Source organism: Amblyomma maculatum, chromosome 6, assembly GCF_055883805.1.
Source record: "Amblyomma maculatum isolate TAMU_Amacu chromosome 6, ASM5588380v1, whole genome shotgun sequence".
NCBI classification, from domain to species: Eukaryota; Metazoa; Arthropoda; class Arachnida; order Ixodida; family Ixodidae; genus Amblyomma; species Amblyomma maculatum.
In genome coordinates this window covers 33890416-34034035 of record NC_139349.1, presented here as the reverse complement: position 1 = coordinate 34034035, position 143620 = coordinate 33890416, and the positions used below count along the sequence as shown (strand labels likewise).

At 45.2% G+C, this 143620-nt stretch overlaps 5 protein-coding genes across 25 annotated transcripts in view; 2 read left to right on the top strand and 3 right to left on the bottom strand.

The window, feature by feature from the left end:
- The window catches only part of LOC146185464 (sulfide:quinone oxidoreductase, mitochondrial-like), a 17964-nt gene extending 14759 nt beyond the window's left edge, over positions 1-3205 (bottom strand). Inside the window, exons 1-2 of the mRNA XM_084605532.1 lie at positions 3018-3205; positions 948-1118 (exon numbers count right to left, since the gene is read on the bottom strand). Of these exons, the coding sequence (XP_084461658.1) occupies positions 948-1118; positions 3018-3179 (333 nt within the window). The 5' untranslated portion in view covers positions 3180-3205. The remainder of the gene's footprint in view (positions 1-947; positions 1119-3017) is intronic.
- An 8467-nt stretch (positions 3206-11672) lies between these two features.
- Positions 11673-51682, bottom strand: LOC146185463 (sulfide:quinone oxidoreductase, mitochondrial-like). Of its 2 annotated transcripts, XM_084606429.1 has the most exons (11): positions 51525-51662; positions 37779-37848; positions 34216-34404; positions 32331-32501; positions 29634-29687; positions 28033-28227; positions 25334-25552; positions 18165-18351; positions 15664-15731; positions 14421-14599; positions 11673-12999 (listed from the first exon to the last, which is right to left on the bottom strand). In XM_084606429.1, exons 2-11 carry the CDS (start codon positions 37794-37796, stop codon positions 12939-12941), a joined length of 1341 nt encoding a protein of 446 aa, XP_084462555.1. In that variant the 5' UTR covers positions 37797-37848; positions 51525-51662; the 3' UTR covers positions 11673-12938. The 2 variants fall into 2 exon arrangements, with proteins under 2 accessions (XP_084462555.1, XP_084462554.1); XM_084606428.1 differs by lacking the exon at positions 37779-37848 and having other exon boundaries at positions 11674-12999; positions 51525-51682.
- A 1336-nt stretch (positions 51683-53018) lies between these two features.
- LOC146185462 (venom allergen 5-like) lies at positions 53019-70559 on the bottom strand. Its single transcript, XM_084607825.1, has 6 exons — positions 70368-70559; positions 65381-65465; positions 63463-63617; positions 59758-59852; positions 58600-58721; positions 53019-53101 (listed from the first exon to the last, which is right to left on the bottom strand). The coding sequence occupies exons 1-6, from the start codon at positions 70557-70559 to the stop codon at positions 53091-53093; spliced, it is 660 nt and encodes a 219-aa protein (XP_084463951.1). The 3' UTR covers positions 53019-53090.
- A 13316-nt stretch (positions 70560-83875) lies between these two features.
- Positions 83876-90324, top strand: LOC146185461 (endothelin-converting enzyme 1-like). Its single transcript, XM_084607824.1, has 5 exons — positions 83876-84073; positions 85507-85774; positions 85947-87746; positions 89779-89866; positions 90198-90324. The coding sequence occupies exons 1-5, from the start codon at positions 83876-83878 to the stop codon at positions 90322-90324; spliced, it is 2481 nt and encodes an 826-aa protein (XP_084463950.1).
- Positions 90325-100150: 9826 nt separating this feature from the next.
- LOC146185460 (cytoplasmic dynein 1 intermediate chain 2-like) lies at positions 100151-143183 on the top strand. Of its 20 annotated transcripts, none has more exons than XM_084606411.1 (19): positions 100151-100379; positions 100662-100746; positions 100841-100973; positions 101647-101753; positions 107757-107780; positions 111274-111294; positions 116394-116411; positions 117720-117740; positions 122513-122719; positions 126212-126368; positions 127649-127748; positions 129606-129731; positions 130106-130252; positions 134825-134938; positions 135353-135473; positions 139872-140032; positions 140925-141065; positions 141175-141300; positions 141552-143183. In XM_084606411.1, the coding sequence occupies exons 1-19, from the start codon at positions 100266-100268 to the stop codon at positions 141702-141704; spliced, it is 2076 nt and encodes a 691-aa protein (XP_084462537.1). In that variant the 5' UTR covers positions 100151-100265; the 3' UTR covers positions 141705-143183. The 20 variants fall into 20 exon arrangements, with proteins under 20 accessions (XP_084462537.1, XP_084462536.1, XP_084462533.1 ...); XM_084606410.1 differs by having other exon boundaries at positions 117687-117740; positions 122537-122719; XM_084606407.1 differs by having other exon boundaries at positions 117687-117740.
- Positions 143184-143620: the final 437 nt, after the last annotated feature.

The following is a 143620-nucleotide window of genomic DNA, read 5'->3' as shown; positions in this document are numbered from 1 at the left end:
CCCTACCACAGCGTCACTTTTTCAACTACCACCTACCACAGGTAAGCTCGTAGACAGGACCGCGATGTATGGTACCCAATTTGCCGGGAGCGACATAGCTCTAAACCCTCCTTAACAGCGCCGCACGAAAGTACCTGCGTGGCCTACGAGTACAACTTGTGTAAATCGAGACCCAATTAAGAGTCCTTGAAGGCTGGATTTTGATTTCACCCTCACGTCCCATTGACAAAGCCTGTGATGGCAGCGCCGGCCAATTTGGCCATGAATTGTGGTCGTGAAAACGGAGGGAATGATGACGACTTCGCTGAACCGTAACGCAATATCCTAACATTAATTATAGCAGCCTCATTATAGGCGATATGTATAAGTGGCTGCACAACTGAGCAACATGAGAATTTTAAAAATTTAGGGAATCTTGTCATCGGTTCTAATATCGGGCAGAAGAGGTGTTGCATGGGCTTTGTTCTTCTTTAATCTAGCATTGTGTAGTTAGTTGAAATTAGACACACATTTGTAGACAATCAAAACTGTTTTTATTGACAGGCTGCAGGGCTTGTCGGTGCCTCGGCGTCAACGCTAGCGTCCAATGTTATTTCACTCTAGTTGTCAAGGTCAGATACAACGGGGATAGTCAAGTTCAAAGGTCAAGTAATGGTCAAGTAATGACCGAGTCATGACTGACCCTGGTCGTGGCTATGTATAGGCGCAGTTACATTATTATGCTTGGTTAACTGTTATAGCATTACTATGCAGCTGCTCCAAAAATAAGACAAAATTTGACCCGGGGTAGTAGCCTCCGGTTTAAAGCTTTTACACTACAACCAAAGGTAACTGGGACTGAATCACGAAGCCAATTAGTCATATTTTGTTTAACACCGAAAGTTCAATAAATGCACATGTCATTTTTTTTTATATATATATATATAAGGATCCCTTCAAAAGCCTACCTTGACGCCCTGCTTGGTAACCACTGTGTTCTCCTGAGGCACGAAGGTGTCTGCCTCGTCCTGGATCCACTCGGCATGCCTGGGAATCACGTCCGCCATGGGTTTGACAGAGTCGACTACCTGCTTGATGCCGCCACCAACCAGAGTCCAGAGCGGTTGGTAGCAGTGCACCTTTCGGAATGAGAGAAGCGAACTAGAACGCGTCTTGTGTGTACATGACTGTCCAATGGCTATATCACAACGCGCAGCCCTACAGACGAGCGTTGTACAGTTCATAATATAACACGTCTGCCTGCATTAACTCCTCTGCCGTGTCTATCGTGGACGCCACAGTGGAGTACTGAGGAATAATTTCCTCCACCGCGCTTTCTATAGTATGTACACAAATCTCCGTGCAAAATCATTCTTGGATATATAATCATCATCGTCGTCATCGTGTAATTTAAGTCCAACGTAAAAGAAATACTTCTATTACTTCCGTGTAGTAGTAGTAGCCCTATTATAAGCCCAATTCTGCAGTAGCTTCGGCCGCCCTATCCTAAAAGTTCCAAAACGCATCTCATTATATTCACCTTTTGACCAACTTTTGGCTCCTCTCGCTCCAACTCGGACCCACACTTTTGTCCCATCCGATCGTCGGCTACATATCTCCTTTTTATTTTATTTATTTATTTTTGTAAGAGGTAATTTTGTAGGTTCTCGTTCTGCGTAGTTTACGACGTCCTAAAAGGAGTTCGACCTGCAAGCGAGCCTTACTCAACGGTGCAATCGTCTTGTCCACCCTACAGGCCCAGAGTGGCTTCTACGCTACAGCTTATTCAAACACTTACTGCATTATCTGAAGACCCGGCAGGCGGTTGATACAGTGCAGATAAATGATGCGCAGCGGTACCACAAGCAAGCAACTAAACAAGACAAGAAGCAGTGCAATGGAATACACGGCATAGCAAAAAGAAAAAAAAAAGAGCATGCCGCAAGCAAATAGGAAGGAGGGAAAACATCAAACTGAGAAAAGAATAAATCAACACATTTTTCTTCTTACTCTGTTCAAGATTAAAATTGAAAAACATCTGGTACAAGAGCATTGCGCAATACGTAATGGGTGAGAAAAACGAGTTCTTAAAGCTTATTACGTGCACCATCTTTTTCATAACCTGAGGGTTATCATTACCTCCGCAAGAAGAACTGGCTCAATGACTGAGACGTTCTGCTTGTTGCGCAGCAAGAATTCCCTGTATCGAGACCAGGCAGCGGAGGACCATTTTAATGGGACAAAATACAAAAACTCTCTGTTAGCTATGCTGTATGGCTATTCGCGCTCAAGGACTAAAGCGGTAAGTATAAATGAGATTACCTCAAGAGTGACGTTCCTTACATATAAGAAGAATGCAGCTTTTGGAGGCTAAACTCCGAATACCATGCAATACTATAAAATAGAATAGAGGACTGCGCTGAAGTCTTCTCAAGAGCGCAAAAGATGAAAGCTGTTTTGCTGGACTGTTTTCACTAACATGCATAGTCCTTGTCTTCCCTACTATTTCTAGCAGCGTCAGCACTATTGCTGCTGTCATCATTGTCAACTAAATTCAGTGTCATTGTCATTGCTACTACCATAATTAGAGCAAACTGCACCGTCATTGTCATCCTACTGTCATCATTATCATTATCAGTGCATCTTCATTGTCATCGCTACTATAGTCCTCACGCTAGCCAAGCAGAATAACTATCAGTTTCTCCCGAGCTCGGCTTGGCGCAGTGGTTTGCGCGCTCGGCCGGTGATCGAAGGAATAGCGGTGCGATTCCTGGTGGAGACATTTTTTTTTTCTTTAGGTTAATTCATGCCGACATTTCCTGCGCCCATTTCCTGCAAACACTTCCTGAGAACGGACACTTCTGCAGCCCCTGAGCTAAGAAAGGCTTTCGCCTCAATACAGCTCCTGTCATACCATCAAACACTGCACCTTACATTGCTGCCACGTACCCATAAACTTATAACGAAAACTCTCGCGCAGTACCAGAGTGTCATGTCCGAACTAAAGTAAGACACTGACACATGAAGAAACTACTTACATCTCGGGGCTCCAGCACGCAGACTTTTCCCTTGCCGAGCCTGGGAGCGAATTTGGCGGCCGTGGCGATTCCGCCCGATCCACCACCAACCACGAGCAGCTTGTAGCTCTTCGCGTCATCTTTCACTGCATTGGTGCTGTAATGGCGTGCTCCGCGCCACATATGCTTTATGGCTGCGCTGAAGAGCATCTTCATGCCAGAAAAGAAACCGACAAGGTTTGTTGTGCAAATAAATACCATGTAAATTTTTCTATTTCACAATTAGCTGACCTTTCTGCGTTAAATTACTCCGGGTCTCCTAAGCATCAATTCGAAGGCTGGCTCTAGCTCTACGTTTCATTATGTTTTGCGTCCATGTTTTGCGCACACAAATCGTGCAAAGGTGGTGAGCAGAGGTGCGGACACAAGTAAACGGAACACGCTACTTCGTATTAATTACAGGCACTCATTCCCTTTCGCACAGTCGCACATAAGCACTTAAACTCTGCCTTTAAGAGTATGACGCGATAGCATAGGCTACCAGACCACATATAAAGCCACGCTTTAACCAAGCCGCATCCTGTCTGCCATATGGTAACGAGAATGCCAGTGTCCTGGACAGCCGATTCTGATATCAGCCTCCCATGGGAAAGGAGAGACCTGAGTTGGCAGCTCCTGCCAAATGTTAATTATCAGGCAAATCTACGCCTAGTTAGTGCTCGGCCATGCCAGCTCCAAGGTACCGCCTGCCAGCGCCATGCTCGTGATTTTTCGCTCACAATGTAAACGCCAGCCGCTGGCGTTAGATTTTAGGTGAACGGGGCATCTAACACTATTACATTAAAAATTCCCGGGCGATCGATATGGTTCATGCCGCTTAGTTTGCAATGGCATTAGGGTTCCCTCAGGGCGGAGCTTGCGCTACAGCTTATGGTTCAGGCCTTGCAAGCAGATGTGATCCGGTCCTTCAATGTACACGTGTCATGTGGTCATTCCGCTCTCCTAGAGTATTACAGATATAACTGACACACCGTACTTAGGTATCCATTCTTCCCACCTCTCCACTCCGAATGGCGACTCTAGCTAGGTCACCTGTCGGATTGGAGTGGTCACCTATCCGGTCACTCTCGTCACCTGTTACTGACCCACTTTTAACGCGATAGCATTAAAGGTCCCGTTCACTGAAAATCCGGTGTCGGCGGCCGTCCGCCGGCGTTGGCTTTGTGAGCGAAAAATTCCGAGCATGACGCTGGCAGGCGGTAGATTGGAGCTGAAATGGCCGAGCACTACCTAGGCATGTAGAGTTGCATGAAATTGTTTGACAGGAGCTGCCAACTCGGGCATCTCCTTTCACATGGGAGAGTTATATCAGAATCAGGCTTCCAGGGCCGTTGCATTCATGTTACACCTAGGCCAAGCAAGCCGGTCATACGGCTTGGTCAAAGCAGGACTTTATCTGCGGCCTGGTAGCGTACGCAATCGCGTCATAGCCTTAAAAGCGGAGTTCAAATGTCAACCGTTTTTTTTTTTTTCATCTTTCCCAATTCTCTCCTGAAAATTTCTTCTCCCTACTTTACTGCCTCTTCACAAAGGCTTAGCACGCCAACACCAACGCAGAACATTTTTTCCCGATAAGGCTAGTCCTACCTCTAGCGCATTAAAAACACATAAAAAAAGGAAAGATAACTTTAGGCTTCGATACAGGTGCGCACTGTATGCCAGGCTGTTATGATCCTGTTATAGGAAAAACACAACAGCAGCAGCTAAGTGCGACTGTAAAGTGCGATTATGGACCAGCAGAATTATTCCTTGCTATCTGCTCTGAATGAATTTACGTGTTTCCGCAGTACACTAGAATCCCAGCCGGTATTTCTGCCTTTTTACGCGTGTCTCCTTATTCTTGCGGTTTCCTGGACCACAATTATGAAGCTGAAACAGGTGCCAATGCTATTGAGTATGCCCTCAATTACGACCCAGAGAGGTTGCGTTTGAGTGCAACTTTTCGCACAAAACAATTTATAAACGATACCTTGCCAGCACAATACACACACCGAAATCAAAATCAATTTTATTTTTGTGTTTCAACATCCTCCCTATGTATGTGTCGTTTTCATAAAATATTTTTTTTTTCTAATGTTCTGGTCAAGTGCCGAGGACCAACAAGCCTGACAGGCCTTGCGGAATATCATCGGAGGTGTTGAAAGCGCTGAGTACGAAGGGCTGAACTGCAACCATTTTCACTGCAAACAACCCGCCATGTAGCACACATTTATCATTTTTAACCGTTCTGTCTACATCGGTAGTTCCGAAATCGCATTATACAGTAATACCGTAAGCACGTCCCGAAAGCTTTCCTTGCTTGGTAATCTCGTGCAGCGTGCTGTTAAAGACGCAAGGACGATGACGCAGTCTACTGATATGAAACACGAAAGCAAGAACGCGTGCCTGGTCTGTCCTGCCTTGCAGAATCCTACTTGCATCAGTCTGACTCGCTGTTCTCAGGCCACTTGATAAACTTTAGGAAGGTAACAATATATTGCTTGCAATTACTGGCAGTTAAATCATCAGTTCTTAGGAAGCGCCTCAACCTGTCTGTTGGGCACCAGTTCAAGCGCAGTTTTCACCAAGGGGAAATAGGTTTTAGCCGCGCGCGCTGAAAGCGCATACACAGGAGGAGGAGCAACGCATGACTAGCAGCCTCCACAACACTAGCGGCATCTCATGTCGCATGCGGAAACCGCCTCCACGGAGTTGTTTTCCGGCGTTGGTCGAAGCTTGCAGAAGGTCAGCACTCATCGGGGCGCTATCGAGGAACCCTAGTTCACCGCAAGCACCGGCAAAGTGCTTGCTAGCCGCCACTTGCGCCAAAATCAGTACGCCTTCGAAGCAAGCAGACTCGCTAGAATGGCAACAAATGGGGTTGCACGCAGACGTCAGCTGTTGTTCGACCCTTAGGCACCTGAGAATTAACGTTAGCATCGCAGGTTGCACGCGTCCCAATAAAATGCACAATTTGGATTATTCCGCCTAACCACTTTCCTTTTTTATTTTCTCTATTGGGGAAAGCACACATTGTTAAGAATAAATGCCCTTTAAAAACTTTCACCAAACAGTCCATGCGGCATAAAATTACGCAGGAGCGGTTGAATATGTTGCAACATTGTACACCACAGGGGACAAGTGGTATAACTGCATTAATAGAGCTGTAAATTAAGTATAGCAAGCCTCTATTGCTATTTCTAGCTCTTATGGAGAGTCCAGCAAGTATCAAGGCCATTTAGGCTCTGGTTCGTTTTGCTTGACGAAAATATGCAAACCGTGCTGATTTAACGGCTACAAACTGACAACACACTTTCAATAGCCTGAAAAATGGTCATACTATTGTATTGCACAAATATCACACAGGCTGCGAAAAAAAAGAATAGCTGACATTTCACACGACCAGTCTGATGAGTTCGTCCTCTGGGCTAGTTCACCGTATGGAGGTCCCTATACATACTAGAAGGTATTTCATTCACAGTGCGATATTACTTTTACTTCAATGCTGATTACAACGCGGCACATTGAAAGTCGACAAGGAACGCGAAACAGGTACTCTGGTCTTTTTTTTTTTCTGCATAGCTGTAATGAGTATGAAAGTTTACCAGCTAGCCCAGCTCTCTATCTGAGTCAAAAAGATTCACTGCCCCCAACAACCGCGGTACGCAATGGCTAAGCGGAAACGACGGTCTCAAAGCCCGTTTAACGCACCATAGACATGCACAACGGGCACCTGGTGACAACTCACTGCAGCGTATAATATGTATCCGAAGCACCAGATTATTAACCTAGCCTCTATCGCCAGATGTGCGTCAGGGCTATCGCGTATATCGGTTTGCGATGCTACTACGTTCGCTTTCGTCGCGTTCTGCACGCTGCTTCTCGCCACGAAACGGGATGATCCACTCCGTGAATGTGCTAACCAAATAGCGGCGACTTACCGATTCAACCTGCAAATTTGAAGGTCCCAGAGAAGAAAGAACCGAGGTTGTTTTCTGAATCGTCTAATGGCACGCACTCGCACAGGGGAAGACGAGCGGTTGAACAGGAAGCTTCACGAGCAACTTCATCTTCGCCGATGCTCAGCAGCAAGCACGAGAGCGGAGGCATGAACACGTGCGGCAAGGACCGGAACAAACGCAGCATATGTCCACTTTGCTGATGTGTATTCATGGCTAAATGTACGTAGAGTTTCTTACTACAGCATTTAGAAACTCTATGTAGATGCAGAACGGCTTAATTTGACGCTTCGACACTGCTCGAGCGCATTCATTCATTTATTCTTTCATTCATTCATTCATTCAGTCAGTCAGTCAGTCAGTCATTCATTCATTCATAAATCTTTATTCATAAGGATGACCTGAGACCTAGAGGGGAAGTGGGCGGTGGCTCCGTTGACCTGCGGCACTTGATCTGGACCTGTCCTGGCATGGCGAGCCTCCGCGCCCGCTACACATCTGCTCACCACATCCAGACATACGAAACCTGCAGACTGGACAGCCCCCAGTACCGCTTCCAAGCGCAAGCTTAGTGCTGTGCTAGACTTCGCGACGGAGTTTGGTGCCATCAACCTCATCTAGCCCTCCCAGGTACCCTCAACTATGCGCGTAGTTGCGATTCGCTCTCTGCGCCTATAACCACGAGATGTCGTAGAACGCATGGAATGCTGAAGGCGACATTTTGAGCTGACTCGGAGAACACAGCACTACCAGTGGAAACCTCCGCTGAAAGGTAATTTTATTTTTCATTTCATATCGTTTTTCTGCGCCTATTTAGAAGTAAATGTATGGGCTAAGGCAAAAGCTGCTAATTCACAACTTGATGGGTCCTTGGCCTCCTTTACAAATTAGCGGACAGCTAGATTGCAGAGAAACACATTATTGAAAAAAAAAAGACAAATATTTAAAATGTAAAAGTATATTTTAAGGGATAATGTATTCAGTTCCTACGCACGCACCAAACTCTCACCAATCCATGTGAATATGTGCCATGGGCACAGAGGCGAGAGAAGAAGAATTTAAGCAATAAATTTCACAAGGCAGATGAGCTTCGAGGGTTTTAAGTATGAACGTCTATGCGGCCGCTAAGTAGGAATTAAGTAATAGCGACAAGTGTTAGCAATGATTTGATGGCAGTAATTGGTCCTCGAAACAGGGACGAACCATTTTTCGCGGCTCCGCGTCTTATATTTTTGGGTATTCTGGCATAAGCTTCCTATATTTCTTAATATTTCTGTGTGCAGTTTTGGAGAAAAATAGTAGGTGCATAAGAGATCTTGATTGTGCAGATGGTGGCTTTTCAAAACGTTGTATTTGGTGAAAATACCTTCGGTGCGTGAATTGTAGGGCACGTTTCAAATAGTACGTATTATTTTCGTTTGCATCAATAGTATTTTGGACAGATAGAAGGCTACTGTTTTACCCTCAACAAGGTAGCAGCAGTTTACCAGTGAGGTAGATAGTATAGTGGGTGGAACAGCGCGAAAAGACGAAACACGCAAGAAGAGACCCACTACAGACGAGTGCTGTTTCTTCTTGTGTGTTTGGTCTTTTCGCGCTGTTCCACCCACTATGCAATTTTACCAACTCGCCCAACTGTCTATCCTACTTCGAGGTAAATAGTGAATAGTGAATTATAAGTTTAGCTTACGTTGGTACGATGTAGCGGTTTTAATTTATTATACCTGTTTTCCGGCTTAGTTTCTGAAGTATAAACTCCGCGTGAGCGTCCCTTTTCAATGTGTTTGTGAAGTATACGCCAAGCACTTTTACTATGTTGACAACTTCTAATTACCTGACATATAGAATATATAAAGTGTCACTGTGATACACGTAACTTTTATTTTGACGATGGCTTCTTGTTTTATTTATTTTTAGTCCACCTTTATTCCTAGCTCATCCTAGCTTATCCTAGCTCAATATTGAGAGATGGGTTAGGAAATTATCTGCTGTGTTAAAAAGGCCTGTATATAAAAATCTGACGATAAAAAAAGCACTAGTATCGTTGGCGTAGTTTATAAATTTTTCGTCTTGCTGAATAACAACAATGTCGTTAATGTAGAAGTTAAAGCGAAAATGACTAATGATACCTCCCTGAGGGACTCCTGCTTTTACTGTCCTGTGAATCATATACATGAGTTTGCGGACACGCACTGTTGTCGATTTTTAAAGTAGAATATTAATGACATATAAGAGTAATATTTTTTTACATTTTAATTACTGCAGTTGAACCACCAGCTTCGGAAAGAAGCATAACTAAATTAAATTAGGAAACTCATAGCATCACCTCGAGAGCCCCTTTGGTCGCTGGGAAGACGTAGTCTATACATGTTCCAGATCCCGTAGACGTCGCCTGAATGTCCTGATGCATATTCTTATTCTTATTATTGTTTACACTTTTGTGGTTCAATTTCTTTAGTCAACTCTCCTGTTTTGTTTATACGCTGCTACAAAACATGTTTATTTTCTGCTGTATAAACGATCATCTTCGCAAATGTACAAGTCGTTTTGTCGTATAGATGAAAAGTCATAAATGTAATTGTGCAGCGGTTGATAAACAGTCTTTATCCAAATCATCTGAGCCGTTCATGACAAAAAAGTGACGTTATGGCGCAGATTGCAAGCACACATGCGAAAATTTCCAAACGTCCCGTGATATAGCGCAAGACATCCTAGAAATTTTGAACTAGTCGTCAGCTGATACCTATTACACTCGGGAACCCTAAGGGTAGCGTTTTCCGCGTGGTCCAGTCGAGGCCAGCCGAAGGCATCAGAAGGTCCTGGCAAAAGACGAGGTGTCGCCCAAGAGCCGCCATTAGAAACTGACCCTGGCAACGCTTAACGCTGAAACTCTAGCTAGGAAAGCTAGTTTAGCAGTGCTGTTAGAAGAACTAGAGGGTGTGAAATGGGATGTCATAAGGCTTAGTGAGGTTAGGAGGCTGAATGCGACATATACAGGACGGGCATATATTGTATTATCGAGGTTTACCGGAAAGGCGAGAGCTATGAGTACGTTTCCTTGTCAATAAGTATATATCTGGCAATATAGATGAATTCTAATGCATTAAGGAGAGGGTGGCATGCAGGCATCGCAATTAAGCTTAATAAGCGGTATAAACTGAAGGTTGTACAGGCCTACGCACCTACATGTAATCATAATGACCAGGCAGTTGGAAGCTTCTACGAAGATATAGAATAGCCAATGTGAAAAGTAAAGACGCTGTATACTGTACTAATGGACGACTTAAATGCCAGGTAGGGAAAAAGCAGGCAAGAGACCAGGCAGTAGGTGACTATGGCATTGGTTCTAAGAATAGCAGGGGGGAGTTGCTAGTTGAGTTTGCAGAGCGTAATAAGTTAAGAATCATGAATATCTTCTTCAGCAAACGGAAGAACCGGAAATGGACATGGAAAAGTCCTAACAGGGAGACTAAAAATACCCCGCTATAATGCAGAATGTAGAGGTAATCAGGAAAGTGCGATGCAGGGACCACAGGATGGTAAAGTCTCACATAAGTCTAAACCTGAAGAGGGAACGAAACAGATTAGTAAGAAAGAAGTCCATCAACGAATTAGCGGTGAGGGGGAAGGCAGACGAGTTCAGGATCTTGCTACAGAATAGATATTCAGCTCTAACCGAGGACGACGACATTAGCCTAGAAGCAATTAACAAAATTTCAGAGGTATCATTACTGAGTGCTCTATAGAGGTAGGCGGTAGGATAGTTAGAAAGGATACCGGTAAGCTGTATAAAGAGACGAAATATTTGATTAAGAAATGGCAAGATATGAAAGCTTCCAATGCAACAGACGAAATATAATTGGCAGATATATCAAAGCTAATCAACAAGTGCAAAACTGCCGATATAAGGAGAAAATTTAGCATGCTGTAAAGAACGAGGGAAGCCTTAAAGCGGTGCAGACATTGGGCATAGGCAAAAATCAGATGTATGCGCTAAAGGACAAGGCGGGCAACGTCATCAGGAATATGGACAAGCTAGTCAAAGCCGAGGAGTTCTATGCTGACCTCTACAGTAGCCGAAGTAGTCAGGACAAGAATGAGATTGGCAGTAGGGAAAAGCAGTCAGACGTTCTGCCAGTGACGAAGGACGAGATTAAGAGCATTAGAAACTATGAAAAGGCAGTAAGCAGCTGGAGAAGATCAGGTATCTGTAGATTTATTGAAAGATGGGCAAGGATATCTAGAAAAACTGGCCGCCCTGTATACGCAGTGCCTAATGTCATCGACGGTACCGGAACCATGAAAGAACGCAAAATTCATAAGAAAGGGGACACTAAGTACCTGAAAAATTAGACCAATCAGCTTACTGTCTGTTACGTATAAAGTATTTACTAAGGTAATCGCTAATGGAATCGAGGAAACTTTAGACTGCAATCAAGCAAAAGAGCAAGCAAGTGTTCGAAAAGGATACTATACTATCGATCATATCCATACCATCCATACCATCAAGGCATCATGCAGAGTTACCGTGAGTTATGGTTTGGTAAGGGACGCCTACACATTCCTGGCGTTGAGAACACTCCAACCCAGCACATCTCAGGAACGAGGCGACAACTTTGGCTTTATGCTGCGATTGTCCCTTTGAGGGCAGAACATAGCCATGGAAATATTGAGCTTCCACTGTCCTCAAAATGGAATGATTTTATTACAGAGGGTGTTAAAGGCACGCTTCAGTTTCTGCGACGTCACCGTTGGCATAACACTCTACGCTCACTGGTCACCATGCAATGGCGTCACGCAAAGGGCTCTATATCGTGCCATAACAAAGCGCCACTCTGAGTGGTTCGAATTCAGCATTGTCATAAATAACAGCACATAAACTTCACGTGCGCTCACGGTACAATATAGATAATACTAAACAAGCAGTACAATATTGTTCACTGTAAACTGCTGTGGCTGGTTGGAACGTTACACATTGGTGACGGTCCTTTGAGTTTTCCTCGTTCCTCACTTTAAGCGCAGCCTGAAAGACGCAAAGTTTGCAATAACAGGCAAACAAGGTGTGCGTTTGTTGTAGAGTGTAACGCCTCTAAAGCAACTCAGGCTATGAAGAACACAGTTGAGGGACTCCGAAATTTCTGCCACCTAGTTTTCTTTAATACGCACTGACAACACTCAGTACATAAGTGCCTTGTTTTTCGCCTCCAGCGAAAAGCGGCCACGGTGGACAGAATCGAGCCCGTGTCCATGGGATCAGCAATCAAACGCCATAACCACTGAGCCATCGTGGCGGGGCGTTGTCAAACAAAATGTCCTTACAATTCAGATCTGCTATGGAAGAAGCTACATCATCTGCATAAGTAATTTGCACAGAAAAACCAAAATAATGTAAATGATAACTGGTCACCAGATTTTTTTTTCTTTCTTTACTTCGATAAATATACAATACACAGTTAACAGAACAAGGACTTAAACAGGCCGACTACTCACGCTGAAATTCCGACGATAGCTGAAAGAATGAGCAGTAGAGGAAGGAGTAACACAGCAGTATTGCTCGTGTCACACTCTTGTCTGGCGGCCACGTTTCTTCAGCTGTATTTAAAATTTCAAATAATTGTGCTCGCTGTCGACATACATCCTATATTTTTATGTACCTAACGAAAAACATAAACGCTTGGTGTAAAACGAGATACACAAAAGTGTAATCAGTCAGCACATATTATCACAAGTAGAATACGAAAAAAGATGTTTTGTCCTCGTCGAGTTCGCAATATCAGCAAAGTGCAGCACATATCCTAAGCGAACGCGCAGGCGGGCCCGAAGTCAACCAAGCAATCTTCAGACTAGGCACTGCTGAATGTGCCGCCACGACCACGGAACTGTCTTTGGAGCCATTCGGTGCTATCACCTGGATGCGGGGCGGAAACAGGAATTCCAGCGTAGTTCACTTTGAGAACCCGAAATGCATCACTTTTCTAAATATGCTGGGCCCTTCCCAGTATCCTCTGAAAGAGAAAAAAAAGACGATGAGGAAAGTATTAGAAACATAATTTCATTCACTTTTAGTCGCAAGCCGAAACTCTAAATTTACGTGCACCGTCTAAATCACTCTCTTTCTTTTCTGTAGAAGGCGCAGATGTGTGCACCGAGTGTGTTTAGCATCCGTGCCTTGAGTGTGGTGGACATCTCTCTGTGAAGGTGCATGAAATTTTCTGCAGGCATTCAAAGTTCATGCGTGCGTGCATGTAAGTTGTGTACTAACATACCGGTGAGCACAAAAATTTTACTTCCAGTACAAATACAGAACTGAAGATACGGTGGCGGGCTGGTTGGTGCAGTTCTTCAGACAGTGTGAAGTTGCGCGCAAAGAACACACACACATAACAGGAAATGAGACAGACGCAACGTTTTTACAAATAAAAATACAACTCAAGGATGAGCCAAAAGAAATAGTATAACACTCTGCAGACAATAAGGCAGTATCTTACAGCATGCCTTATCAAGAAATGCTTCGTCTCGCTTCGAATGTCGCTGTTGCAGTAGAAGCCTTTCTTTCCATCACTTTCTACTTACGTCAGTATATTACCTCTCTTCCCTAGAATTCTAACGTTGTTCAGGTGTGACCAACACGTTGAACACAAGCTCAGCAATGCTTAGGCAAAGTATGGCCCTGTCCCGTCATAAGGATAGCTCACGCTCTCATTCACAGTAATTCATACGGCGTCTAGTCGGGCTTCCTTACACTTTCGATCAAGTTAGTAGTATCTCGTAGACGACTCCTGGTCAAACAAAATTGTTGGTGTGCTTTTCGTCAAAAGCACTTTTTCCGTCACATTAAATCATGTTGTGCGTACCATAGGCATCTTGCACTTTCCCTACATCCTATTCGGATTGCGTGACTTTTACCTTATCTACATACGTCATCACTGCCAGTTGTACTTTGCTTACAGCACTTTGTCGCACTCTGCCTTTCATCTTTTGCAGCAGCGTTTCAGCCATCGCCGCATGTCCCGTATCCTGTCTTCTCAGTGTCCTTTACACGCAGGTGTGTCATGTCTTCTGAAGACATGGCGGAGCATTACTCCACTGAATGACATGCAATGCCACACAGCGCAGAAATTGAAGCTGAACTACCGCGAGCAACAAAAAAGCAGGCGCTACTTTTTATATATGTGTCAGAAATGCATGCACGTTACCTGGAAACCTCAACGAGAAAGTAACTAGACTACGCTCTGTTAGCACTGCCATTAACGAATAACGTTTCGAACACGACAGTGTGAAGGAAAAGAAATCCCTGTCTCACAACCTGGGCTATCGCCTGAAACGCCAGCACTACGGTCACAAATGCCGCGCCTTTTTGTTGGCTGGTGAACTGAGCAGGAAACTATAGTTCGCGGGATCCTTTGAGATGCGGGCACATGCTCACCTCAGGAACAGCGTCCAGTATATGAATGGAAGAGCGTCCCTCTTCATGTAGAACATGCTTCTGCGCTCCTTGCCCTGGTTGAAGGGAAATGTCTCCAGTGGTTCACCCTTAGAGTCGAACTCCGCAAGGATACACTTGCTGTAGCTGGTCACCAGAGGGCACGATGTGTAGCCGTTGTACTGCATAGCGAAAAATATGTGTCTGGTTGGTTTGGTTTGTGGGATTTAATGTCCCAAAGCGATTCAGGCTATGAGAGAAGCCTAGTGGAGGACTCCGAAAATTTCGACCCCCTGGGGTTCTTCAATGTGTACTGACCTCGCACAGCACACGGGCGCCTTACTTTTTGCCTCCAGCGAAAAGCGGCCGCAGAGGCCGGGATTCGATCCCGCATCCTTGGGAATAGTAGTCAAGCGCCGTAATCGCTGCGCCACCCCGGCGGGGTAAAAAAAAAATTAAAAATAGCGTGTCTAGAGCGGCAATAGGCTTGACTAGACGTTGGTTGCGATATTAGTGTATCTTAGTCATGCCTAAACTCATTCATCACAAAACCCAGAAACAGGGAATAGATGCACGCAACTGTCAGTCGGTGTACATGATTTAGGATCAAAACCGCTCAATTATTTTCAATGTGCCACCACGTAAACAGAAAAAGTTCAAGGCCAAAGCGCAGTTCCTTATTGAAATCCTGTCTGTAGAAAGAAGAGAAACAAAACATTTTTATATGTAGGTAAATCTGTAACTGCAAGCAACGCTGAAATTTACAAAACTCGTTGAATCCATTTTGTCACCTTGGCATCCTCTAAAAGTAAATAAGTTGAAACAAAAAAGCCAGAAAGGCAAGAAATCGTGATAATGCTTTACGGGAAAAAAATCCTGATGGAAGCCCATTCACTTCTTCAAAGTCATTACTTTGCTGTTTCTGTGCCCATTTCTTTTTCCTTCCATCGTGGACTTCGCAACAGCACGATATCTATCACACCCCACTGTTATATATGCACGCGATTTCATTAATGCATGTGGTTGCTAACTAACTTGCCAACTCGTATTTCGATAATTAACGTTTTGATTGTGCGACACGTTTTTCGCATTTTTGGTTAAAGTGCCTGTCAGTGTAACTATCAACGAAACACGTGTGAGTGATCATCAGGGTTGCCATTCTCCTTCATAGGACTCTTTGCCATGCATCTTGTCTCCGATACTGTCGAAGACCGTCCCTACGTGGCTTCTCTGTGCGAAGGCGTACCTTTTTGCTTGCTTCCTTGCCTTCCATGGCCCTCGTGAGGTTCTTGCGCAGGATTCCGAGTTCTCCGGCTGCGAGTTTTGAGTGACGACAGGATAAAGCATTAAGAGTATGTCAAATGCTTAAGCATTACGCAACAAGATATACCGAAGTAGATAATATAACCATGCAGTGATGACGACAGACAAGAAAGAAAGTACGCACCGAACTGTGCTTCGAATGAAAACTCAGGTTTATGGTTTATAGGGTTTAGCGTTCCAAAGCAACTAAGGCTATGAGGGTGCCGCTGTCGAGGACTCCGAATATTTTGACCCTCTTGGGTTCTTTCTTTAACATACACTAGCATATCACCCAAAGCACAGGTGCTTTGCTTTTTGCCTCCATCGAAAAGCGGCCGCCGTGGCCAAGGTGGAACTCAAGTCCTTGGCATCGGCAGTCGAACACCATAACCACTGAGCTACCATAGTGGCGTGAATGCGAACTCCTGATTGGGAAATATATGCCTGCTTAAGCGAATATTCTAAACCAAAGGTAGCGGTAAGTACACTTCACGGCCTCAACATAATGATGTCTGCCTTTGGCCGCACCACACCTCCGAGTTTCTTGACTTGGGGCTCAGATCACCACGAACGGTCCTGAACACTGTAGACGCTGATTAAGTTCTGGTCAACGCCCATGGTCAGAAAAAAAAAAATGAAGCTGGCCATAGAAGAATGAAAATGATGATAGAGCTGTAGCTCCTGCAGCGCCGTAGCCCCCCCTCCCTGCGTCTTTTTTTTTTTTTCTTATCTCTGTGCTACTTTCTTCTTTCAAACAATAGCAGTAGAGCTCCTTTGTTAATGTGGACTCAACATTTATTGATCAATGAGACCACTCGCTCCTGCTGCAGAGTACCCGAATTTTTTAACATGGGAACCATATCACTCCCGGAACGTGGTGTCCTTATTTCTCAACGAGATTACTTAGCCATCGATTAGACCGTACAGAAGCTGGGTAGCGTGTCTCTTCATCGATAACCTCGTCGCGTCTGGAGAATCATTAGATGGAGTGTGTCACGCTAACTCTTTACACAAACTGCATGAGTATGGTATATCGATGTACAAATATTAGTTGGATTCGAGCTGACCTAATTAACAGAAAGCAGATTGTAGTTATAGACAAAGAAAAATCAACAGTATCATCCAGGTTTTCACAATTGTCCGTTCTGGGCCCTCTATCGTTTCTGCTTTATATCAACGACTTTGTGAAGGACCTACATACACCCTTTCGTCGAAGCTCGAATATACCAGTATGATTTGGAATCCAAGCCAAAAATATCTCATACACAAACTTGAACGTGTTCAGAGATTAGCACTGAGGTTTTTATTTTACCGTTACTGAAGAACACATTCCATATCAGAACTTTTTTTATTTGTTCAACTACCAATATTGTTAACTCGCAGAAAAATTACAAGGCTCTAGTTCCTTCATCAGCGTTGCCATAATAATTTCAACCTGGATTCCAGCGTGTACTTGCGGTCACCCGGAAGACTATCATCCCGTACTAACCACTGCTTTGTAGTTAGGTCTTATGTGCCTAAAGCTGACATTTACAAAATTTCGTTTCTGCCTAAAACAATTGTAGAATACAATAATAGCCTTTACGGCATGTTTCTGATAGAGCTTGCTCTTTAAGAACCTTCCTGTGGAATAAACAAAACCAACCATTTAAGCAGCTTTTTTACTTTACCCAGGAATATTTTCGGAAAGATCGCTTACAAGATTATCAATTCGGAAGAACCAGCATTCTTGATGTGGTTTCCCGCAAAAGTGAGTCCCGCTAGCTCGAAGTGAAACCCCTCTCTTCAAAGTTTTGACTTCGGTTTCAGGGAAAGAACTTGAAGCTACTGAAATGCATCCTAGAAGAAAAGATGCACTACAAGCAGCTGAACTAGCGCTCTTGATAAGGACATGCATGTTGGAAATAAACGGGGTAACCTCGGCGAACTTTGGCAAATTACGACGAATGGCATAAAACACAAAACGATATCAAGTGGCGGAGTATTGGGACTAGTTCCTTGCTGGTTTTGGCTGTTTGGTTTCAGACAGCATATTTTTGGAGCGGGTCAGTGCAATATATGAGTGAGGCGTTCATCTGTCCCAGTGACTAATAATTTGTTTTGCCCGAAAATAAACAACCTATATTTGTACACGTCCTTCTCTCTTCCTGCCCAAAGTGTTTCCCGCTAGAAAATAAACAGCAACAAATGAGTGCTTGTCCATATTCGCAGTTTCTGTTCGTCAAACTGTATCCCCAAAATTTGTCAGTTAGTGCAATCTCATTCTACATGGCAAACTGCTAAGCCTTAATCATCGCTGCTTTATTTTTTTATTTTTTTAGAGGAGTGTCATCTTTGGGGAATTAAATGCAGCCAGAATTCGGATAACTCTATATCTGCCCCCAGCGCATCGCTCTATATGGCGCATTTTCTCACTCTATGCTCTTGCAAAGGTGGCAGACTAACCGACGGCGGCGGCAGTCTTGGCTGTGGGGACGTTTGTACAGTCACCGATGCCGAACACGTTGGGGTAGCGCTTGTGCTGCAGCGTCTCGCCATCCACGTCCAGAAAGCCCCCTGCGTCCACGAACGAGGTGCCCGTCCTGAGCGCCGCCGGCGCCGTCATGGGAGGTGTCACGTGAAGCATGTTGTACTGCGCCATCGCAAAGATGCCACGTGTGCAGAATAAGCGTCGCTTAATTTAAAGGTCAATATACACGTAGGCACTAAAATACGCACGTAGACACAAAGCGCCTAGTGCAGAAAATACGCTGAAATTTGACTTGATTTGACTTGAAATTCAACTTTGACTTGAAGTGGTTTTCGATTGTTATGTCAGCTTCATAAGCCATTTTCACATTCTTCTCATTTGTTTAGTCTTTGCTTAGTCTCGAAACTAATCATGCAGATCGACTATTCGTGTTCACGCAGCGAAGCCTGATGATAGGAGCGTTACTCGTTCGCAGTTCGTCACACCATTTCTGCTAATAATTATTTGATCAGCATAAAATAGCTAAATAAGTGTAAGAAAAATTCATATCACATCTCTTTACTCGCGGTGCGGGGAATTTATTATTCACCTGATGCATCTGGTAAGCACAGTACTGACAGGCATAGCAGCAGTGCTGCCTCCCTGCAGCACCAAGTCTGATTACTTTACTTCCATATTTCACCTCCAGATCACTCAAAACTAATTGTATCAACCATGTATAAGCAGAAGACAGTCCCGCAATTAAGGTGGCGGTTCTACGGTCGCCATCTTGGAAGTAGTTCAGATTCTGCCACCAGGCTACGCCACTAATCCATGACTGAGGAATTGAGTACCCAGCCACTCAGCCCTCTGACTTGAGCTGCCTGAACGCTTTTCTTGTGTTGCTGCGTGGACTTTCAAAGATTTTTGCGGCTCCACAGCAGTGTCCAGGCAGAGAAGGGGAGGATTTTTGTCCCCGTCCTGCGCAGCATGGGCTGCCCCATTGAACTCCCCTCTTCAACCCACCGCACCACTACTTCGAACAATACGCGCCCTGACAATTGGACAAGAGGCTTCCCTCTCTTGCCTATACTTCGTCTCACAAGATGTTTGCAGCACAGCGAAAAGCAGAGGCACCCCAGCCGGTCCAACCAGGATCACGCGTACAATAGGCAATTGTGCTTCTAAGCGTCTCTCGCCCCCCCAAATTGGCGGGGGTGAGAGTAGGAGCACAATTCTCTATTATAGTGCGCACAGGCTAGAGGCACTTAGGAGCACAATTGAAAGGGCTCCTCTGCCTTTCACAGTGCTGCAGATATCTTGTGAGACGAAGTATAGTTTCCGCTGTAGAGCCACGAACATTGCTCCCACCCGCCGAGCGTGAGGAGGGGGTTGGACTGGACTACAGTAGGCTAGCTTGACTGAACACAAATAAAACAGGGTGTCAACATGATTGCACAGTGCAATCTTAGTACGAGTGAAAAGGAAAAGCGAATGGCACTATTTCTGCACACTTCGTCAATGAACCTTAGTTGAAGTCGGCGCCTGTCTTGTGTTCTTTTGATCCTCGTCTTTTGGGCTGTGCAATCGAGTGATCATTAGTGAGCTTTAGAATACGGCGACCCTATCCGTAAGTGGGATAGAGTAATAGCGGAGCATGCGCGCTATAATAGAGAATTGTGCTCCTACTGTCAGCCGCGCTATTGCCCTCTCCCCCTAAGCGGTAGGGGTACCATATTCTAAACCTCCCTATTGTTGATGCCATAGATATAGTAAGGATCGGAACACTCCTTGACTGTAGTGGAAGCTGTCAGCTCTTGCGGTCACCAGAAATTTGCTTTATCAAACGTGATTACAAATATCATAATATAGCTATAATTAGCTGAACTTCAGTCAACAGTCGCCCTTGTTTATTTTTTGTTCGTGCTTGTCCAATCTTGGGAACTAGAGCTGGTAAGTTACAATGTGCAAATAAGTGAATGATTACCATTTTTTTCCTTTTGAGATGAATCGATATTCCGAAATAGATGTGAAATCCACCAAGAGGCTATGTATCGCGCAGGAGGCCGGCATGTATTCATGCTCTCTTCGGCACTGAGGAGGCGCATTCACACTAAACTATGTGGGAAATGGGGGAAGGGGAGAATGGGTTGTAAAGGAAGGTTGTCAGAAGAAAGGGCCTAACGGGGACAGTTTTTTAGGCGCTTATGGCGGCCACTTCCCCACTCCCAGTTGGATGCTCTACAGTCTTCATTTTATTTATTCGCTCGCGCGTGCGTGCGTGCGTGCGCGCGCGTGTGTGTGTGTGTGTGTGTGTGTGTGTGTGTGTGTGTGTGTGTGTGTGTGTGTGTGTGTGTGTGTGTGTGTGTGTGTGTGTGTGTGTGTGTGTGTGTGTGTGTGTGTGTGTGTGTGTGTGTGTGTGTGTGTGTGTGTGTGTGTGTGTGTGTGTGTGTGTGTGTGTGTGTGTGTGTGTGTGTGTGTGTGTGTGTGTGTGTGTGTGTGTGTGTGTGTGTGTGTGTGTGTGTGTGTGTGTGTGTGTGTGTGTGTGTGTGTGTGTGTGTGTGTGTGTGTGTGTGTGTGTGTGTGTGTGTGTGTGTGTGTGTGTGTGTGTGTGTGTGTGTGTGTGTGTGTGTGTGTGTGTGTGTGTGTGTGTGTGTGTGTGTGTGTGTGTGTGTGTGTGTGTGTGTGTGTGTGTGTGTGTGTGTGTGTGTGTGTGTGTGTGTGTGTGTGTGTGTGCAATTAAAGGAACACAGTATTTTCAGGCAATTAGAATAAAATTTTAACAATCAATCCCCTAGAAACATTTTTCTCCTGCAGAATTTCACTCGACACTGAAATCTGATGTGAAAAGTAGCATGCTATGGAAGACGCTGACCTGTCCTGCTGCAGCTTCCCGTGATGATGTATGCGCTTTCTGAAACAATATATTGGGTGGACTACTGTAGCTTGTAGCCTACTTTATTGTACTCATTTTACAGGGCGCACACACGTATGCAACAAGTATACTTTAGTGTTGAGCCCGCCTTTTGGCTTCATGTGTTGGTAGTAAATAATTTCGTGATGTGGCACTTGTACATTCACACATTTGCAACATAATAATCAGAGCCCAATTTTTACTCCATGCAAGAGCGCCCATGCTTACCAAATGTTTTCCTGCAAATGCCAAACGATTAGGCGCATCGATCAGATCGCGTTCGGTCAGATTTGGCATGTGCTATAATTTGTGAATTTGTCCATACCAATGCAGTACAGCGGTTTTGCTTCATGTGGTCAAACGGAAGCACGTTCTTTGTATGCTTCGAAATTCTCACACGCTTCTATGTCACTTTTGCTAACATGATCGGATACCTTTCAGAGCACAGGAAGTCGAGTTGCTTCAAACAAGGTTCAAATATAAAGTCAACAAATTGGGCGTTGAGACGGCGGGTGAGTGGACGCCTGGCTGACACGGTATCTACCTTACTCGAGATAAGGGCCCCATTCTTTTGGAAACGCTCTGCTTGCCGACGGGCTTTTAGAGCGTTAGCTCTGTTGCTCACTTGCGCGAGTGGCGCGTTTTTCTAAGAATCGTAAACAGAGCCATCACCATAGCAACATTGCCGTCTTCACTGTGCCCAAGCAAACTAGACCGAACTCTCCAAGCTCCCGGCCACAGCGGTAAAGCGCGGTAGCAGGCGATGCTAGGCAAGTACGGCATTATAGCAAAATGAACGCCAAACCAGCTTCCCTGTCGAATGCATCAACGGTTTACCCTAGACGCCGTAATGCTTCGGACAATCCGCGGTATATCCCCCTCCAAGAAGCGGAATTACCTGGGAAGAGGACGGGACATCATGCACGTATAAAATAAATAAAGTAAGCGCAAATAAAAACATCAAACGGGAAACCAATTCAGTGTTTTCACTCATATATATATATATATATATATATATATATATATATATATATATATATATATATATATATATATATATATATATATATATATATATATATATATAGGGCCATTGATCAAGTCAAAGTATTTGAAGAAGATATAAACGAATGCTTTTTGTCTGGTTTCTCGAACAAGGAAGCTGTAGGGCTGCCGAAACGATAGTACGTTTTCATGAAACTTTGACTTGGTCAGTGAGCCTGTATATTTTTTATGCCACCACCTGATCAGACTGCATTTCGTCGAACTCTTGATTACAGTGGTTTCTCTCATTTGAGCTAAGCTCGACATTCGGTTCAGCAGCGTTGAGCCTCATCATTTTTTTTTTTTATTTTTAGTCAGGGGAATGACGGAAATGCAGTGGCAAAACCCGATTCAACATCACATTTTTGCATTGGAGAAGCTTCACATGGCTGTTTCCTACTTGCCCATTCACCGAAAACATCCCCGGCAGCTACTGCGGCACCTTTACTATCATCACCAGAACGCAACATTCGGAAAAAAAAAAAAAGGAAAGAAAAAAAAAACATGACTGAAACGCTGATGATTATCTTCGGCTGCCCACTATATCATTTTTTCTCCTTTTCTTTGGAGCCTGCACTGCTTGCGCTATATAGGAACTTCAGTGGGAAGGTTGAAGAGGCATGCTTGTGCATGTTCAGGTTTTCAAGTTGCACTTGGCAGACTGTCGAAACATTTTATCTGTACCAGTAAAGTGGCAGAGGGTACAAGTATTCGTGCAATTTCTCCTAGGGAGACGCTCTTTGAAATTATATTATATTAATTTATGCAGTGTTATAGTTCCGTGCCCTACTATTCATTTTATCGTAGAAAGGGGAAGATATTTTTCCTTCTTGCCACTGGAAAAAAAAAAGTCTAAATTCCACATCCTCACAATATATGCTAACACCGCGAACATCTGAAGATAGCTTTGTGGCGGAGCTAAGACGAGGAATAACCAGCTCCGACAGCGTTCGGGTTCGAACTGTCTTTTTTTTTTCGCTGCTTTCACTGAGACGCTTAGTGCCAAATTCTTCTTTGTCCAGCGCCGTGCCGTTGTTTGTGATAAAAGCGCGGCGCGAGGGGCGCTACAAGACTACAAAACAAAACCAGAAAAAAAAATTTTCAATATATCCGCCACGATTATATCTTGCTGAGTAAGTAGAGTAAGTAAGTAGCGCGAGAGCCTTAGCTGGCAACGTTTCGGCACACAAACAGTATGACACACTTAATTCGAGGCGATAAATAAATCTCAAAGCAAGCAAGTGTACATTTGTCAAGGGACCATTTTCAAGTAGCGCTACTGCGCATGCGCGAAGCACCTGAGTGCGCGAAGCACGTGCACCTCAGTTCGACCCGACCACTCGACCCGACTCGCCAGTGTTTACCTCTCTCGCCCGATGGAAAGGAAAGGGCAGAGGGAAAACGTTGTAGAAGCACAATACCCTCTCGTAAATACCCCTCGATTCAAGGTGTTTGTGGCGCCATCCTCGTAATTTTTCTGAACTGCGACATTTTAGTGCACATGAAATTTCATAGATGGCGCTACCTACTACGTTTATCACACGTGGCTCTGTTATTTTACTATTATTTGACTTTGTAGTTGATAATTGTTACCGGTTGAATAAGGGAACGAAAGCCCGAACCTTTAAGTTATATTCGCCAGAAACAAACAAGCCATGGAGCATTTCAATCATGCTTAAAATATTTCATGAAGAGCTCGCGCGCTTCAAGTGAACCACGAAAAAATTAGCTGAAATCATCCTGACAGTGCACATTCCTCGAGAGTCGTAGAACAAAACCGATGCTTATCCTCTGACAGCGAGGTGCAAAGTTTTTCTACGCGAAATTTCAGCACAGATAAGAGCTTATTACTTGAACAGTTTAGCATATACTTTAAGCCATTTTGCAAAAAACGCAAAGTTTGATCACAAATAACTTTTACACTAAATGAAGCAGACAGATGATATTTTCAGGAAAAAGCGAACTATGTACGACCTCCAACTGCGCAAAAAATCTCCGCAGCAGAATGCGTATCTTGAAAGTTATTGTATGTATAATTACCTGTTTTATACACTTTTCACAGGCGCGTGGCTAATAAACTATGCGATACACAGTAATAAAAATGCTTAACTTTGTTCATTAACATCTAATATCAAAACATCTCAAACGGTGTTTTCCTAGGTGCAAAAGATTTTGCACAATTTTGTTTTTCCCGAGACAAGTAGAGCTGAAAAGCCGTTTCTTACCTTTGTGTTTTCCTTTACAGCTTAAACATCGGTGCAGCTATTTATAAATCAAATGCACCATTAGAAAGGAGAGGAAATAAACTTTACAAATATATTAAAGTCATATTTATAAACTAAACTAGTGAGGCGCAGTAGGCGTATGAATATCGCCGAAAATGTCGTCTCTTCACCGCTGGAGTGGGACCGCCACCTTAAGTGCACCTCTTCTGCTGACCAAAACTCAAATCAGTTCATTTATTACAATCGAAGCCCTCAGTATGTATCGAAGTCAGACTGTCGCTTTTCTGCCTATTACTTCTTTACTGCGAGAATGAAAGGGTTTTATCAGGAAATACCTGTTCCGCTGTACCGAATGAAAACTGAAGCAAAAAGCAAACGTTATTTTATACGCTACAATTCCGGGTAATAAACAGCTGAAATACGAAGGATTGCATTCGCTGCACTCTGCCCAATGTGAGGTGCGCTCTCAGCAGAACAAGATAGATGAGTTTATTCAATGGAAAGGCTGAGAGGGGGCCCGCAAAATTTGAATACCTGTCCTGATGCAATGCGCTGGGGAAGAGAACAAAGAAGGCAATGACAGGTGATGATGTGGTGAGAAGAGTTCTGTAAATATGGACCGGTACTAGTTCGTATGACAATTGCGAGTCTAAGCCCCTGTCGCTCAAAAAGCGAGAGAACGACCACATCTCCTGAAGAGATTTCCAGCTCTCCGGACAAATGTCTAACAGTGATTCCTGCTAGAGTGGCCTGCTGCCGAAACGCTTGAAAGAAGTGGCAATCATCAGCCTATGACCGCATTTACTTGAAATACCACTACCACATGTTGCACAGTATCAGTAATGCCCAAAGCAGAACATCCTGGGCAATAGAAACGACAAAGCTATCGGGTAAGAGCTTCTAAATTGTCCCTGTGATTATATGCACATTGAGATTGCTGTCGTGCTCCTATGGACTAAGAATGTGGCCTACAAGCACGTACCTTGAAAGTGGCAGTTTCCTTCGGATCGGCCTTGCTGTCCAGCAGGCGGAAGACGGCCTCCCTCTGCGCGGGCCGCACCTGGACCAGCTCGTGCCTGAGGTTGACAGCGATGCCTCGCTCCTTGACTACACCCCACAGGGCGTCCGCGTACTTGCGCACGCCGAAAAGCACGCCTAGCGACGTGTTGAACATGATGTCCACCTTGTCGCGCCGTCCGGCCTGCGCGTAGAACATCGGCACTTTGGGACACGTGCTGGCGTGTAAAGAGCTACCATTCCACAGTGTGAAATAGCAAACACTACAAACTAAGGGCCATATAGAAACGTGTATGCGCTCTTCAGCTTGAGCCAATCATTACTACTAGGGAAGTCATAACAAATGTAAACGTACAGCCCTAATGTTTACGCGGAGGACACAGCGCACGCAAAAACACATATATGAGTCATGCGCCAAACGGCAGATTTTTATTCACAAGAATGCCATTTTAATCGCTCGCCTTTTGTCTGCCGGCGATTGGAAAGCTGGAGACTCTGGTGGAATGAGCGCTGCCAGCACTGTGTGTATCACCTGAACTCTGCAGAGAGCTTCGTGAGCGAGCTCAAACGTCTGAGTGAGCAGGTGGGCTGAAGTATGAGCCAACGCAGTATGGGCGCGTAAAGTGTCGCAACACGACTGCCTTCCTGAACTACTGGGTGCCGCCATTTTAAAATAGGGATGTCATTGCCGGAAATCACTGCAAAACGGCGCCCTGACGAGCAGCCACTGCAGAAGGTTCATGGCTAGATTAGTATTTCCTAAAGTTTTACACCTAGAATTTCACGTAGGTCTCTTGTATATCCAAAACATTATCCTCCCAGTGACTTCAAAACTTCAGCTGCATTTTTATTTTGAATATGATCACGCTGTGTAGGTACTTCAGGCCATTTACTGTGATGGCAATAGTAGCGCCAATTCGCAAAATTTCAGCGGCTGCACACGCGAGAGAGCAAAGCTCTACTAACACACATCTCTATCGAACCTCCACGCTCCAGGAGCGCCCCTTCCCCCCACTCACCACCGTTTCCTTGTCACTGCCCTGTCGAGTGAAAAGCAATAAATAGTGAAAAATCAAGAGCAAGGCGTAATGTGGAAAGAAGGGGGCAACTAGGGCCCCATTTTCTGGTAGCAAATCTTAAGGCAGCCAGACAATCTCGGCTGTCCCAACAGCGGTTGCTATGGTGGCAACGAGGAACCGGAGATCCCGCTATGCGGCGATATCGAGAAGCTAACGCTGAGATGATGGACCAGGCGCACGCCAAACTTAGCACGAGGAAAGCTGAAGAAAAGAGGCGCGGACGCCAAACACGCATAGACCATACACAATGTATAAACGTGAAAGTTAAAAGCCCTGCTATCAAAGCTTTGCCATATAAGCTCGTAAGACCATCGGTCAAAAGGAGAGTGACGAGTATCACAGCTGAAGCCGTTGTGGGCGTCACTGGGAAGCGTTGTACAAGCCCGCGTTTTTCCGGATCTCCGGTATGAGCAGTCGCGTGTTCCCCGCGCGCCCTCGAATTTATTTTTCTCCCGTCAGTCAACCCTCAGCCGTCACGGGCAGCGGACGTGTACGCGCGGTGCTGCCTAGACTTCGGCTCTGCATCCCGTGCTGCAGCTAGTGCTCACCTCCACTACTTAGCGGGAACTCACCTTCAAACGCACTTTCTTGCTCTTAAATTACCAGGGCTAGCGCACATACTTCGCATTTGATTAAATATGCAAATTTGCTGTAATTTTGTAATCAGAAGCCAGGTTAAGTCCAAGAGAAATGTTCTAGTTAGCCCGGTTACAGTCTGTCGTGCACTAACAATGACCACTGTATCCCCCCTCCACCACACCTTGGCACTACACCACACCTTTATGCGAGGTCACTACACCTCAGCCTGTAGGTAGCCTGTAGCAGCCTTAACTATGTTTCGCTTCCAAGGCATTATTATTTTCCTTTCCTTTTTACCACCCTTTTACCTATGTCATTGAAAACTCCCTGAAAGTCTGCAAATATGTGGTAGTAAATCTTTAATCAAACGTAACGGGGTGATAAAACAGCTATTTCATGCGCTCAATGCTTGCGCCTACTATGTTTTGTAGCTGGTATGAACAAAACAAATTCTTAGAGATGTTACAGTGCTCCAGTTTATTGGCCAACGCAATAATAAAAGCTCACATGATAAAAACAATGTACAGCCTTTATCAAAAGTGTAGAGCCCTAGGGCTCTGCTTCTGAGCCACTTCATGCGGCTTGTAAATTCACAGCGTTTCGAATTTCTTGACGGTAAGAACATTTTTGTCCCACCCTCTCCAATGGGAAGGACCTCCACTAATGCTAAATCAACGCCATTAAGCGGTTCAGAAGCAAACCATCTGGGCTCTACACTTTTTACAAAGTCTGTACTCTCAACGCCGAAAGTAACTAATCACGTGGTTTGTTTCTTAATTTGTAGTGAACCACATATGGCGCCCCTTAAACTTCGAATTCCAACGTAAAGAAAACCCACATCTTCTCCTTTCAAGACCTGTTGATCTTTAGGGGTGCCGAAAGGGTCCACTCTACGGCTAAGGAGCAAACCCCGCTGCCTAATTACTTCACATTTTCTGAAAACGAATTTATGCCATGTGATCCTGGGCACTCAAACAGTAGAGAGGTGTTTAGAAACGGCACAAACCTTTCGGAGGTGGGCATCTGTAAGGTACATTACTTTCTGCGCAGCCCCAGGGCACTTGGCAGGCGTAGCTGGGAAGGTGAAAATGGCGTTGCCTTCCTTCAGCGACTGCATGGCTTTATACGTCTTCGTAACCGTGTCGTACGAGTAGTTGGAACACACGTATGGCGTCTCCAGGGCTTCCACCAAACCATCCACCTGACAGGCAAGCATAACGACAGGGCTCGTCTCGAAACAAGTTCAAAACGTTTTGGGTACATATCAGAACATTCTTTGAGCTCTACAGCAAATTTAGAAGAAACTTGGTCATAATCCTAAAAATTATCTTAAATCAAACACAACGGCATGCTTTATTGTGAGCGATTGTTTGAAGTAGAATTTATTTTTATCAGGCGAACGTTTTGGAGTTCAGGCAGATTTCATTTTCACATTTTGGCCTCTGCACTAAGACACGGAGCTATTTCACTCAATAACGAGAGAAAAAGAAATTGAGTAATGGAATAGAGCATCTGTCGCTTCGTGTAAGCCTTCACCACATACGCATTCTTTTCGCTTCTGCAAGTCGTACTTCATCCATAAAACTTGGCGGTGAAAAGCACTTCAATCTGGAAATGTGCAGAGGTGTACTTTGTCGTGTTCTCGTTTTGTGTTGCCTTTGTTGCGCCGCAGCTTCAGAGTATCTTGCACCAACTAGCCCCACGGTATTATTTTCAGGTTCACTTGTCTCCTTACGTGCGGAAATGCGAGAGCATTGGGAGTTGTCCATTTTTGAAATGAGAGCTTGTTCGGTGTTTCGTTGCTTTTTCGACTTTATTTTGACCTTTAACGTTTTCATGTTAAAATGCGCAGCCTACGATGTAAGCAAACCAATGCTAATTCGAAGTCAGAGGCTCTTGCATAATGGTGTAGTGGCGGGTAAGACGCTCGATGGTTGTGCGAGGATGTAGGATCGAATCCCGGCCGCGGCGGCCGCTTTTCAGTGGAGATGAAAAGCTAGGCGTTCATGTGCTGTGCGATGCCAGTGCGCGTTAAAAACCCCAGGTAGCCGAAATTTCCGCAGAACAACGTTATAGCATCTCTCTATAGTCACTTTGGGACGTTAAACCCCGCAAACCAAACCAAACCAAACCTGCGGCTCCCTTGCGAGAGCCGCACTAGACTGCTATGCTGTAATGTTTTGTGAACCTCGATAAATGGCGCCACGCGTCTGTGTAATCCTAATTTAAAATTTCTTGCCTTTGCTGTGTTTTGAATTTTGCATGGACAGACTTAGATAGTATTTCATAGCCGACCGTAACCTACACTCTGACACAGCTTTTCTAAATGTTTGTTCAATGTTTTTATTTTCTTTCTTACTGTCGCTGTTGTCCTTTCCATCAGCGCCCTCCTGCGTCCTTAATCTAGACAAGAATAATTGTGCAATGCACTCAGCCAGGAAGTCGGCGTAGATTAATTATTTGCGCGCTCAGCTGGGGAACAGAATGATGGCAGTTTGATTCCACAGTTCGTGCGAGCACGCTCTGCTGGCACATCCTGTCCAAGCCATTCATGAGACACAAAATATGTTCGTGTTAAAATGAGAGCGTTCAACATGACGCACTTACCAGGTCAAAGCGCACTTGGATTCCCGTGGCAACGACAAGGAAGTCGTATTTGATCTGAAAAAAGAAAAAACGCAAACAAACGTGCTAGCATGAATAAACTAGAAGAACACTTTAACATTGGCTCTAGACTCTTGTTAAATCCCAAGATCAAATCGTGGGCTACATTCAAAGTATAATAAACATTTTCTCAGTTATAACAGCTCGCGCCGCCCACTATGTACTAGGCGCAGTATTTTTGCGCCATGCATTAAAGAAATTACTTTCCAGAGACAGTGTGCAAGTAAGAACCAAGTAGTTAAGACCGCCTTAGAAATGCAAGGGGGCGCGTTTTTGAAAATAATTGTGGTGCAGCTGCGGAATATGGTAAGCTAATTTTGTCAACATATTAATAGAGATTATATAACCTTTGGATGCGCAGTAAAAGTTTTTTGTGAAACTCGCCATGCAATCACAATGGATAATTACGGCATGCATTAAAAAACCGACAGGGCGTGTTATTGAACATCAATAGGAAGAGACTGCATGTCTGCGAGAAAGGATATGCGGATACATCTATTTTTATGATACAGTTTTCCATTATGTGAAAAGGATACACTGAAACACACTTTTCCAGGATTTCTCCTGAATTTCTGGGTACAAAAGATAGACCATAAAATATCTGCTTCCCTTGAAGACCTCAGCCTTCTCAATATCATGTCTAATGTGCCGCAGCCATCACACACTGTAACAGGCTTCACTTCTAACAACACTTCGCATCAGCACAGCCATAAATATCTCCTCGTGTTACCAGTACAAAAAAAAAAAAAACTTCTGTGGCCATCATCGTGTTCATCACGCTGGATACTAAATATCAGGACTTCGACTCAGACGCAAGGTACAGCGCGCTACATCAAGATTGACTTACTACCGCCGAAGCCAGCGCATTCCGCAACAACACAGTGGTGTCGTGTTGGATGTTTAAACAATACAACTAGCAACACAGAGCAACGGAACCCTCGATACCAGACAGTAAAGAGCAGAAGCTGGGTTTTATTTTTTGCATGTTTGTGTCCACGAAGAAATTGGCTTATTCAAAGCCCTCAACTTGTCATCAGGCGAAGCGAGCAACTAGGGAGCTATGGCAAGGCGTCCGGGAACTATAGCTTCCCACAAAAAAAAAAAAAGAAAAAAAAAAAAAAAGAATAAGCAACAAGAAGAAGGAGAATTTTGTTTACGTCGTCGAAAGAACAGAAAGCCATTTGAGCAGAGCTTTAGGAATGTGTGAAGACCTGCAACTCTGGCAATTTAAATACATTTACGCTACTGGAACAAATTTTGTGCTACATCTAGAACGGAAAAAAAACATTTCGACGGGAAAACATTTCGATGGGAAAATATTTCGATGGCTTGAAGAAAGATTCTGCCATAGCATTGGTCAACGCCCGTCCCGTCTTGTGGTTTTCTTCTTCTCGTGTTCGGTTTCTTTGCGCTTTGTTGATATGTAAAAACTATGAATCAACTAGACCAGACTAAGATCCTCAATGAACGTGTTTCTCCTAAATTTGGGCTCTTTTTTCCGTAATCATTCGAAGGCTTGACTCTTGACACGGCAGTACAATATTGCGACACCGAGTAACTTGCCTAATTGTAAATCAAATTCGGTCCAGTGCCAAAAGAGCCAGGAAGTGAGAAACGCAATAAAGTACAAAAAGTGATCCTGCCCACAGCCTAACCAAACAAATCATTAATAACGTGCAGGAAGATGTGGACAGTGATGGCAACACTGATTTTCTGAAAATCATGGCGACCACGAATTAAACCTGGCTCCGAAAATTGCGATTGGATTCTCGCAACGCGCACCTGATGTACAGTTGAAGGTTGACACGGGATCGCTAACAACTTTCTCAAGCAAATAAGTCCTTCCGAATATCGAGCAATTTAAGAATACTTCGGCAACAACGATCATTAACAAATGATGTCACACACCTTTGAGCGGTATAAATTACCTCTGGAAGTGCTTACTGGTAGAGGTCCACAACCCTTTTCAAGAGAGCTGACAGATTTTGTGGTTTGTCACAAATTCGCGCATAAATGTTCATGAGCCGGATAATCGACCAGACCACGAGAGTAACTAGTGATGCCAGGCCTACACACAGGCCAGCACATTAATACAATGTAACGGTGGAGGCTGATACAGAGTCGTAATATGTTCATTACCAGTTATGCCGTTATTGTTTTTTTCTTTTGCAGTGAAGTGGGATATGACGTACTGCTGTGTCAGCAACATGTTGCGTAAGCGCGGCTGAAAATAAGTCCCTATAATATCAAAAGTCGATCGTCATGTGGCCACCGCCGTGTTTAATATATATATATATATATATATATATATATATATATATATATATATATATATATATATATATATATACACTGGCTTTGTACGAGTAATGATAGTGTTCAAATACTGATGTCATGGACTCATAGGTCATAATAAATGGCAGTTTTTGGCAATCGTACACAAAGGCGACCATGACTGTCTCGGTATTTAACTTGTATAATTCTGACCACGACCGGCTTGCAAGAAAAAGCCGGTTTAAAATAGAAGACCCAACCTCCAACAACCTTATGCCATCTGCGAAATGTGGTCAACTGGTTTCTCATGTAGAGCAACATTTTTATCTTGAGCGGCCAAAGGATGTCTCTCTCTATATAGCCTACCTTGACGCCTCGTTTGGTAACCACGGTGTTATCCTGAGGCACGAAGGTGTCTGCCTCGTCCTGGATCCACTCGGCATGCCTGGGAATCACGTCCGCCATGGGTTTAACAGAGTCGGCTACCTGCTTGATGCCGCCGCCCACCAGAGTCCAGAGCGGCTGGTAGCAGTGCACCTTTCGAAAAAAATGAAGGCAAAGACGTGGTTACACTGCACTTGCAAAAAACTCAGTTCATCGGATCACTTTACTGCACGTCACCGCACCTGCCTTGATAGGCAGGTGCGTTAACATACCGCGACTTAGCTGCCAAAATCTGCATCGACATATTTTAGCCTGTTCGGTTCGATTCATAAGTACACAAATTAGCTGTAACAAAATATTACAAATTTACAAGGTACTACTAGAATTTCGCTAATGCAGCGACTTCTTACTGTAATAACCTCGTTGCAGTGGTGCTTTCGTGTAAGGAGGTAGTTTTTGCGCACAAACTTGGTGTTTTCTAGCACCGTGAGAGTCGCACAAAAAGGGCGACCCATGCAGTATTAGTCTATTTCGAGAGTAAACTGAATACACGACAGTTTTCTCCAATTTCCTGCCTTTTGTCCAGCGCACGAAAGCTTTTTTTAGACTCTTTGTTTACACCACACATATTAGTGCTACTCCGAATTAGGTCTTAGAAAACTAACCCCAACTTAGCCGGCTCCTACGTTAGCAAATCATCGAACACTCCTGCGCAAAGTACCTTCGCACACCTCGATAATCTTGGCTGAACCTGCGACCAAATACACAGATCTAGGATAACAACTGTAGCAAAGTCCCACGGAACCAACGAATGAAATTTTCGTTCCAAGATATAGGGTCAGCCAAAAGGTCCCAGGCCACGCTATCTGCTTCCGAGTCCTACTGCGCAGCATTTACACCCATAAAACCTACCATCTCTGCGAAAAGGGGGAGAGGGATTGTTTGCACTGGAGAAGGATTGTTTGCACCTCTGCGGAACTTGGTGCCTTAAAAGCTGCCTTGAGTGTCTGACTATGAAGCCTAAATCCTGAACCTGTGGCCTGGAACTTTTCACCGACCCTGTACATACACTTTCAGCTCTATAGGGGATGTTGTAACTAACAATTGCGGCAAAATTATAACCTCTTTCGATCCTTCAGTGTGAACCTTGACCCAATTCTAGGGTGCTTTTGAATTTAGGTGCCACCGATATACAGCCGGGTCAGTCACACTTAGCGTGAACACGGATCCGCGTGGCTACGCACGTGCTTTGCGTCATTACACATAACCCGGTCACGATTTAATGTTTAGTGGAGGACGAGTACGGGAACCTTGAAGAAGTGTTTCGTGCAATCCGCCATTTTCGGTGAATATTCAACTGGTTTATAGGTGCAATGGTGTCGGTAAAAATATTTTAATGAAAACGTTTAGGAGGTTGTAGCGGCGGTTGGAGTTCTCAGTTGGAAACCCCATTGGCTAGGCTCCTGTCCTCGCTCTTTCGATGAGTTCTTTTTGACCCCTTGCGTCCGAGCTGGTCACAGCTGCCTCCCACCCCTCCTGCGTTGGCTGGTTATTAATAGTGACAGTCTGATTTCGCTGGCATGCCCACACCATATGGTACAGGCCCGCCTCCTCCCCGCAGAATTTGCATTGCGAGACATATTGCGTGTAGTCTTCGTGGGTTGTTAAAAGTGTTGGTCTGGATGCTCCGCACATGCGCAGCCACTCGCAGCGGTGTTCCCGCCAAATGTGATGAAGCTGTACTCTAGCATCATTGCTGATTCTTGGTTTACAGGTTTATTCCCAGCTGCGGAATGCAATTACCGCGCGCGCGCGCGCCACGGCGAGAGTTCTACGAAGCAAGCTTACATACAAAGCAACTTCTTACATCACGGGGCTCCAACACGCAGACTTTTCCCTTGCCGAGCTTGGAGGCAAATTTGGCGGCCGTGGCGATTCCGCCCGACCCGCCACCGACCACGAGCAGCTTGTAGCTCTTCCCACCATCTTCCGTCGCCTTGGTGCCATAAAGGCGGGCGTTGCGCAGGAGGCGCTTTAGCGCTGCGCGGGAGACCATCTGCATAAGTGAGCAATAAAATGGACCACCTTGCATGATCAAGCGGAATACACTTCGCAATATCCGTAACTTTGTAATTTAACGCGAAAAGCACGTTGCCCAGCCCAGCAAGCAGTGCCGTTGGTGAGCCTTATTTCCTGCGTTTTTCATTTTACTATAGGAAAAACTGCAACACCCACAGCGACTGTCAGGTAGAGAAAATAAAGATATTTGACGCCAACGTTTATAGTGTTTAATGTCCCAAAGTGACTCCGGCTATGAAAGATGCCGTAGTGGAGGGCATGAAAATTTCGACCACTACGGGCCTTTTCACTTGCACTAAAATCGCACAACACACAGGCGCTTTGCTTTTCGCCTCTATCGAAAAGCGGCCGCAGCGGCCGGAATCCGATCCCGCATCCTTGGGTACAGCAGTCGAGAGCCCTTACACTGTACCGCCGCGGCGAGATATTCTACGCCAAGAGTTACTGAACAAGAGTACCCCCTCCATTATTCGCGGAATAATAATTAACGTGTTGTGATCTCGTCAAAACCTAATTCTGCTGCCTGCCTTCCGTATTCAGGCTGCACTTGAAAGCCGGTTCGTTTATCCATTTTTATTGCTCAAATCACACGTAATTGAGTCATGGGGACTAGAAAAGGCGCATGCGTGCCCCAGCTGTTCATCATGCTTTTCTAGCGCAAATAAAGTTCCCATGCTTGACTCTGAGAGGCAGATAAGACGGCTTATCTTGTTTCCTTGCCCTACTTTAAGCCGATGGATTTCCCCGCCACCCTACTCTCACGTGGTGATTACAATGCCGTAGGCAAGAAACGAGGGGACTTGCGTGGTACTGAAATCGACCTTTCGTTGGGCTGGTTAGCGCACACAAAAGAACTAAGCAAGTCGGCGTCGGCGACAGCTGCAGAAAGGCTCGGCAGCAGTCGAACTACAAAATACCTACTGCTGTTGCCAGTGCTCAGTTTAATGCTACCAAAGAAATATGGCGGCCAGCCCCGCCAAAGGTGCCTAGAATAATCAGGAACAAAGTGGAAGCAGTCGCACACGTCTGCCATCATTCGAAATAAATCACGGCTCTTCTATCTCAGCAAACAAAGTGATGAAACTTCGCCCGTCGGAAATCAGCGTCAACAAATAAACAAAACAAAGCTTCGCCGCATTACGTCACAAAAAAAAAGAAAGAAAACAAAAGCACCGACCATGTTAGAAATCTTCCGACACCTTGGTATCGACGACTCGATGCCGTACAACGTAAAGAGGGGTGGTCGAATATGAAACGGAGAACCAAAACTGAACACCGAAAAATACATACACAAAGCGCCCATCAGCGCGCGTAATAGAGCTCTAGGCCCACAACGTGCGAAATTACCGGCCGTAGTCGTCGCCGCTGGTATGTTGCGCTCAACTTCTAGACGACGAGTTACCTTGCACGGAATGAAATAGAGGAGCAAACGTTTTTCAGTCTGTCAGCAGTGGCAAATCGGCATCCAAACCTTGTCTCGAACCCCGGACTGTAGCTAGCAAGAGGCTTCGCTCCCTTCTGTAACGGCCCAGCTCAAGCTTCTGACGAAGTTTGGGGATGAATTCCGGCCGGCACCTCAACGAAGGCACAACGACTGCATTTCTAAAACGACACCCTCGTCCTGTCCTATACACATTAAGAAAGGATCTCCAGTCTCAAGGTCATGTCTTCCAGAAATATCTTCTAGTTCACTATGGGATATGCAAAGGCAAAATGCTAATTCATACACGAGTATACGGATACTTTTAAGGATACTTTTGAGGCGAAGGGCCCCGCCGGGGTGGCGCAGTGGTTACGGCGCTCGACTACTGTTCCCAAGGACGTGGGATCGAATCCCGGCCTCGGCGGCCGCTTTTCGATGGAGGCGAAAAGCAAGGCGCCCCTGTGCTGTGCGATGTCAGTGCACGTTAAAGAACCCCAGGTGGTCGAAATTTCCGGAGTCCTCCACTACGGCGTCTCTCATGCCTGAGTTGCTTTGGGACGTTAAACCTCAGAAACCAAACAAAGCCTTTTAAGGCAAAGGCCTTTAAAGGCTCATGCTCGCGGCCACAATCGTATCAGTCCGTCCGTAACGCATTCGTTAAGTGTGAACTAATAAAGATATAAAAAAATAATTGGTTCACAGAAAGGGAAAGGCGCTGTATCTGACACACTTGTTCTGTGGACACCTGAACTGCGCCGTAAGGTAAGGGAAGAAAGTGGAAAGAGAGAAAGGGGTGCCGTAGTGGAGGGTTCCGGAGTAATTTCGACCACCTGGGGATCTTTAACGTGCACTCACATCGCACAGCACATGGACGTGCTTCATTTCGCCTCCATCGAAAAGCAGCCGCCGAGGTCGGGTTCGATTTATTGATTTGCTGATTTATTTATAGGAAGAGAAAGGCACGGTAACTGTCTAACTTGTTTTCTGTGGACACTGCAACCGCGCCGTAAGGGAAGGGAGGAAGGTGGGAGTGAAAGTGGAAAGAGAGAAAGAGGAGCCGTAGTGGAGGGCTACGGAGTAATTTCGACCACCTGGGGATCTTTAACGTGCGCTGACATCGCGCAGCACACGGACGCCTCTTCGTTTCGCCTCCATCGAAACGCAGCCGCCGAGGTCGGGTTCGAACCCGGGTACTCCGGCACAGTAGTCGGGCGTCTTACCGCTGCACCACCATGGCTTTTCTTTTTTTTTTTTTTTAGGTCGGGTTCGAACCCGGGTACTCCGGCACAGTTGTCGGGCGTCTTACCGCTTCACCACCATGGCTTTTTTTTTTTCTTTATTGCCGGTCATCACCAACACAAAACAAAACCAACAAAAACGCGCTACAAGCAGAATGCTCACAGCAGAGCGGTTACCACAAGCATGACACTTAATACAGAAGCCGGCAGGCTCATACGAGTTGCCTTTGTCAAGTTAAAATTCCTTCAGCTCGCATAGTGGTTCGACTCTTGAAGTCCAGTCTGGCACAGTGGTCTTCAATTTGTGCATTTCAACCAATGCGTGTATACTCTCGCGAAAGTGGAGTCTTGCAGGGCGGGCGTCAGGGTGACAGTGAAAACCCGCCATTCCGGACCGCCATAGACTGTGCAGGCCTATTAGCATAACCGTATCAAGTGGAATCCCATATTATTTTCAGTTGGCAGGAATCTAATCCCGTATGAGTCTAATGGTAATTCTTTTTTAACAGTTCGTTGCAGCACATCCCAAAAATAGACGCCCTCCCAACAATGCAGAAATACATGGTCTATTGTCTCTGGCTGTTTACATATTAAGCAAAGTGAACCCCATGGCAGATAAAAGCCCTTGCTTTCAAAAAACGTTTGTACCGATAATGTTCCTGCATGTAACTTAAAGAAAAACGTCTTTACCCCAGGAGAAACTGGCATTCTTTTGACACGCTTCAGTACGTCTTGACCTAGACGGCCGCTATTCAAGGCTCTGTACACAGGAACAGAGAAGAAGTCGTCACAAACAGCTTTATACAGGTTCTTCTTTTTCACTGAACTTAAGTATTCTGTCGAGAAGCGAGCGGACAGAATTCGAACACTGCTGACAAACTCTTTGAAAAAACTAGAAAGACGCCCTGGCATGCTTTCCGTAGCAACAACGAAATTGGGCAACGCCCGCGCGAGCCTCACTTGGCACACAGTGCGCAAAAAGGGGTCGGTGACGTCACGAAAGAAAATAAATCTGTTTACAAGCTGGCGCACAAATAAGTGAGCAAGTCCGAGACCTCCGTCTTTAATTGGCCGGAACAGGTTATCCCGACTACATCTTTCCCAGCTTGATGCCCATACAAACACAGCAAAGATAGCTTTTGAACACTCAACCTAGAACAATGAAGTGCTTGCATGACGTACCACACCATGGCACCTGGGTCTTGAAAAAGCACAGGCTCATCGAAATGACATAACCGAAGTAGAATGGAACGGAAGCCTCGTGACAGATAAGAACGACATTGCACGTGCGTTCTTCGACTATTATCAGGAGCTGTTTGCTTTTCGGGACATGAAGTTGGAGACGTTTAAGCAGGTGTTTCTTTCCTCCTTGCCACGACTGGATGCCACCACGAGAGAAAAGTTAGAGCAGCCGATTTCCGAGGACGAGGTTGAACGCGCCATTGATAATCTGAACCAAGGAAAGTCGCCTGGGCCGGATGGTTTGAGCGCAGCCTTTTATAAAGCATTCAAGCTAGATCTGTCCCCATTGTTAGCTGCAGTATTTAACGATGCCTATGAACTTGGTGCACTCCCTCCTTCGTTCGCATTCTCACACACAGTGTTAATTCCTAAGTCAAACCAAACAGAGAAACTAAAATTTGTGACGTCATACAGGCCTATTTCTTTAACAAATGTGGATTACAAAATACTGATGAAGTTCGTTCTGACAGCCAGGCTACAGACAGTGATAAAACATATCGTTGGCTCCCACCAGACGTGTGATATAAAGGGCCGGTTCATTACAACAAATATTCATAAGGCGAGGTGCCTGCTGGAATGTTGTGACGTTGCTTGCGCGAGGGTCGCGCTTCTTCAGCTCGACCTAGAAAAGGCGTTTGACTGTGTTCCACATGATGTATTGTTTGCAATATTGGATTATATCAATGTCGGTTCTATTATCAGAGAGGGCGTAGCCCTGGCGTACCGAAACTGCACAACGCGATTGATTGTTAATAAAGTATTAGGAGAACCCATAAATGTGCGGCGTTCGGTACGTCAGGGTTCTTTCCCCAGCCCTCTTCTATTCTGCATTTATATCGAAACGTTATGCCTGTCTATTATTCGAAATCCATCTGTTCAGGAATTTCAACTGTACATGTCTGAGGTCAAACTTTTGGCGTACCCTGATGATGTGGCAGTGTTTTGTGCGAACAAAGAAAGTATTTGCGCCGCAGTTGAAGTTGTGAAAGATTTTAGTTCGACCACAGGAAGTCCAGTAAACTGGGGAAAGTGTCTTGGCTTCTGGCACGGGGCGTGGACATCAACGCCTGACTTTTTTGCCAACGTTACATGGGTTACAACACCCGTGAAGTATTTGGGCGTACCTCTAGAATTCTATGAAGACAGCAAGCCATTTTGGCGCGCCCAAGTTAAGGAAATACGGGAGAAGACTGACAAGTGGAAAGGAGTGCCGCTGTCTATCTTTGCACGAGCCAGTGTGTGTTATCTACTTTTGCTGCACCACCATGGCAGGCGAACTTATGAGAAAAAGAATGCTTGCATCAGATAAAGGAGGTAAAAGGAACCTAGAAGCCAAATTTGATGACTGTAGGGTAATTAGTTAATTATAGCCAAAATTTGAAAATTGCGTTTAAATAACGCGGACATCGATGTAGCGATAGGAAGATAGCGCTGATCGGAACGGTGTGATGTCACATCCACCTGAAGTCGTCTCTGGCCATGTCTAATAACCGGAACTGACGTCACGATGACGTCACATAAGACCATGAAGTCGTGACTGGTCATGACGTCACTAGGCAATTCAAGCATATACGACTAGCTATCCTCCCTCCTTCTAAGATTACTAGTCGTATATGCGTGAATCGCCTGGTGACATCATGACCAGTCGCGATGTTATGGTCGTATGTGACGTCATCGGGACGTCAGTTCCGGTTATTAGACATGGCCGGAGACGACTTCCGGTGGATGTGACATCATACCTTTCCTATGGCTATATAACAAAAAAACTGAAAATTATGCGGTCAAATTATGCGAACAGAATTGGTACACCAGATGCGAAGAGATGGAAGGGGGCATGAGCCTTTTCTGAACGTGGGGTCTGCTAAGACACCTATTAGATCCGACGAACTCAATATCTCAATCGGGAATTAGATTATCAAAAGCCAGGCACGCGTTTAAGGGCACAGACGCGGAATTTATGGACGCACTAATCAATATGGACATTGGCCATACTCAATATAGTACCCCTCTCCCAAAGTACAACGGAGCTCCCAACGATAAGTTGGACGCACCCATCACGGAGGCGGAGGTCAGGGAAGAAATGCTGGGACTGAAAACAAAATCGGCTCCGGGCCTTGACGGAATAAATAATAAAATTTTAAGAAACCTGGATTATGGCTCCATCAGCGCTTTTACTGAGTATATGCAAGAAATTTGAAGTAAAGGCCACCTGCCTCGGCAGTGGAAGTCGGCAAACGTAATTCTAATCCCAAAGTCGGGCCAACCCCCGAAAATAGAAATTCGAAAGTCTATTTCTCTAATTTCATGCACAGGGAAATTGATGGAGCATGTAGTCTAGACACAAATGACGCGCTTTGTGGAGAAAAACGACCTGTGGCCGCACGAGATGGTCGACTTCCGACCAGGCTTGTGCACGCAGGACTCAACCACGACATATTCGACTCTTGTTCTACAGACGCCAAAGTGATTCTCGGCCTGGACTTGACAAAGGCTATTGATAAAGTTAAACACTAAGTGATCCTCCGCGGTCTCGCAAGAAATCGAGGTAGGTTGACGAAGATACCAGTACATCAAGGACTTTTTAAGACGAAAGCCTTTAATGGCTCATGCTGTCATGGACAAAATGTGTCCCGCTTTTGCGGCGGCTCTGATTGGCCGAGGCGAGGTGACATCATAGGGGCCTCAACCAATCACAGAGCACCACCACAGTATGCGCGAAAGCGGGCCTTATATGGCCATATGTCAAAGACCAATTACTAATGAATACCTAATCGATGAATGATCAAATGCTAATTGATGGCTGATTAAGTAATTCAGTAATTACTTAATCAATGATTATAAATAATTAACTGCCCATAATGACTGAATAATAGATTAATTCCTAATTAGTGTCAGTTGTGTAGCAGAATGCGGCACTCAGGCTTTCGCCTTTCACTACTCTAGTCGCTAGTTCAGTTCAGTCGTTCAGTCGTGTCCGACTCTTCGTGACCCTATGCACAATGTCACGCCACGCTTTCCGGTCTCTCACTATTTTCCTAACATCACATAACTTCATCTGCAGTGCCTCGAGGATGCCATCTAACCATCGCGTTCTCTGCCTACCCCTTCTCTGGCGACCCTCAACCTTTCCCAACATCAAATCTTTCTCCAGCGACTCCTCTCTTGAAAAATAACGGGGAGAGAACCGATCCCTGCGGCGTCCCCCTGCTTCCTAACGTCACTGTGGGGTACTGAATTTTATGCAGGCAGTTCTGTCTGACAAAAATTGCGAGGGACTCTAGTGGGGGACTGAATTTTATGCAGGCAGTTCTGTCTGACAAAAATTACGAGGGACCCTAGTCGCTAGAGTCCCTCGTAATTTTTGTCAGACAGAACTGCCTGCATAAAATTCAGTCCCCCACAGTGACGTTAGGAAGTAAGGAGACGCCGCAGGGCTCGGTTATCTCCCCGTTACTTTTCAACGTTGCGATGAGGGGCCTCCCAGAAGCTCTGAGGAGCAGAACGGGACTAAATTTCAGTATATATGCGGATGACATCGATCTCTGGATTAACCAAGGTAGCGATCCGAGCATTGAGGAGCGCCTGCAGGCGGCGGCGGACACTGTCGTAGACTATGCTGCCAGTAGGGGTCTATCATGCTCGCCGCAAAAATCGGAATTATTCATCTATAACACAAAGTCACTCCGAAGTTCGATATGTAGGTCAAATCAGAATCTTAGGACTATTCATTCAGGAGAATGGATATATTGACGGGAGAATAAAAAATTTAGAGGGATTCGCCACGCAAGCCATTGGCATATTTAGAAGGGTCGCGCTGAAAGGACGAGCCCTGAAGGAAAAAAGCTTGCTTAAACTAACCCAACCTTACGTAATAAGCCGCGTGATCTATGCAACACCGTTCCTAAATATCAGGTTGGAGGAGAAGAGGAGATTAAACTCTCTCATTCGACGGTGCATAAAGAGGACCCTGGGCTTATCAAATACCACATCCACAGAGATGCTCCTTTCTATGGGAGTGCACAATACAGCTGTCAGAGTTTCGCAGCCGAAAAGATTAAGTCGAGCGACCACGGGCAGAACTATACTCGAGATGGTAGGCCTGCAGACAGAGAACTACGAGAAAAATCAAGCCTCCTGCAGGACTGTCGAGAAAATCTAATCATTCGCCCCTTCCTCGTAACATGCATCCCATAACAAACACTGCGAGGAGAGAGAAGAGAGCAGAAGCACCAATCAGACGCTTCGATTCGATGGGCAGCAAGTCGGTTGCATACGTGGACGCAGCAAGTGGCAAAACGGGTGCGGTGGTCACCTCGGTGGTCGACGGCCGAGGTGTACTTGCCCCGTTATCGGCCGCCACCATTAGAATCCGCAACACGGATACGGCTGAAGAATCACCGAGCGGCGTAGACTGCTTTCATCGTGCACCGGCGTGAAAGAAGTCTTCCAGTCGTTGCAGAAGACGTCAGCTACAGTTCCTATTCTGGCTGCAGTCCACAGAAGCCCTTCAAAGCCTGAACCACTGATCAGTGAACCACCACTAAAACTAACCGCGGAGCATGCCATCGAGCGTAAAGAGACGCAATTCGGAAGCGCCACCGCGTTCACATCGATGCCCGACTCCCCGTTTCTTACGTTAACTCCCAGGGCATCGTCAGCTGAAGCCCGCTACAACAATACAAAGCGAAAAGTCAGTGATCAGAGTGATGATCTTATGTTGGCCTAAAGCGATGCCAGTAATCACCGAGGAGCGGCTGCCATACCTCTAGACACACCTTTGGAAGGTACGCATTTCAATCACGGACCAATCCAGAAGGGGCTTTCGCAGAGTAAGGAAATGATAGGGCCAGTAACGCGATTTAATGAAAACAAAGACTTACGCAAGGCTTCTCAAAAAGAGCATTTTCGTTAAGCCAAAGCAAGAAGACTCCGAAAGAGAGAACGTTCTTAGGCCACTACGTGGGAAAATATCCACGGTGTGATCATCCCGACAATTCGAGTCTCTCGGGTAACGAGAGAACGACCTCACAAATAAACGTTAAAAGCCGGGACCTGAATATGCTGAAAATGTATGCATCGGATCAGAGCAAGCTGAAATAATGTACACGAGGCATACACAAACTTCATCGAAGAGCTGTCCAGTGGACAGCCTACCAAAAGAACAGGCGAGGACAGGACCCTGTGCACCCGATTCCAGACGACACACCTGCCATTCCAGACGCTACAAAAAGGCCGAAGTGTACCACGAAAAGCCTGTCTCCGATGTTGTCAAACAGATGTAAGAGAGTCGTGTTACCCTGCTGGCTCTTTCGCAGCGTGCACAACTTCACAACAAAGAAAACGACCTTCGAGCGGCATGGCATCGTGACATCTATTTCACAAACACAGGCGGAGACACAAACACGGCGGAGACTTCTCATAATACTGGTTTTACAGCTGGGCATGAAAAACATCGCGCTGCAGCTATGAACTTCCAGCTTCAGCAGCTGGCTGAGATGCGTCTCACCTCAGGGAGCGGAGCATGTAGAAGAATTGCGCCTGCGTTTGAAGAACAAGGACGAGAAAGATTAGGTTGGGAACTAGGGGCCCCGCGAAGGGAACTGAGCGCCACAGTAGCATCTGGGAAGAGAGAGAGAGAGGGGGGGGGGGGCAGGATTACACGCAATCTGTCGAGGCTCTCGGCGTTTGCCCTCCTCCTTCTATAGACGGAGCATTAACCGCCCTTCCACTTTACTGCCGACTTAAGTTGTGACTATATTGACTTGTTCATGTGCTTCAGCGTTTTTCTTTCACAGTGCCAAAGAAACGTCCCTTTTCAAGTCAGCCCACTCATAGTCATGTTTCCTTTATACGAAGAGGCAATATTTTTGCCTTGTTATAGTCAGATCCAAATCAAGCGGCAAAACAAAAAAGCGGCAGATGCCCTTCAGCGGACGCCCTTCAGCCAATGGCGTTGAATGATCCCCCTGGAACCGCGGTTAATTTGATTCAGGCGTTTCCCCTGCTTTGTACTCGTACAGCCGCTAGCAGGTCCGACGGGAATATTTACGAGAATGATTTGAGTCTCGTTGATCGCAGGGCGTTCATTTGAGAGCCATTTGCAGTTTTTTTTTTTTTCTTTGGTTGCTTCCAACCACAGTAATGCGTCACTAGGGTTTTATCCCAGAAAACCAATGGTCAAGTTGAGGCTCGTAAAGCGTCACGTATTTGTTTGCATGCCCAGTGCACTCACATGATAATGCACCCCTTGCAACAGTCTTACATTTGAGAAACTTTTATCAACCACTACTTAAATCTTACGGGATAGCGCATAGAGCTCGTTCTAACGAAAAATTACAGGGGTCGAGAAGAATCCTGCTTTATCAACAGAACCATAACATCAGGACCATGAGACCTAGCGCGGGAATTTCAAACACTCCACCTTAAAGGAAAGCTTACAAGTAGGGGAAGGGTCCAAGTAAAGCCAAAATTACCGATATAGTTCCTCTGATGGAGGTATATCAGAAATAGAAGTAAGTCAGTAAAATAAACCCGTCACCAGTTTGGTTCGAGCTCAGGCGCACTGCATGTCAGACACTCAACTCATTGGTCATGAAAGGTCGTTAACTGGGACCAAACGTGTTAGAGGGGCCCCTTCTGAACCCGTTGTGGTGCTTATGGTTTTTACTAACGTGTATATAAAATACGTACTGATGCTAGAGTAATAGCAACGTTAAATTTATATTTTAAATATAAAACTTTTGACCAAGAAGATTTTTCAAATATTCGCAGAATGAAAAGGCAGTGCTGAAGGCACTATCGGGTCTACTCTCAAGGCGAAGCTTAAGAGTCTTCTGTCGTGACGCTGGGGCTATGGCGACCCGGCCTTCACTTGGTAGCGTGCAGAGACTCCGGGTTGAAGAAGGACTGAATCTTCGAAGTTGGTAAAATATGTACAAGCAGGTTTACTGGCACTTTGAGAAAACGTATTTACAAGAATATTTACATGAAGAAGAAGGGTACATCAGCAAAATGACAAGCGTTAAGAGTTCATAGCGAGAAGCGACTGGATGAGCCGTTTACCCAGGGCCCAGAGCGACATTTCGTGCTCTGCAGCGTCCTTAAAAACCCCCTATGTCCAGCCCCTCTCTGAAGATGCTGACCAACCAAATCCAGGGCACGCCCCTCAGGTATCGGCATCCAATCGAACACATCACTGCACTGATGGTCTGAAGCACTGACTGGTCCGGCATTCATTCGTTGGGCGTGATCACTTGTTGGCGGGAAAAGCTTGGGAACGGCGAGGAGAGGAGGTACATTTCTATTCTTCAGCAAAGAAACCACAGGCTGGTTCCGACAAGGGGTTTTACTTCTCAGAAACCCGAGTGCACGTGGCGCCGCATAGGGCTCCCAACATGGTCCCTTTTCGACAATTGCAAATCTTTCCTGCATTCCCGGGAAATCACTTAATGGCCGTATGAGTCATGCTCCTTTCTTGTCCTGCACGTCAGCGGACATGTCACTCTGTCGTCTCCTTTGGATAGGAGGCATTCATCACTGGAGGATAGCCCTTCTCGACTGGAAGGGTGAACAAAAGAAAGAAAGCACTTCCTGCTATTTCCCGCAGGGGGACGTTTCTTTGTGTTTTTCCAGACGTTCTCTTGACAGGGTCAATTTGGCATTTGCAGGTTGTCCACAAAGCAAAACATGCTTACAAAACAGGATTCCTGGAAACAGGCTCACTTAGAGCCATTGGACCATCACCACATATTCACAAAACTTATCCATGCCCACAGGCGAACAATAGAGCGCGCAATTGCGGATGCTTGGTCGTAACAGCCTCCTCCCCCGCCAGAAGAGTCTCGGAGGGCAGCAGTCCCAGCTGCTGCATGAAGAGACGACTTAATGGCCTGCACGTGAACGCTTGAAGCTCGCTGTTGCTTGTCGCGTTGTCTTGATTGTTGTAGGCCAAATTACTCGAGCTGTCTGAAACTCAACCACATGTCGAAGCAAGCACTCGGCTCCCGTCTGAAGAGACCAGGTCAAAAGAAAACTGCCATTGTTGTTCGAGAAAAGCCCACTCTCAAGACGTTCAGGACCCACGTATTCCTAGAAAACCAAACGTGCTGCTTTACATAGTCACACATATACAAGCGCACGGAAAAAAAAAAAAACCTGATTATCAATTTCGATACATGGTGAGGAACATCTCGGACCGCTTAGAAAGAGCGGCTAAGCGCGTCCGCATTCCCATTTAACTTCCCCTTTTTGTATCTTATTTCAAAATTGTACTGCTGTAAAATCAAGCTCCACCTAAGAAGGCGACTGTTCTTCGATGTCGCAGTTTGCAGCCAAGCCAGGGGACAATGGTCCGTCTCTACGGTGAATTTGGCCCCTCCAAGATAGCACTGCAATTTTTGAATGGCCCATACAATGCAAGCGCATTCTTTCTCTGACGCGCAATAAGCCCTCTCTCTAGAACTCAGTTTTCTGCTCAAGTAGAGCACGGGGTGCTCATTACCGTCGTCATCTCTCTGGCAGAGAACAGCACCTAACCCTCGATCACTGGCATCACACTGGACCGTGAATTCTCGGCCATAGTCTGGAGCTCGCAATACCGGACGGCTAATCAGCACAGCCTTCAGGTTTACGAAGGAGGCTTCCTTTTGTTCGTCCCAGACTACATTTGTCGGTTCTGTCTTGCGGAGAGCGTCGGTCAGAGGGCTAGCCAAAGCTGAATAGTTAGGGATGTAGTGATTGTAGTACCCAGTCAGACCCAGGAATGCTCGAATTTCCGTCTTCGTGCTCGGCCGCGGGTAGTCTGCTACCGCAGAAATCTTAATCTCGCTGGGTTTCCTGAAACCTTGACCTACATTGTGACCCAAGTAGTCCACGGTCGCCCTTGCCAGGCAACATTTCTCGGCCTTTACGGTTAGTCCAGCTTGACGCAAAAGGCTCAGTACAGCTCTTAGATGTACCATATGGTCCGCCCATGAGTCGGAAAAAACCGCAATGTCGTCTAAATAAGGCACCGCGAATGTTTCACACCCCTTTAAAACCCTATCCATGAGTCGGGAAAAACAAAATGGAGCATTTTTGAGCCCGAAACTCATCATTGTTGGCTGGTAGCTGCCCGTCGGAGTGACGAAAGCCGCGTATCTGCTGGCGCGTTCAGTGAGCGGTACTTGCCAGTAACCTCGAGTAAGGTCCAGCGTAGTCACATATGCCGCTCTACTGACCTGTTCTACTCTCTCCTCGATATTCGGAATAGGATACACTTGATCCCTGTTTAGAGAATTTAGCTTCCGGTAGTCTACCACAGGCCTAGGGTCTTTACCTGGAGCTTCTACTAAGATCATAGGAGAAGCATAATCGCTTTCCGAGGGTTTTATTACTCCCGATTCCAGTATGCGAATTACTTCCCTATCCAGAATTTCTCTTTGCCTTGGAGAGAATTGGTAGCACCTTGATCGCACTGGCACGTCTGAAGTCAGCTCAATATCGTGCTCAGTCAAATCAGTCCTGCCTGGCCTGTCCACGAAGCAGGCCTCAAACTCTGTTATTAGCTCGCCCAGATCGGACAGCTGGGATTTCTTTAGTTCTCTTCTCTGCTTCGTCTTTCTGAGAAGCTCCTGAGCGTTGCTTCCTTTTCCGCTGAGGCAAATCAAGTTATCCCCAATCTCCTCAGGAAGGTTTAACGTTAGATTTACCATGGTTTCCCTCTGCTCATAAGGCTTCATAAGATTGCAATGATAAATGCGCACTGCTTTACGCCTATCGGGGATTTTCACTGCGTAGTTAGTGTCAGAAAACTCTGCAACGACTTTAGCAGGTCCTTCCCACTGTACTTCGAGCTTATTCTTGGGATCATTGGCTTGCTCCATAGCTAAGTCCTCTCGGGTTCCACTTAAAAGTCTCGTGAGATTACTAGACACTGGCGGCAAGAGGTTACTTTCAAGAACGTCCTCATTCCGTGTCTTATCAAGCTCACTTTCATGTTGACTTATCTGAGATGCCTCGCTCTCAAAGTTTTCTGGCCCGCTATTTTCCGCATTTACCACTGTTTTAACTGCCGTTTCCTCCGCTGTTGATTTTTCTGAAATGAGCAGTGTAGCTAGTTCTCGCGCCTTTGAACGTGTTAAGGCCTGCACCTCTCTGTCTCCGAAAATCAGAAGGCAAGCTTTGACCTTCTCGTAGTTGTCCGCGTCCTCCTTGTTTAGCCGCGCGACAACCTCCGCTGCCTCGCAGGGCAGAACCGTCAATAATCTCTGAGACCACGTGTCTCGCTGGAAGGACAGTTCTTCGCAAGTTCGCTCAAAGTTACCCAGATACAGACCGATATCCCCTGATATCACATATGGCTGCATGTACTTTGACATCTTGAAATCTGCCTCCTTGTTGAGAAGAGGTACCGCTAGCTGGGGACAATTGCCCGACCTCTTGCTCAACTCTACTTCTAATTTCCGGAGCTCAATTTCTAGCTCCCGCTTTTTTGCTTCTCTCTCAAGCTTCTCACGTTCGTGCTCCCTTTCCTCTTTTTCTCTCTGACGTTCGCGCTCTTTCTGCTGTCTGAGCTGTTCCTCCTTTTTTTGGGCGATGAGGTTCCATGCTTCACTGAGCTCCTCATCATCGGCTCCCAAATCTGTGATTGCCTTTATAATCAAAGGTTTTCGTGCCAAACCACTTGTATCAATTCCCAATTCCTCACACAATAGCAACAGGTCCGGTTTCTGCAGCTTTTGTAGGTCCATGATCGCTCCGAGTGTCGGCTACTTCCAAAACAACTGTGCAAACTACCAAACCTAAAGGCGTTTCCACACTCTCTTTACCAGTTCTAAAATCTAACCCTGTTCTAGAACCTGGTCCACATCAGAAGAAAAGCCAAGCACTCACCCACACATGCGATCGATGTTCCGAGCTGCTCTCTTGTTGGCCGATTGTTGCGCCTGCTTGTTGCTTGAGATGCCACCTCCGATCACAAGATGTGGCTTGTAGATTCAGATCCACCTCCAATCACCAGATGTTGTGGCTTGTAGATTCAGATCCCAACGCTGGTCACCAGTTGTTGTGCTTGTAGATTCAGATCCCACCGCTGCCACCAGTTGTCGTGACGCTGGGGCTATGGCGACCCGGCCTTCACTTGGTAGCGTGCAGAGACTCCGGGTTGAAGAAGGACTGAATCTTCGAAGTTGGTAAAATATGTACAAGCAGGTTTACTGGCACTTTGAGAAAACGTATTTACAAGAATATTTACATGAAGAAGAAGGGTACATCAGCAAAATGACAAGCGTTAAGAGTTCATAGCGAGAAGCGACTGGATGAGCCGTTTACCCAGGGCCCAGAGCGACATTTCGTGCTCTGCAGCGTCCTTAAAAACCCCCTATGTCCAGCCCCTCTCTGAAGATGCTGACCAACCAAATCCAGGGCACGCCCCTCAGGTATCGGCATCCAATCGAACACATCACTGCACTGATGGTCTGAAGCACTGACTGGTCCGGCATTCATTCGTTGGGCGTGATCACTTGTTGGCGGGAAAAGCTTGGGAACGGCGAGGAGAGGAGGTACATTTCTATTCTTCAGCAAAGAAACCACAGGCTGGTTCCGACAAGGGGTTTTACTTCTCAGAAACCCGAGTGCACGTGGCGCCGCATAGGGCTCCCAACATGGTCCCTTTTCGACAATTGCAAATCTTTCCTGCATTCCCGGGAAATCACTTAATGGCCGTATGAGTCATGCTCCTTTCTTGTCCTGCACGTCAGCGGACATGTCACTCTGTCGTCTCCTTTGGATAGGAGGCATTCATCACTGGAGGATAGCCCTTCTCGACTGGAAGGGTGAACAAAAGAAAGAAAGCACTTCCTGCTATTTCCCGCAGGGGGACGTTTCTTTGTGTTTTTCCAGACGTTCTCTTGACAGGGTCAATTTGGCATTTGCAGGTTGTCCACAAAGCAAAACATGCTTACAAAACAGGATTCCTGGAAACAGGCTCACTTAGAGCCATTGGACCATCACCACATATTCACAAAACTTATCCATGCCCACAGGCGAACAATAGAGCGCGCAATTGCGGATGCTTGGTCGTAACATCTTCCTAAATTTTTATTCCGCAACTTCCCAAATTACCAACCATCTTGTTATTTAACAGTCAGATTATTATGCGGGCAAATACGGTAATTAAACTTCACTTTTGTTAAAGAAAATATTTTCTGTTCTTTATAGGGCAACTGAAGGATTGACTGTGAAGACGTACAATACAATGAATTTAAGACAAGCATTTAAGCAACCGAGCAGTTCAAGAGAAGCTTTTTCGGGCTGTCGAAAGGCTCATGTCCACGCTTGACATTATAGTTGACAGATAAATTTTAAAGTAAAACAAATCTGGTACAAAAACCACAGTCTGACTCGCTTACACTTCGCAAGTTAACCCGACGCAAAAAGCGGTTTTGATTATCTTTCTTCACGCCAGAAAACCGCGTCACGATGCACAAAACTTGGCAAAGCTCTCGAGAAAGTTTCGAATGCAGGGCACTCAACACGCGTGCGGATCATGGAATAAACCAGGAAGTTGCTCGTGATCTCAAAACTGCGTCAGTGCAGCAGTACCCACTTAAGACAAGAAGGCACTTCTACTTCTCACCTTTACACATGAATGCGCACGTCTGATGGAACGCAGGTGCCAGGTTTTTGCTTCATATTACGGCGCACAACGTCTGCAGCGCATGGAGGTAAAACAGGCGGGCACTCGCTTTGCCTGCCGAGATGAACTTTCAGTTCTTCTTCAGGTGTTGGCCTTATAATGCATTATGCTAGGAAGCGGTTGGCGGACCAGTAAAGTAGGCTAGTTTTCGACGGTTTCGAAGTCACTTTTAAGGCTTTACAAGTCAGCATTTCTCTTTCCCCGCTACGAACCGCCAGCAAGCGCATGCCGAGCATCCTGCGAGCGCAACGAGCCGAATGGAGCAGAAATGAATAAAAAAAATTGCTTCGAGAAAAACAAGCCCCCAGAAGCACTTCCTCGTGTTACGGCAACGGAAGGAAAGAAGGAGAGCTATTATTTTAGTACCGGACATTGGCTGCCAACACGAACATCTGTGGGCGCTCGCAGGGTCTGGCTGCTTCACCGGCATTCGGCACGTTTAGTGTGCTGTTTCCGTTTGCGTTGGAAGCCATCATCCGTTCAACTTCGTTTCCACGTTAATGAAGGAGGCTGCTTACCTTGATAGGCGTCTAATCCAGCTGTCGCTGTAGGCCGCAGGTGAGGAGGAAGCGCCGAAAGCAACCAACCGCCAGCGTTTGCGTCGCAGCTCTGCATTCGCAGCCACCGCCGCCGACGCGAGCGGAAAAACGGGAAGAGCAAATGAAAAGACCGTCTACGACGTCTACGTTGGCACTGACGCCACCTGTTGGCCCCGCATTGAACGACTACCGGCGCTTGAAAGCCGCGGTCGCATTGAATGCGTACCGTGAGTTGCGACGCCAATCTCAGCCGCTGTGTGCCTCTGGTCTGACCCATTTGACAGTGCGGTCAAAGCGAACAAGCCCCCAGTGCATTCAAAGCGCCTCTCCTAAACCCCGTGTTGTCAAGTGCAAGAGCAAATAGATATTTAAGCTTACGTTACAAAGGAACATAGCCTAAAGAGTGCAATAGAGTCGCGGTTTGGGGCCAATTTATTCAATGTGAGGTTCCTCGAAAGGCCACCCAAATCTCACCTCAAAGTTGTTTTTGCAAAAAAGCAATTTACACAGCCTTCAATTGAGCCACAAGCTTTGGCGCAGTAACAGAGCGGCATAACAACCGAGTTCCGTGGATCTTGCCCTCAATTATTGTGTGTTCTGAAGGAAACATTCGCATTAACGCCGGCCACAAATCCCGTTTATAACGTCATTTCATTCTCAAAAGGTAGCTAAGTACACCCCTACTTCAAAAAAAATAAATAAAAGAAGACACACTATCACCTAACCGAACTCTGCCTGAACGCGTGATTTCTCAGATTACATAAATAGCAGTTGGAATTGGTTATGGAAGCCTGGCTGCTGTCTAACAGCAAACAATGAAGCAATGGTACAGAGCTCATTTTCTTTTAACTAAAAGCTCTAATGCTATCAGCAATGGCCACGACAGCAAATATTCGAGTGCCGTGGTATAATCAAGGAAGGGAAGTGCTGAGAGAAGCTCTCGCAGCAAGGCCAATATTGCCATAATACCGCATCTGCCGCTTCCAAGTGAATCGAAATTAGCTCTTAACCACTGCAAACACTCCCCTCAAATAGTGAATTCCCTCTCTGTTCACTGCCGAAAATTTACTGGTGCTAGCAACTACCAACATTTCCACACATTTCCGTATTTACACTACTATTACTGTGTGGCTAATTTATTCAACCTACGACTCCAAGTGCCCCTTATACTTCAACCCTACTTTAACGATGAAAACTTTGAAAAAAAGGTGAAAGTGGGGCGCCAGGAGGTCAACTGTGGATAATTTCGCACTGGCGGCACAATAAGCCTTGCGTATGCATTCATGTTGCACCGCATTAAAGGTTGTGCAGATGGGGCAGCAGTCCTCGATCATGTGTCAGCAGCAACTGCTGCCGATTTGTATTTGGTTTGCAATGCGCGCATTATTAATTAGGCATCAACAAAAAAGGAAGAAAAATGTTGGCTCATGGGAGGGCTTGAAGTAACAGCGCTGAGTTATACACCATATTTTCGTTTATTCACGCAACATTTCCATATTCTTCTCTCCGCGGGGAGGCCTTCTCCAGCTCCACCGATGTCTCTTCCTAATTAGCAGCTTGAAAAAATAACAGAGGGAAAAGAAACGAATAGCATATGAGGTGAGCGTCCATGAGTTCCAGCAACACCGCAGTAATACACATGCCGCTTCTCTTACGTCACAAAAGAACACCTTTTTACAATCGAGCTACTTAAATCTCTAGCCCTAACAGCGACGATGCTACTTTATTTTCTTTCAAGAGTGTCTAATTTTGTGTCAAAAAAAAAAAATATGATCCCCGCCCCATAATCAATTTATATGAGACCTGCTGCAATTGCTGACATGCCGGAGGCGGGTGATGTTTTCACACAGTTATCACGGGCAGAGATAAGCGTAGTTAGCAAAGCAATTCTCAAGCATTGGTGGGAACAAATATCTTTGCTCTAAGGTCCAAAATAAGTAGCGAGTGCTCTTCCCCTTGTAATGCACTGCTGTTCTCAACTAGCAAGATTTATTTAATGGGGCAGTAAAGTTCGACCTCAAGGCGTGAAGACAAGCTGCACCATCGTATTTTATTTTTCATGCTGGTTCACATCCTTGTCGAAAGCCTGCCACGGATTTGATAGACTGCCTATAAGCCCCCTCTGCCGAGATACCCTAACCAGAAGGCAATGCGCGCAAGATATTCGTGAACTAGACACACCGTTAGTAACTGATATGATTTATCACGTCTCTGAATTGTATTGGTTCGCGGCGCCATTCGTTATACCAGCCCTTCTAAAATCACGCCCTTTCTAGTTAGAGTAAGCAATTTAATGCCTCCAAATAAACACTCACTTCGGAAAGTCTCTGAATATTGCTAGTAAGTGAGGTGATGTTTTCAAGTACGGCGTTTATGTCTCTTCTGGTTGCCCAACTTAAAAATTCGAAACGGCTTAGGAAGAATTGTTAACCATGGTGTATAGCGTTGTCAGCTCTGAAGAGGGAAGCCTATAGTACCAAGCTACTTGCACAATGAAGGACAGGATGACCCATTCGATCTCAGCGAACACCGTCGCCTCACTGACGCAACTCGATGAAATTTCTCCATCTGCCCCCGTAGGTCCCTGAAGGAGGGTGTCTCAGCCTATAAACACAATCATGTAAAGGCTCGTTAAGTGATAGAATTAATTTGCCAAAAAACCATGCTACTTAGCCATTATGATTGTAAAATTTGCCGCCTTGTGTTGTCCCCTTTCTCCTTCCTGTGTCTTTTGCTGTTATTCGTCATTATCTATTTTCAAATTTCCTACAACAGTAGCCTCCAATGTTTGGCGGTCAGCTTTCATGAGTTCATTTATGCATTCTGGCAGAAATGTCACGAAGACAGTGAACTTGTACTCCCAAAAATCTAAGGCGATACAAAAGAAAGCAGCCAGTCTAGCAAAGAAAGATTCAAAGAGCCAAATACAGGAAGGGGGGATATACATGTAATAAGCGTAGAAAGAGGAGATTAAATCTGTTGTTTACGTAAATATTATTCACTGCCTGCGAATTCAGGCGGCGACAAAAAAATATATATATTTTATGGCATCTGACGAGCTCTAAGGCTCCATAGTGTGTTTCGCGTCTGTGCGCAATACCTCAGGAGAAACACGATAACGTTATCGTGTTATCGACCCTGCCAACCGTCCTTTACAGGATATGAACGGGAAAACCAAGCGATATGTGTCAGGCGCATTGAAAGCGCCGATACAGCAAATATGGTCTCTTTGCGACTCATACACACCTCCCTCTCGCCGTCTGCCCGCAGTCCTATCAGCCACTATGCGCGGGATGTACAGTAGTAACACAACATTCCCCGCTTCCGCCTGGCGGTCGCCAGAAGCCACAAACGTTTATGAAAAACCAGGCATTTAATTTCTTATCTTCGTCCACCTTTCCCATTTCTGTAAATTTCTCTGCATATCGCATGTCAGGAAAAAACATCTGGCGCTCACGTTAGGTTGAGATCACGACGGAGGTGCGACTTATCAAAACCTCGGCCTATATCCCCTCCCCCCCCCCCCTTCCTTTCCTTTCACGCACATAAATGATCTGTCTCCCCAGCAAGATGCAAATCGGCACTTATAAGGTATATGCGCCAAAGTAGGGCACCTTTCCGTAAACAATATTCTCTTGATCGATTGAAGAACACGAAGAAAAACAATTTAAAAACTGCCGGTTTATACTGCGCAAGTGCTAACTTGACTTGGGGAACAATACTGAGCTTGGCGAACTCAAAACCCGAAGAGGGGGAAATGGGATCAGCGTTTTCCTTACAATTTCACATTCAAAGCAAAGCAATTACGACGGGGCAGAGCTGGGACCACACCATTTTTTTTTTTCGCTATATCGTCTTTCCTGTTTCCGCCGGATGCTGCTAGTGTCAGGGGTCTTGCTTCTTTCCTCGTTGGCCATAGTTCTGTAGTCTATACGGCGAGCTTTCAACCGCGGAAAACACCCCCCTATTGCTTATTCTGGCAGAAAGCGAAAGGTTGGCGCAACACCGTAGAGTTTTGCATATTCACTTACGATGAATGTCACATTGCTTTGCGATAGCATCATTTAGAAACGAGGAGAGAGAAGATACTCAGTCTAAAGGTTTTAATGTCTAAATAGTTGCATCAAAGTACATTGTACATCCGTAATAAAGCTTGTTGTCTAATGCGCCTATTGACATTATTACACTACTCACAGCAAATCCTTAACTGGCATCTCTCTTCACTTATCTTATTTTGTGAGTTTTATGCGAGTCATTTAGCACTCGTGAAGCCATTACTGCATTAATAGCAGTAAAATGGAAACCTTACATTGTAGGGACAGCGTCGATTCAGGATGGAGCTAACGACATAAAATATAACTATGTATAAACCCCAAAAAGACATACCTTCCACGTCGTATTCAGGAATACCACCTCACTATTGTAAATATAGCCATTTGCTTGACGCACGAGCAATACCGTTTACAAGTAAAGAAGCAGCTTAAGGTAGCTCTTTTCCTGTCCTTCCAAGTCATTTTCTACTTCTCGTCATGTCTCACTGCTGTTGAAATATAATTTCGTTGAGAAGACTGGATATTTCTGTAGGCGACAGCTTTGGGCCGCGCAATCAGCAGAAAAACTACAGGGGGGTATCACGCTTCGACGCCGTTTTCCAGTGCTAGAAATCTGCGCTACTAACTTCTAAGCCGTGTGCATGCAGATCTCGCACATGCCGTGTTCGCCCTGTGTACGATATGTGTTGCTTCTATCACCGCTGTATATTACACTCGCTGAGCAATCCAACGACAAGCAAGCACGTGGACGTCTGGGCGGAGATAGGAAACCCCGCTGAGATATCGTAGTGGAATGCTGCGCTTTTCAGTGGGAAAGGTGACGTGAGTTTCTTTGCCTCTTTACCACCAAGGAGCTTAATATTGGTCCATATTATTTCAAGCTGGTAGATGCGGCCACTCATTGTTACATGTGGTACATGTGGAGTGAGTGAACAAAGTAAGCGGAGTAAATTTGTGATTTTACTCCGCAGGAACCGAGATGCTAATTTAAATCACTGGTGCTTTTAAGGTTGACCTATCGGCACTGTTTTCGTACGCCTCCGACACTATTCAACGAAACTTTAATATAGTTACATTGTCCTGAATTGTATTGAACTGTTTTCTATTGCATTTTATTGCACCATGTTGTATGCTGTACAGCGTGCCCTGTATTGTATTGGACTGTATCTTATTTTACTGCATTTTATTATGTTGTAAAAAGATCACTTGGCGTGAGGGGCACAGGACGTAGTGGGCTTGTTTGCAATAAGTGGAAGCAGTGGAACTTTCTGTTCAAGCGAGAAAGTTCCACTGCTTCTTCCTGTCCTGTCTTCTTCTATGTCTTTGTCCCTGTTAAATGCGCTAGTCTTTTTATTAATGATGACACACCAGCTAGCCCAGCTTTCTGCCTTGACTTCCTCGCTTGAAGACAAGTCAACTAGCTGGATGTAATATTACAGAGTCTGGGGTTCGTTTTCAAAGCAGCGCCGTCCATTGCAATGGCAATGTATGTTTAACAAAGAACTCACAAGATGCTGATACGTCATAGCGGTACAGCACTGCACGTGGCGCCGCGAGGTATTCATGTATTGCAAAAAAAATGCACTCTGCTTCTTCGGCGGTGCCCGTCAGCGGAGCGTGTAAGGTGGAACGACAGCATCCTTGAAAGCGTAGGTATCGCAGTTTGCGTCCGTCGGCAAAACCAGAATTTCTGCCATGCCGACCAAGCATTTGTGACATAAGGGGTAGTTTGAAGTCTTTTCTCCGCAATTGTTTGGAGGTAAAAAACTATAGCCTTTAAACATGTTGCGTTTAAACGGCGCGAAATTCTCGTATACATTTTCATTCATTTTCTCCATTTTTAAACAAAATAAAGTCATCGCATGATAAAACCTGGTACAGCGAGAATCCATACCATTATAAGTTACTTCACGCCGGAACTCGCTGATGACGAGTTGAGAACTAAAGATCTTATAATGACCGGTCTGACCTGGTAAGCTCTCCGGGAGTAAACCAACTGGAGAACAACAGCACGAGAGCCATTATGGCGAGCCACTTACCTTTCTTTTTCTTATTTTTTTCAAGGATAATAATATGAGGCACACACGTATTCGTGCGTGTGAAATGTCCCACAACACATTTTCAATTTATTGCCCCCCCTCCCCCTATAAGAAAAAAAAATAGTCCGCAGGAAGAAGCTTCAGATTGAAGTGGGGAATCAACAAGAGTATAAGAGCGGTGGTACACCACAGTGCCCTATAATTAGGTCCAGCCGGCACTCTGGGAGATGTTTTAATTGTCAAGCAACTATCCAATGATATATGAAAATGTTATGCACCTGTTTATGGTCATGCATAGTCCGAGGATTTGGTTGATGACAAAACTTTGCTTGTAAAGTTTTTCCGGCACTCGCAGAGGGTAGTTAAAACTGCCGTATAAAAGGATTTCTTGATAACAAATCTGAGGCAGCCATGGAATATTTAAGAATCTTTTTTGCAAGTATTGAAAGACGCAGTCTAAGCTTCCGATGCGCAGTAGAATTTGGTTTCTGGAGTTTGGCGTGCATTCACAACAAATAATTCCATCTTCCATAAAAAAATGAACGGGGCGCGTTTTTGTAAATTAATACCAAATATTATTAAGCCAGCCGAGAGAGAATCTGTAGATACATTTATTGCTACCGTATAGTTATTCATTATGGGAGAAAATACGTTTAAAAACTTTTTGGCAGGCCTGTGCTCAGTCGCTTAGGTGTTTTAAAGAACGATGTGAGAACTAACGCTGCTCTATTTAAGAATTACTTTACGAAAACATTCTCCCTTAAGGATATGTTAGCCCTGCCTGATCCTTTGGTGTTTGTTTATTTGTTAAAATTACGTACACTTTCCATTTTCAACTAGCTTCTGCCTGTACAGAATTTAAACAAGTCAAACTAAGGCAATACCAACCGTGCACTCGAGCTTCAGAAGAAAGGACGACGCTGTCAGACTAAAACCAGACCAGCGGCATCGAGCAACACTTACCACATAGGCCTTCGTAGGCGGGATGCGGCTTTTGGGGGCAGAGGTGAGAACAACAGGTGCCCTTGGGACAGCGGCTGCACGGCTTCCCGCTCATGTACACGTGTCCGCCCATCTCGTTGCCCCTGCGCCAAGAATACGCCTTAAAAAGAGGTCGCAGCTGATCTGCCTCTGCGAGTTTCTTTCCGTCTAACTTCTTTTCTCCGGGCCAGCTCGCCTCTGATAGCCTCTACACGTCGCTAATCGTATCGTCGAAGGTACGATTCGACTTGACGGGATGTCAGTAAATAAAACTCTGCACGCCTTCACCAGTCTTTTACTTAAACAGAAGTCAAGTCCAACCGTTAGATGCGTCCCTAGAAGAGGATGCGGTGCCGAAAGCCAACCCTGCTGAAGAGTTTTCTTAGTTATTTAACACGGAGGAACAAGTGGAGACGTCATTGCTGTTTTCGTGAACTACGCCACTTGTAACACGGCTAGAATATATGCACCCTTGACCAGTCAGAAATGCTGTCTGAACCATGCTGCTATTACTGCGAATAGTTGACTATAACTAGACAAATGACATTATACGCGTTGTGAAAACTGAAAGTATGTTAGCATCTTTAGTAAGACCCTTCTATTTTCTTAAAAGAAAGGGGGTGCTAAATAGGCCATGAAAGCAACGAACATTGTCTAACCGGTATGAACGCCAGTTTTGTGGCATTCATACGTAATATATAGCTTTCGTATTTAGCTTTCCCGGTCAGCTACGCATGGGCCCGGTTCTGTGGTTATTTAGTTTCAGTATCCGGCGCAGGTTTTCTCATTGAAACGCGCCGGTGTCAATGGGCGCAGCCACTGTGAAAAACGCAAGTTGATGTAACCATGCGTGGCAAATAGGAGTCGTCAGCCAACTGGATCATTATCGAATTCACAGCATTGTTTGTGGGTGCGGTATAATATATGCATGACCTGCAAATTGCTCGTAATTATTCTGTGCGCTTTAGAAAAATTTGAATAAATAAGCTCTTCGATGCATTTGAGAACCACAACAGGGACAACGAAATCTAACTTCGTGTTAAGCTTTCCTTCCCTGAATGATTTGTTTGGCCAAAAGTCACGCGCTTTATGGCACGGTGCATTTACTGCACTTTAGACGAAAGAGAGACTCCCACGTACGCTGGCCAGTAGTTGCAGAGGTAGATGTTCGTGTTGGCCTTGGACATGCAGTCATTCCACGCACAGCCGACCTGGTTCGACTTGCTCCAGAGAAGCTGTGCAATGAACGTAGAACGATTATTTAATGTGAAGAAAACGTGATGTTACATACAGAGCAAGTGAATTAGAAAAACAAGAAAAAAAAGGGTTCATCGCTTGAAACAATCGTTTCTTCGAGCTACAGTCTCAAAGAGACAGCGTTTCGCATTTAACTTCAGTCACAGCCATGTTTTGCACATCGTCTTTTTTTTTTTTTTTTTTTTTGCCTTCAAAATAGTGGCTGAACCCTGGTAAAAGTCGACGCCAAGTTCACAAAACTTTCTACTTGAAATCCAACTTAACTGGCAGGCTCATGGCCCCTGGGCAGCCATTTAATTGTAAGCAGCCCAGACATGCGCAGTAGCCTCTCTTAAGGAGAAGTTTTATGAATACCGCCCCTCGTTTGAACGACTTACAGTCCAGAACTAAACAAGCAATGAGGATACGTTCGAAATTGCGGAATGAAGCCTCCATTCTGATACTTGAGCTCGGAAGACCGGCTGGGAGCAGCCAAACTTTCCTGTCTTTTTTAATGTGATAGCACTAGGGGCTCCTCATCGAGGAAATAATGGCGAGTTCTGCGTTCAGCGTGGGGTGTCATGAAATACGCTTATTGGTCAATGCAGTGTGTGATCTCATGAGGCCACGTGACACGACCGACTTTGCACGTGACAGCTGGTCACGTATGTGAAATGGCCAAGCGTGGTTGCGGACTCGGCGGTAGCGGGCATCTGCGTTTGGTTGTGTGTAGATACATTCTCATATCAGGTCTTGTGGAGCCACATCGCGTGGAACATCACTGCAGATGCATAGGGCTATACATGGAAGTATTTCGCTCAATATTGAATCTCGGCGACTGCACAATTATCATCGCATATGGCAAGCAGCAATGAAGGAGAGCAGTAGCAGATCGAACGTACTTCATTGCTTAATGCTACAGCATTTTCGACATGTAATATAATGAATTATCCTTTTTTCTTTCTTTGCTATGTATGAACAATATTTGAAACACTGATGCCCGGCTTATAGTAGGCTGATATGAAAAAAGAATCGTGTATTGTGACCGACCTACACATGACCCTCACAAGCACTATACTATCACTGCATAGGCACTATTCGCGCATTAACTAACGAAATCCAACTATACGTGCGTCCACCAAAATATAAATGCCACTCTCACAGAACAAGCGTGAGCCCGTTATTGCACCAGCCCTATCATCTAGTTTTCTTTCCAGAAAGATTAATCGTTGAACAACTCAAATCATACCGACTCACTTTCCCTATGGTTAAGACCTGCTATGCTACAGTTAGGCGCCTTCAAAAGAATAATAATAATAAACTGCATTGCTTTCAAGTTCATCGCGGTGTCATCACCTGCTCCGAGCACTGATTTTTCTCTCATCAACTTCAGGAAGTGTAGGATACACAGCGCACAGCACAAACGGCAACGACATGCATGACGCACGAACGCGCGAGATATGCGTAAGTGTACAGACCGCCGTAAGACGCGCCTGCATATCAAGGTTAAGCGCTGCCTCGAAGCCGTAGTCTACGTCTTCGTTTCCCTCAAGGCCTTCTCTCAGCGAACGAGCGCGCGAGCCAAAAGCAGGAAGTCGGTCGGATAACGGACAATCAGGCAGCGCCAGAGCATGCATGCGGGTCGCTCGCTGCCCGCTATAGTGCTTGCGACTTCATACTGCCGCAAATATCGTTAACAGTTCCCCAAAATTTCATACCAGAAATAAAGAAATGAACTCAGGCGGGGTGAAAATCTGCTTAAACCGATTAAGACATGCGAAAGCACTGTTTCCGATGATATAGTATGCATGGGTTTGCTTGGCGGCCAAATATATATATATATATATATATATATATATATATATATATATATATATATATATATATATATATATATATATATATAGTTACGAAGCGGCAAGCCGATGAAGACAGGAGACACAGAACATGACCGATTACGATGGTAGATGACGTTTAATCAATGTTCGCGGCGGGCCTAGCGCGAGCGCTCCTGCCTGCGCCACTGCCCGCTTCTTCTTCCTTGTCGTCCGTAACAATATATATACGCAGACAATTGAAAGGCAAATGAGGGGCTCGTTATGACAAAGTTTAACGAAGCTGACAGACTACGAGTCTAAGGCAAACGTTGGGGATTTTTTTTATATCTTTTGTTGTTGGTATTTGACAAGAATTAGTCATATATATATATATTGGATGCCCCTCAATCGGTGTAAGCGGAGTTAAACCCCGACTATATTTATTGCTTTCGCTCTGTTTTGAAGTTTCGCGCTCGGCTACATTATATATATATATATATATATATATATATATATAGAAATGAATCACTAGGAATTTAAAAACATAACGGATGTTTCGATTGGGGACCGATCTCGGTGGTTGGTTTAGCGGAAATAGAATGGTACCCTCGGATAGAGCGTCAAGGACAGGTGTGCAAGTGACAAAATGGTTGATGTGGGTTAATTCACGTTGCGTAGCGCTGAAGAAAACTCCGGTACGAACAAAGCTTCCCCTGTGATCGATATCGCAATCTGATCATCACTCGTGAGATCCAACAAAGTGCGCTTTAAGTGGTGGAGAACAGAGGTGAATTCAGCGCACTGCCATTTTTTTAGCCCCCTCAGATGGGGAGAGAAAGTGGAAGGAAGCTGTGAGTACCGGAGTTTTAACCTCTACTTTTCTATATACAGCTCCTTAACGGGGCGAAATTCTTGGCCCTCCCTCTTCCTACCACGCGGCAAGAGAGACACTGTTCCAGGTGCAGAAAGCATTCATGTGAATTCACTGGTGCGGTTTGTGGAATAGCGCACAGCTTCTATAGTGCGTGCAAGCCGAAGTATGAGGCGATAACGCGATTAGACGTGATCGCAGGTTTTCGCCGTGCTGATGTACCACAGAATGGCAGCTACTTTGGCCTTGGCGCACACCTCACTTATCTTGGCTATCTACCCTCTATCAACATGACTCGCTACGTGGCTCCATAGCCTGTGCAACTCACTGGGCCGCAGGTTTGAGGATCAGCACAATGAAAATATATCAGTTTGTTAAAACCATAATGTTTGAGTTCGTTCGCTTAAAGGAGTCAGTCCATCTGCTAGCTGGTGCATGAGAAGGGAAACTAGTATGAGGACAACAATGAGGAGAGGTTTTCTGTCTCTAGGTTTGTCTCGGTAGTAGCAGCTTGCCCTGGGCATAGCCTCAAATGTATTTGCTAGTTCCAGTCGGTTTCGCATGTGACTTTATATGTCGTATCTTGCGAGAAACCAACACGACTCGTGTTGAGGTTTTACGGTCAGCTTCCCAGGCGGCACGAACCATCAGCCCAATATTATAGTACTTTGCTAGTAAAGTACTGGTCCTATGCTGGGCTGGGCATTGCCAACTTAGTACCAATATTGGGTCAATGGATTGTGCTGCCTGGATTACGCGCAAAAAGCATGACCAGCCGCGAGTGATGAGTGCACTTTCCTTTACAACGAATGTTATTAAATAGTTAAAACACCTTCAGTACACGTGCAGAAGAAACATGAGGAACTGAGTAAACCAAAGCTGCTGCACACGACGGCGTATGCGCATGGAAAAGCCTGCTACCTGGCTGAGGACGGAAACCTTCATGCGCACGGGCAGACCCGGCTCACTTGGTGGGACAAAGTGGATGGGCGCCACGCCCCAAAAGTTCACCGCACGGGTCCAGTTGGCGGCACCCCCCATGGCAAACAAGTTCTGGCCTGGGCGATCGTCGAGGCCTGCGCACGAGCAAGATAGTAATAAAGCCGTAATATCTGTCTCGAACGGAATGTAAGGCTAAACTTAAGGTAACCTGTAACAAAAGGTTACTCCGTTGGGATGAGAAAGAAGTTGCTTGCACTGAAAAACAATGAAGGGACACTTAAGTTGAACCTTTAAGTATATGAAGTGACATAGTTAATGGCCCCCATCTGCGGTCCGTTTACGAAGCCGTGTTTGTTAAATGCACCTGACAACTTGGTTAACCACTAATTCCCTAATTTGTATTATCTTACATGTGTTCACCAGCGTGCTGTCGCCAGCTAGCTCATTTTGTGAAAGACCACTCATTCGACAAGTCCTTGTTTAAATGGCGGTCTTAGTGTTTAAAATGTCGGAATGCGCATTGCCGCTCTAGGTGCCAAATCTCAATATTTAAAGCTTCTTATGTTGGCTTTCCCGCGTTGCACATTGATCCAATGGCGTCACTCGAATATTTTTTGTTCCGAATACTTAAGCAGTTCATGGCAGAACGAGGAAGAAGATGGCTACGCAGTATGAAAGATGCACTGAACAAGCGCTGAGGGGGAGCCTCAGTTCCCAGGCCGAGCCAATGTTCTGACAAGTGGACTTGTCTTCGTCGGACCCAGACGAAGACAAATCCGCTTGTCGAAACGTTGGCTCGACCTGCGAACTAAGGCTCCCCCTCAATAACCCTTGACCAGTGCCCTTTGACACCGCATGCAGTGACACCATTAGATGGTGTCACTGCATGCGGTGCAGAAAAGCCAAACTTAAGGAACGCTCGAATGAATCTGTTTCACGTTCGATATATAAAACCACGCTGCCGATCAGGATATTTCCAAAGTGGTATCCATTTCGGAGTTGACGGCCTTCAGCTTCGCGTTACAACCTCACTCCTTAAACCAAAAATTAAGAAGTTAAGTAGCCATTTTAGTTTGTCCACCTTGCCTCAGAGAATCACTTGCATAGACTATGCCAGTGTGACTTTAACAACCTTGCAAAGAAGAGTCTGTACCGAATAATTTTAGATACCCACTATGTGCACTGACTGCAGCGCGCAGAACCGACTTGGCTATGCAGTATATTGTTGCCGCAGCTTCGCGCCTACAGAGCAACCAGCAGTTGTTAGTGCGTGGCTAGCTAAGCAACCAACAACTCCCAAGACCGTGCTCCGAATGCATACTTGATACTTTCTCTCGTCTCTGTTTCACACCCTGCATCGTGTCTAGGTGTCTATCGTGTGTCTAGAGTGTAGCCCGAATGAGACAGGATCAAACATTTGATTACCAAACAGCCTCTACAAAGTCCGTCATAATATTTTTCACCCATTTCACCCGCGGAAGTTTTTCTATTAACCCTGAAAAAAAAAAAATTAGATACTAAAAATAGATCGCATGTTACGAAAACTTAACTCGAGCCAGGCATTGTTGCTTGCATATCAATCTCGTAGCACGAACTGAAAAATGACTAATAAATAAATTCTGTTTCTGATTCTGATTCTGAGCAGATTAATAAGAGATTCTGTGGAGGGTGCTTTCTAACTGGAGGCTGAAACTTGATTTATTAAATGTGCAAATGCTCATTTTGCTGCTGAAATGCGGCGCAAAATTCCTCAAAATGAGCAAGCTAACTACTCTGCACTGGGTTCGGGTGGCTGCATAATAAACTTGGCTAACTTTTCGCTTCCCGTCTCAGAGCAGCATCCATAAGCGTCCGTAAGCGCAAGGAATGTACAAAATCACCTTGCATCCAGACTTACCGATATCGCAGCCCTGACAGCCAGGCTCGAACACGCAGTTAGCCAAGTGGGTCTCGGCAAGTTTCTCCAGCTTTTTGCTGTACGTCTGCGTGTGAGGCACATTCACAGTCAGATTAAGGCACCTGGAGGACGAAAGATACTATGCTGGCGCTCGACTAAAACAATAGTGTCGGCAGCTATGACATGTGATCGTCGATCTAGAGCGGGAAGAAACACACTTAGTTGGTATGCCTTTGAGGAACCGAAATTATTATGGGCGAGAAACCATGAGTTGTTTGTGAGAGGAGGGCGGTAGTAAGAACCTCATGGGTTCTCCGCGAAGGCAGCGCACTACAAGAGCAAAAAGGAAATAGGAACTGATGTGCAGTTTCGCCCTCTTTCCTACCCTGCAAAGGTGAAAGGAGTCGTTGCTGCCTTCGATTATTTCAGCATGACAGCAAACAAGAAAAGAAAAAGATATGCAAATATACATCGCAACTGCAATGTCATATAAAGGCTTCACGCAAAAAGACAACCACAGATTTAGTAATGAACTGTCTGCTCCTCAAAACAGGAGTGTGTGGCACCATGAAGCTGCTATTCTCAATTAGGTGGACCTAATATTTCTCGCAAAAGGAGGACGAAAATTAACTGCGTCTATCCTTGCAGGTCTTGAACTGAGCACTCTACTCAAACTGTTCACTTAGTCAGTTCCGCTGATATCCTACAAACGCTTTCAAACACACTGAACTTTTTGTCTGGAAACATTGCTTGAACGCAAAGTAAAATCGTGAACGTCGTCTGGCTCCGAGTTGTTTCTTGCGACGACGCCAAGTAGACGCGTACCATGCCGTCGCGCACATCGACTGCGAACGCGGGTTGGTGCCCTACAGTTCCTATCTGTTGTGGACGACGACTGTTGCGGCGTGCGTCTTCCTCTCTCTCTTCTTTTTCTTTCTTCTCTACTTTCTCTCTTCTGTCCGCACGAGGCAGCGGAGTGCCCCGCCGGGGTGGTGCAGTGGCAAGACGCCCGACTACTGTGCCGGAGTACCCGAACCCGACCTCGGCGGCTGCGTTTCGGTGGAGGCGAAACGAAGAGGCGTCCGTGTGCTGTGCGATGTCAGCGCACGTTAAAGATGGTTGGTTGGTTGGTTCATAGGAAGGGAAAGGCGCAGTATCTGTCACACTTGCTCTGTGGACACCTGAACCGCGCCGTAAGGGAAGGGATCCCCAGGTTGTCGAAATTACTCCGTAGCCCTCCACTACGGCTCCTCTTTCTCTCTTTCCACTTTCACTCCCACTTCCTCCTTTTCCTTACGGCGTGGTTGAGGTGTCCACAGAAAACAAGTGAGACAGTTACCGCGCCTTTCCCTTCCTATAAATCAATCAATCAGCGATCTACTGGTATAGTGCCTAGGCACTGTACTACTGGTACTGGCTCCGAGTTAGTTTCTTGCGACGATGCCAAGTAGACGCGTACCATGCCGTCGCGCATATCGACTGCGAACGCGGGTTGGTGCCCTACAGTTCCTATTTCTATGCCCCGGTCTCTGTCCGCATCACGCAGACTATCTAGATAGTTCGAACTCTCACTCATGGTGCCGATTTAGGTTTACACCAGTGCTGGCGTTACACAGAAAGCGGAAGCATACGAGCAGCTGAGCCACAGACTAGGCACTATACACAGACCGCGCCATTCAGAGCAGGGCACAAAGATGGCGTCGGCTGCGCACTGACGTCAGCTTTGGCGTCACATGAATACCCCTATAGTCCAACTTCCGGGCACGTGGGTTAGTCTCTCGCACACACTGCCAGTCAACCGACACAAACCTTTGTACGATGAAGACCGATAAACCAACTGCAAACCGTAGAACTCAATGTTCACACGTCGAGCTCGTTAACGCCAGCGCCGTATGCGTCGTCCGCCTCTCCTACAGTGACCGATCTCTCTCATTCCTTTGGAACATGTTTAAGAAATTTTCTTTTAGTGCTGCAGCACTACTACCCACCTACCTGCTTTCTCGCAAAACCAAAAAAAATGTTTGAAACCGATATGACCTTTGACCTTTCCAAGAGATTTCAGATGTTCACAGAAGTAATTAGGTGTGACAGATACTGCGCCTTTCCTTTCCTACAAACGAATTACGGAATTTCGTGTACATCGCGTGGGCGCGCGCGATGTACCGCGTGTAGCAACAACGCTCAGGTTTTTGTATGTGGCTGTAGGAAGAAGGAAAAGAAAATGCACGGGCTTGCTACTGGCTCTGTAGCTGAGCCACCTCCGCTGCCTCGTGCGGACAGAAGAGAAAAAAGATAAGAAAGGAAAAAGACGAGGGAGAGAAAGACGCGCCGCAACAACAGCCGTCGTGCACCACCGAAGCAGTGGCGGGTGCAATGACGGCCTACAACAGATAAAATTCGGTGGCTGGCTAGCCCCAGCCGCAAGCGGCGTTGACCTACCGTCCCAGCCCCGTAGAGCCAGGAACTGCCACCTTTCGGTTTTCGTATGTGTTGGTTAAAAAGTTAAATTGGTTCACAGGAAGGGAAAGGCGCAGTAACTGTCACACTTGCTCTGTGGACACCCGAACCGCGCCGTAAGAGAAGGGAGGAAGGTGGGAATGAAAGTGGAAAGAGAGAGAAGGAGGAGCCGTAGTGGAGGGCTAAGGAGTAATTTCGACCACCTGGGGATCTTTAACGTGCGCTGACATCGCACAGCACACGGACGCCACTTCGTTTCGCCTCCATCGAAACGCAGCCGCCGCGGTCGGGTTCGAACCCGGGAACTCCGGCACAGTAGTCGGGCGTCTTACCACTGCACCACCCCGGTGGGGCCGCAAGCGGCGTTGACCTACCGTCCCAGCCCCGTAGAGCCAGGAACTGCCACCTTTCGGTTTTCGTATAAGGTGTTGGTTGGTTGCACAACTTTTAGGGAGGGGCGAGGGTGGCTGATCCTGGCCCTGATGGGGCTGGGAGAGGTAGGTCATCACCGCTTGCGGCGAGGGCTAGCCTGCCACCGAATTTTTATCTCTTGTAGGCTGTCATTTCACCCGCCACCGCTTCGGTGGGAAACAATGGCTGTTGCAGCGCACGTCTTTCTCTCCCTGTTCTTTTTCTTCCTTCTCTATTCTCTTTTCTGTCCGCACGAGGCAGCAGAGGTGGCTCAGCTACAGAGCCAGTAGCAGGCCCGTGATTTTTTTTTTTCCTTCTTCCTACAGCCACAACAACAACAACAACACAACTTTTATTTCCATCGGAAATGGGCGTCCTCTTCCATGCCTCCGGCACGCGTGCCGGGGAAGAAGTCGTGTGCCCGCGAATTAGAGGCTGGCACGTAGTTGGGACGTAGACTGGTACCCCCGCCAGATGTTAGCCTAAATAATAAACTTTCGCGTGGAGGCGGCTACAACCAATACCTTCATGAACCCGGTCTGGACGTTTCACGCGCTACCAGACCTTAGGGACAATGATCTGTGCAAACACTGTGGGGCGAGGGGGGCCCTCGACCACATAATTTGGAAGGGCCTACAATCCCCAGGAATAGGACTAAATATAACATGTAGAGAAGCCTAGGATACCCTGCTGCGAAGCACGGACCCTGCGATCCAGCACCGCACCGTCCATCTGGCGGAAGAGGCCGCAACAAGCGTATAAAGTGTGATACGTATTCAACGTCATCGCTAACAAAAGCATTACTTTAAGAAGATCGTATTTGTGAAGCACATGCAATGTGAGATCTTGAAGCATGACGGCCTGGCTAACACAGCAAAATAACGTTTAATGATTGAGACACAGCAAACACAGTCCTGTTAAGACGCCCTGCTGCTGCACAATATTCCGGTAATAATCCGTGCGTCCGCAGCAACTGTCAGTCATCTTCAGAAGGATTAGGATGGTTTTAGTACTGGCAGTCAATCAATGATGTAGTAGTAGGTGTGTGCATATTAGTCAACAACAATTCGTTAATTATCTCATGTTAAATAGTGAACGCTAATTAGTTAGATAATTAATTAATGCTAATTAGTTCGTTAACAATGACAATTAGCTTTGTGATCTCGAACGCACACGCGCATGCGCAACGTCCTCGTGCGCAAACCTCAACCGACACCTAATAGCCACCACAACTGCGCACGTGAGGTCACAATTGGCAGTCAGAAGCAAGTCCCCAAACGAAGCGAAGCAGTGGCCAGAGGGCAGCGACAGTGGTGGTTAAAGGCTTTCGATTCTGTGCACTTCAGATCGTCAAAGTGTCCCCAGAATGTCTTTGGATGCAGTTTTGTCTCGTTTAGAGCGAACGACAGCTCTAGTAAAACAAATTCAGTACATCAGCTGCATATCAGGCTGCAGAGAAGCTTGCACGATTCGGAGAAACGCCCAGTGGATAGCGAGCTGTCTGCGGTATGCATGGCCACATAACACACGTTTATAGCGGCGTTTTAAATATAGATTGCCTTTAGAATGACACAGAATACTCTGGGACACATTTTTTCCAAGCACTCGCCAGTTTTTACAAATGGCCAGCTCCACTGGTACTCTCGAAAAGAGAAATAAATACCAAGATAAGATTTGCGTACATGTACTTGAATGAGTTGCCCTCTCGACTCGTATCCACATGCGTTACACTGCGTTTTGCAGCGCATTCCAAAAGATGCTTAATTCTTTCTCAGCCTGTTTTAGGATACATGTGCTTGCCCTATACCAAAAGGGAAACAACATAGGTGGTCTAATAAATCCTAAAACTGTTTTGAAAGTATTCGCTTCCATGTATGCTTTGAACTCTAATCCTACTTTTTACCCCCAGTCGGTGCGGCGTCTGCGCGTGTTTGTAAACACGGATTTGGTCTATAGTTTTCTCGTTACTATCAACTTCAATTTTGTATTGCTGTTTTCTAGACATTACTGCAACCTTGTTCTTATCCTAATTGGTCTCAAAGGTTTCGTTTCGCAGCGATCACCGTGCACTGAGAGAGCTTGGAATTGAAAATCGCCACGACATGAAAGCTCCGCTCACCATCTGTTGCATGTCTGCCGCTGGCGGCCACTTCTTTTCGTTTCCCATGGCCACGGAATTTCGAATCTGGTTGTGAAGCTGAACGATGACATCGCGTTCCTCGTCGCTCATCGCCACGCATCGGACGCTGGCGAGCAACAGCAGGGCAGCTTGTACGAGCAGAGCGAATCGAAACGGGAACGCCTGGTTCATCGCGCAGCGCCTGCGTTGCGACATATTTGCAGTGAGGTATGCTGCCCTGTTCAATAATTCTCGGTCAGTGCAAGCACCAGGTGATTTGGGTATAAAGCCAGAACTAAAGGTGCACTTTCACCGAACCAAATACAGTAAAAACTCGATTTAACAAAACCCGATTTAACGAAAGTCCCGATTTAACGAATATATCCCTATTCCCCCACTGACGCTCATATGGTCCAATGCTTTGAGTAACTCGAAATAACGAAACTAATTTCGCTATTCGTCCCGATTTAACGAACCTTTTGCTGAAAAAATGAAGGCGACAAATTCTACTTTTGATCTATTTTGTACAAAAAGCTCAAGGATGTATTTACTGCGAGCCGACGGTAACATCATGCAGCAACTACGTCCCATTTTTGCCAAACTGCGTGGTGCGAAACGCGAGTTATATTGATGATAACGTACGAGATTTTGCTAGCGGTAGAAAGCCGGCCCGTCGACCCCGTGTGGCAGCGGTGCGCATGCCAGCACCGGGACAAATTATGGTTGCCCTTAGTCCACTGCGACAGTTTGCCAGAAAACATGAGAAAAGAACGCATAAAAAATCCCGGCATATGTTGCTTACAAGCCACAAGCAAGCAAAGAACAGCGACGTCTTTGCTGGGAAAGAAATTTAGTCCCCTGGGGCCATTCTTGCTTCGCAAATATGATGCCGCGGTACTTCCCTGATGCCGCGACACCATATAATAATCAATTTTATTGAATTAAGTGACCGATAAATGTTTTTCTTGATTTAATGAAGTTCCCGATTTAACGGAATATTTCGCGGCTCTAAACTTTGTTAAATCGAGTTTAAACGGTACATTGTGAGCCATAAATGCATGTCATATAACCAGAGTGCTCCCCGTGAGTTTCGACCAAATGAAACTCCTTAACGTGCACAGAACCGTCAGCATCTTTAAGGCGCATTCCTATATACATAAGGCCGCAAGAACGAGTAGAAACAAAGCATCCTTCCCACCCGTACGATGTCAATAATGCCATGGATTGTTGAGCTAGTCAGTCACACATGAAATATCCAGCAGAACACGCAACGACACAATAAAACACACACACACACAGACAAGGATAATGCTGTACTTACAACTAAATTATTAAGACCCGTGCACTTTCTTCTCTCTTCACGTAATCGATATACAACTGACTTCTTTTTTTTTTTTTTCGCTTCATTCTCCTGCAGTAGAATGTCTTTGCCTTGAGAAGAAGCAAAAGCCAGGCTTTTACCAGTAACTACAGGTGACAGCACAGGTAACATGACGAAGGCGTCAGATTAAACAAAAAATGCTGGGAGAAACAAGACATTTTCAAAAAGTAGTCACGGGGGCTGCCATATTGGATACTGAGCTGTGCTCGTAGCACAGGGATGCTGAGGATTATCTGCCCCCAAACCCGCCCTACAGCTCCAGTCAAACCGGTTTCACCGAGGCTCGTAAAACAAAAATAAAAAGTCTTATCACTCAGTCTCGAACTTGTGCTATATCAAGGTGAGCTGCCCGGCCAAGCCACAGATGCATTAGCTGCCCTTCTATCCGATCCGCTATGGCCTCGCAAGCCCCACAGGATGTTCTGTTCCGCATGCACGCACCAGGCTTGAAAACAGCTCCTCCGCTGTCTTGTACTCACAAAGCCAAGTATCAGCACTGCATTGGCAGGAATTCTCTTCGTCATGTTGCCGAATCTATAGGTGTACTTTATGAAAGCCTGCAGATAACTTGATGAACACACTGGCTCTCTTGAAGACAGTCGTCATTGTGTATTTGCTTGATTAGGACTACAAATGACAGATGGCTTGGGTAAGTGTTATCTTATGGAAATATAATGCCGGTACAGTGCATGAGCAGGCAACGTTTTTGTTTCGAATTTTGTTTCGATTTCTCTCTACGTGTTCCTCGGACGAAAGAAAGCATGTCATACTCTTCTGGAAATAAAGATAACTTCTTTTTCACGATGCGCCTAGTACTGCATATATTCTCGGCAAATCGTACTGAAAGCTATCCGACAGGACAGCCGGCGGTGTCTACCTCGTAAAAGTGAAGTCTACCGATTTCCTGATATTATTAGCAATTACCTCAGTAACTGCCTCGTACGAAACGGACAGTAAGCTGATTGGCCTGTAATTGTTCAAGTCCTTAGCGTCCCCATTCTTAAGAATTAAGATCCTTTTAGCGTTCTTCCTAGATTCCTGTACCGTTGGTGCAGTGAGGCACTGCGTGATGATATAATTTCACGTGTAAGCAAAGATGTAGACTCCCGATGAGAGGCAGCTGCGTGACATGCACGTAACACGTGATTCTGTAAGAAAGGCACATACACTGCAAATACGCTCGGCTTACGTGGTTGGGAGGCTCGGAAACACCGAGCTCCTTGAAATGAGCTGTGCGCCTCGGGTTGCTAGTCGAAAAACAGGTCGCGATGGGCCAGAGCTTGGAGACAGCGAAGTCCTCGCAGTATTCATAAGGGCCCCCGAGTATGAACGCACAAGAATTTTTCACATAGGCGAATAACATACGCTACTGCCGGCCATGGCGGCCTCACCGCATCCTCAGAACGTTCGCATGATGATAATGATTATGACGACGACGATGTTGTTGTTGTTGTTGTTGTTGTTGTTGTTGTTGTTGTTGTTGTTGTTGTTGTTGTTGTTGTTGTTGTTGTTGTTGTTGTTGTTGTTGTTGTTGTTGTTGTTGTTGTTGTTGTCCTCTAATTTGATGGCACATACCCACACAAGGGGATCGGCCAAGAATTAGGGTGAAGAGATATTAGATTTTGAGATGCATAATTACGTCGCAAGAAAATAAATAAATAAAAATTAATTATAGGGAATAGAGAAGGAAAATTAAATATGAGAAACCAAAATAAAAAAGGGTAATTAGCAACGAACGCAGTAGGAGAATACTGAGATTTATATGTACCGATTAAAAAATTCGAAGCATATTAGCAAGGCAGACGTTTTGTTTTTATTAAGAAGTTTTGAATGGAGTTAAAAACAGACCTGTGGCTGTACCCAAGCATGGTGGCACTGAACGATAATAAAATCTGGCTGCTCAAATTAAGACCCAGCTGTTGTAACGGCTTCTCCAAATACCGTTTTCTCATCATGGTAAACCGGCGGCAAAATAGCAAGAAATGATCTATTGTTTCCGGTTCCCCGCAGAATGCGCAGGCGGGAGAAAGCGCCAAACAAGACCTGTGCATATAGAAATTTGGGGGCGGAATACGACAGCGCAGCCTGGTTAGAAAGACCTCAGTCTGCCTTGATTGACATGATTTCCTACTCCAGGTATACTTGAGATGCAGGCAGTCGTCCGATGATAAAATAGATCCAGACTGCGTACTTAATAAGGAACGCCTACGAAATCGTGCTGCTGTTATGAACGCAGTTGCCGGAAGGATAGGCAACACAGGGTCATTCTGAGGTTCTTTAGCTAGTCTATCAGCAACCTGATTGGCTGTCACATTACTGTGGCCTGGTACCCACACCATACGTACGAGGCTAAAATGTCAGGGGAGCAATGAAAGAAAGGTGTTTAATATTCCCCAGTCATAATTGCGCGTACCCACGCCAGAGGATTGGCCAGGGTGCATTGCTGATACTAAAGATATGTGGGCTTTGCATCAGAAAAACGTTTTTCATTTATTTCACCACACCCTTTATCCTTCATAGCGTTGTTTTTATGCCCTGAGGCAATAAGCATCGCGCAAATATATATATACATGCGTATGCTAAGCGCGCGAATCGCCTCTGAAGATGATGACGACGATGATTCACTGAGTTCGTTCTAAAAATTACCTACAGCGGGACAATACAGCGCCTGCGTGAGCTTTCTTATTTGGCGTTTCATTCACAAATAAAATGTAAGCACCTTGTTTAATTTGACTAGTGTTTGGCCAGAAGCTTATGGCGATTTCCACTGGTCGATAGGAGCTGGGCGCCCGAGCCGACCAAAAGCGCTACAGAGCGAATCAGCCTTGGACGACCAGTGGAACGTGTACAGCGCGCGGTGTAAGTAATGCTGAGCCGGTTTCGAAAGTTGTAGCCGCATCCCAGCGCCAAAATGTTTGTGGTTGATAAATAGGTAGGAGTGCGGTCCTCAACAACTTGCTTTCGTGCTGCAGACAGCTTTCGATAGACGCACTTCGACATATTCGCGCTAAAAAATGGTGATGCCCAGTGTCCTCTGCCAATGTCGCTAAAATGGCCAAAAACAGTCTAAAGAATCCAGCAGCCTCCGGAAGTGACCGCATCAGCGACGAGGACTTCCGGCGAGATCCGATTTCGATCGGCGGATCGAGCTAGAGCGTCCCGAACTGCTCCAAACGACCAGCCGAATCCGCGCAACCTATCTTGGTCGACCAGTGGAATTCGAAATCGTCATCCCGGAGCAAGAAAACGTGCTCCGGAGCGACCAGTGGAAATCGCCAGTAGATACAGCTGAAGAAATATCTCCGTGCGCTTCGATTCAGATGCGTGGACGCGATTATTTGCTTTACTGCTTCCTATTTATTATTATTATTATTATTATTATTATTATTATTATTATTATTATTATTATTATTATTATTATTATTATTATTATTATTATTATTATTATTATTATTATTATTATTATTATTATTATTATTTGTCTCCTAATTACCCAAGCAGCAACCGAGGGTCATTCCTTCAGCAGCAAAAAAAAAGGGGGAGCTTTATTTTTTCACTCGTTATAAGGCAATATTCATTGAAAAGAAAAAAATAGTATAAAGCGCCGAAGATATTCGTGTGTGCATAAATGATCTTGAAACTTTTTGTGCTCTTGTGCTGTCCTGACTGAAACACCGTTTCTACACATTGTCAAGTCCGTTTGTGATAAAGAAAATTTGATCCTCAGCAGTGGGTGCGAATTAAACTGTTTGAAATAGCGCGCTTCTTAGCTTTTTAACATTCTATTTTTTGCGCTTAACGGCTTAAATTTTGGTATAACATAAGCAGAGTAAAGCACCTTCGTGAACTAGGGATCAATAAATATAATGCTTATGTACTAAACTGCATGTTCGATTAATCATTGGCCGAATACCAAGTTCACACCTGTTGGCGTCCCCGGAGTGAATTAAAGATTCTTGCAGAGATAAGGTGAAATGCAATATGGGATTGCCAAACCATGGTGCGCCACTGTCTCGCGATCGACATTTTTAGATTTTTAAGCAGGCGAGACCTGTTGCGGGCTACTGAATGGGCACGAGTGAACTGCGACATTTGAGTAGTTTGAATTGCTTTCGAAAACCATCATTGATTTCCAAAGCTTTGATCCGAATGCCCTCAAAGGTGCGTCTAAAATAATTCAGCTTCGTCATTTCAACCTTTTTCACACGTCCCATATAAAAAATATGGAAGCTTCTTGGGTTCATATTGGCAAACAACAGCTCGATTTGATCACAAGGTTCTTCATAAATTTTGCTGGGCAAGGTGCAAATAGGCTACTAGAGTGAAAGAGGGAGAGAGAGAGATAATTTTAGTGACCGCTAATGTGTGCAGCAAGCGCGTGCCAGGGAGGCCCTGAAATTGTTTTTTAGCGCAGACATACAAGCACAGGAGAAAACGAAGTGACAGGACACGGCGCTTTGTCTTGTGCTTATCTATCTGCGCTAAGCACATATTTCACTAATGTACCAACTAGCCTACAAAAATGTTTTTGCAGGCACGGCCTGATGGCACTAGATGCCTGACAGACCGCGTACGTTGCTGCAGCACATTCACGGCTTTGCTGTTGGCGATCTTACGCCGGTGAGGCGACCAGGCGTCCCTCCTTTTTCGCATCATACAGTACTGAGCAGCAAACATCACTGCTCTATATAAAGTGCGCCCGTGGGTGCACATAGTTCGAGTTTTGTGGAAGTGCTGAGTATTTAGCAAAAAATGGTTATTTCATTTTACTTTAGCAACAAGCCGAAATAAGCTTTAAAACATGAGTACACCTTTTGTATTGAAGTTATTAGCTACGAAGCATTTTTGGAACCGTGTGCATACTTTATGCTAAGTTATCAATCAGAAAATCAAATAATCAATTAATTTTGGTCTCTGCTTTTGAAGTAATTTGCAATCTTCGTTAATACGACTACGGCCTGAAAACAAGGCTCGCGAGGCTAATGGGGAAACGGTTGCTGTTCCAAGGGCTGTCAACGCTTAAATTGCATTGCAAAAGCTAGCAACTATGCTGAAAAAAAAAATTGAAAAAAAACGCCTTGAATCTCATCTTGTTAATATCCCTTTCAGCACATACTAAAATGCTTCCCGTTCCAACGACCGTAATAGCTCCGCTAGAGCATATTTCATTTATCAAAGACTCCTCCCGCGTCGGCAGGGAAGGGAAGTTACTGATATTATCTTTAAACAATAAAAAGTTTAAAGCAAATTATGAGGCTCCCTTGCGGCTTTTGGACCTATATTAGTGCCTAGTTGTTTTACGGTTAACCCTCAATTTATTTTTTTCTTCCTCAGCAACTGGTCTGTCGATTTCGCGAACGGCTAGAATGGACCGATAAAGCATTATTTCATTTCAAGTGTGGTGATTAACACTTCCCCGATAAAAAAACAATAGATCTCATGTTATCTCATCAAGTGCAGAGCTTTTCATTAAAGACGCATAAGAGGACTCTCGAGTATTCACAATAATTAAAGCAGATATGATACATAAATTGACATTCAGCTGTTGAATTAATACTAAAATACATCAGTGCCAAATTATTCGTGAGTTTCTGGTTATTAATTACTGATCAAAATATATTAGGGGCCAGTCGGAAAGTCGAAAATCTAATTTTGTAAAGGTTTCCTTTTTTTTTTTTTTCTTTAACGAGTGTTTCATCATGTGTACGTTCCCAATACCAGATGAGAAGAAAGGCAGAAAGCGCAGACAGCTCCAGTCGAAAGGTCTATGAGCCACGTACTTCCAGACGCGGCATCTGTGGGGTCGTCAAGCATGCAGGTGTCTGAACTTCGGTATAACTTCGGTGCCGCATTTTTTCTCCAGCCCTCCGACAGTATACTATCACAGCGCCCTACAAGGCTAGGCTTACAGCTTTTCGTATGAACACAAAAAAAGAAAAAGAAAACGCGTACGCAAGAACGCCAACCTCTTCCACCAGCCTGAATACTAGGGTCCTTTTTTTTTTAACCTACACCAGCTACACTAGTGAAGCAAAAAAAAAAAAAGAGAGAAACATTTGAGGTATTAGAGATTTGCTGCACTGGTGTAGCTGGTGTAGGTTAAAAAAATGTCCTTGCCACTGGCGTCACGTGGCCGTTCTAGGCGAGGCCACCGGGGGTCCAAAAACGCTATGCTGTACAACCAACGAAAGCACTTTTTCTGGCTTGACACAATCGTATTGACGAATGATCAGGCTGATGAGGCTGAAGTATCCCAACGACGAAGTGGAGAGTGATATAGATGCGTACGAGAGAGGAATTATATACGAAAGTCGAATGGGCACAGTGTGCGATTGGTTAGCGTATGTGTAATTGGGAGACGGCAGTGTGCTCTATGGTATGAGTGCGAAGCTGAAGTGAAGGCAAGGGAGGGGCGAAGCCAAAGGGAAAATAAGAGGGGATAGGGACACAGCTTATTTAGCTACAAAAAGGGCTAGAAAGGAATTAGGTCGTTAATGAGACCTTCAAAGCAACCCGTGAAGAGTTATGGCCACTTGTGGGCGCTCCGTGCTCTTACATATCTGTGACGAGATGTCCCATGGTATTTCTGCCTCTCTTTCGCAGCCTTAATATACATGCTTATGGCTGTTCCTCTTCTCCCACTTAAGACGGCAGCTAAAGAAATATCTTGGAAATGAGTGCCGTGTAGGACGCCTTTTCGCTTGAACGTCGCTCCGTGAACCGCGCGAAGTTGTGATGACACAGTACTTATATTATCTCCCCTGCAAGGCTCATTTCAGGCGCCTCGATTTAGCCGTAGTCGTCATATCTGGTAGTATCACTGCGACCTGCACCCACTGTTCGAACTATACCGCCATCTTCGCTTTTGCTATACCGTCTTTCTTTTTTTTTTTCTGATCAGTAAAACACAATCTCCACTTAGAAGCCACATTTATAAGCTAGCGAGTTAAAGCATCCAACTGCCCTGTTTGGCGTAGTTGACTTCTCCTTTTTCTGTTCTCTGTGTACCGTTTATTGTAATTCTCAAGCTTTCCTTTCCAGCCCCTGTTTCTTACAATGAGTACTCACTCTGTTCCAGCGCTATTCCCCTTTGCTTGGCTCGCTTCCTCACGTTCCACGGGGCAGCAGCTGAGCGCGTGCTGTCCGCTAGAAACTATGAGGGCTTGAAAGGGCTCCACGCTGTGCTGCAGCTCATCTTGTATGCTCCGTTTGCGTTTGTTTATCAACTTTCACGCTAATTTTCTTCCCTGGGTTGGCAAAACACTCCCGCAGATCCGCGTGGTGAGATTTAGCTTCTTTACTTTGCAGCTTTGATAGTTCATCTCCCAAAAGAAATGCACCTGTTCGTCGAGTGTTGCGTAGTCAACAAACGGTGGGAAGCAAATGACGGTGCGCTGAGGACAAGGAAAAGGGAAAAGGAATCAGTCAGAATGGATTGATTTTCACTTGCATCATCAAAACACAAAGATCTCTCTTTACAGCATGCTCAGTATATTTTACAAGTGTCGGGGCTTCACACAGGGTGGACAATAATGTCCTCCAAAGCATTGTCTGTTCTCCACGCCACCTGCATAGTCAAGAGGAAGCAGATGCTGCTTGTCAACCTTTTCCTTCGAAATAAAAAAAAAATGTAGTCTTACAATACCTCACGCGTTCTCTCTCTTACCAATATCGGATCAACCTGCCGCACTCAGTTATTTTTCTCCTCAGAGGAGGCCTCTAAACAGGATCCTGGAAGTAAAGAGAGAATTCTTTTGGTGCGCCGTTCCCAAATTCAACGAACGCAGCCTGCCCTGATGAAAACCATGAATTTTTTTTTTTTAATATTTACGGTGAAAACCATACCGGCAAGCCTGCATGATGCCTGCTTTCTCTTTAGTTGCTTTTTCTTTTTTTTTTTTTTTTTTTGCGAGGTGTCTCGGAGCGACAGAACAAGAACTCAAATCCAGGCATACTATGAATGAAGCGCCTTTGAAAGCGCAACAATCATGCCTCCATACGCGTTAAAAATTTCCCCAACCATGTGGCACCATTTATTGAATTATTTCGATATAAAAAGATAAGAAGTTAGCAGTTCTACTGTTGTTAAGCCCGTACTTGACTTAATATGTCGGTCATTAGTTGCATCAGATGTTGTCATCTGACATTAACTATATCACCAGGCATCATTATCGGGTTCCGGCTGAAGCTAGACTTTGTAGTAGGTGAGGAATACCGGAACCCAATTTTCGGAGCAACCTAATCACGATACCAGTTTCGAATCGACCTGTTTGTCTCGGCCCTATTGGAGGCCCCTGACCGGCAAACGTAGCGACCAATAGGAGCAAGACTAATCGGTCGATTTGAGACTGCGTTTGTGATTAGATTGTTTCTGAATTTGGTTCCTGGTCATAAATGCCCCACTTATACGAGTAACCATTTGCATGTCAAATGACCCGTATACGACGAGCTACGCGATTCAGTACAGACAGTTTGGTATCTATTTTCCGCATATGGTGCGCACTCCCTGGAATATTTTCCTTCTATTTACGTTTGGTATAACCCACTCTGCTTAGTTTCTGTGACGTGATGTCCCTGCTAAGAAAATCAACGTAAATTTGACTTCGAGGGCCAGCAAAATGCGATCACGCTAGATATTGTCTTTGGGGAAAAGTTTTTTTCACCTCATGTACTTTGCCATGTTCTCAACGCTTCAGTGTTCTTGGTAGCATAGTCAAATAAAGTGATAGACGACCAATTCAAATGGTGCAGACGAGCATGCGTTAGCATTTCGACTGCAAGTATATGATCGGTTTGTGTAGATAAACTGAATTCAATCTCATCAACGACCGTGGAGTTTCTATTACAGACACGATAGCTAGGTGGGCAAGTTGGTGATGCATTTTCCAAAAAATTACTGCGCGAGTTAGTTGAGAGTCGGTGCTTTTCCTGTACTTTTCTACCCTTCGTCCCCGTTGTTCGCGCCGTTATTTTTTTTTTATTACATTACGGAGGCATATTCATGTTCAGTTTTTTTCCAATAATATGTCCAGCAGACATCAATGCTCTTCTTTGGTGATTCTCTTTAGCTTTTTGCTCATAGAGCCCCGAAACAGCCAATGACGCCAGGCTTTGCCCTTAATAACCCTACTTGAGCAAGTGTGTTAAAACTTTACTCTCCTCTTCATTTTAGCACGATAACGTTACAGGGCATGTTATGCAGAAAATGGGGCGTCCGCGTTGTCGGTGTTGTAAGCGAAAAATCACGGGCGTAGCACTGGCAGGAGGAAGCTGACATGACCGGGCGATGATTGTTCGACGGTTTGTCGACCTAAGACGCCACGATATCAGAAAATTTGTAGGAGCCGTCAACTCGGGTTGCCCATTAAAGATGGGAAGATGGACAAAGAACCTTCCAGTGCTCTTAGCGAGATGGCCCAGTGCCAGTCACAGCGCCTTACCTTTCTTCTTCATCTTGGCCCCGAGGCACCGCATGACAGTTACTTTTTTTGCAGACGGCAATATATTATTTCCTGTGCTTAAAATAGTTTTGCAGATGAAGCTCGTTATGTATCTCACAGGCTATAGGAACGTTCCAAAGAGAGCCAGAAAACAATGCTACCTCGGGTTTTTTTTAAGAACAATTGTTTACTTATTTTTGCGCAGTGCTGCTGATGGCAGCGTTCCCTCTAAGCAATTCAATTCTATGGCCTAAGGGTCGAACTCAGCGGAGTATCCGACTTCGTTGGCGGGTTGTGAAAATGCGGATTGGCCCTGAGGGTCGTCGCTTCACAGGGAATTTATAGTTATTAAAACACGCTATAAACCGCGATTTAGGCTCTCAACATATGACCAAAATACATCATTATCCCAACATCATCATTATTATCATCATCTGGGGAGCGCCCTGTTTTTTGAGGCTTGTGCGGGGGTGCTACGCACGAAGAAATGGCACGCGCGGATCGAGGGCAAGGACAACGCGGATGTCTGGAGTGCGGTGTGCGCGCGGGAGAAAGAGACGATCGAACGTATTGTGTTGACTTGCCAAGTGCTCATGCCATGTCAGCCTAGGGTCAACTTTGCCGCAGGTGCTGGGGTTCACGTCTGGATAGCCGCAAGGAGACGCTGCGGTGGACAGTGATGCGACACAGCGGGATAAGAGTGCTGTGGCTGTGGAGACAACCAAACGACGCCTTGAGAACTGTATAAGGCATATTAGATAAATAGTATTGTTGACGTTGCTCCAGGGCGGGACAGACTCCGTCACAGTAGGGAATTGACTTGGCTAGGACCTTTCTGGTCCACCTGGTAAAAAAGGGAAGCCTCAGTACCAATCCAATCCAATCCATCTCATAATTTTCCCAATTTTCGGGGATATTACCTAAAAGGTAGGTAACATATAGAACAAAAAAAAATTTAAAGGTAGAAAATGATTAAAAGTATTGCCTTTAATGATGGCAGATACACGGTTGAAAAATGGGGATGGGCAATAGATTGCGACATCGTGTGCAAGGAAAGGCCGGTTCAGTCCAGGGTGGATGTGGTATGATAATGCAAAATAATAGTGCTGAGAAGAATACTAAAGTAATTAGGCAAGAATCGATCCTGTGGTCCTTAGATCGCGAGTCAGGCACGTCCGTTGGCTTGGTCCATGAGTGTAATATAGAGACATCGGCTATGAGGTATGGCTTAGTGGAGGTCCCCGGGAATTTCAACCGCCTGAGGTTCTGTAATGTGCAGACATCGCATAGTGCACGGACACCATGCGCTTCGCCTCCATGGTAAATCAGCCGCCACGGCAATGATCGAAACCGCGTCCTCCATGCTTCGCTGATCCGCCTCTGCTGGTTGTCGACTTGGATGAAGGAATGTCGTGTGCGTCTTGCAGTGAAAAAAAAAAAAAAAAAAAAAACATTCAAATAAATGCAACATAAAAAAAAAATTCGGCGGAGACACATAAGAATGCTTACATACATGAATGCGAAAACTTTAAGGTCCTGCGGGTAAACTGCTTTCGAGTGACGTTTTCGACATGCATTTCTGCTAGCATCTCATTCGGCGTGTGTGTTCGGACAACAAGTTCGGGACGGTCGACGGCATGCGTGGCGTTCCCGCTAACAAAACGCATAAGATGTACGTATACTGTGAACGATCTGCAACTTACGTGGAACAGCACGCACGAGCTCAAAAATGGAAACAAGTAAAGAGGTCAAAGAAGCGTATACACGCATGCGCCCTCTTGGACACTAAGAAGAAGAAGCAGACACCTAAGAAGCCGTGTGACCGGCACAACAGCAAGACTGGCTAATTGTATTCAAAATTTACAAATTTAGCATATAATTGGAAAGTCCGGTCATATAAAGCCAGGATGTGTGAAGTATCAATGAAGCTGCTGCGATGCAGGATACCCAGTTTGAATTTACATTATCCAGATATAGATAGACACCGACAAACCTGTGTGACTCATGCGGAGAAGTTGAATATATAGCACATTTTCTCCTCTCCAGTCGGAAGAGAAAGGTTGGTTGGTTGGTTTGTGGGGTTTAACGTCCCAAAGCAACCCAGGCTATGAGAGACGCCGTAGTGGAGGACTCCGGAAATTTCGACCACCTGGGGTTCTTTAACGTGCACTGACATCGCACAGCACACGGGCGCCTTGCTTTTCGCCTCCATCGAAAAGTGGCCGCCGAGGCCGGGATTCGATCCCGCGTCCTTGGGAACAGTAGTCGAGCGCCGTAACCACTGCGCCACCCCGGGAGGTACCTATCTCCAGGTTAGGCCTCCCCTTGTTTCTGCCAGAGTTGATATATCGTTTGGTGGGAGCGCCAATATTGGGTTCAATATGCGAGAAGAGGACAAATCATCTTCATTTTATTCAGTCAGCGGGGATCCTCCGTGAGTATATAATCGCAACTTCTAAGTTCAATCACTAAATCTTTTAAATTTCTTCGACATCTTTTTCCACCAAAACATTCTGTTTGTTGTTTTACTTTAAATGCTCTTCTGTCGCTTTTCATCAAGAGATTTTTTTTTTTTTGCTTTTTTTTCGAAACTCCAGATTGGCGCTATTATATTGTCGTAATCGCCTGTGGAAATATCCATGTATATACCCCTACACTTTGGCCAATCCCCCATACGGGTAAGCGCCATGTTTCAAGAGCTCAAGAAGAAGAAGAAGATAAGCGCGAAGAACAGGCCGAGAATGGAGACACGCCTGGAGGACAACAATTCGCAGCGCTCGCGAAAAATCAGCGACCGGTACCGCCGGCGTAAAGCGTCAGACAGCAGGACCTCGCAAATGTACCGCCACTTCATCGGCTTCCTGGAAGGCATGAGTAGCACCGCGGTGAGTTCCCGCAGCTACGACATTTTCCTGCAGTGCTGTTCCTAAAGCACGTCAGGGACATCAAAAAAGTCGCGAGCCGTCACCGATAGTGGTTTTCTTCGAAAGGTAGATGCGCATTCGCAAACGCCAGCGGGAAGGGAGCAGCATCCGAACCCGTTTGTCCCGTAGATTGAACACTCTTCAGCCTAATATCGCTGTCTTTTGCGTGCCCCGGGACTAACGACGATTATATTGTCACGTAGTGGTGACAAGGACGTTGACACCAAAAGAAGACACAGGTTAGATGGTACTGAAATTAACTCTTTATTGAGCTTACTTGCGCCCGCAAAGGAACTAAGCAACTCGGCGGCGGCGATAGCAACAAACGTGCTCGTCGATCGTCGAACAAAGAATGCTCGTCACACTCGTCAACGCTCAATTTAAAGGCTGCTCAGAATAATCTAGATAACGTCGCAAACTGCTACCAGCACAAGCTGGAACATAGTAGAAAGACACACGAGTGGCCGGAATCTTCGAGACAGATCTCGGTGCGTCTTGCGCTACAACGGAACTGATAAAGGTGCGACTCGTGACATCGAGCATTAACAAAGAATACAGAACTGATACGCGATCAAGAATCAGGGTGATAAGGCCGTATGCCTGCGGCTGTTAAAAAAAATAAATACAGTTTTGAAGGTTTCGCCCCCCCCCCCCCCCCCCCAATATACTACTACGCTAACAAGAGATCCGTAGGTGTTCTTAAATGCCTAGCATTAAAAGCATCATTATTGGTTAACGTATATTTGCTGGAATTACAATAAAGTCAATGTAGTGGTGCTAGCCTAAAGTGTCATGGGAAGCCATTTATTTATTTATTTATTTATTTATTTATTTATTTATTTATTTATTTATTTATTTATTTATTTATTTATTTATTTATTTATTTATTTATTTATTGCGACTGCCCGTAATTTGTTTTTCGCTCTGTACGCGGAAAGCTGCATGCTTACTCTTTCCATCTGCTTTTTGAAACATTCTTGGAAAATTCAGCGAGAAATTGTTGGCGCTGTACTCAGCATTGCAACCTGCAAGCTACCTGAATGAGAGGTCAACTTTTGCTTCCTCTGATAATTATTGCCTATGCTACTTGCAGGACGTTTTCTCACAGCTCCAGCTACGTACTCCTCCGTCGGTTTGCTCATTCCGAGGCATATCATTGGCGCAATTCACCAAAGACGCGCATAAACAGGTCCAGCCTATTCCTGAGGGAAGGTGGAGCTAGGTTCAAAGAATTCTGATTCTACGCAATTTTGAGGACTAAGTTTGTAGGACTTTCTTCCGGCGCATTAGTCCGTTAGTCCGTTATATAAGACGCGTATTGGAGTTAAAAAGGGTAGGTTCAGCCTGACATGACACTGCCAGACGTCTAACATATCCCTTTTCCCGGACCGCAGACTCCCGTACTGGGCTCAACGAGCGATCGGGCTCGAAGAAGGCGTCGGAAGCTGGCTCGCACGCTCCTCATTGCCGTAGTCACTATCGGTGCTCTCCTGGTACCGCTTGTATGGCTGCTGGGTGCGCCTAGCCTTACAGGAAGACAGCAGGCGCCCTGTTGGACCCCGTCCTGTCAAAGCTACGTGCAGGAGCTCAGGGCCTCCATGGACAATGACGTGAACCCATGCGAGGACTTCCACGCCTTTGTGTGCGCCCATTGGACACCCGGTACGCTCTCCAGGAATGGGGGGAGGCACATCATAATTGACACCAGACGCCGCGTAGTAATACAGTATACACCTCTGTAGCTACAAAGCTGCTATTATTTATTCAGTGATGACTCGTTGCAATAAACTTGTAGCCAATCTCATCCCTATGCACACTTTCCTTCTCTGCGCAGTGGCTGGAGGCCGTAATAGACTTGAAGATGCCCAGCGTCTGTTTCAACAGTCTGTCATGGAGTACGCCAAACTTGTCAAGACGCCAGGAAACAATCAAAGTGCGTTTCAGAAAGCAGCGATGTTCTACCAGAGCTGCCTGGCAGATAACGATGGCATCGAAAATCTTAGCGCATTCCTGAAAAAAATCCGACTTCCTTGGCCATCTATTCCTACAGACGTTGACCCTTTGGAAGTCATTTTCGATTTATCATTCAACTACAATTTTCCTCTCTTTTTTTACGTGTACATGTTGACCTTCAAAAGCCAGCTTCGACTTGTCTTTCTTAGTTCTTTCTTGGGCGTCAACATAGACATCTTGCTCGCAGAACATCGATCGCGAGCTGACAACGCCCGGCACATTTGCACACTTCGTGAAGTTTTGAGCAAACTGGTGCCCCGTAGCGGTAGTGACCGCACGCAGAGCCCTTCAGCCTGGTGCATGAACCTGGCCCAGCTTCAATCCAGAATCTTTAGCAATCTCAAGAAGTACCGTCAACAAGACTGGATTTCGTACAGCAGCGTCGACGAACTCACTAAGGACATAATGTCCGGTGTATACAAGGACCAGTGGCTGCGTATTATGGCCAAAAGCCCTCGTCACAACACGGGCTTACGAATCGGCACTCCAGTAGACGTCGATAATAGAAACTATCTGGAAGCCTTTTTCACAATCCTGGCTAACACCTCTAGGAAACAGATGCTGCACTTCACCGGCCTAAGCCTCGTTGAGGCCGCCGTCCGATTCGCCGTTCCACGTCTTGCGACTCAGATTTATGGCGGTGAGCCTTCAACGGTGAAGGAACGCCACGCCATTTTTTGCTTCCACCTCACAGATGCCGCTATGCCGCAGGCTCTAAGTTTTCCGTACTCCCTTCATCTCCACACGCCATCCCGCCTCGACAAGGTCAGAGAAGTTGCCAAAGTAGTGCGCGAAGCAGTAATTGACCATATACGCCATTCAACTTGGCTGGGCCTAGCATCCAAAAAGATCATTGCAGATAAGGTTGCCAAAGCGCGAATAACCTTTCGCGGGATCGAACGAGCGGCGGTCGGCCTGACGGCAGCGATTCCACCTATGACGGCGAACTTCTTTGAAAACATCGGGCTATTACCACGGAGCCACTGGGTTTGGCAAAACCATCTTTACGCGCGAGCCGTCAAAAGCGACGAGTGGACCAACCTTTGGCGCCAGGCAAATACTTGGTATGAACCACATAAGATTATTATTCCCGATGTCTACTTGTTGACAACCGTTTTCCCTGATGGTGCGTACGAAAGCATCAGCTATTCCTCTGTCGGTTCACTCATTGCGAGGCAAATCATTGCCGCTTACGATCTCAAAGGTAGAACATCTTCCGGAGGCTCGCAACCTCGGCGCTGGATGACCGAAGAGGAAGCAGCCTACCAGGACAGCACCATAAAGTGCCTGATCGAAGAACTCCAAACTCAACACAACATGACAAACATGACCTTAGAAGAAATGTCTGCCCTCTACGTGACAGTGACAAGCCTAGCGCCGCTATTCAACGCGCTTAAACACAGCGCTGGATATCCGGACTGGAGCACCGGCTTTGGACATTATAGTGCCGAAGAACTGTTTTTCTTATCTTTGTGCTATCAGAGCTGCACCAACGGTGGACTCACGGCACCTGGCTTCAGCGCAGCCACTTGGTGTAACTTTCCGCTGAGGTTCTTTAAGCCATTCGCGAACAGTTTCCACTGTCCAGAGGAAAGCTCAATGGTTTCACTCAGCGAGTGCGGTGAGCTTTAAGAAGCTCGAGGTCTTTCATAAAACCACATATCGTTCGTATATCTTTATTGTAGCCGTGAGAGAGCGCGTCCACATTTTGATATTCATGTGGTTATCTTCAGAAGACATAAGTGAAGCAAAACAGTACTAATACAATTCTGCCGTTATTTACGTATTCTTGTGCAAGTGTGGGTATACGAGTGTACGTTCGGATTCCATGGAATAACAGTAATGAGCTCTTTATCATCCCTTAATATTTTACCGCAGCAGCCTACAAAGTATATATATTTGAGCTCGTTCTTATACCTGTTCATAACGCTGCTCTAAATATAAAAATATGCATGCATATAAAGTTACTTGAGTTGTTTTGCTCACCTATCTTTACACCTTGAGCGATGAATCGTGTCGTGTTTTCTAGTGTAAAAAAAATATGGCGGTTTCTTTATTCGATCTTTGGAAGCTTAAACCTTGGTTTTGTGTTACCTTTGTGGTATCCATTACGTTGCACGTTACACTGCGATGAAAGGATTATTGAGAAACATGGACGCATTTAGAGCAAGAAACAACCAAGTTACTCCCACAACGAAAAGTAACGCAGTAATATTGGTATTCAGTATAGCGTGCCTGAAATTCTCTTTTTCGAATTATTAAAAACGATTTTTCAAGTGCAGCATTTATAAAGCTTGTTGAACAATTTTCTCTCGCAGGTTATATGTACCTAGTTTGGAGAAACCGATACATGTTTATTTTTTTTTCAGCAAAGATTTTACCTTCACCTTGCACATTCTTGAAGGATGCATACCAGAAATCATAATAACTAGCCGCGTCCCACGTTAATGTATTATAACTCGCTCTATCTGCAATCTGCAAAATATTTGAGTATGATAACAAATGACCTCCTACTCTTCACTTTGAAACCAGTCCTTCAAAGCGCGTACCTTGATCTCCTATATCGTCTTCTGCTTTGAATTCTTTTTTGCTATTCTGGCATGTCCGAAGAGCGCACGCTAACATTTTCTGATTTTAAAGTTTCTGGAAATGTTTCTATAGGGACTTTATTGTAGCGAAGGCACGGCTCCGGCCTTCAGTCGTAGTGGCAAAAACATTAAGTGTTTAATTGAACAAATACCAACTCTTATCACACAAGTTCCGGACGAAGAGAGTTATAACCATTGCTATGAAGGCTAACTCACTGAGATTTCGCTAGAAAAAAAAATGTTTCTAGTTCTCACTGCATGCGGTCACATTGTTACGTAGAGAACAGAGATGTTCGATGACCGTGAGATGACGTTGAATGAAAATGTTAGCGGGCCTAGCGCGAGCGTTCCTGCCCGCGCCACTGCCTTCTTCCTCCTTCTTCGTCCGTAACATTACCCGGGGACACCGAGCGATCGTCCCGATCATTTTTTGGATTGGATTGGTACTGAGGCTTCCCTTTTTACCAGGTGGACCATAAAGGTTCTACCCAAGTCAATTCCTACTGTGACGGAGTCTGTCCCGCCGTAGCGCAACGCTACCAACACCATTTATCTAATCAGCCTTATCCAGTTCTCAAGGCGTGTTTGGTTGTATCCACAGCCACAGTCCTCTCATCCCACAGTGTCGCATCACTGTCCACTGCAGCAAAGTCGTGTACGAGGAAGTCTGCCGATGTTAGTGAGTCCATGGCATGCGGATGGGCGTGTCTGGATGCTTGAAGAAGAAGAGGTAGAAGGAAGACGAGAACGGCTTACCGGCACGATGGGTCGCAATGAAGCTTGGCCCAGGGTGTTTTCGGGCCACAGGTCGCCAAGACCCGATAGCGCAGGCTAAGGCACGCACCGTATGGCATGGGCAGGGGAGGGTGTATTCAAGTGTAGCGGCGTCTTGGGTCGTGGGGTCCTTGTTCAGCACATCTGGTCAGTCGGCCCATATATGGTCGTTCGGTTCTCTCCTTGTGGTTATGTGGGGCCGTCTCGGGTCAGTCTCCCCTTCGTCGTGTCTTCTGGTCGGGGCGGGGGGAAAGGGGAGCAGGAATGGCAAGGTCATGCTGGGTCCGGCAGGTTGGGGACCAGCCATGCAATGCATCTTAACCTTCTGCCAACGGCGCAAGAAGTCGCAGGACGCCGAAGCTCCGGGCCAAGATGAAAGGTGTGTTATAGAGCATCACGCAGGTAGGACGCAACGAGAACGAATGATTTATTCAGGGGCAGCTTCTTTTATAGCGCGCCGGTGACGTTGTCATGACTACGTGATGACATCACGTGGTCATGACAAGGTTTGCCGACGACGCATCATCCCCCCCCCCCCCCCCCTTAAATATTCAAGCGTACGGGTAGCCGTCGCTGACTGGTTGATCTTCGCAAACCTCGCAGGCCAGTTTCCGTCTCGGATGCTTCTGAGCTATCTTGCGACGTGGTCGGAGCGTCGTCCGCAGGTTCCCGCTTACTAACTTCTCCAGGGGCTCTGCCTTCTGATTCAGTTCGACGTCTCAGTTGGTCCAAGTGCCACCGCTGAAGACCTTGCTCCGAGTCAACAGAGACCATCCTGGACCCCTGTTGGTCATGCACTACTCCTGGAATCCACCTGCGTCTTGCTCCAAAATTTAGCATCCAGACCGGTTCTCCAACATCAAATTTAGTCGCACTTACTCTTGGTTGGCTTTCTGCCGACTTCTCACCGGGCGTGATGCAGTCCATCTTTGTTTTTATCTGGTAACTGAATAAGTGTTCCGCGGGCGATGTGCCATCCTTTACAAGCGTTCGGTGATATCGGAACAAAAACTGAGCTCATTTCCAGATCTTTTCCAGGGTTTTTCTTTAGCCCTTCCTTGAGTTTGCGCACAACTCTTTCGGCTAGACCATTCAATTATGGGTGATAAGGGGCTGTTGTGAGTTGCTTTATATTGTTTCGTGCCAGAAACTCGCAGAAAACGGCACCCACAAATTGTGGACTATCTGAAACGAAAGTTTTTAAAACGACGGAGCGTACAAATATTGACCGTAGTACGTCGACCGTGGTTTGAGATGTGACAATTTTCATTAGAATCGCTTCCATCCATTTCATTTCGGAGTCTATACGACCAATAACATATGTCCGTCCATTTTGCCTGCAAATTCTGCGTGTAGTCTGCTCTATCTTTCCCCGGTTGCTGGCCACGCCAAAGGTATCTGTGCTGGTGGCATCGCCGCGGCCTGTGCACAAATGCAGCATGATTTCACCAGTCGCTCTATGTCAGAATCCAGACCCAGGTACCAAAACAGTGTTCTCGCCGTGCTTTTCATGGACGTAATACCAGGATGCGTCTCATGGAGCAGACACAACAAACGCTTTGCCGCCGCCATAGGTAGATTAGCTCTGTTCTTCTGTAGAAGTACGCTTGGAGAAGCTCAAGATCCCGCGGTAGATACGGTGGCCATCCGTCGGCCATCCACCTTTTGATCTATTGAAGAGTGACGTCTCGGTTTGTCATTTGTTCAACCTCGCGGGCGCTGACACCGTTTCCTCAAGACACTGGGCATACAAAACGTACTCGTCGGTAGCGACATCCCACGGCTCTGTAACCGGCAATGGCAAGCGAATGAGGGCGTCGGCATTGGAATTTTCTCAGCCCTTGCGGTACTGCAATGTATAGCTGTAGTTGCCGAGGAACAAGGCCCGGCGCTAGATTAGCTCTGTTCTTCTGTTGAAGTACGCTTGGAGAAGCTCAAGATCCCGCGGTAGATACGGTGGCCATCCGTCAGCCATCCACCTTTTGACCTATTGAAGAGTGACGTCTCGGTTTGTCATTTGTTCAACCTCGCGGGCGCTGACACCGTTTCCTCAGGACACTGGGCATACAAAACGTACTCGTCGGTAGCGACATCCCACGGCTCTGTAACCGGCAATGGCAAGCGAATGAGGGCGTCGGCATTGGAATTTTCTCAGCCCTTGCGGTACTGCAATGTATAGCTGTAGTTGCCGAGGAACAAGGCCCGGCGCTAGATTCTAGCAGCTGCCATCGGTGGTATTGCTTTGCCTGGATTGCTTTGCCAGTAAGAGGCTTGTGGTCGGTTACGAACACGAACCGATGTCTGTACAAGTAGTCATTGAACCGTGCGAAACCGAACACCAGGGCCAGTGCTTCTTTTTCTAATTGAGAGTAGTTACGCTCTGCCTTTGTGAGTGTCCGGAATCCGATGGGGTAGTCAACACCGTTCACGCGGTGGGACAAAACGGCCCCAATGCCTACTGGTGACGCGTCGCACTCGAGCCGCAGTGGCTTATCCAGGTCGAAATGAACTAGGTCGCATAATATAGTGAAGGCTTTCCAAAGAAAAGAGAATATGTGAATAAAATATTTTTGCTGAAGAAAACAAAACTCAGTGACTACCATCCACGACGTGCATGCAAGAGTGCACCCGGCACCGCGAATTGCAGAATGGAGACGTCAACGTTGACGTTGTGACGTCAGCGGCCAGCGGTTGCCAGACCAGAAAGCTGATTCCGATATTAATAACAAAAATAATTTTAAAACTATCTATTGCATGGAATGAGCTCTAATTTAGAGGATTTATAATTTATCATGTGAGGAGTGAAATGCAATAATCAGTTTATGCTCAGTTGTTAGCTGTATGACACTTTAATTTTGCGGAAGTTATGTCTCTAATTGGTTGGTTGGTTCACAGGAAGGGAAAGGCGCAGTATCTGTCACACTTGCTCTGTGGACACCTGAACCGCGCCGTAAGAGAAGGGAGGATTGCAAGGTTGAAGAGGGGAGATAACACGTGACACCGCCCCCCCCCCCTTATGGTTTACCCACAGGATACGATGGTGTAGGGTCCGTGTTCTTTTATTGAATTCGAATGTTGGCCTGTCGACTCGTGAGAAATCTTGATGTAGTTGTAGAATGATATCTTGTGCTGATTCCTGTAGTCGGAAACCATACATAATATCCGCAAACTTGTGACGTGTTTCAAAATAAATGGAGAATCTGACTTGCACCATAGGCGCCACCAGTACATTACCTTGGAGGCGATTGAGTATTACTTCATATTTGACGTTATCAAAAGCTCATTTCATATCCAAGGCTACAGGACTACTTGTCATTGTGAGGGAGTTCACTAGACTCTAATATGTCTTGATGTAGTTGCAGAATGATATCTCGTGCTTATTCCTGTAGTCTGAAACCATACACAATATCCGCAAACCTGTGACGTGTTTCGAAATAAATGGAGAACCTGACTTGCACCATAGGCGCCATTGGTACATTTCCCGACACAAGATCTGAGGGAGATATGGCACAGGTACACGATATAAACTGACTTGCCTGGCTTGGAAATAAATTTCGCTAAGGCTCTTTTCCAGTCCCGGGAAAGGCAAATCACTCAAGCCAGAGTTGATTGGTGTATCAGCTGGGCGCGCTCCAAGCGTCGCCTCGTGCCAAGGGCGCAAGCGAGTGCTCAAATATTTCGTGCAGCCAAATCGTAGCGACCGAGCTCGCACTGATTGTGCCGCGTGGTAGAATTGCCGTTAGGGGTGGCGTGAACATCAAATATGCTGCGGACGATGCTTCGGGGAAAGCCAACGCTGATCTCAAGAAGTCTATTTCTGTTACTGATACACTACAGATGCAATTATGCCTAAGGTAAATAGGTCACAAATGATTTTTTTCGTTCCTTCAGCAGCGAAGCAAACTAAGCAAGAGCTGCCGCAACCCTTCAGTAGGCTAGGCTGGCTTCATCGCACAACAACCAGTGCAGTGAACTCCGGCTTTGCCGCATGACAGCAATGTCGCATCCAATAAAAGTCACGCCAGACCGAAGGCCACTTTCAATCAGACTCCACGTTCATAGGCAACCTGCAATGGAGTTTGCTGAGACATGTGGCGCCACCTGGCGGCCGACGGGAGCTAATACTGAGTCGGCGCAGAAGCTGACGCCGTATATGTTGCGGCCGCTGTGTTCCTTCTGCGTTCGCGTTTTGTTATCCCAGTGAGTGTGATTTACTCATTTAGTGACTTCAGTGGTCTCGTGCGATGCTTCGACTACTACGGATGTGAACAAGAATAAAAATAAGCGCAAGGGCGGCGAGAAAGACTACCACAATCACGAAGGAGACCTAAGCGTACCGCTTGCTGGGAGAATGATGAGAGAAGGAGATATTGGCTGCGAGAGAGTAATGTAACTGAAATTTGTTTTTGTTATGGGGCCATTGGCGTACAGACGCCAAGAAGCTAAAATAAGACGATTGCCCGTGAGCGGAGGAAACGGTATAAACTTCTGACTCGGGGAGTCGCACGCTGGTTGGGGCACACTACTCAGTACGCGCTGTAAAATTTGGCGTGTACTGGTATATGCTGTGCAAGATCGAGTGGCATAAGTCCAGAAAATCAACAAAGCCGTGCAGCCGCAGCATCTTATTCCAGCCGCATTTCAACGGAGGCGAAATAAAAAAAAAATGTTCGTGGATCTGTGAACCGGATTTCTAATGCGGTGTCTATTCGGAACCACAAAGCCAAAATATCTTCAAAACTTCCAATTACAGATTTCAATAAGCATATTTATCTGTAAATTAGTTCTTAAGGTGCTGAAAAAGTTGAAGTGGCGGAGTGTAGAGGCCCCTGATACTGTGTACGCTGAGAATGGAACTTCGTTCTATTGTTCCGCGCCAAATATTTCTTTCACCGACTGCTCAAGCTACTCAAGAGTCTCTTGTCTCAGACGATAGAATATTTCATCATTAGTAACAACAGTAAAAAATTCTAACTCTTAACGACCTCCGTTACGAAAGCTTTGCCGTTGAGTGCCAGCATTTCCCGCCGGCTTTCCCCAAGCTTGAGGTACGGAGATACAAAATGCATGCCAGTTATTGTTGTTGTTAAGGGCTTTATTTTTCCAACGGTGTAGGAGGCCCCCTACTCCCCGCCCCCGGCACGCACAGTTTTCGTTGATGACGCACGCTACAACCGCACAGTGCTTGCAATCGCCACGACATCCGTAGCGGGTACCGCACCATGCCTCCTGTAACTTCCGCGGCACTGTCGAAAGGTGCACCACGAACAAAAGTGTTCGTCATGGTATTAAACTTTAAAGCAAAACCGCGAGAAAATTATTATGCTGCTGTAATCAAACAGCAAGAACAAAAAAAGAAGAAACGGCGATCAATCTCTTCTCAGGTTCTCTCTGCACTTTCAATGTTTGGGTATGAGGTGTGAACGCAATAGGTGAATGAAAAGCTACGTTTACAACATTTTTCATTCATTTAATTATTTCTTAATTCATCATCACATATCCGACTAATGCCCCGAGAGAATAAATTTCGTTAAAAAAATTCCGTCTACTCACGCGACATTCAAAGCTGTGCGCGCGGGTGTTCCGTCGCGAGCGGCGCGCACTTCGCGGTGACGTCGACACCGTTCACGTTTTAAACATGAGCATTCTCGAACAGGCGGTGTCCTTTCGTCAGTATTGGTTTTCGGAAGTAGCTCTCAAGACATTCGATTGCCTTAAAACTGCAGAAAATGAGAGCCGAGATGCTTCTAGCCGTACAACGCGAACGCAACCCGACCGCGCCAGCCTACTCAGATTACTCGGGGCCGCCGTTGGCGGCGCTGAACGCTGCGCTCCACTAGCGCCTCCTGGCCACTGCAGGTTGCCAATATCGTCAGGCGGTTTATCAACGTTAGAGTTGCCAGCAGATGCTCAATGTTGCGTAGCCGACCCGGCTCCGCACGCGAAAAGTGATCGTGAGACGCCCCCTGGCAGGGGCCCCCCTCACAGTTCGATATATCAAATCTTCTGCTGAACGGGAATTCGATAAACGCGAACGCCACTCCCTCTTATGCTGCTGTATGGAGTTTTCGAGGAGGTATTTTGGAGAGTCATTTATAGGCAATAATTCGATATATCCGGAATCGACCGTATAACGAAGATTCTGTGAATGCGGTAGCCTACAAATCCTAGAAAATTGCTGCAGGAAATGCGCTGTCAGGATTACATTGGTTCTAGCACACTCTGGAAACTCGGGCGATCCACGTTAGGATTCTAGCTGGTCTAACAAATTCCCATTTGTTCCCGGTCAGTTCCAAGTTGGATCCTCCTGGAACTCAAGTGGGAATGCTATAATTTTCACCTGGTAATGAGGAGGTGGATAGATGGGCTTGAGGCCTAACCAACCGGGCCGACTGCAATCCTCCCCACCACTAATACCGAAATCCCGAACACATTTCATGGGATAGCCAAGGGCTACAACGAAGGAGAATGTTTCAACTGCCTCATTCATGGCCCACTAGAACGCAGGCAACAATGACTGATCCTTAACAGTTCCCGATATGCGGCTGACTCTTGGCCAGCCTCGTGGGCAGCCAACCAAGCCCTACTTTGGGCTATGTTTGGGTGCTGTGCATTGGGTACCGACTAATTTCCAACCATTCGCCGATAGTTGGCTAAAATTCTTTGCCCAGCTATTACCCAGCGTGATTGTTACCCAATCAAGGGCCAGATTTATGTCTGCATTGGCTGTCCGAGAATACTGCTGTGAGCTCTGCTCAGCCGTTTACTAACTTTCGGCCGTCGACCAATTTTGTTGGGCAAAACTAGGTTGGACAAAGGAAGTCACTCCCAAATGGGAGTAACGACCTTACATGACCACCTAAATGTATGTATGTATAGCTTTATTAAGGAGCCGGCAAACGACGGGTTAAAGCGTCGTGACGCTGGTCAACACCAGCGTCACGACGCTTTATTGGTGTTGATCCGTGGGGTACGCCTTTCGCGTCTTTACAGAATTTCTGCGTGCGCCAGCGAAAACCATGCGAGCGAGTGGATACACCCGTGGACTTCGTGGAACAAGAAAAACGACTGTCTCGACAAAATGTTTGACTTTGTGAAAACACCGGCTCGTACGACGGCGGTAACTTCGTCGAGGTGTGCCGTGTACTACAAGACCACTGCTTCGCGTTGAATTCCCTGACATCGGTGCCGGCCATGTGAAGTGCGGTCTTAAGTTTTGCGACAGGTGAAGAAATTAAAACGTACTAAGTCATGAATGTGTTTTAATTTTTGGCAAGAAAGCGAGGCCAAGAGCCACACGTGCGTGAGGGTGTCGATGACCGGCGTGCTGTTTTTAGAGGTGAGCACATTGCGACGTGTCTGTTCGCTTAGCTAACGCTGTCACCTCCTCCGACTTGCAAGTGACATGTGTCAGCGCTACGCCGACTACGCCGACCAAAGCGCCCGTTTAGGCATTGTCTACCTTGACCATCGAACGCTGACGCCGCTATCCGACACCGCGCCCAGCCAAGGCTAAAACGAACTTTCTCACGGCCGTCGCCGCAGCACACGAAACCACAGAGCAAGATCACGTGAGGAGAGAGGGTAAGTCGTCTCTGACGTGTGTGTGACTGGTGTACGTGCCGGTACCAGGGATTCAACCGTGGGAAGAACGATGTAAAGGTGTGAAATGTGAAGACCCAGAGACTGAGAGTCAGTCGAAGCTGGACCGAGCGATCGAGCGGACGCGGACATCCACCTAATTTCCTAATGCGACCTCAATAAATTAGTTCTTGTTTATTTGAGTGTCTGCTAACACGTTACAACTGTATCAAGCGTTATCGCTGCACATCGCGTTGTTGTGAACCTAGGTTCCATGGGTTATGTGCATTTCATGCAGAGCTACGCATTCGATGCTAAATTTGTAAAACATGCTCTCTGGGTGTGCAGTTTATCCTGCGAGTGCGTGACAGTACTTTCTTTCTCGACCTTCTGTCACCCGGCCAAATTAAGCAACTGCATTTATTCGCTTCGGCAGCTAGAAGTGTACGTTTCGCGGCCATACGAGCTTCGGAATTGGGGAATTTAATGCGCTCGCTGTCTTTTCAAGAAATGTTCTGCCTCAGTGGCAGCTAACAACGGTTTTAACGAGCTGCAAGTCGTTTTTCACGAAATGAGTAACCGGACACTTTTGTTGTCAAGCTGTTGCACGGGTGATGCCTAGTTGCAACACTGAACAGCTAGTGTTATGTCCCGGAGCATCAAAATATCGCTGCAGACTCCATGCGCATACAGGGTTGAACAAAACAAAGTGGGCGTGGACGTATTTACCAGCTTGATAAAACTTTACGGATCCCTTCCAATATACGGCGGGCACCTGACAGCAAACCTGAAACTGCGCGAGCCGACGAGCGCCGATGCCACCCGTGACCTTCGACATGACGGAAGAGTGTTGTTGTTGTTGTGCATGTTGTTGTGGCTGTAAGAAGAAGGAAACGAAAATGCACGGGCCTGCTACTGGCTCTGTAGCTGAGCCACCTCCTCTGCCTCGTTCAGACAGAAGAGAAATTAGAGAAGAAAAGAAAGAGGGAAGGAAAGACGCGCGCCGCAACAACAGCCGTCGTCCACCACCGAAGCGTTGGCGGGTGCAATGACAGCCTACAACAGATAAAAATTCGGTGGCAGGCTAGACCCCGCCGCAAGCGGCGGTGACCTACCTGCTCATGTACCTGCCCCAGCCCCATCAGGAGAGGCGGGACGATGCTCGCGCCATCTGGTAGTACGACCTCAGTGAATACCTCCTATAGACAGTTTACAGCGAGTAGTTCAACTCTTCCCTAACAGGTGGCGCCACTAGGACGGCCGTCATTGCTGGCCTTCGGAAAGCATCGGCGCGCAGTGCTAACTGCTGCTGTGTATCTTGTGTGAGAATACCAGCTGACTTTTAAACAGCGCTGCTTTGATGCAGGTGTCATCTGTATTATCGAAGTATTCTGCGAGGAAGTAGAGCTAATGACCCTGTTGTTTATTGGCGGAAGAACAGAAGACGCTTTCTACATAAGGTGCACATCATGGCCTAGGCAACCGTTTTTCTGGGAGATGTATCACGAGTTCATGTTCCTTTCTGGGACAAGAAGCGCCTGTGAATTGAAGAGAATGGCTATACCTCACGCCCCAGCTCGTTTTAGCACCGGCAGTAGCCATGGCAATGCGAGAACGACCCTGACGTTTTCTCAGGAATTGCATATTGAGTCTTTGCACTGCTGCCGAGTTTTTTTCGCAGGGCGTTAAGAGGTACCTTGACGTTGCTATTAATGTCTATGCAGTTATACGAATTGATTGCGCAGAGAAGGAAAGTTAGTGTGGGCATGTAAGTGAATCTGTTTACTTTATTTAGGTACTATTCCCTAGGATATATGGGATCGAATCTCGGCCTCGGCGGCTGCTTTTCGCTGGAGCCAAAAACCCAGGCGCCCGTGTTTTGTGCGATATCAGTACACATTAAAGAACCCCAAGGGGATGGGAATCTCCGCAGTCCTCCACTCATTCAGCAGTCCTGAGTCGCTTTGGGACGTAACACCGCACGAACAAAACCAAACTTTAATTAGACAAGTACTGCTGAAATACATGTAATAACTGCTGCTTTTATGAAACTAATGCACGGGCCAATGATGAAATTTACCATGATAAGATTTTTTTATATCCCCGCTTGCTTGGGCGTTCTGTGCTGTGCGTTCTGAATTCCGGTGCAGTTTCCAGTCACCTTCGCCCGAGCGCAGGTGAACGCCGCTGAGCGCCTGATGCGGCCTTCAAGCAGCGTAATAGTCTTTTGAAGCCAGGACGTTTACAGGAGATAAAATTATATCTTATCAATTGTCGGGGATTACACGCGCGTCCATATTGAGCAGTAAGTATTGTGCACAATGCTAAATGAACATTTATAATGCGTCTCAGCCAGCACGGTCTGAACATGCGTTCGTCCTCTGCACAAGAGAATAAGAAAAAAGTTTGAGGGGACAATCAGTTTGTAATCTATTCAGTTTTACATAAAATGTTTTCCACTGAGAGCGCAAGAGAGGGAATTGGTAAAAAAAAAATAAAAAAAAAATGAGTCGACGGCTGACGGTTTGTCGAAACGTTCTAGCCAATGCAGATAGTTAGGAGGATGCAATAAATGAAATATGTGGTTCAATTAAACATTTTTTAGCACCTACACACACACTATGAGCATTCACAGGAAGTTTTTCGGCTGTCTACAAGCTCGTTGCCCCCAGCGACAGCGGGTACGCCGCACCGTGCAGCCGAGTACTAGCGCGCCGAAAGCCGTCAAACCAGAAGGCCCGAAGGCCAGCGATGGCGGAAGGGTCACATGATCAAATATGGCAGCGCCCATGCGCTCGCGCTGTAAAGAAACGCGCTCTCCCTCGAGACCGGCCGTGTCTGTATAAGGTTTTACGGTTTTATGTATTATTTGATGTGCGGCGACATCTGTCAGAAAAGTCGCGCACTAACATCAATATTTTTTTTGCTGCCATAAAATATACATTTATGAACATTTTTTGTACTGTCAAATTCGTTTTAAATACATTTTTAATAATAAATTATTAACAACAGTAACAAAATGTTTGCCAATTATTATACGGTTTGTAGCGCCCTCACTAAATTGAAGCGGTGCTTTCTAACTTGCTGTCGTCGTGGCCTTATGGGAGGACGGGCGGCAGCCTTTGGGTGTTTTCGGTGTTGGTGTTAGGGCTCCGGCCAAAACTATTGGACACCGATTTCGCCTCAAGCTGCTCACAATGGAGGCCAGAAGAGCGGAGTTAGAGCGGAAGCGCCAGAAGCTAGAGCAGCTACGTATGGAACGGCTAAAGAAGAAAGAGGAAAAGGAGAAGAAAGACAGCAGGTTGAATGACGTAAGCCGTGGTTTTTCTCCCATCACTACTGATGCACTGAGGATGCTTGATGCGCTGCGCCGAAGGTGTGTCTTCGTTGTAACGCTGCCGAAAGGAACTCTAAAGTAGCCAGGACACGCGGCCTCGCGTGACTTCGCGGGGGTCACATGGGATCGTGTGGTTCAGCACCACCTTGATTGACATCTGTAATTACAGTCGGTGTGGTTGCCCCTTTACTTCAGCCAAATGCTCGCCATTGGCACTCAGTCGCTGTCTCACGGCACGACCGATGTTGTTTCGCAGGTGGACGACGGCTTGAAGTCGAAATCGGAGCAATCCTTTGACCCTGACGAGCTGTTGTCGTCGCTTGGAATAACGTTGACGAGAGGTGAGCGCTGTCCAACGCCCTGACTCTGCGCGCCGATGTAGCGGCAGCTGTGAAGGGGCGAGTGTAATGTTGGCGCACTCGGCGCGCCTTCCAGATTTGAGCGTGAGTAGCGTGTCCACTCCGCCGACGGGCTCACCAAATGCCGGCAGCAATGCTTCTAGCCTGGATCATCAGTCCCTGCCAGGGCAGCAGCAACAGCAGCAGCAGGCACCGACCAAAGCGCAGAAGTGAGTGCGTTCTGTCAAACTCTCACAGCGGGCGCCGATGACTCAGAATAGCAACCTAGGCATAAAGTTCTGTTCCTAAGGTTTGCGGGGCTCTTAAGATTACAACTGGAAAATTGGCATGCACGAAATAAATTATTTCTGGGTTTATAGTGTGCTATGAAATTACTTTGTCGAAAGAAAAGTTATTTAAAAAAAATTGACACTCCTAGTTGGAGTCATCAGTTGCATTTTTATGGCACATAATGCACAGGTGTCTGGCGTGACGAATGTCATGGCCTTACTGGCACAGTTATTTAAATTGTTCTTTTCAGGGTGTCTTGATATGCATTGTTTCGTACGTCTGCATAAATATGACATTGCACAATATCATTGGGCAAATAAAATGTTGTTTGTTTGGCCTTTTCCTGGCCTGTAATTCATGTGCACAAAATATAAGGAATTTCACATTGCGTGGCTCTTCCCGTCCTCGTTTCATTTTCTTTTTTGTTTGGCAACTTTTGTGAACATTGGAAGTTGTCATCCTAAACGTTTTTTTTTTTTTCAGCGGTATCAGGCACTAAGTTTAACTTCTAGCGTCCAGATCCTCTGGACTTGCATCAAGCTCTGTCGTATCAAACACTAAAAGAATTTTATGAAACGGCTATTCCCATCTCAGACTTTTGTCTTTCACCAGGAAACCGAAGCTAAGCATCTGCACTGTACACCAGACCAACATACCTCCCCGAGAGAATGTCACATACAACAAACAGACCCAGACCGTGCCATCTGGAGAGAGAGATGGTAAGTGTTCAGAGTGTTGCTGGGCCTTCATGTGTTCGCTTTCTCTGCCCCTTGTGCAATTTCTAGTGTACCAGTGGGCATTCCCGCTGTATTTCATGGTCTTGCTGCCCTCACCTCTTAAGCTGCTTGGGCACACAGTTGGGATGCTCTAGCTACTTGTTCTTGCTGTTTGCACGTCATCTACTGCAGTAGGACTGGAGCACTGGCTAATGGAAGCAGAGAAAGTGTACTGTTTTTGCAAACCTCCCAGGCTTCGAGGTGTACTGGGCAGTCACTTAGTGTCACTCAACATCCTAACATTGTATTATAAGATTTTCTTTCCTCTCTAATGCTTGAAGCACTAGGAATATAAATAGATCTGGCTTGCACCACACAGTGGGGAGCCTGGTGGCAAATTGTGGTGTGTTATATATGTCACGACCATGACTTCGACCAGTTGCCTGGAACTCCAAGCCAAAGTTTATCACTGCTAAGGTTCTGTCTGCATTGAAGGCTTAATACAGTGCTACATTTTTATATATTTATTTAGCATATATTTTTCACCTGGTATAGCAAAAGTGCTGTACGATGTCATTGCTTATCGCTTCTTTTGCTACTGGAAAAAAAATCACAACATTTGGAGGGAGGGGGTCGTTAAATTTTTTGTCCAAAAAACAATTAGGTTTAATGTTTAACAAAGTGCATTGATATGAATCCAGAATAAGTGTACTTTTTTAAAAATGATTTAAAATATGTGTTTGCTTCAAAATTTTTCATGTCTGATCATTAAATTTTGTTGCATAATCAAGGTTTTTAAATAAAAAAAAGGAACAAAGTTCAAATATATGCTTGTGTCCTAAAGAAAAACATTTACGTAAACTTTGGAATATTAGTGTCCTTTTTTTTTTTTTTCCAGTAGGCACTCTAGGTTTGGTTTGTGGGGTTTAACGTCCCAAAGTGACTCAGGCTATAAGAGACGCCGAAGTGAAGGACTCCGGAAATTTCGACCACCTGGGGTTCTTTAACGTGCACTGACATCGCACAGCATACGTGCGCCTTGCTTTTCGCCTTCATCGAAAAGCGGCCGCCGAGGCCGGGATTCAATCCTACGTCCTTGGACACAGTAGTCGAGCGCCGTAACCACTGCACCACCTCAGCGGGGCACTAGGCACTTTAGCTGGGAAGTGGTACAACTGTAAAGTGACAAGCAGTAAAATAAAATTTTATGAGAAAAATAGGGAAGACAAAGGAGCAATATACAACAGTATGTTCAGTCTACAATGATTTGATTGAGCTCCACCGCAGTGGTGCAGTAGCTAGGGGGCTCAACTTCTGTGCCAGAGGATGCGAGATCAAATCCCAGCGCGGTGGCCACTTTTCGATAGAGGTGAAAAGCAAGGCGCTCGATTGTTGTGTGATGTCAGTCACGTTAAACAACCCTAGGTGGTCGAAATTTGTGGTGCACTTCACTATGGTGACCCTCATAACCAAGGTTGGCTTGGGACATTAAACCCAAAAATTTAAACCAAAAACCAAACCAGTGATTTGATTGGAAGAGCAGTAAAGTCACTAGTCATTTATTAACCTTGAAACTTTATCTCGATGACCACGCACAGCTTCAACTCGCAGTTTATTCTGATCGGAAATACTACAGGTAAAACACGCATGATGGCTTTAGTCGCAAAATTTACCGTAGACGCAGTTGAATCACAAGATCTGTAGCGTTTCAGGGTGCATTCCACTCTGGCCATGATGGCCATTTTAACTTCTGTTGTTCACTGTTTTTCACACGTTCAAAAACCACTGCCACGCTGAAAAAAGACAGACTGAAAAGAAAATTAAACTGGGGCTATCTAGTTTCGAGGCAAACGGTTCATGTTGTTCAGCAATTGTGTGGAAGCGTTTGAAATGATTGTTTGCACCCAATACCAGGCTAATGATGGTGCGGTTATAAATTAGAATTAAAGGCCCCAGGGTGTCTGAAATTAGTCTGTACACCCCTCTACAATGGCTCTTTCTCTCCGTCACCTCACCTGGTCCTCCTTTGACCCTTCCCTCACAGCGCTCTTCGGAAAATCTACTTGCGTGGGAAAGATCTATGCTGCTTTGTCTCCCAAACACCACATTTTTTGTTGGAAAAAGAATGTTGCTAAAGTTCTATTTAATTGAGTCTAGGCAAACCAAGATTCTAAGCCAACACCCAATATTGAAGGCCCCTCCTTAACAAAAAAAATGTTACTTCAAAGTAAGCTGGCCGGAAAAACAGTTGAGAACAACAGCAGGGACAGCATGCAAATGACACTTATTTTACACGGAGCTCCACTCACCCACTCGTCGCCATCATTCCTGATCTCCTTGTCAATTTCCACCTGGTAAAGTCAAGTACATTTCGTGCCATTGGAAATGCTGAAATTTTGGAATTTTAATTTTCACGAGCTGTCGTATTGTATGATACGAAAAAAATCCTCAAACTAAAGCCAACCTAAGGGTTTCATATCTCGCATTGTTATTACTATTATTTTCACGAGTTGTCGTGGTTGTATGATACAAAATCCTCAAACCAAAGCCAACCTAAGAGTTTCATATCTCGCATTGTTAAAAAAGAACTATCTGCCCAGGTTTTAATAAATATAGTAGGTGAATAACACTCGTTAACCCTTTGGCTGTTTTTGCCGTACGGGTACTGTGCTAAACGCATAGCATTTAAAACATTTTTACACAGGGGGGGGGTGAATTTTTTTCTGAATATTCGACAGTCAAAGTGTAAAGATTTCTTATTCTATTTATTATATTGCAATAAACAGTGCTGCAGTCATTATTTTAAACCAGTTTCACTAGTCATTTAAGTATGCAGCTGCATACATAAAGAGCCACTGAGACAGTAGCTGGGACTGTAATGATTCTGCTATTACACGAGGTCATTGCCATAAAAAAAGTCTGTTTGCAGTAATACATCTCAGACTTTAGTTTATGAATCACCCTACTATTACCTTTTTTTTTTTTTAATTTATTTTTTTCTAATCCACTGGAGCCCCACTGCACTGTCTTGAAAAGTTTTATTTAAAAACAATATAAGCACATTCACTTGTCTTGCCTCGACAAGTCTTGATCCATTTTTTGCGAAAAACCTGATGCAGTCCCTTTTTGGAGCTCTGCCTAAGTGCTATTTCCGTGCTGTGCAATGTTCTTTCGAAATGTCTTCATGGATCCCTCTTATCAAGGCTAGCCTGGTTACGCAAAAACGTTTAATCTTGCTATTCTCTGGTACAACAGCTTGAGTAGATGCTGAAGGACATTTTAGCAGGCATGTAGGCACTTCTTATTTTTTTTTTACTTTATGGGCATGTGTGCAATTGACATGGTTGCATTTGTTGGTCGTGCCTTCTTGGGCAAAATGCTGAAGGGGGGGGGGGGGGGGAGTGTTGAGATTCATCAAGGTTGAAGCCCACTAGTGTACATTTCTTTCCATCTCTTCTAGCATCTAAGTACTTTTTTTTTAGTTAACCCTTATCACAACCTTTTAAAACTCCAACCTCTATAAGGTGATCTCTGTGCTCGCTTTCATTCTAGGTCCAGTTCTATACCTTTCACCTTTTTTTCTTTTGCATTGACTTCATTTGAGTGTGTAGCCATCTGCCTTTGGGGACTGACATTTTTAATATATTTGGATAGCTTTGCCATTTTTTTATTCTTTTATTTCAGATTTGTAAGGATAGCTCTATGGACTCTCTCTCTCTCTCCCTCTCTGCACCAAAGGGCATTACCCTAGCAGGATACCATGACTAAAATATTCTGTATTATTCTGCTACATAAGGATAGGGTGATTTAGTTTTGTCAGGATGTCAGTGCCTTCATGAGAAAAAGATGGGAGAGGGACAGGACTGCATGCTATCACAGTCTCCCTCATCTTGGATGAGGCAAGAAAGATTTAGGCTGTTTATCATTTCAGCTGTTTTGAAAGAAACTTTCTTTTATGGAATGTACTGCAGCCCATGCATCTGTGTTTTTGGCTATTACTATTTTTGTGTTCAGTTTTGTTTCACTTTCTTTGTCCCATTCCATACTCGGCTTTTAACTACAGTTAGAGTAATGTGCCAGAGACATTCACAATGGTTTGGATGTTTGGAGCGTTTAGACCAGTATACTGGTTTTCCATGGCAATTTGAATAATCTGTCCCCCTCTCCACATGACTGGAAATTGATGCTCTTGATCGAAGGGGCGCCTTCCCTGCCTATGATCAAAGAACTCTGTTCCCTACAGTTCTATTCTCGACCACATCTCTTTTGGCAATATGATACAGCAATGGTGTTTTCTGGCCAAAAGCAGTGCTCTTTAAGGCTGTATCATTAGGAAGCTCATTAGGGTAAAAGGTACAGTGTTGTCTCGTCGTTCCCGGCACCAAAAATGTATCACCAGGCCAGAATTGACTCCACTGTTGGTCCGGTGACCACCTTCAGATCCCTCAGGGAAACATCTAACCATGAGCCAGATGACTGAAAGCATGACGGAGCTTCATGTAAAGATCAACGGTTTCTAAGGCTGTCTCTTTGCCAACACATAGGATACACAGTTAGATGTCTTTATGAACTTTTAAGCTTGAAAGGCTTTTAGCACCTGTTGTCATTGAGCTGCCGATGCGAACGTGGCACTGAACTGGAGAACATGAAGGCAAACCTAAACGGAGTTTTTTGGATCACCCTGTGGAGTCTATATGCCGCACTGCTGTTGGAGCAGCACATGCGTTAACTAGAATTGTAAAGTCACACAAAACTATCTCACTTCTCAGTCTGCACATGTAGAGGCAAAAGTTAGGTGCTCTTGACTGCAGTATGTCTTCGCTTCAGTTCATTTCATGCTTGCATCTACTATGGACAGCCAGATTGACTGATTTTCTTTTATCAGGTTTCACAGGCGACTTTGACATTCATCCGTATTTTTCGAGCTTGCTTTCAGTATGTGCGGGGTAAGCATAATGCTGCTGGTTAGTTCTTTACTGTGTGCAGCAGACATTTTCGGGAAATAAATGTCCTGGGTGACTCTATGGCAACCTTTGTATTCCACACTGACATGTAAACCTGTGTGCTAATTATTGTGGTACAAGTGGTTTGAGGTAATGATGAGTGGAGACACTAGTTCACTTGTGGGCCAGAAAGCGGTGCAGTGGGAATAAGCCTCGCACATGTCCAAATGCATCCGCATGTGCGTGCCTTGCGTGTCCAATATGCATACATGCTGCCATACCACACACAGACATCTCTCCATTCTTTCTTGCTCTTTCTCTCTCTCCCTTAACTGCTGCCTGAAGGCTCTTTAACATCCTCACCTAGAGAGCATGGACATTTTTTCAAGACCCGAAAAGGTTTGTCCCTACGATAGCTTATGGGCCTTTACAGACATTTTTCGCTGGGGCTCTGCATTGAGAATTGAATGGTTTTAATGACCCTCTTCATTTTGCTGTGTTTCTTGTGCTGTTTGTCTCTGTCTGCTAGCTACAGAGGAGTGTTTACTCTTTTAGGGGAGATTTTACCTCCTGTGCTCAAAATGTTCCATGTCATGGGGCCATCTCTTGCAAAGACCACTGCTGAAAGGAAGAAAACTTGAAAAAAGCTATGGTAGCTTTTTCTTTCCTTTCATTGACTTTATTCATTAACAGGATCATCACAAAGTTAAAGGCCAGCTTGCAGCAAGGGCATCTTTGTCACACTGATAAACTGATTAAGGCTTCAGGCTGTTAGGGTGGCAATAGGACTTTGCCGTAATATAGTGCACTTGTTTTCCGCTTTTCACAAGTAATTATAACCTCGAGTACAAGAAATCAAAAGTTCAAATAACGGGTTTTATCTTTTGTTTTCCCAGTGGCATCTGTCCTAGCACATTTTTCCTAATGTGGTAAAGTTTGAAGAGTTTTACTGGCAGCAGTAGTAGTATTAGTATTTATTATCTTTTCGTTGCTTTTCCTTTGGTATTAATAGCTATTCTTCTTGGTTTTTACATGGGGTGAATATTTTTCTTTTTGTTCACAGCATCAGAGCCAGCGGGAAAATCTGGTATGAACTCAACAGCCTTTTTTTTTTTTAACTCCCTTTGTTTCGGTACTGCTCACTCATGTAGTGCATTGTTTTTAAAGAGGTGGAGGTTCTGTTTTAGCTTCATTTACGGTGAACATTGGGAACACAAGCAACGGTCTTTTCTTGCCTTTTCATTGTTAACTGCCAAGTGCCTGTTCATTCGCATAATTTTCTTGCACCAAAATTTACTGACAATAGATTCTGCACTAACGTGGCAAGTGTTGTGGCAGACTGTCGAAAAATTCCCATCATTGTACATCAACTTGTGCAGTCTTTGGTGACCACAGTGGGTAAGATTTGAGCTAGTTGGTTTGGCATAGTTGAGACAAATGCTGAAGAAAACAAGGACGTGCTTGTAGCGTGCACAGGCATCCGGAAATAAGAATGCTGGCTCATGTGGGAATACATTCTTGTAATCTTTCACACAGTGTCGTTTAAAGGTTGAGTTGCTTGCATGTCTGGCCGTGTGCTGTTGCATGTTATGGCTTAAATGCATACTGTGGAGTGTATGTTATTGTTGTCAATTTCACTTCCATTTTTCAATGTACCCTGTCTGTTTCACTGTTCTCGTAGTGTACGTAACACCGCCTACAAAGAGCAAGATTGACACAGAGACTAGATGCGACCTGCCAGGTACATTACACTAAGTGGCCTGCACTGGCATTATGTTATTAGGGAGTGCAAGCCAGGGCCCATATTCCGAGTTTGCATCATTATCGAAGTTTCGCTATCTCACGTGACCTAGAGTCATCTGATATGAGGAAATGCCGGAACATGATTTTGCCACCTCTTTTGGTTCCGTAGTGGCAACACCCAGTTCTGGTGTTTTGACCAATCAGATCACTTGAGGTCACGTGAGATAGCGACATTTTGATAACGAGGCAAACTCTGAATACAGGTCCTGATTTGCTACCTCTACACCAATTGGGAACGTCCGTTTAGTGTCATAATTCCAAGGCGTTATGCAGCTGTCTGGTACTGTAGAGTTGGCAGCAGCTGTGCATTACATTACAGCAACACTTAGTTATAATTGCACTACTACTGAGTACTACTAAGTTGCACTAAAATAAGGCCATTATTTAGCAGCATTGCATAATGTTTATGCCGCAGTGCTATCAAATTACCTCTTAAAGAAATTTTAATGGCCCTGAATTTTTTTCTCTCTCCAAATATGTTCATTAGAAAATGCTAGAAAAGTGTTCTTTTAAATTATTAGACATCCAAAGGGTAAATGCAAAATCATAATTCATAACATAATTTATAAAAATCATAAGTGAATTGTATAGGACAAAACTTTAGGCAAAGTCTGGCTAACGTCTGTAAAGTCGATATGGTTATCCATAAAGGTGAAAGTGCACTTCAGCAATGTTTTCACCTACAAAAGCAAACCTTACTAACTAAGGCTTGTGAAACAGTTCCTTAATGTTCAAGGACGCGTAAATGCAGTCGCAGGAGCTTGTTGGTATTCTTGTAGACAAGCAAGAAAGTGATTGATGCACATGTAGAATTTACTACCTCTTTTGTGGGTTGTCCGCTTTAGCTCAAGGTTGTTTGCTCAAGATGAATTCCTTAACAGGTTTATTCATTTTCACAGAGTCATTGGCTTGACTGTATAGTGCTATGCAAGGGGTGAGAAGGGAAAAGAAAGGGTATTATTATTTCTTTTCCAAGTCTTAGCTACATAATTTAGGTACACTGCAAATACCTTAAAACCTGAGCGACAACTTGAATTTTTCAAAAAAGCGAGGGTGAAAAGTTGACCCGTGTCTTATATAACAGTCATATGTGGAGAAACTAGAGGACTCTGCAACAATGGGCAGCTGAAGTTACTAGTAGCTTTGATTGCTGTCGTCAGTAGTGCGACATAGCGACGGTGTGGCAACACTAAGTGGCTACATGAACCATTCAGAGGTCAAACAGAAGTATATCGAGTGGATGTCAGGCAACAACACAGCTGGATGTTCACAGTGTCCACTGCTGCCGACTGTGTTGTATGGTTAGGTCTCCCTCTTTGAAGGTATAATGCGCAAATATTATCGGAAATGTGACATCAGACACACACTGGATGATACGAAGGATGATTCACTGTGGAATATGTGAAGCAAGAAGCATTCGTCATCCAGTTCAAGTTCAGATGACTCCTAGTAATGCTTGTACTCTTCCTATTATTCTGGCATGTAATATGTATAGGCAGCATTTAAATGTAGATGAAAATAGTGTCATCAGTATGTTTCCCATGCAGTTTTTTTTATTATTACTATTGTAACTGGAAAGTTGAGGGGTTGACATATGGCTGCATCTGACACGTATACGAGTTTTTATGAGAGTAGCGAAAGTACTGCAAACATAACCATTACTAACTATTTAGGCAGCACAAGAAATGAGTAATCAGAAACTGGTACTTAAAGAAGTGCTGCCTGTTAAACAGCAGTTGAAGTTTTACGCTGAATAAACGAGGTCTTCATTGTCATAACTAAAGCCAAACTATCTGCTGTCATCGTGACGGTCACTGCGGCTGCCGGTGCTAAGGAGTTTGCTATTCCTGCTAGGTTGTGCATACTACACTCATCAATCTCGCACTCAGATTCGCCACTTCATAAAAGTGTTACCAGTTAGTTCGATACCTAAGGTTCACTCCTCGGACTGTATAGGTCATGGCCTAACAATGGATCACGGGTATTTGTAGGTTTAATATAGCATGCAATATCTGTAGGTCACCGAGATGGTGCCTCTAAAAATAGGCATGCTGTGGAACATTTTAATTTATGCTTTTCTTGAGAATTGTAATTATATGCACCTGCAAAAAAAAAAGGCATTGAACAGACACCACCACCTTTTGCCTGTAATAATAACAGCACGCACAGGACCATCTCGGTGTTGTAAGGTATTTTGGCGTAGCAACCATTTCTAAGTGCAGGCGTAGAATTTTTTCCAATGGATGGTAGCGCTCTAAGTTTCGTTTCCACCATTCTTTTCGACTATAGCATGATTCGTGTTAGTTCTGCATGTCCTGTCTGGCTTAAAGCATCGAAAGTGAAACTTCACTCCTTAGAATGCATGAACGGAACTGTACTGGACTTTTGTCTTATCAGTCAGAAGGCAGTGTTGATGAAATATGCTAGTAATGACGTTTGTGCTCATTTTTCTCAAGACAGAGGCAAGGAGTGTGCTCTCATTTTTTACGTTATGAATGTATCAAGCTGCAGATATACTTAAAGAGTAGAACATCACTTGAATGTTTGCCTTGAACTTTTGTAGTGGGAAATGTGAAATGTTCATTAGCATCTAAAGTAGGTATTTCGCAGGATTTATTTGTCCTTTAGGTCTGGGTTGGTAGTTCAGATTCTTTTTAAACGTTAATTTAACTGATGTTTGAGCTAACAGTTAGCCATGAGTGTTCAGTGATTTTAAGTAATTTTTCTCCGGTTTTGTTTTCTTCCTTTCTGCTGCTGTTGCTGCTGGCCACCCAAAGCACATCCCCTGGATTACTACGGTAAGTGTTACATCAGCCGTAGCATATTCTTATCTAGTGCTGATTACTGAGGCTGGGTGCATAAAAAGCGAAGCATGTATGAATATACTTCCCTCCTCTTCCCCCATGTAAATGGTGCCATGGCAAACCTTGGGGAATGTCTTTTGTTCTTCCTTCTTCTGTTTGCTGCTTAGTAGGGCAGTTCACCCCGAGCTGTATGCAAAAATGGGCAGTCATGTCGGCATAACGAGGGCCACTGTAAAAACAAAAGTGGAGGAGACACTTTATTTCCAGCATGTGATACCAGGGTTTTCAGTCCTCTGGTGAACACCACAGCCAAGTAAGTCAGAAGACGGAAGGGGAGGGCTTATAGTGTGGGGTTGCATAGAAGCAGGACAGAGCAAAAGGCACTGTTCAAGGGTTGCTGATATACAGCAGTAGTTGGAGCATCAGGTATCAGCTTAGTATGGTAGTAGACCTAAGCTCACCAAAGTATAATTTCGAATTAAACCTGGCATTCGTCGACTTCAAGCTGCTTTCTTCTAATGCAGAACTACTGATGTTCGTACCTCAAGAACACTGCTGCTGTTGTTGCTACCAGGAATATTTATATTGACATCTTAATGGGAGTAGGATGCACGGATGAATCTAGAACGAATGGGAGTAGGATTTTATTTCTGTCCCTTTTCGATATCATTTACGGGTGCCGAGATCACTTTGCTGGGTGTCACTCAAACCGCACACTGTCATCCTGAGGTACCTGTTTCCAGCGTTAGAAAGTTCATCTATATGCATACATATATATATTTTAGTTTCTTTGGTCGTGTCATACAGAGCACGTTCTCAGTGGAATTGCTTTTGGGATGAAAGAGATGTGTTAAATTCTAATCTCTTACTCCACAAAGAAATGGTGCATCCTCTGCTATAAGTACATAGCTAAGCATGCCCTTTGTGCATGTCTCAAGAGTTTATGAAGAGGGTTAAGAGGGCTGCCTTCTTCACTAGCCATTATAGCATGGACAGGGGGCCACAGGTGTACAGAAGCAAAGCCCAGACCATTGTTTTGGCCGTGGCAGTAATGGCAGGTGTATTTGTAAAGGTGGATGTGTGGACAACAGATAAAATGGCACTGGTGTGGATGGATATCTCCTGGCACTCTGTGCCTTGTGGCGGTGTGGACGTGCCTTTGGAGACGCTGAAGGATATGCCTGCAGCACGCATGGCCTCTCATTAGTATGCCTTCTTCTTGAGATCATGTTGCTGCATACATCTACTCTTGTACGGGGCACCATGTGTGTGTGTACTGCAGCGCAGCTTTCATTACAAAATGATTTCCAGCCACTTAGTTCATGGTTCACAAACTAAGATGCTTAGTGTGTGAAAAATTGACTGCCTGAAATGTTTGTTAGTTCAAAGAGGAAAAAACTGAATGCTCCAAACACACACACATGGAGAAAGCTTGATGTGTGGGTACGCTCTTTCATGGCTTGGTCCATTTTGCACTACATGTAACATAGGTAAAGTAATTTAGGTCATGTTATACATAATGCTGGACATTTGTTAGTCTTATAAGGCCTTCTCACATAAAGAATAGATACCATCTGTTTTTGTTAGATGTGTTCTCCTGAACCAAACATGGTTTCTTTTTTCTTGTTCTCCTTTAGGATAGCCAGGTAACATTGAATTTTTCATTGATCATCTTTGTACAAAATTTCAAGGGAACTTTGACTCTTGTTTTAATCTTCCTGGTAGTCAGCTACGGCACATGTATACTGGAATGTTTCCTTCAAGCACTCTGTGAGTGCATTCATCTAAATGCGGATATTATTGGTTTTCGAAGCTGCCTCTTGGTGCACGGCTTTGTCCTTGATGCCGTGCTGTACAGCCGTGGTCAAGGCCTCTAGTCACCAGCAAGGCCAGGATAATTAGTGGATTTTGACATTATTCATGGAAGTTTCTGTTGCAACCACATACTCTTTTTTTTTTTTTCTTTTTTTCAATGGTATTATGCTTTCAGATGTTATTAAGACTACCAGAATGATTAGAATGTGAATACAGTAACGAGTCGTTAATTTGACCCGCTTAATTCGGAAAAATGGATGATTCAGATACCTTGCCCAGCCCTGTGAAAGGTATGCACCTTTTTATGACATGAAACTTCATTAATTTAAAGGAATGTGGCTGTTTTTTTTTATAATTTGGATAGATGACTGTGCTCATGTGGGCACTAAGCACCAGAGGTGGAATGCTGATAATGATGGTGAATAAGCAGCTTGGAGGTCTGGGACGAATGGTGTATTATCGTGAAGCTTCTAAGCATTTTATGTTAAACACCTTTCTTTTTCTTTGTTTTTATTTATTCGTATATTTTTTTTTAATTTTGTGTGTGTGTGTGTGTGTGCGTGCGTGCGTGCGTGCGTGTGACATGTACGCATGTAGTCACTTGGCAGAATGAAAATAGAAAATAGAAGCAAAGCACAACTCTGTGTCGGCTGGAGAGGCTGCCTTCGTTAACACATGAGAGCTTTCCCGCAGAGCATTGTACTAGATCCTTTCTTCTCGCTTCGCAGGATTCAAAAGTTTCTACCACTGGAGATTAGGGGCCTTAGCTAATATAGCCACAAGTCTGCAGGCCACGTGGCTTGCTTTTCAGCCATGCAACTATGGCACCTTTGACGCCCTAAATTTTTGTAGGGTGAGGAGAACCATCATCCAAATAGTCCTTTTTATGGATGCTGTGTGGCCCAAAAGCAAACCAGCTGACCAGGAGACTAGAGCAAACCTTGCAGCACACCACTAGACAAAAGCTGTCGCACGTTATCTTTGTTGTTGGCCACCCTCGATTTTGCCATGGCACTGTTTCTGCCCTTTTTAATTGCTCGCAACCTCAAAATTATCGGCCGGTGCATTTTTCTGCCACTGAGTAGGCCGGTTGTTTGTTTGTTATGCACCCCTTTTTCTGTGTGTGCACGTGCTAGTGTAGACACAGCTAGGATCTGGCCTCCGTTTCCTTCCTTGCCAAGTATTTCCCTTAAGCCTTAGCTTGGGCATGGGTGTTCAGTATGTTGCTGTGCTTGCTCTTGCACCTTGTCCAAAGCAGCATAGCAGCAAAGGCCTTGCATATCTACGAGGTCCCCTCAGTGGCCATGCCGAATCCAGCAGTAGACATGGGAAATAGCTTTTCAAGATGCTCCTTTGCCTCAGGCTCTTGGGCAGGTCCTCATCATCTGTCGTCTTGATGCGAACGCTATCTGGTGCCTGTCATGCAAAGGAGTTTTGCATGGCTACCTGCTGTGTCACTCTCTGCCTAGTAATGTCTCCCACGCCAGCTCAAGCCCACCTGCTTTCTTCTCTGTTATGCTGGTCAGTCGTGCCAAGTTTTGAGATATTGATTCTTAAATTCTTTGAAAGAAAAGTGTACTGTGTACTTAGTTAAGGAGAAGCTCGGGACATCATAGTGGACCCTGTTTAAACCTGGTGCTAAATAATTAGAAAGGCATTTGAAAAGTTGTGAACACGCGCAGTTTGTTTCGAATAATTTTAAACACACACTATTTGATTAACTTGGGTATGAGGATATTCGCAGACCCCTACTGTTTGCCTCCTTACCTTCCGGGCAGGGCATTGCATACAGTAGCGGAGGACACGTGAAGCTTATAGGTTATATTTGAAGTCATTTCCAAAAACAGCTTTTAAAAAGAGGGGAAGAAGGGGAGGTGGGGGGGTTGCATGTGAAGCCATCTGGGATATCCAAATCTGTTTCAAACCTACTTGCTCACGGCTGGCAGCAGCAGTATGGTTGGCAGTTCAACAGTGTGGGCACACTTCAGGCCATATTTTGATGAACTTGGCAACAACTGACTGGTATATTCTTTTCTACACACTGTGTCGCATGCAAGTGCACTTTAGGAACCTGCACCACTGCTGTGCTGCTGTTTTCCTTTTTTTTTTTTTTAGGGGTTGTCATATTGTTATTGTGTTGTTATCACTATTATTTTTCGGCTGCGTTTTTTTACCTCTCTGCAAGTAAGTTAGCGCACCCTTCCTGAAGCTGGCCAGTGTTCATCTCGGATGAGAAAGAAAAAGAAGGAAAGATATGTGCAGGGTGTAAACGTAGCATGGGGCTGTTTTAATTTATACAAACTGTTTCTTGTTGCTTGCTTGCTGCTCGCCTTTGGGCACTTGTGTTGGTGTGCGCAGTTGTCTCTAACCTTTTCTTTCATTTTTCTTTTTGTCTTTTTTGAGTGACTGCTTGTTTTGTTTTTGTGTTTTGTTCCTTGGCCATTTTTCTGCACTTTGCTTGAATAGAAACGGACCACCACCGACATCTCAGTATCTGCGATATGTGCCCCTTTCACTTCTTTTGCCCCCAGAACTGGTGCTGCATTAGAGGCATGCACTGCTGTTTATCAGAGCCTGCCACACTCCTTCTTTTCCTTCTGGGGTGTCCTCTCACCTTGAACCAGTTTTTCTTTCTCTCTGGCACCACAGATTTAATAGTTGATTGGTCACCGGTCAGAGTGTTTGCAGAGTGTATTTTAGCCAACAACTGGCATTTATGTGCTATCTGTAAGCAAGAAAACCAATTTGTTTCTTCTTTTTTTCTTCTATTTTTGTTTTTTTATATACAGAGTGGGGAGGTTTGTACAGTATTCTGTAAAATTAAATGGTTACAGTATTCTGTAAAATTGAATGGCTGAGCAGAATTCGTGTATAATGTGCTGATCCATAAATGTTAGCACGCTGTAACAATGGTTCACATAGTCTGAGGCCATCTGACTGAACCATGCCTGCTTCATGGCCTTGGTTATTTAATTCTCTAGGCATTGCTTTCGTGGGTTGACTGTTGAATTGCCTTGTTTATGCCAGACGTAGATTATAGTAGTATTATTTTTATGTAAACACTGGTCAATAACTTCATTTATGCGCCACTGGCTTAACGATGCCATCAAATGTCTGGCAAGTATGAGAATACAAGGAGTGATGTGCTGGCTTCCTAAGACTTCAGAAGTTGGATACTTTTTATCCCTGCTGTTCTTACTCCTCCCACTGTGATTCAAAACTGGCATATAAAACTATATTTCCCACTCTTTTTGTTCTTCTCCCAACCCTTCCAAAAGTGATACATTGGGATGAAGGTACGTTGCTGATCTTCTTTTCTGTGCCCCAGGCTCGTTGCATTTTGTGGTCGGTGGGGAAGGGGGGGGGGGGGGGGGGGGGGGGGCAGTAACGTTTGTCACACTCATTCTTTTTTGGGGGGCTCCATTGTCATCATTGTTCTTTCATTCTCTCTCGTCATCATCAGCAGCGATCGTCTTATGCCATCATCCGCAATCCGTTACTTCTGTCGCTTACTTTGCTGTGCAGTGCGCCTGCTCTTTAGTACACGGCTTCCCTTTACAGCGATCTCATGCTCAGCTGCGATCTCACTGCTCAGCTTGCTCACTCGTGTGCTCACTGCTGTCAGTCTGGGCCCCTGCCTGACCACCTCTTTTTCATTTTGCTCTTCCGCTTCGCCTTTTCATTTCAAATTCTTCCTACACGCAAAAGCTGTCACATTGCTTTGACCAGCAGTTCGAGATTTCAGTCTATAAACTTTGCAGCAGTAAGCGAACTTGCTTAGATATCGAGAAGGGGTCCTGCACACAGCTGTTGTTTTTCCTGGCATTTTTGCGAGGCAGGAATGGTTCATGTGCTAGGTGCTGATAATGTAGGAATGGTTTAATGGTGCTTAGAAAGTGCTAGCTTGAATGCCTAGTATTTTTGCACGAAAAAATTCTACTAACAGAAAAATTTTTACTGGCTTGGCCAAGTCCCCAAATTGCAGAGATCTCTTTTTTCAGTTTAAGATAGCAGGGAGATGGCTTTATCATGCCTTGTCCTTAAGGGCATGGCCAAGCTTGAATGAATCACCAACTTGATGAAACTTCTAGCGAACTAGTGTGCAGAACTTCTTATGTCCTTTTGCCTAGATATCTCTTTTTGATGGCACTTGCTTGGGAAAGGCTGCCTGTGGGTTCAGGCAACCAGCATTCTCTCTTTCATGGCGTTGCTGGCTAAGAATAAGCTATCTTATGAAGTCTTCTCGTTCATTTGAAATATTCAGAGTGAAGAGCGCATACCTTGTTGTTTATTTGCATGACGACAGCAGTGTGACAGTGACAAAGTCGGGCTTTTATGAATTCTCTAATTTGCTCAGTGGCCCCTGACTTCTTTTCACTGGAGCAAAAAAGGCAACTGTGACCGCTCCGCGAGTGTCTTTTTTTTTTTTTTAATTTTTTTCCTGTGAGTGTGTGGTTTTAATGTCTGGGGCCATTCCACCACCTTGACACGTGTCTTCTTGCATCTTTCTTTTTTTTTTTTTTCTGTTCTTTCCATTCCTTTTTTCCACACCCGACAAAAAACTCACAAAGACGACGGTCACTTTGTTTTTCCTACCGCAATAGAATGGGATGACGAGTTCCAAGGTAGGTTCCAACTGGCCAGCACGCCATTCTTGTGCTATTCTTATTTTCCATTCTCGAGTTAATGTGAGCCCGTGCCTTGCTTCTTTCAGCTTTCTTTCCTCTTGGCTTGACCTCCTTTCTTGTCTTGGTTCGTCTTGTCTCGACTAGTGCTCTGTGTTGCTTTTTGTCATGCAGTGCCACCTGCATGCTGCCGCTCTAAAGTGTTCTCTCCAACAGAGAGGTCTTTCTTGTCTGATGTAATTTCCCCCTCCCACTCTCCTCCATGCTTACATTGTAGCATCACCCTGCTTGTGTGGCTCTACTTGTAACCATTTCTCTGCTTTCTTAACGAACTCCTGTGACTCCATTGCTCGTTGCTCTGCCTTGTGGCTTGCACTGATGTCTTTGTGCATGGTCTTCTTGTGCATGCCTCTAACAGTTTCATTGCGCCAAGTCTCTTTGTGTCACCCGGCATTAGTTTCTCTCCTCCATCTTGAGCTGTGCCCTTCAGTCAAGTGTTTTCCTCTGCAGCAGTTATAATGAGCCTCATTTCAGTTCGTGGCCTCGCTGGCCCTTTAAAGCTGGTCCCTTCCTAGGAAGGTTGCGTTAAGTTACTCTGCCAAGGTGTCACATAATCTCTGTGCGCATTGCGCCCTATTACGTTATGCAAGACAGGCTTTTGGTATCCAGTGCCGTGCCACGCTTGTATAGACAGTGGAGCCCTTGCAATCTGCATTGCCTGTGCGTCCGTGGCTTGGAGGTGCTGTTGATACTATTTTCCACTGGGCCTATTCACTGCTGTTGCTGCTGCTGCCTTGGGCTCTCCGAAGGTGGATCTTCTGTTTGGAAGCCCGGGTCTGGGTCGCTGAGCACTAGTTTTCGAATAACCAGGGATAGCTGGTTGTCTTTCTTGCATCCTAAAGAAAGCATTTGTTGTCTGTACATAATGCAGCGTAGCACTCTCAACGTGCTAGTCAACGTGCATAGATGTCAACGTGCATAGATTGCATATTTGTTTATTCCTCAAATGCTTTTGCGAAGGAGTTTTACACGTGGGTGGGCATTTATTACAGAATTACTTTTTCAACAAAACGCTCGCAATGGTCACAATTTCAGGTTATGGCAGCAGCAGCAGTTATGACAGCAAATTCTTCAGAGAAAATCACTGGCATTAGCTGCATTGCCTGTCCAGTCTTTGTTACCATAAAGCGCGTTAAAAAATTTAGAGGTGTATGAATTGTGGTTTCAGCCAGTGTTAAATGTATGAATTGAGCATCAATTTTCTTCACGGCTAAGGTGTTGGTACGGTGGTAGGCTGTTATCCATGGGCACTTTTTACTGGCTGTGTGTGTGCGTGCCTCTTAAGGCATATGGAGGTTAGATAAAGTATAGTGTGCACATAAATTGGACAAAATCAACCACTCGAAGCTCACTAACATATAGCCTAGTTTCATACTTTTTGAGCTGCGAGATCTCCCAGTTGGTATTTTCAGGTTCAGTGGGTTGTGCTCATATTGGTGCAGAAGACAGCAAAATAATGTGTGTCATACTGCAATGTGGAAAATGTGTGGCTCTTGTCATCCTTTGTTCTGGTTTCCTGGTAGGCACGTTGCCTTTCAGTGTTGACCATGAAGGGATTTGATTTAGAATGAGTAGGAGCATAAGGCTGTGCAGGTGGTCATTGTTCTGTGTTATTTGCTTTCATTTTTGTGCGTTGTATGCGCTCAGAAAAGAGCCGCCTGTCTTCTCTCGAAGCAGTGAGTAGGTTTGACCCCGACTACTACGTTGCTGTTCCACAAGAAAAGCAGGCAGGAATTGTGCACGGTAACGATAAGACCACCGCGATTAATGAGAAATGTGAGGTTATGTCAGTGCCAGACATTTTAAGCATTATAGTATATTTGCATGGTATCCTGCATTGTAGGTCAGCTCGTAAGTTAGTTGGCAAAGAATTTCCTCCACTGTGAGGATGATGCTGGATTTTGATATGAAAAAATTAACATTAAATATAATATGTAGTTTTATTCCTTTATATTTCAGAACTTTGACATGTATGAATTAGCAAATGATTTTAAAGTGGGCTAGCCAACTATATAGGCTCCAAGTCACCTTGATGCACTAGAATACACTACTGGCTATCCATAATATGATGACTATTGATAATTATATAGAATGGCAGGGAAAGGGATTGACCACTTTGTTTTCAAACATTAGTCATTGCATTCTTTGCTAAGATCGCTGCCACTGTAGCTCTTCCCCATCCACATACCAATAGCACCAAATGATCCTGTGCACCCAGCTAGAAATATGTGTTCAAATAACCAGGTAGAGCAGGCTCCATGCATTTAAGACTGCCAAGATCAGCTTGTGAAACTTGTGGCCAGGTCAGTACATAGTAAAATAATAACCTTAGAACAAACAGGCCTATCTTTCTCTTTAAATGACATTTCACTGCTGTGTTGTATATGTTTGGTTTTATTATTAATTGTTCAGGAGAGCTTCAACTTGCACTGTAATTATTGTTTATTTTTGCCTGTTTTGTTAAACTACATAGTTTGTATTCCCACCCTGCTAAAATCCCAACACCGGGATTGCAGTATCAATAAATAAATAAATAAATAATAAATAACTTCACTCTCCAGCAAACAGGCACATCCTGATGCACAGGAAGACATAAATAAAACACCATAGAAAGTTCTGAGAACAGTGCTTAGTCTCAAAACAAGCTCACTTTGCCATGAACATGCTAAGTGGCAGCACTGTTCTTTCATGACCTGCAGATAATGCTGAAGTAGTTGAGCAATGAAAGTAAGCAGTCTTGGGCATAAATTGGGCCACATTTTACATGGTTTTGTGCTGCATGTGCAGCAGCAGCAACAGCAGTGGTTGCAGCTGTGGCGGGTAAAGTCACTCTCTTCTTTGTGTGCTCAGACCAGAGAAGTTTGCTGGTGGCGCGAGCATTGGTGCTTTCTCGGGGTGCACTTGTCATTGTTTTGATGTTGCAGTTCCCGTTCACTTATGCTGATTGGTGTCTGTAAGCACCCTGAGGATTGTTTGTTCAGTACTGTGTTGTTTTGATTCTTGTTTTAAACTTGCACTGTTTTTTTTTCTCCTTCTTTCTTTGGCAGCTTCACTAAAGATTAAGTTGTCACTGCTGTCTTGGTTGCTCCATGCATGCCCAGCTTAGATGCATGCCATTGTTTTGCTTTTCTTGATCACTGACTGGGTTTCTAAAGTGTCTTTTCTTCTCTCCAAAAATGCACCCCATGGATCTCTGCAGTTGATGATGGTAAGAGATCATTGTCAAAATACTTCTCGCAGCATGAAAGCCTAAAGAAACGTGTTTGTCAGTGTCAGCAAGCAACGTATCGGGCAAAATGTAGCCTTATTTCAGTTTTGTGATTAGCAAGGCCGCAGGGGCGGTTCACCACCTAGCTTCGTCTTATTGTGTTTTGAGCCGACAGTGGCTCGTAATAGTTTGGGGTTTGCCATGTTGACAAGCCTTTATTGCGCATATATGGAGGACTTGTGCAGCTAGTGATTTCTGTGTTCTTCAGGGTTCTTGTCACAGTGCATTTGGTTTTGCACACTCTTTATTTTTTTTCCTCTATACTGTGCCCACAACATATAGCACCAGCTAGTGCAGTTCACCTTATTATTTTTTTTTTTTCAACAGAACTTGCATTCACCTCTTAGTTGTATGCCTAATGCGAGGCATACTTAGTACAACTACCATAGAAAGTCAAATGCTGTGATTTTGTTTGAGCATGGAGCACCTCTGCTTTGGGGTTTGGTGATGGTTGCTACTTATTCATTGCTTGGAGCAACCAAGGCCAGCATATTTAAAAGCTTATTGCATGTTGGTGGTTAACTGTATTTTTAGGCCTGGGTTAAATATTTGGGGTAAATGTGCGCAGTTAGTGTTTTTGCATGCTGAGTTTGCCAATGATGACAAACTTTCATAAGCAAGAGGTGAAAAAAAAAATTGCTGCTTTTCTTTATCATTCATTATTTCAGCAGTATTGATGCCTTAAGCTCTGTCACCACACTTCACTGTGGTACAGCGCTCCTAGCTCTTGCAACAAAACTGTGTGGCTGTGTGCAAATATACCTTGTTTATCACAGCATTTGGCACTCAACTCTTTTTGTAATCACTAATTGTTTATGGGTGGTAGTCTACTACATAAATATTTTGTATTGTGTAATAACCAGCTATTTTGTTTTGTTTGCAACTGAGTGTATGTGAGCTTAGCTTTTTCATAGACCAATGCTTTTCTCTACGCACAATGCCTTTATTAGATTGCTTCTGCAAGTGTCTGGTATAAGGTCGTGGTGCAACGTGTTGGTGTAGAAATGCGAGCAGACAGTATTTGGATTTGGTATTTAGACAGACTTTGGGGCAACTTGGTGGGCTCGTAGCGAACGCTGTATTGCCATCAACATTGATTTTATTTCATTTCGTTGTGCTGCCATCTGCTGTGCAGTGTACGTCGCCATGATCACTTCAAAATTACACCAAGAAAAGCTGTCCAATCTGGCAAATGGATGAACAGCCTCTGATTAGCACGCGTAATGCAGCGCTGCAAAATTGCAGCACTGGTTGGTCATTCTATGTGGAAAAGGAAGTGCCTTCTTCCATTTTTCACGTTACTTGTCGTAGAAGATAGGCATGTGAAAGAGGCCATCATGGAAGGGGCAAGTTCTGTGCGTGATGAAAGGATGAGGAGAAGGGGCTAGTGGTGGCTATGAGCGGAGTGCCCAACTGAACCTGGGCTGTGCTTGTTCACGGGCAGTGTTGGCTTTTGGGGACGTCCTAGCGGAGGAAGATGGCTCCTCACTCGGAGCAGTGGACGGGGTGCCTGCTCCACCACCACTGCAGGAGCCTCACCACCACAAGGTGACCGGGCTGCCCCACGTCGAGATGGTCCGGCCAGCTCAAACACCTGCCGAGGGGGCTGCTGACGGACACCGGCCGGCCGCAGACCAAGACAAACCTCGGGGTAAGTGCTGTTATTCAAGTGATGTTCGCATCTTTTCATGCTGTTGGTTGCTAGAATGGAATTTCAGGATGTGTCCAAGAAAATGGCTGGCTAGCCAGAAGGCACAGCTTGCCTGCAAAACCACTGTCACAAAAGAAACCTCAATGCCCATTCAGGCCAGCAGCCATCGAATTTTCGGAGGCCATCAACATTTGATGCTGCCGCATGCTAAATTGTGTTCCAATCAGTGGTAGGCATAGGGAACTTGGTGCTCTATTTCTCTAGGAAAAGCACCTGGAGTAGAGTAGAGGGGACTCGGGCTATGAGAGGCCGTAGTGGAGGAACGTGCACTGACATAGCACAGCACACGGGCGCCACTCTGTTTCACCTCTATTGAAACACAGCAAGTAAGGGCACAAATTCAATTAAACGCTATTGTCTTGTGGCGCTTGTTCTCGGAAGCTTTTGGCAGACTTCCTTCAAAGTTTGGAAGAACACAACAGTCGTCCAGTGGCACACTGTACTGAGCACCACATTTCAATACCATTCATTTCAAGTGCAGCTGCCACTCGTCGGTGGCCATGTCTGCCTTATACGCCATGCGCAGCGCCTATAGGGGCGCCACTGAAAGCCGCGTAGCGGCGGCCGTCGGAACCCGAGGCGGGCCCCATGCGGCAAGCGGGGCCGTGGTGCGCGCGTGCGATTAGCCGTTTGTGCGCGTCTCGCGGGCTCTTCCGCCGTGATAGCGTGCGCAAGGGGATCGCACTGTATAATGGTGTACACGTGTTCGATATCACGGCCGTCTGGGACTACATCGCCTCCATATGCATCGAGTCAACAAGGTTGCGTACGAAGTGGAGCTCATTTTTAGTTCCTCGCTTTCATTACATCGCCACGCCAAATCGTTCATTCCTATGAAACAATGTTCTTTCTTTGCCTAATAATACACGTTTGCCTCGTTCACATGCAATATATCGCTACAGTAAACTAGGCAGCATCGTCGAAACTGCGAGCGGTTTCGTACCGGTGCGACCGCAGAAAAAGCCAGCGAGCCTGCAAACCAGCATTCTGAGCATCAGAAAAATAGCGCATATTGGGCTCCTGTACCAAGAGTTCAGATTTTTCATGGTCGTGCTTTATCATGCCCTGTCCAGCATGGATTTCCCGTCCGTCGTCGAAAGGGCAGAGCGGGTAGATACTTTCAAGGGGGAGTGAGATATCAGCAGAGGACTTATCTGAAAACCTGCATCACGCGTTAGTCAAAGGCATATTAGAGTTAAATTTTATATGCTATTATTTTAGTATCATCTTCATTTCATTCGTAATACCGTCGCGCCAAACTGCAGAATTACAGTGCGCTTTATAACCAGTTCTAGAGCCCTTAGTCTGGATAGCAAGTGCAGCGACATGTTATGTTTTCGTAATCTTGCCAGATAACACACGAAAGGTGCAATGACAAGCAGAAAACACCGAAAACATAGTTATCACTCAGCCCTGCCACACGGAAAATTTAATGCCATTTCCATCAAATGACATTCGTTCATAATGATAATTGTTTGCTGCTACACGAGAAAATATGACATCTGATGAAAATGACATTAGGTACCGAATGAGTTTGCTCATCCGAATGCGATCAACGAGGAAATATGTTATCTCTACACACGAGACTCTGTGAGAAGATACACCCAAAATAAGTTACAAAAGTGCCACCTGCATTAAATACTAATTCGCTCCTAAAATTTTGCAGCTAGTCATCGATGTGAAATATGCCGCATAGCATCGTAAAAAAGAACTGGCACCCATAGCTGCCAGCCAACCCGTAGCCACCGCACTCAGCGCGGGCGGAACAGGTCGCTCCTGCTGCCGTGGTCCGCCGAGTCGCCGACACGGCGCATTTCTTTCGCCACCTTCAGAAAAGCACGCTCTGTTGATCTTAAATAATACGCACTTAATTTGATGAAGGAATCTAAAACAAATTATCTTTACTGAGGATCGCTGTTATGTAACGAGATTTTGGAAAGCTAAATTTCTGCTCACATTAGCAGCTGCCGCAGGTGTAATGCAGCTCATCCGATTTCGTTCTCTAGCTCCGTTGCTAAGATGTCGCCGAAGTTACACATACCGTTTACTGTAAGAAAATGTGTGAGACAATTGAGCTGATTCTAAGGTAGTTTTATGATTATGAAGTTTACCATTCCCAAAGCGCTTCCAGCTACGGCACTGATGCCGTTTAGGCGACGACTAGGGCCCAGCACACGGCCAGAGCGCCGTCGTCAACCGCTCTCGCGGGTCGCGTCGTTACAGTAAGCTCACGGTATCTGATGTGGCAAGTGTTACGAATTTGCCGTATGCTCTTTTGATGAGGCCAAGCTCTGGCATTTTTCGACGGGCTTTAATAAGCCGAGCGAACGATGAGGCGAAAACGGAGTCAACGGGGCTGTAGTATGCCTCGGCGTAGGGCGATAGTCGAAGGTTCTATAAGAGCGCCGTCGGACAGTACACTAGATACTGCCTATTTTACGTATTGCTCGTGACACTTGCTTTAGTGCGCAAAGTGTAAGTTGTTGAAACTCGTACGCGTTTCGCAGTCAAGCGCAGACGTGCGCACCTTCCGTGCCCTTTCGTAAACAAACGCCGCCAACACTGCCGCTAACTTCGTAATTGGTAGTCCTAATCAACAGGTTGTTTACAAGGGAAGCACGACATGAATGTCAATTGAAAGGGGGCTTTCGTTTACAGCACAGTCATCTTCGCAACATATATATTGAAGGCGCACCAACATTTGCATATAAATCTCAGTTACCATAATTTGGAAATGGCATTGGCTTTGGTCGTGTAGCAGCGCGTAGAAAAAATGACATTAACCTGAACAAATGTCATTCGGTGCGATTGATTGCTTTCTGCGTCGAACGCCGCGATTCACGGCCGCCGTCGTTCTCGTGAAACATAACTGAATACTTATAGGAACGTGTTCCAGGAAAGGTTTTATGTGTGTTCGAAAAACCAACTGCGCAGCAATTCTTTCCGTACATTGCTAAATGTTGACAGCGGCGTTATATCCGTTAAACCGCGACCAAAGACGAAAACACGACGCGCACGCATAGACGTTGACATGAGCAGCGCCCGACCGAGCCCGCCTACGCTTTGCGGCTTTGGCGACAGGCGGCGTTGTCGGCGTTTTGCGCATCGCCTATACGCAGCTGCTGTTGCTGCAGCACTAATGGGGAACTTGTGCCTTGTCATCGTTGCAAAGCATACAACAGTAAACACTGGTGCAGCACGGTGCAAAACAAAAAGGGCATTGGTTTTGCCTGCATCTGACTATGTTCAAGCAGAGAATGCAAATTAACTTTTGTACGAGATAATATGGTCTCATTTTCTAACCTGGACCAGTGAAGTGAGACGTTGCATAGATAAGGTGGCAAGTTTTTACTTTCACTCGGCCACTCTCTGGTGAGGCACTCCCTGCTTTGGTGCCTGCTGAGATTCGAGATGCACAAACCTCCTTTACAGTGCCTCGTGAGCTGAGTGAGGAGGAGAGGCAGCAAATTCTGCTAAGTGATGACTTCCGTAGCTTCCTGGCCCGCTCCTCACGCATGATCGAGAGAGCCTTGTATGAGAACGTGGACATTTGCGTCGACTACAGCGGCACCACAGAAGAGCAGGACAGGTAGGAATCCCACTCCTCTCTGTGGGGTGTTCTTTGGACCTTGCTTGAATCCCAGTGAAGTGCTTGTTTGTCCCATTTGCGCTTGCCACGAACCATGTGTATGATCATGCCTCGCAAACAGGTGCAGAAATCTAGGCAAGGCAGTAAGTGTGCATGGGCCTTTGATAGACTCCAAGGTTTCATAATTCAGGTTGAACATGCTCTCCAAGAAGAGCTTTTGTCCATTTCCTTCTATTTCCGAGGTCGCGTGTGACCGTTATGAATGTCACACTGAGGCAAAAAAAGGCAATTAACCATACCTTACTTTCCTTATATATATATATATATATGCCATTATATCGGCCATCAAAGTGGGACCACCCCAGGACCACCATTTGAATACACATTTGGGGATCGTCTGTTTAACGCAAAATATTTAATTTAATGCGAATAATCCGGCACCTTCTGAAGAATAAAATTGCTAATTGAAAGATAGTCTAAAATATGTGTAGGAGTAGCACCGACCACCTTTCTGCCTCGAAACCGTGAATGTGGCTGGTCTTTGGGCAACCATACAGCCAAACCGTTATATCACATAGGGTTCCGGATGGTGTCAAACGATTTGTCTCATTGTACATGCTTATACCATGTAATGCCTGGGGTGATGAATAAATGTTCCGTATGTAGCAAATGTGTTCGTAATTTGCAGTATTAGTACCGAATCCACATAGTAGGTGGCATTGCTTGGTCATTGGAAAGGATGCTTCGCGGTTATTATGTGAGACAATAAAGAAATTAGTGAAAATGTTGAAAACCAGAGTTGTGTCATCTTAAATATGCGCAATTAGCATTGCTGATTAAGATAAACATTGCTAAAAATTTAATGGTACTATAGCTAGCGCTCCTCAATCGAACATTTGAAAAAAGGGTGGCAGTATTTCTTTATTTTTATCCGTGCATGAGAACCTTTCTTGTATATGTGGCTTCTTATTGTGAAACTCCATTTTTGTGATATGGTCAGCAGATGGGCTCAGTGCCTGGAGGGTATGCTGAAAAAGCACCTGCCAAGCAGTGATATTGGCACGGGCAAAAATTACAAAGCATGCTTTGGCATGCGCATTCCATAGAGATCCAGTTTCCCGGTAACAATGTGATCATTTTTATTACGTGACACTTCTGTGTCCATCAGCTAATCATTTGTTAATTTTCCAACAGGAAGAACCCAGAGGGCCTTACTTATGTGGGATTGAGTGTAGTGCTAATTTGCTTTCAGACATCATTGTCATCTCCTTTTTGCGCAGCGATGACAAGAGCGGCATCAAGCTGTCCCTGAACAGGGTATTTGCAGATGAGCGATGGTCAAAGAATCGGATTGTCAGCAGCTTCGACTGGTCATCGCAGGTATGTCCCTTTTGGTGACCTCTACTTTCGATATTTGTTTGATTTTTGAGAGCAGTTTTTCCAGGGTTGCTGGTCATAGTCATCAGTGCCGTAACGTGCTGCCTGCCAAGGCTTGTAGGTGGCATGGTGGCGGGAAGAGGCTGAGAGGCAACAGGTGGCTCAGTGGTTGGGGTTGTGCGGCATTAGCGAAGATGTGTGCAACCAGGATGTCACTGCGACAGGAAGAACCCGTGGAGTGGCCTCTATGAAAGAGGAAGGTTGTGTCTAGAGCTGAATACATAACCTGAGGGTGGTACTACAAGAAGACAAAGGGTGACTACTGATGAAAGCAGAAGGTTATGTCAAGAGCACAGGAATGCACCTCACAGAAGGACAAAAACAAAAGTAGAGGAGGAGGAATATGCCAGGAGGGTCAAGAAGGCAGCAGTGGAAAACTGAAAGGTGGAAGTGTAAGGTGGAAAGTAAAGGAGGAGTGTATGACAGTGCTGGTTCACATTGTGAACGAAAAAAAAAAATTCAGAGGACACTCAAGCTCCGTCTCTAAGCGTATGACTCAACAGAATTGATAACTTCTGTCAGTGGCTCCTCATTCGCGTACATGCAGTCACTGCTTGCTTAATTACCTATCCTTAACTTATGCCTCTATCTCCACTTCCTTATTAGCATACAGTCCTGTGCTGCCATTTTATCATCATTGTCGGATGGCCTTTCGCATAATTTGGTCGTTAATGCAATTTATGTTTGAGGTGATGTGTAAGATGAAGTAAAACTTGTGAATATGTGCAAAATAATAAAGGCACAAATTAAGAGTGGCATTTCAATAAATGGAGGCGCTGTCAGCGCAGTCACATCACGCCTTTAAAGTCGAAGCTCAAGGAAAACAAAATTATCTGCAGTGAAATGTGCTTGCGCAGAAAAGGAATGCGCCCAGGTCACCCCACTTGAGGCAAGACCTGCAACTCAAAAGTGGCGCCGCCATGCCTCATGCCAATGCCTCCTTTAATGTAATCAAGAACTGGAAAAGGATTGAGTCACTGTTGAAGGATGGTTGTATGAGAAAATATGGAGCAGGTTCTAGCTGCGTGTGCATAAAAACATGTCTCAAATTGTTTACTTGAGCATATCGCAAAACTAACAGACCTGAAGTGTTGCACTCAAATTTCACATTACCAAATGTCGTAATCGTCAGCCGATTTTTTTGTTCTTACTTAGAACATCAAAATGCCCACTTTATTCTTTCGGGGGGCGAAATTGGGAAATGTGTGCTGGCTATGGGGGAAAAACATGACCTGATATTTAAGGAGGGCAGGCATTGTGGTATGGGAGTGCAGGCCTGTTTCATTGATTCGTGGTGCTACCTTCACGCTGCACAAACCTCTAGCTGTATGTTGGTTAGTTTTCTGAGGCCATGTTTTGGATATATCTAAATTATTTTTTTCTAAAGATCTTTCGAAGGAATAACAACAGAGTACCAAATGCAGTCTGTTGTATAATGTAAGAAGCTTCCTACCAGGCATATTGAGATGAAACAGTTTGAGTTTGTTAGCTGGCCTTAGAATCCACTAAAAACGTTGAAACAGGTGTGATAAGCATTTTCAGTGAGTGCATTGCTGGCTGACTGATAGATTTGCTATCAGCACTGAAATGCAAAAATGGAGAGGCATGAGAAAGGTATCTAGAAAGCCAACTAATACTGCATCATAAGTGGTTGTGAATTATGCTAGCTTTGTTAGCACATTTGGAAAAAAAAGACTTTTTAAGTTGAACCTGGCTCATAAGATGGCCTTTCCAGGAATGTGCACTTTTTAGTTGACAGTGATCATTGAAAAGACACCTCTGGTTTCTGGCACTGTGCAGTTTCCTGAGCTCCTGGTTGCATCATATGGGAACAACTATGACTCTCCAAACGACCCTGATGGTGTGTGTCTAGTATGGAACATGAAGTTTAAGAAGACCACTCCGGAGTACATTTTCCACTGTCAGGTATGCACCCACGTACATGCATGTGTCATGCTGCTGTTCCGGGGACAGGCGGTAGATCTGTAGAATGAACCAGCAAAAGTTTTAATGAATCTGAAAATTGGAAAAAAAATAATGTCTAACCATCTCATATTGCAAGTACACTGCTTCTCTCAATGTTAGTGTGTCACTTTTCTGTTTGCCTTTAGCTTTCCTTGCCACGTCCAGTTCTCGCAGACACAAGCTTTGTGTCCTGTGGCTAGCTGGTAATGGGATATAAAAGACATTTTCTCAAGTCTCTCCAAGAGCATCTGGTTATATGTGATGTGGATTAAAGCAATGCAAGGTTGTAAATGACCTACCCAGCTACATGCTTCCTTTCTTTTTGTTGCCCTCAGTCAGCAGTGATGTCGTCATGCTTTGCAAAGTTCCACCCGAACCTCATCATTGGAGGCACCTACTCTGGCCAGATTGCCCTCTGGGACAATCGAAACAACAGACGAACTCCCGTGCAGCGGAGCCCCCTTTCAGCAGCCGCCCACACGGTGAGCAATGGCAGTTTAAACATTAGGGGCCACTTAACGAGCCACTGGCCACCTTAATTCTAACCGGGTCGCTGTGAGGCATTGCCTTCTGAACGAGTGGCCAAGAAAAGTTTTTCGGGCTACTCATTAATGGCCGAGCTAAAGCCATCAAAATCAATGTACAGTGCAATGCTTGCCTCTTTCACTTCTGTCTCCGCAGTTTCTCTTTCCTGCCTGGTTGACTAGCCTCCGCAAGCAGTATTCACCCTCCTCCGATTTTAATGGGAGGAATGCAGTCCTGGCCTTGGGAGGGTCTTTTTTTTCTTACTTTTTGCTACTACAACATTTCTGGGATATGACGGGACCCCCAGGCAACCGTTTGTTTGAAAGTCTAGAAAGGAGCTTTTGGTGGCATGCAGAAAATCATCATCATCATCATCATTTATTTCCAACATGTCGTTGGGGGTCCCCGGACGAAAAAGTTGTTGAGAAACAACTTGAAGGTGCCTCGGGCCCTTACACGGCAGCAGCATGCAAAGCATGTCTGTGCATTAGCATCTGAGACAAAAATCTTTTTTTTTTTTTTTTTTTTTTAAGTGTACATGTCAAAATTACAAGCAGAACATACATAGATCACAAATATCGCTAAAAGGAAAAGAATGGTGGCAAGAGAAAAGGAGACTGAGGGTGGTCCATTGGTTTGGAGTGAGGGAGTCGATAAGAGGAGAGGGTAAAGAGCAGAGTGTGGCAGCAAGAGAGATATGAAGAAAAGGCAAAAGCAGCGCATGGTTCTCCGCTAATGCCTCACAGCTGCTGTGATGTCATGGGATCACATAACGTGGGCGAGCACTGATAGGTCAATAGGGTGTGTGATGGCAGGTGACATGGCCAAATTGGCAGGTGCTGTGGCAGGTGGAAGCCCCCACTGAGGAAAAAAAATTTTGTTCTCCAGCTGAAGCCTCGCTGCTGTGTGGAGAGGGAATGCGGCAGATGATGGAGGAGCAGGAAGAGATAGGGTAAAGAGTGAAGCGCAGCGGCCAGGAAGAGGGAAGGCAAACGTGCCACATGATGGCCACTTTGATGCACAGATGCAGCAACTGCTCAGAGACCTTAATCCTGCATTGCATGCCATTTCCGCATTTTTTTAATAGCCTATAGCTGGGTTGCAAGTGCTGCTCCATTCTGCTTCATATGTTTTCCCGGCGCCATCCTGCTCCCAAGCACAATATCACACCAAAACTGCTTCAAAGCCGCACAGCGTATTATTGCATTGCTTACAGAAAATGCTGTCCAATCCAGTCTGATTAAGCGACTGTGAGAAGCGTTAGCAAGTCAATGGTATGTCATAAGCTGAGTGTCCGCTTTTTTTAGAGCATTATCAGTTATAACAATGGCAGCGCGCTAGGGGCGGTGGTGTACTGCATGTCATGCTGGGCCTAATGCACATAAAATTTTCGTTGACTATTACTATAGAAGTTGGCAAATCATTGAACGTGTTTTTTTTTTTTTTTTTTTTTTTCTTCATTTATTTACCCTAAAGGCCCAAGTGGGCATTACATGGTGGGGGGGGGGGGGGGTGGTAACGTCATGAAATAAACACAATGAACAAATCGGAACAGTAACGTGGCGGCATGTAAAAGTGCTAAATATACAAGAAGAAGCAATTAGGAAAAACATGATCACAATATGATGACACGGAAATATGCAAGAAAATACATGACACACAAAGGTTAAAGCAAAAGGAAAAATCGAAACAAAAGTAAACCACAAAAGGTGAAAATTTCCCACTACGCTGTTAGAAAATCGTTAAGTAATGAAGTAAACTGGTCATAATCGATAGTATTAACTACAGAAGAGGGGAGAGCATTCCATTCTCTTATCGCTAGGTGTAAAAACGAAAATTTAACTGCGTCTGTTCGTGCAAATGGGGGCTCGATTTTTTTATCGTGGTCAAAACGATGAAACGTGCGTGTGGCGGGCGTAATTATCGGTGCTGAGAAAGAGGTAGGGTTATGGTATATTTTATGAAAAAACGCAAGGCGTGATTGCTTACGTCTTCTTTCTAATGTTGGAAGTTTAAGATTCTCTTTTATTGCTGTTATGCTTGAATAACGTGAATACTGACGTGAGATGAATCGACTCGCTCTGTTTTGAAGGGCCTCTAATTTGTTAATAAGATACAGTTGATGAGGACACCAAATGAATGACGCGTATTCGAGCTTCGGTCTAACCAGTGTGGTATAAGCGATTAGTCTGGTATATCTGTATTAGCTCTGCAAAGTGACCGGCGGATAAAACCTAGAGTTTTATATGTGTTAGTCAGAAGATTATTTATATGCACAGTCCATGATAAATTAGGGGTTAAATAAACTCCTAAATATTTAAAGGATTCGACAGGCTCTATTTCCGCGTTGCTAATATAGTAGGTGTTCGACAAAATCAGGCTGCAGGTACTGAATCGCATTAATTTAGTCTTTTTAGTGTTTATAGTCATTTGCCATTCAGAGCACCACATGTCTAACCTAGATAAATCATCCTGCAACATAACACAGTCAGTAAGATTAAAAATTGGACGGTAGAGGACACAATCATCTGCGAATAGCCTGATTGATGATGTAATGCTGGATGCAATATCGTTTATATATATTAGAAATAATGTGGGCCCAAGGACAGATCCTTGAGGGACTCCAGATTTCACGGGCTGAGGAGAAGATTTAAAGTCGTCAGTAATAACCGATTGAACTCTGTTGTTTAAATATTCTTCTACCCATCTGATAACTTTAATATTTATGTTAATGCTACTCATTTTATATATGAGGCGATTATGGGGCACACGATCAAAGGCTTTTGCAAAATCAATGAAGATGGCGTCAGTTTGGATTAACTGTTCTAAGTTTCGGTGAAGGTCGGTAGTTAGTTCAAACAGCTGGGTTTCACAAGAACGACCGCGCTGAAATCCATGCTGGTTGGGAAGCAAGATATGATTCTGAGTGATATATTTCATTATATGAGATGATATGACATGTTCTAGTAATTTGCAAACAACTGATGTCAGTGATATGGGTCTGTAGTTTGTCATATTATCTCTATCCCCTCCTTTAAATATAGGTAAAACATGTGCAAGCTTCCAATCAGCAGGAATCTCAGCCGTATCAATTGATTGTTGAAAGATGAGTGCCAGGATGCGCGATGTATATTGTTTTGTTATTTTTAGTAGTTTTGTGCTAATTTCATCAGGGCCCGGGCTCGAAAATGCAGGCAGGCGTTCAATAGCCCTCTCTATACCCTCAGGATGTATTTCAATACTAGGCATTGTGAATTCAATGCTAGGTGCGGGTTCAAATGTAGGCAACGGCTTTTCTTCTCCAAAAATGCTACAGAAAAAAGAAACTGATCACACATGTCAACTGGGTCAATTGAGGTACCATCTGCAGAGACTAAACACGGGAGTTCCTTTTTTTGTGCAGGAGAAATGACTTTCCAAAATTTTTTAGGGTTGGTTTTCAAAAAGTTTGGCATGTCAAAATTAAAAAACCTATCTTTCGCTTCTTCAATTTTCTGCTTGCAGGATTTTGCAAAGTTCATATATGCGGTCCAGTCCAACGTTGCCTGTGTGCGTGCAGCTTTCGCATACAGGCGTTTCTTTTTGTTCAGGCATCGTTTGATATCCCTTGTGAACCATTCATTATTTCCTGTGGTTGAAAGCCACCTTTTAGGAACGTATTTCTCCTGCAAACTTTTTAACAAATCACGGAAAAGCAACCAGTTTTCAGAAACACTTCGATTACTATACGCAGATTCAAAGGAATAATAAAAGCTCTCAAGGTGGGTATGAATACTGTCTAAGTCTGCTTTAAAAAAATCATAAATCAATTTTTTGGACACAGATACTTTCGGGGTAACTAACTGGAACATGCAGTGAACAACACGGTGGTCACTGATGCTCTCAAGCACATTTACAGAGGCACGTTCAGGGTGTGTTGTAAAAACTAAGTCAAGAATGGCATCATCCCTTGTCGGGGAACAAACAAGCTGCGTCAGTTGGAATAAATGCAACAAGTCAAGAAAATCAGTACAACCACGGGGCTGACAAGGATCAGCAAGTGAAACAGAAGAGGGAAATTAGTCACCGGCGAGGATGACAGGAGAGTTAAAATACTTGTTCTGAACATGTGCTAATATGTCGTTTAATTCAACAGCAAAGTTAAATAGAAAGGAATCAAATTGCCGTTTTTTGTGTCATGAATAGAAAATAGCAATAATTGTAGCTGTTTGACCTTAGAAACATGTGCCGAAACACAATAGGAATGCTCAAAAACTCTCATTTTATGGCGCCACGCCTACTCTAAGATGGTATTGTAATTGCTTGCTGCTCAAGCTGCTCCAAAATGCTTTAGCCTGCTTCCACCCGTTATAAACTTACTCGTAGCATGCTGTGGAAAACTAACGAAAGCTAACGCTTATGCTTACATGCTGTGTAAATCTCGTTGATAATCGGTGATCCTTTTTTTACTTCTCTCCCTCATTTCTGTGTGGTAGCCTTAGCCTACTTCTTGTGGCTTAATGACTATACGATTCGCCCTGTGTTTGCAGCACCCCGTCTACTGTGTCCAAGTTGTCGGGACGCAGAATGCGCACAACCTGGTGAGCGTGTCCACAGATGGCAAGTTCTGTAGCTGGAGCCTCGACATGCTGTCAGCGCCACAGGTTAGCATGCATGTTGATCACCCTGTGATTGATTCAGCTGCCCTATTTTTAGTTTAAAGGCTTTTTATTTTGATACATTAAGGTTTAGCAAACCTGTATTCTTCTGTAAATAGTATTTTTGCGTTGATGGTAAAATGTGATCTTTTATACTGAGAAAATAGCTCTTGTGGTTACTGCGACAGTTGCATGGATGGTATTCTTTTGACACTGGGGCTTGGCAAAGACGGTTTGTTAGTGACAGCTTTACTCATTCACTGCAGTGAAATCCCACAAACGGTGGCGAAACAGGGTCAAAATTATTCGTTCTGATTTGGGAGCACCCCTTGGCTGCTGCAGCAGCTTCATTCAGGACAGCCTTTGCATTGCAATGGGCACTACGGTAGTATTGGCGAGTGACACCCACCTTTGTTGCAGGACGTGCTGGATCTGACTCAGCAGAAGCAGTCACGTGCCATTGCGGTCACCTCCTTGTCATTCCCCATGGGAGACTGCAACAACTTCATTGTAGGCAGTGAGGAAGGTGCTGTTTACACAGGTGAGGAAGGGGTTTGCCGGTGCCACTGCTTGCTGAGTTTAGTAGGTAGTTGCACATTGAACTTTGGAAGCATGAATGAATGCCCACCGCACTGTCTTGTATCTCACAATGGTATGCGATGCATCAGAGAATGCAAGCAGTATTCTCAACGTTCTCATTCTAAAAGAACCAAAGGGTTGTGTTATTCACAAGAGAGTCATGTTAGACGCACCATTAGCAGAAAATTATTGTTGGGGTTCAGCACCGTCAAACCTAGTATTGACCTACCTAGTATGACTAAGCAATAGTGTAACTATAATGTGCTCAGTAAAGCTTGCGTGCAGGCTGATTGCTTACATAAATCTGATGACTTCTGGCACTGCATTGTCGATCACATGCACAAGAGAGAGTGCATCACTAGTGTGGATGTCTGTGTTCTCTCTTGCGTATGTGATGGACAGTGCAGCAACAAGTCGTCATATATAATGTGCTCGTCAGCAGCTATCCAATGATATAATGCACTGTGCACAATGTTTGAGTGCAAGGGTGGAAGTGGACATCGGATCATAAAATAAAAAATATATATATTTCAGAAAAACTTAGCTTTTCGGCATCTACAATACTCATTCTCGTTTGTATTAGAATTAGTTCTTGGGTGAAAATTTTTGTGCTCCAAATAATATTGACAAGTTGCGCTCAAAAGCAGTGGGATAAAGATGAAGAGGTGGAAAAGTGGATGAGTAGCTGACTATTCTACAATGTCCCCATACCCTGTAAATAAATTAGTTTTGCCAATCGCTGCTTTTGGTGGGGGTGCTGGGTGGCAATTCTGGACCCATCAGCTGCTCGAAAGAGCAGGCGCCAGGCCGGGCTACCACCATCGTTTCCTACTATGAACACCGCGGGAGGAAACGGCCAGCCTGTGGGAACGTCTGGGACGAGTCAACAGCATCCTCGGGACTGTCCTGAACAGATATGGTACTGGCCACATTAACGCGAGCCGCGTACGTTTTCTGGAACGTCGGACGAAGATTTGGAAGAGTGGCTCACGCATTACCAACGAGTGAGCAAGTATAACTGCTGGGACACGACTATGCAGCTGGCAAATGCAGTTTTCTTTCTTGTGGGCACTGCATTCTCGAACCACAAAGATGCTGTTACCATTTGGGGCAGTTTCATGGAGGAACTGCGAAAGTGCTTTAGGGACTCTATCGCACAAGAAAAAGGCTGAACAAACCCTTAGCCATTGAGCCCAGCGGACAGGTGAGACATGCACCGTGTGCATGGAAGAAGTGCTAAAGCTTTGCAGCAGTGTTAACCGTGTCATGACAGAAGAGGATAAAGTTGGCCGCCTTCTGAAATGAATTGCTGAAAATGTCTACAATTTCCTCACTACAAAAGAAAACCTCGCCACTTCTTCTTACTTCGTCCATCATTGTAGGCCGTTTGAGGTGTTAAAGGACTATGAAATGCCTAAAATGAGATAAAGCAAATAATTCGAGAGATGGGTACTCCCTCACAAGTCAATTCATCGCAAGAAGTTTTCAGCTAGGTGATTAAAAATGGCGCTCCTCCTCTCCCCCCTCAACTCAACACTCTGAGACATCAGAAAAGAATTAAAAAAACAGCTCGGGAACTCCGCCCCACCCATGAAACATTATCGGGTGACACTCTGTTAGCAGACTTCCAGTTGTAGCGCCCGTTTTCCCGAGCGTCACCCACGCATTCATTGGTCTCTGCCTGTCCCTTCTCTTTCAACCTTGTCTCGTGTCTTCCTCGGAGCTCATGTCAGCGGGTGGGGGCTGCTGTCCACACTGGCGGCCGCCGCGAAGAAGCGCTTCCCTGCATATCCCTGTCACATGAGCGCAAATTGGCGTGCACTCCTACCAAGTACGGCTTTCTACAAAACCACTTTCTTCTCTCATACTGCCGGTCAGTCTCTCGTGTTTGTAGCTTTGGTTTACCATCTTCTGCGGTTTGACCAATGGCGGCCGGTCTCCTCGCGGAGTTGATGCGATAGCGACGACTCCAAACTTGCGTCCCGATGCAAACACTTTGAAACAAAGCACTTGCATCCCGACGCATTCAACACGCGTGTGGCCGCAGGGATCCAGTTAAGTTTGTAGGCCGCCGGGCCGTCGCCTCCACCATGGCCGTCTGACCGTTCCTTAACTGTTGGGGCAAATGCTGCTCACAGAGGTCTGTTGAGCCATAATGTAAAAACAGTGCTGGTACCAAGGACACTAAAAAGAGGCGCATGGTCGGCGATAGGACCTGTGTGTTGCGATCCCTGGTGCATTGTTCGCTGGCAATTTATGACCTTTTTGGAGAGGACTGCTTTTGGTTGAGAAGTGCAGCACAGGGAAGACTACTACAGTCAAAACTCGATTTAACGAAACCCGATTTAACGAAAATCTCGATTTAACGAAGGTATCCTAATTCCCCCTCAGACGCCCATAGGGTTCAATGCTTTGACTAACCCGAAATAACGAAACCGATTCCGTGATCTGTCCCGATTTAACGAACCTTTTTTCGAGAAATAAAGGTGAAAAAGTGTTAATTTTTGGTCTATTTTGTAGACAGCACCCCAAAATTTACAAAGTTCACCGACTTTGGCAGAAAATAAATTTGTAGTCCCCTCGGGCCTTTCTTGTCGAGTAAGAATTTTTGTTGTTTCTTTTCATACGCGCTAGCGGCGCCGGTCGTGGTGTTGGCGCTACCCACTCGAAAGTAGCGCGGGGGGTCATGACGATGACCATACGGACCCCCAAAGATTGCGCTAGTTGTATGATTACCAACTTTGGCGCCAATTTATCATTAGCTGTGTGGCTTGCCGTCCCGTCGGCGGTATTTAGGGAAGATTGTTGCGCCGCTAGCCGAACCGTCCTTTGGGTCGGTGCTACCGGCGTGAATTCGTCACGCGCAAGTGCGACGAAAAGTGAAAATGGTACGTGCTAACCGATACGACCGCGATAAGCTGGTACAGTTTATGCGGATGCAAAATGCATTATGTTCAATGGGTGCTCAGTCGCGGACTTGACTTTAACACTTTTAAAACTAAAGTACTGTTTAAGCGGGTACGTTTTAACGAGGTTTTACTGTAATCGAATGTACTGAATTATGTGCCCAAGAAATGCCTCATTCAATTTAACGAAGTTCTCGATTTAACGAAATAATTCACGGCTCCCCTCAACTTCGTTAAATCGAGTTTTAACTGTAGTGTATATCACAGCTAGCAACACGTGCACGAGCAGTCACACAGGAATGGGATGCTTGATTGAGTTTCTTTCTATTTTTTTTTTACACTCCACAGACGGCTGCTGAAGCAGACCCCATGTGTATCTCTACTAAGAGAATGGCTGGTGGATGTGACGTTTGAGTGTGTTTTCGTTATTTTATTGCTGCTGTTTGGGGTGATTGGGCCTATCTGGCAGCTCTTCAAGGGGAAGAGCTTAAACGACTTCGTGGAATGCACTTTATACTTGTTAGTAAACAAACTTGAGAGCACAGTATTGTCTCATCCGCTTCTCTGTATAGAAAAAGCATGCTCCTGGGGTGTCATCCAGAAGTGCCATCTGTGATGTGCAGCAGAAGCAGCCTCTGTTCTCCCTCTCCATCCACTGTGGTGCTTTTTGGTTGCCTCTGCTGGCCGCGCGCATACCAGGAGTTGAGCTTCCTCTAAAAGCCTTCTTGTCTGTCGTGCACCGGAGTAGGAAGCTTATGCTATAAAATCTTGCCATTCAGAAGTGCACTGCAGGAACTCTATCAACTAAGCAGCATGAAGAAATCAAGGCTGTTACTTGAAGCTTTTGGCAACACTGGGGGTAAACTCACTGAGCAACTAATGTATAACAGGCAAAAGCAGCACATGAGTTCACCTGCTTCAAGTCCAGCCTCATTGTTGAAGTGGTAAAGGCTAATGCTGAAGAATTGTTTACTGAAAAGAAAGCAATTCAACCGAAGCTTCAGGAACTCTACGTTTTCATGGTTTTCCTCGGAAGTCAAGCGCTGTTGTGTCTTTAAACTGTTTACCTGCGAGTCCTACTTCGAGTCCTACAGAATTTTATAAAAGGGCCTTGTGAAAGTTCATTTATGGAAGTTGAATGAGCCCTGCGTGTGCTTGCGATCCCACAGGTTTAAACTGTTTTTCAAAATGGAAATAACTGCAGCTGATGTCTCTCTACCTCTTTTCTTTTCCACTCTTCAGTTGCAAAGGGAAGATTTAATTGCTTCACCTTTATTTCCTTGCCTTTTCTCTTTCCTTGTGCATGTTTGGTTTTGCCTGAGCACATTTTGACCACTCCTTGTTTGAAACCTGTTATTCTTTCCAAATTAGGTTCAGGAAGTAGGTACCTTGAAATTTCGGACGCTCCCAGTATCCGTAGTTGCAGCAGCAGCATGTTTGCATGTTGTTCGCAGCGTGCCGGCACGGCACCAAAGCTGGCATCCTGGAGGCGTTCGAGGGCCACCAAGGGCCGGTGACAGCGGTACACTCCCATGGCTGCCAGAGCCAGGTGGACCTCTCACACCTGTTCCTCACAGCCTCCTTTGACTGGACTGTCAAACTGTGGAGCCTCAAGGTTTGCCTCATCCGTATTTGCAGTGTCACCTTAATTAACTTGTTTGGGAGTCTGCTTTGGATACTGCTAGAATGCAGTGTGTGCCGTGAATGGCTAGGCTTCATATTTGGAATCCTTTCATCAACCAGCCACAGAAGCCATCTCAAGCCAGGCATGTGAAACAAGTGCAGAAAATTGTTGTGATGTGCACCCATGCATTTTACAGTAGCTCCGGTGTAGCTGCAGTCAGTGTGTTCTCGTTTGCATATTTTACAAGCATGAAAATATTAAAAGGGCTAAAATGTGCTGATTTCTGTACACAGAAGTTAAGGACTTGAAATGATGTTATGTCAATTCAAAGATGAGACAATTTATCACATGGCAGGATGGGAAGTCTTGGCTTTGCAAATGAGTGATGCGCAAGACATTAGAAAACATTGGCGGCCACTTGGATTGTGCTAACAAGCTGTAAATATAGTGAAATTTTGCTGAGGTAATCCCGCTTAATATGCATTTTTCGGCATAACCATTTTTATTTCTTCGACCGGTGCCCTGTGGCGGTAATGCGTTTTTGTATGGCTAAAATATGTTTCCACGTGGGTTTGGACACTCCTGCAGTCTATTCATGGCGACGTCATGCATCCTACACTTTCCCACTTTTCCCTGCATTTTTTTCTTTCCCTTTAAAGCCCAGCTGTATTTTTGTTGTAACGTGGGAGGGGTGGTGTGTGTTTCACAATCATTCGCATTTGCTTAACACATCCAGTATGTTTTTGCTGGGAGCATGCCAGAGGTATTATGTTACGAAACCTTGGTTACAGGGCTCTACTTCTGATCAGCATCAAAGTGCTGAAGACTGAGACGCAATTGTTTGACTGTATTCGTCCTGCTTTTTTTTCCGTCTTGGGTGCAGGAGTCCAAACCCATCTACTCCTTTGAAGACAATGGGGACTATGTGTACGATGTCAGGTGGTCTCCTGTACACCCAGCCTTGTTTGCATGCGTCGACGGCACTGGTCGGCTCGACTTGTGGAACCTCAACAATGACACTGAGGTGGGTGTGTCTAACATTGTTTCCCCCAGTTATTGCAGCTCCCAAGTTGTACAAACTGTAGCCGACAACCACGTGCAACTGTGCTGACGCTATCGTTCCTATTCACCAGCTTCCCACTGTGAGTGAAATGGTGGATGGCAGCCCTGCACTGAACCGGGTCATCTGGACACCCTCGGGACACCAGGTGGCGGTGGGAGATGACGCTGGCAAAGTGTGGGTCTACGACGTCGGAGAGGTGAGCTCGCGTGGAAGGCAAAGTGCCACCATGTAGAATGTTTTCTGTCCTCACTACTACGTTCTTTCCTTGCAGTTATTTTAGTAGAACAAGCCTCTCCTTGTTCCTTGACTACGTTTTACACAAACTGCATTGCCAAGGTGCTACCCAAAATGTTGTCTCATACATGAGCATAATCATGTGCGTGGGTTCTGGCTGCATATGTCATGATAGCGAGTGTCATGATTGTGCTCTCTGCATTCCCATTTCAGCAACTGGCGGTGCCAAAGCATGACGAGTGGTCCAGGTTTGTGCAGTCACTGCAGGAGCTGAAGAACAACCAAGCTGACCAGGACTTGGATAGCTTTAACCTGGCACCAACAACCATAACCTTGTCGTCGTCACCACTTTCTTCGTATGCCTGATGACATTCTCTCGCACAAGACTATGCCCGAAGATGCTATTCTCCAGCGACCACCAGAAACTCTGCTGTGCAGCTAACTTATGCTACCGCATGCATTGCTATAATTTAAGAAGACTGGTCTGTGGTTGTTGGGGCAGGAGGAACACAAATTTTTATTATCATTCTTCTTTGTTGCACGCACAGCCAAAACAAGGTGGGGTGGGGAGAGAAGAAAAAGGAAAGGTTTCCACTCGGGATGCCAGAACCCGCGTGTGTACACTTGTACAGAGTAGGCAGCAGTGCTGCAAAGAGAGGAGCAAATTAAAACTTGCCTGTAACTTTGGTTGCTCTCCTAGTTTGTCCTTATCGCACACCTCCTTTTTAGGCTGATTCACAGGAGGTACAGTTAGTCTGTGGGCCGCATATTACGTGTTCGCACGTCACTACTATGTGAGGCACGCTGTTGGCCCGTGGACCGGTCAAGCAAGAAATATCAAATGCCTTTTCTCCATCAAGGTTTGGCGGCAGGCCACGAAGCTATGTGCGCTAAGTGTGACAACCAGCCTGCTGTTCTCAATGTTTCGGTTGCTAGAAATGGACTCTCTCACCGCAGGTGCTCAGCTTGGAACTCGCACAGTCGTGGTACAATAGGAGACTGCCCTTTTTTACTTGCACTCTATGGTTCGTTGATTGTTTGGGATAGGGGTGCAGAGGGGTGAATTTGGACATGACGAGGTCGGTAGGCCTGAGGTGCACGCAGACAAAAGCTCGTCTTGTTCCCTTTTCTGCTTCCCAGCGTTTCGAGACGCTTTAAAGTGGACTAGCAATTTCAGTTCGTCCAATGCGTTGTCTGCTTTTTTTTGGGTGCCGAGTCAGTCTGACAGCATCAGACCGCAGACCAGTTTGCAGTAACGTGTAAACACTCGATGCATAGCCCACGGACTGACAGTCCCTCGTGTGAATTAGCCTTCTGCGTGCTTGTGCGTGGGTGGTACTGTTGCATGTTCCAGATGCCTGTTTTTAGAGGGGGGGGGGGATGGGGTGTTGCATTCTTGAATAAAGCCATGATTGTGTACAGAGTACCCCAGCAAGTGGGCTTGTTGCATGTAATTCATCAATCATTCAAAATGAATGGTGCACTGCTTGGGGTGCAGGACTTGTAGCAGCTTGCTTCAGCTGCATTCTGGGACTCCTCGCATACGTACCATCGCTCACTGAAGGGCATTCAAGTAAAGTGAACTGTTGGGTTATGAAGGCTATCGTGTCAGTAGGGTGAGTCTTATGCTTCAAAATTATGGCCATTGTATAGCCTCCAGAGACTGGGCTATGGGTGTGTTGTCCAATACACTACGTTTTGAGCCAGCACTCCAACGCCAAGGTATTCATCCTTATGAAACCCAGTTGCCCAATATTTTTAACACCTATTGTCACCATCTACACAACATTGATGAAATTAATGTTCAAATTCTCAACAAAAGATTAAAGAAAAAAAAAAAAAGAATTAGATACACGATGACTGCATTCTACGACACATGCTGAGGCACCTGCCGGAAAAGAATGTCTTGTTTCTAGTATTTGTGCATACTTTCAGAGCATAACTTTGATGTTACATGAAAGTTCATAATATAATGAATGCAAAGAACAACTTAATACTGGATTTTTTTTTTTTCTTTTTTTTTTTTTTCTTTTCTGTTTAATATATTGGACATTGCACTAATTCTTATTCTGAAAGCCCAAGGAAAAACGACTCAAAATGCATCCCGGGTCACGGGAAGGTATTTGAACATTTCGTAAATGCAACGAAAGTGTTCTTGCCAGGTTGAGTAGCAACTTTGGCAGTTGCTGCTCAGATTGTCTAGGCAGTCTGAAAATTTGCTGCAAGTGGTGAAAAGTGCTCACTGTCCCATAGATGCTCTTATTGTGTCACTGATTCTATGC

Excerpts from the sequence above, each read along its gene's own strand:
- LOC146185463 (XM_084606429.1), bottom strand. Across the intron at positions 25,553-28,032 it reads CAGATGCCCACCTCCGAAAG|GCCGGACGGCGCGACAAGGT; the intron begins GTTTGTGCCGTT and ends TTCTACGCGCAG. Across the intron at positions 14,600-15,663 it reads GCAAGGAAGCAAGCAAAAAG|TACAACGGCTACACATCGTG; the intron begins GTACGCCTTCGC and ends TTCGCTATGCAG.
- LOC146185462 (XM_084607825.1), bottom strand. The coding sequence starts at position 70,559 with ATGAACCAGGCGTTCCCGTTTCGATTCGCTCTGCTCGTACAAGCTGCC. Across the intron at positions 59,853-63,462 it reads AGGTTTCCGTCCTCAGCCAG|CTTCTCTGGAGCAAGTCGAA; the intron begins GTAGCAGGCTTT and ends TTCATTGCACAG. Across the intron at positions 58,722-59,757 it reads CTCTGCAACTACTGGCCAGC|GGGCAACGAGATGGGCGGAC; the intron begins GTACGTGGGAGT and ends TTCTTGGCGCAG.
- LOC146185461 (XM_084607824.1), top strand. The coding sequence starts at position 83,876 with ATGTTTCAAGAGCTCAAGAAGAAGAAGAAGATAAGCGCGAAGAACAGG. Across the intron at positions 85,775-85,946 it reads GTGCGCCCATTGGACACCCG|TGGCTGGAGGCCGTAATAGA; the intron begins GTACGCTCTCCA and ends TTCTCTGCGCAG. Across the intron at positions 87,747-89,778 it reads GGTTTCACTCAGCGAGTGCG|GTTGGGGACCAGCCATGCAA; the intron begins GTGAGCTTTAAG and ends TGGGTCCGGCAG.
- LOC146185460 (XM_084606407.1), top strand. The coding sequence starts at position 100,266 with ATGGAGGCCAGAAGAGCGGAGTTAGAGCGGAAGCGCCAGAAGCTAGAG. Across the intron at positions 130,253-134,824 it reads TTTCAGCAGCCGCCCACACG|CACCCCGTCTACTGTGTCCA; the intron begins GTGAGCAATGGC and ends CTGTGTTTGCAG. Across the intron at positions 141,066-141,174 it reads ACCTCAACAATGACACTGAG|CTTCCCACTGTGAGTGAAAT; the intron begins GTGGGTGTGTCT and ends CCTATTCACCAG.